At 33.6% G+C, this 144,179-nt stretch overlaps 7 protein-coding genes and 1 pseudogene across 23 annotated transcripts in view; 4 read left to right on the top strand and 4 right to left on the bottom strand.

The window, feature by feature from the left end:
- Positions 1–479, bottom strand: part of LOC107888839 (ornithine decarboxylase) — a 1,479-nt gene extending 1,000 nt beyond the window's left edge. The window contains exon 1 of the mRNA XM_016813085.2: positions 1–479. This exon is cut by the window's left edge and continues 1,000 nt beyond it. Within this exon, the coding sequence (XP_016668574.1) occupies positions 1–371 (371 nt within the window). The 5' untranslated portion in view covers positions 372–479.
- Positions 480–64,261: 63,782 nt separating this feature from the next.
- Positions 64,262–65,253, top strand: LOC107955974 (uncharacterized). Its single transcript, XM_016891744.1, has 2 exons — positions 64,262–64,409; positions 64,559–65,253. The coding sequence occupies exons 1-2, from the start codon at positions 64,262–64,264 to the stop codon at positions 65,251–65,253; spliced, it is 843 nt and encodes a 280-aa protein (XP_016747233.1).
- A 6,233-nt stretch (positions 65,254–71,486) lies between these two features.
- Positions 71,487–78,991, top strand: LOC107888848 (uncharacterized protein At2g29880). 11 transcript variants are annotated; one of them, XM_041081685.1, is made up of 8 exons: positions 71,488–71,783; positions 71,919–72,031; positions 73,883–73,920; positions 74,785–74,879; positions 75,945–76,027; positions 76,772–76,997; positions 77,088–78,129; positions 78,205–78,991. In XM_041081685.1, exons 7-8 carry the CDS (start codon positions 77,764–77,766, stop codon positions 78,793–78,795), a joined length of 957 nt encoding a protein of 318 aa, XP_040937619.1. In that variant the 5' UTR covers positions 71,488–71,783; positions 71,919–72,031; positions 73,883–73,920; positions 74,785–74,879; positions 75,945–76,027; positions 76,772–76,997; positions 77,088–77,763; the 3' UTR covers positions 78,796–78,991. The 11 variants fall into 11 exon arrangements, 10 of the variants coding, with proteins under 10 accessions (XP_040937619.1, XP_040937622.1, XP_016668651.2 ...); XM_041081688.1 differs by lacking the exon at positions 76,772–76,997 and having other exon boundaries at positions 71,489–71,783; positions 74,785–74,858; positions 77,800–78,129; XM_016813162.2 differs by lacking the exon at positions 76,772–76,997 and having other exon boundaries at positions 71,489–71,783; positions 74,785–74,858; positions 77,787–78,129.
- Positions 78,992–81,010: 2,019 nt separating this feature from the next.
- LOC107888902 (ornithine decarboxylase) lies at positions 81,011–82,421 on the bottom strand. Its single transcript, XM_016813170.2, has one exon. The coding sequence runs from the start codon at positions 82,401–82,403 to the stop codon at positions 81,198–81,200; it is 1,206 nt and encodes a 401-aa protein (XP_016668659.2). The 5' UTR covers positions 82,404–82,421; the 3' UTR covers positions 81,011–81,197.
- Positions 82,422–95,025: 12,604 nt separating this feature from the next.
- On the top strand, positions 95,026–99,975 carry LOC107888904 (protein tesmin/TSO1-like CXC 2). Of its 4 annotated transcripts, none has more exons than XM_016813175.2 (11): positions 95,026–95,260; positions 95,867–96,030; positions 96,101–96,851; positions 97,136–97,220; positions 97,310–97,460; positions 97,537–97,611; positions 98,104–98,284; positions 98,601–98,696; positions 98,774–98,840; positions 99,025–99,163; positions 99,362–99,975. In XM_016813175.2, exons 1-11 carry the CDS (start codon positions 95,198–95,200, stop codon positions 99,690–99,692), a joined length of 2,103 nt encoding a protein of 700 aa, XP_016668664.1. In that variant the 5' UTR covers positions 95,026–95,197; the 3' UTR covers positions 99,693–99,975. The 4 variants fall into 4 exon arrangements, with proteins under 4 accessions (XP_016668664.1, XP_016668672.1, XP_040937618.1 ...); XM_016813183.2 differs by having other exon boundaries at positions 95,069–95,260; positions 99,416–99,975; XM_041081684.1 differs by having other exon boundaries at positions 95,069–95,260; positions 97,522–97,611; positions 99,416–99,975.
- A 4,346-nt stretch (positions 99,976–104,321) lies between these two features.
- LOC107888957 (ER membrane protein complex subunit 2-like) lies at positions 104,322–112,106 on the bottom strand (annotated as a pseudogene).
- A 227-nt stretch (positions 112,107–112,333) lies between these two features.
- On the top strand, positions 112,334–118,322 carry LOC107888921 (pseudouridylate synthase 7 homolog). The gene is made up of 20 exons (XM_016813193.2): positions 112,334–112,589; positions 112,961–113,039; positions 113,127–113,324; positions 113,460–113,668; positions 113,834–113,906; positions 113,984–114,040; positions 114,581–114,660; positions 114,742–114,804; positions 114,902–114,989; positions 115,092–115,194; positions 115,322–115,425; positions 115,541–115,614; positions 116,097–116,161; positions 116,297–116,472; positions 116,956–117,023; positions 117,132–117,192; positions 117,265–117,302; positions 117,404–117,472; positions 117,597–117,948; positions 118,080–118,322. The coding sequence occupies exons 1-20, from the start codon at positions 112,375–112,377 to the stop codon at positions 118,107–118,109; spliced, it is 2,202 nt and encodes a 733-aa protein (XP_016668682.2). The 5' UTR covers positions 112,334–112,374; the 3' UTR covers positions 118,110–118,322.
- Positions 118,323–119,279: 957 nt separating this feature from the next.
- On the bottom strand, positions 119,280–125,335 carry LOC107888929 (serine/threonine-protein kinase Nek2). 4 transcript variants are annotated; one of them, XM_016813204.2, is made up of 15 exons: positions 124,985–125,335; positions 123,895–124,006; positions 123,687–123,753; positions 123,296–123,361; positions 123,104–123,150; positions 122,941–122,986; positions 122,718–122,798; positions 122,305–122,347; positions 122,170–122,219; positions 122,006–122,087; positions 121,847–121,896; positions 121,190–121,263; positions 121,017–121,068; positions 120,415–120,861; positions 119,280–120,302 (listed from the first exon to the last, which is right to left on the bottom strand). In XM_016813204.2, exons 2-15 carry the CDS (start codon positions 123,978–123,980, stop codon positions 119,631–119,633), a joined length of 1,863 nt encoding a protein of 620 aa, XP_016668693.2. In that variant the 5' UTR covers positions 123,981–124,006; positions 124,985–125,335; the 3' UTR covers positions 119,280–119,630. The 4 variants fall into 4 exon arrangements, with proteins under 4 accessions (XP_016668693.2, XP_016668700.2, XP_040937616.1 ...); XM_016813211.2 differs by lacking the exon at positions 124,985–125,335 and adding an exon at positions 124,740–124,967; XM_041081682.1 differs by lacking the exon at positions 124,985–125,335 and adding an exon at positions 124,088–124,720.
- Between the last annotated feature and the right edge of the window lie 18,844 nt (positions 125,336–144,179).

Below are 144,179 nucleotides of genomic sequence, written 5' to 3'. Positions count from 1 at the left end.
GCTGCATACTTGATGTGAGACTCGGGTTTGCATGTGTTTGCGAAAACGATTCGATCAGGCGAAACCCCAAGCGATAAAATGGTTTCGATCTCATGAAGGCTTGCACAGTCAAAGCCCGTGCCGAGAGCTGCCATTTCTTTGAGGAAAGCAGGGTTAGGGTTGGATTTGACTGCATAGAAAGGTTGAACCATGGGAAGATTATGGAACCATGTCTCGACTAGCGACCTCGTAGCACCCAAATCCAGCACGTAAAATGGGCCTGTTTCTTCTTGTTGTTCATCGGAAATGACTGATTTAATAAAACGAAATAAATCATCTGTGGATACGGGTTTTCCCACCCTATTTTCTATCAACTTTGCTTCACCCACCATTGGAGAGACTTGTTGGAAAGAAAAAAGAGTTGTGAGTAGATGAAATCATCAAGAAGGTCGTCCATTTATAGAAGTAGATCGTACAACTGTAGCTTCATTCATGGATTGAAATTCTTCAAACACCTTGGTAGCGTGTTGCTTTCGGTCTTTAAATCTAGATAGCAACAAAAAAGGAGTCAACATTGGCTAATTCCCACTATAGGATTAGAAAGATCACCCACTAGGAAACATCGACCAAACCAAGCTCAATTCAAAGCAATAGAAAAAGATAACAAAATGGAGAAGTATAGATGCAAAACTCCTGTAGTAAACTTCGCACTCTTCCCCCACATAATTCTATCGTGTATGTCGAAACCATTTTTATTTTGAAAAACGGAGGTCGACTTTAAAACGAGAATAGAGTCATCACCAATCCTTTTTGTTTCGGTGTGATCAAGTCATCTTGTGATCGATCATTTTAATAAAGCATCTCGGTTTATTAAAACAATGTTTTTAGTCTCCGAAAAACTAGAAAAAGGATTCGGGGGTCAGTTACGCGCGAGAAAGGATTAGCACCCTCACAACGCCTAAAATTGGTATTGTATTGATCAATTAATGTCCTAATGTTGAAAATTTGAAAAAGATTTTAAAATACAATTCCTTTAAAACGTTTGGATAACTTGAATTAGATATTGAGATTCTCTCGCTTAGAAGGAATAAAATATAATATCCAACACGATAGGACACAATATTTCAAACTCTCAATACAAAATTATCTTATAATTTCCAAAACTTATGCATTTGAAATTTCAAAAGGATATTTGGCTATGTGGTCAAACGGTAAGTCAAAACCCAGCACGATTGGGCACTATTTCTCGAATTTCCAAACACAAAATATTGCCTCATTTTAATATAAGAAAACATGGACAAAATTTCAAAAGGATATTCAGTTATTCGGTTGAACCAAAAATCGAAACCCAGCACAGTAAGGCACAATTTCTCGAATTTCCAAACACGAAATATTTCCTTATTTTGAGAGGTTTTTTAAAATGAGGATGATTATAAAAGCGATCTAAAGTATATAAAATAATTTTAAAAAAATTAGTATCCATTCAAGATAAAATAATATATAAAACTCTTTAAAAATAATATATAAACAATTCAAAATATATAATGTGTAAAAAAAAGTTTGAAATATATAATATATGAAAATATTAAAGTAAATAATGTATAAAAATTTGAAATGAGCGTTATATAAAAAGTTAAAATAGATAATAATAAAAAAAGTAAAAAAATAGATAAATAAATAGAATGTTAATAACAAGAGTGAAAAACATATATAAGAAAAATAATAATGAAAATAATATTAGGATATAAATAGAAATAAAAATATAATAAATAGAAATATAATAATAGTAGAAATATAAATAGATAAATAATAATTAGATAAATAATAACAGTATTAGAATAACAAAATAAATATAAATAGAAACATAAAAATAATAGCAATAATATATTAAATTAGTTAATTTGATAATAATATAGCGGAAATAAAAAAAGATTAAATCGAACTTTAAAGAAAAATTTTGGGGCGAATCAAAAATAAATAAAAGGAAATGGTCCAATTTGAACGTGCGAATAACAAGGAGGGACCAAAAGAGAAATAATCTCACCCTCCAAAACGCACAGCTTCAAGGAGGACCCAAAATGCAGTCAAAACGAATTTTAGGCCAAAAATGAAAATGAAAACTTAATTGCAAAACAATAAAAAAAACGGAAGGGCTAAAAGCAATTGGACGAATTTAGAAAAAATAAAAAAAATTGAAATGAAATGGAAAAAATTCCCACGTAATTGAAAAAGAAAAAAAAATATTCAATTCCAATGGAAATAGGAAAAGAGAGAATAATCCAATTCCAAATTGAAGTAGGAATCCCAAAGTAATTCATCCAAAAGTAATTGGTTCCCTTTCAAAGAACAAAATACCCCTATTTATATACATGGGGTTTACTAAAATTAGCCTAAATAATTTAATAATAAAATAAAATAAAATAAAAATCATATCTTCCTATTTTTAACCTTTTACTAAGTCAACAAATTTTGATAACTCCTTGGCTTTCTCCATCTTTTTTATTTGGCCACAATTTAATGATTGTCTTTCAATTTGGCCCTTTTTAAGTTGTTTCCGACCGATTGCATCCTTTGGCTTCGGTTATTATTTTTTGGGGGCCGAGGCCAAAATTTGCCTATCATAGTTGCCCCTCTTTGCTCATTGTCATGTAACGAGAATGGAGCAAAGACTATAAAATAGCCAATTTTGCCTGGGCCTGCTGAGTCTCGGCACTTCCTTTCTTCCTCTTCAAGTAACCTCGCTTTAGCCCACTGCATCTTCAAGGGTATAGGAATTTTCGTTTCGATCTGCTCTACTACTGTTTAGGGAGATATGATCTATAATCTTCATCCTGCTCTACTGCTGCTCAGTGAGATAAGATCTACAACCTTCAGCCTGTTACCCTACTGTTAAGGCTCATTGTCCTCGATCTGCTCTACTACTGCTTAGGAAGATAAGGTCTGTAACTCAGCCTGTAACCCTACTGCTTAGGGGGCTAAGGCTTACTGTCTTCGATCTGCTCCACTACTGTTTAGGGAGAAGATCTGTATTTTCAGCCTGTTTCCCTACTGCTTAGGGGGTTAAGGCTAGCTATCTTCGATCTGCTCCACTACTGTTTAGGGATAAGATCTGTATTTTTCAGCCTGTTACCCTGCTACTTAGGGGGTTAAGGCTTGCTGTCTTCGATCTACTCCACTACTGTTTAGGGATAAGATTTGTATTTTCCAGCCTGTTACCCTACTGCTTAAGGGGTTAAGGCTCGCTGTCTTCTATCTGCTCCACTACTGTTTAGGGATAAGATCTGTATTTTCCAGCCTGTTACCCTACTGCTTAGGGGGTTAAGGCTAGTTGTCTTCGATCTGCTCAACTACTATTTAGGGATAAGATCTGTATTTCCAGCCTGTTACCCTACTGCTTAGAGGGTTAAGGCTCGCTGTCTTCGATCTGTTCCACTATTGTTTAGGGATAAGATCTGTATTTTTAGCCTCTTACCCTACTGCTTAGAGGGTTAAGGCTTACTGTCTTTAATCTGTTCCACTACTAGTTAGGGATAAAATCTGTATTTTTAGCTTGTTACCCTACTGCTTTGGGGGTTAAGGCTCACTGTCTTCCATCTGCTCCACTACTGTTTAGGGGAGATCTGTATTTTTCAGCTTGTTACCCTACTGCTTAGGGGGTTAAGGCTTACTATCTTCAATCTGCTCCACTACTGTTTAGGGGAGATCTGTATTTTCTAGCTTGTTACCCTACTGCTTAGGGGGTTAAGGCTTGTTGTCTTCGATCTGCTCCACTATTATTTAGGGGAGATATGTATTTTCCAGCCTGTTACCCTACTGCTTAGAGGGTTAAGGCTTGCTGTCTTCGATCTGCTCCACTACTGTTTAAGGGAGATCTGTATTTTCTAGCCTGTTACCCTATTACTTAGGGGGTTAAGGCTTGCTGTCTTCGATCTGCCCCACTACTGTTTAGGGGAGATCTGTATTTTCTAGCCTGTTACCCGACTGCTTAGGGGGTTAAGGCTTGCTATCTTTGATCTGCTCCACTACTGTTTAGGGGAGATCTGTATTCTTCAGCCAGTTACCCTACTGCTTAGGGGGTTAAGGCTCACTGTCTTCGATCCGCTCCACTACTGCTTAGAGAGATAAGAACTGTAATCTTCAGCCTGCTTCCTTGCTGCCTTAGGAAAATAAGACTTGTATATTCAACCTGCTCTTTTGCTACCTCAGAGAGATAAGGCCGGTGGCTAAAATCTGCTCCATAGCCGATACATGGAAATAAGACTCGCCATTTTTGATCTGCTCCATAGCCGATACATGGAGATAAGATCTATAATTTTCAGTCTACTTCTTTGCTACCTCAGGAAGATAAGACTTGTATCTTCAACCTGCTCTCTTGCTACCTCAGAGAGATAAGGCCGATGGCTAAAATCTGCTCTATAGCCGATACATGGAAATAAGACTCGCCATTTTCGATCTGCTCCATAGCCGATACGTGGAGATAAGATCTGTAATTTTCAGTCTGCTTCCTTGCTACCTCAAGAAGATAAGACTTGTGAATTCACCGATGTCGCTACACTGTCCTCTGGGGAACATGCCCTGTAGACTCGGTTCCATATGCCTATGTTTATGCCAACTGATTAAGATGCTATGATCAAAATAAATCAGATGCCCCTAATCAAATGCACTATGAATGATATGAATGTAAAAATGTCATGAGAATTATTCATTTTTTAAAAGCTTAAAGTATCATCACTCGTTATTCATCGGAGTTTTATCACTGTTGCATTATGCTGCTTACTTGCTGGCTAGCCTTTCCAACGAAAACCCACAGAAACAACTCATTTTGCTCAACTGGCTTGCCCCACTGTAGTTTCAAAGTCTCTTCAACTGTACCTTCTAGGACGTAAAGTTTATACTTCCCACTGCAACTTCAGGGGAATAGTCATTTGATTTCTTCTATCCATCCTGCTGCAACTCAGAGGTATAGGATTTGCATCATCTTCAATCAATTTGATCTATTACACCATTCCCTGGGTGTAATGAATAGATGTATATGCCTGATATCTACATGAATACAGAATGTCATTTTCCTTTTCTCAAGAATAATTCCATTGCTCGTTCTTTGCCGGAATTATAACACCAATGTAATTTCTTTTTTGCTCAACCAATGTCTTTGATAGAAAACCTAAGAAGATAATTTCAATTTGGGCTTAAATATTTCCAACCCTTAAGCTTGGTGAGTTTTAAATAATAGTCCCGTTTCAGGCTCCTGTATTATTTAGAAACTTCCAGAGTAATATGCAAAAATCATTTTATGAAAATATTATTAGTCCACTAATTATTACTTCAATGCAAAATGCTTGAAAAAGATTATAACAATGGATCAAAAACATAGCTCGAAGCAAGTAAGTTAACTAATGATGGCAAAATGCGATTAAGAAGGAAATTTATTGGGATGTATCTTGAAAAGAATAAGATAATCAAATATATCAAATCCCAAAAATGGGTAAAATGGAACACTAGGTGCCCCAGATATCGCAGCTTGAGCTTCTCTGTACCAACTTCTTGAGGACCACTTTGAGCTCAATCTGTCTTTAGGGGATCTGGAGCACTTTGTCGATACCCCAGACGTAGCATACTTCTTCATAGCAAGACCACGGTATGCCCCAGTTTAATCCAAATTTGAGCCGCCCTTTTCGGGTTTTCAATTCAGATCCCCTTTGGTCTTAAGGCGCCCTTTGCGGGTTTTCACCTTGGCCTCTCCTCTTTCTTTTTCCTTTATTTTTTTTGTTTTTCCTTTTTTTTGAAACTGCTAACTGTGACTAAATCTAAACTCACCAGATTGGGCAGGCTCTTGCCATCCATCTCGGTCAATATCAATACTCCTCTAGGAAAAGCTTTCTTTACTACATAAGGTCATTCCCAATTTGGGATCCACTTTCCTCTAAAGTCTTTTTTGTATAGAAATCTTCAATGCCAGGTCCCCCTCGTGGAATTCTTTGGGACGAACCTTTCTTTCGTAAGCTCACATCATTCGTTTTTGGTATGTTTTGACCATGACGGGTAACTTTCAACCTCTTCTCTTCAATTAAGTTCATTAGATCCTTCTGTTTCATCCAATTCGTGACTCAATCGAAGCTTGGAGAGAAGGAATCTCGATTTTAATATCATTTTTATCTCATAAACAAATGAGTAATGTGTTGCCCCAACGAGTCCTGGTCGATGTTTGATAAGCATAAAGGGTAAATTGTAACTTCTTTATGCCAATCTTTACAAGTCTCAGTCACCTTTCACTATGACCTTTGTTTTATTGGTTTTTTTTGGGGGTTTGATGACCTTGTAACATTGGCATATAAAGTGACCTTCACCCTCCTCATGAAGTAATCGACAACTACCAAGATGAATCGATATATATTAGTCGAGAATGACCTGATAACATTCATGCCCTACATAGAAAAAGTCTGTGAAGAAATAAATGAGGCACATGAATTTTGTCTCCCTAAATGCAGCCCAACTGATACAATCATTTTCCATGGTGGATCAGCAGTACCTGAACCTCATGATTAACCTGGCTAACATAAAACCATTAGCATGTGTCTTTCGAGCACCCTATAACATCCTTACGTTTTAGTAGCCTAGGCATATCTTGATGTGATCATGAGAAAATATCTTTGAATTGGGAATAACCCAATGATGTCTCGCTTTGTCTTTGTGGTAAGCTAGGCTTCGACCTTCACCTCTTTCCTAGGCTCGCAAGGTCCATTGACCCTTTGTAGTGTGGAATCTGTTTTTCATCCTGTTATACCATTCTTAACAAATCAGGATATAGGCTACAATCTCTTGTCATCTTCAAAGTCTTGAGATTTGCTTAAACACATATCTTACCCCAAAAGGGAGTCAGTTACAGCGTTGCTCATGTCGTTGATATCTGAAGACCTATTGTAGGTACAAATGCATATTTCTAAAGAATAAATGATTCTAAGGATGATTATTTGAATGATATGACCATTAATGAAGAATAAATGAATATTTAAAAGACAGTCCAAAAAACAAAAGAATGTATACTATGAAATGGAAAAAAATGAAAGTATATTTGCTTAACAAGATGCATTTTATTGAAATAAAAAATTCTGGACACAAGCTTATTTTACAAAAGGATTCTTATTGCCTCTAGGCATAAAGCAACAAGCGTGTTTTGAATATTACTTTAGATTAGCTCTAAAAATACAGGGATCTCTTCCACAATCCCATTGTTCAAAACACTCCCAAGTATGCAAGGATTTGGAAACTTTTATTCCCCGATTCTCTCTTCAGATATGTCATTCAGATTCCTTGATATTCCTTCCCCATATTCTTAACTATCGCGTTTACCCTATTATTTGTATGATTAGGTAATAGATTTCCTTTGCCAGGTGCATCATCGAATTTCACAACGCCCATGTCGATGAGCCTTTCGACTAGCCTTTTGAAAGAAAGGTAATTCTTTATCGAGTGTCCTACTGTTCCCACATGGTATTCACATTGAGTACCTGTGTCGTACCATTTGGGATATAAGGGTTGCAATGGCTTTAAGTAGACAGGGGATACAACGTGCGCATCAAATAAACTTTTGTATAGCTCCCGGTATCTTATTGGAATAGGAGTAAACCGGAGCTTCTCTGTGCTTTGTTTTGTATTGGGCTCCTATCTTGGTGAAGCTTACTGCCCTGTGGCCACTACCTTCGGTTGGTTTACTGTGACTGGTTTTGCAAAACTCAGGCTCACATTGCTAACTTCATCTTCTCTCTTCTCCGGGGCCAACCTCCTGGTACTTTCCCCAGCCTCTATCTTTCCGCACCTTATCGCATTCTCTATCATCTCACCAGACATCACTATGTCTGTGAAACTCCTAGTTGCGCTTCCCAACATGTGATTAATAAAAGGTTCCTTCAAAGTATTAATGAAAAGCATGATTGTCTCTTTTTCCAACAACGGCGGTTAAACTTACATAGCGACTTCCCTCCACCTCTAGGCATACTGCCTGAAACTTTTATTCGACTTCTTCTCTATGTTTTGTAACGTGATCCTATCAGGCGTTATGTTGGTCACATGGCCATATTGCTTCATGAATGCCTGTGCTAAATTTTTCATTATTTAACTTGGGTACGACTCAGTTGATTGTACCATTTGGCAGCAGCCCCAACCAAACTGTCCTGAAAACAGTGAATTAATAACTGATCGTTATTGACATGACCAAACATCCTCCAACAAAACATCGTAATATGAGCCTTAGGGCAACTGGTTCCGTTGTATTTCTCAAATTCTGGCATTTTGAACTTCGGAGGGAGTACCAAATCTGGAACCAGGCTCAACTCCTTAGCATCCATTCCGCAATAATAATCAGCGCTTTCCAACGCCTTGAATTTCTCCTCCAACCATTTATATCAGTCTTCCAATTGCTTTGAAAATTCCGCTCTTGCCTTTTCTACTTCTACTACTTCATCGAAGTCAGGGACTGTAGGATCTGTCCGATTGTCTTCGAGGTTAGAACATGATCCCATCGGGACATTTATTGGTGCCGAAGTATCAGTCTGATATTGGGGTTTAATACTGACAGACACCCTTTGCGGTGGTACTAGGGTATCTATTGGGGTAAAACCTGAAGGGTAAGCAAGGATCTCACTGTCGTCCTCAGTATTGGTCACATGACTCTTCCCTTTTTCTGGCCTTCCAACTAGTAACTAAGTCAATTGGCTCATCATATTCTTTTGAGATTCCAGCACTTGATCCTTCATATCTTACTGGATCTTGGCTAATTGCTTTTGCATTTGCGTTTGCATCTATTCATGCGTCTCCTTCTGCATTTGCTCTAATTTTTCCAACTTTTGATCAATAACTTTAGTTTTTCTCCGTGTGTAGTAGTGATGTTCCAGGGTAACTATAACACGATTTCTAATTAATTAGGGTTCTCTTATGAAGTTTAATGCACATGATGCAATGCAATGAAAATGTATGGAATGAATACAAAAGAAAGTAAGGCGTTGATTCTGAATTCAATTCTATTAAAATAACTTTTCTAGAAAGCAAATTCCTTTACATAAAACAGATTACATATGCGGCTTTTCCCTCATATTCCAGGCAATCCCTTTTTCTGTAAAAGCCAAACCATGCAAACTTCCAATAGATGCCTCCACTAGCTCCCTTTTGCTTAATCCGGGCTGCGACTTATTACTCACTTATCCTCGCGATGCTTGTTAGCTCCTTTAAGAAAGTCGAGATGTGACTGCTCTCAAATAATCTTTATCGACTTGAATCCTCAGGTAAAATCTTGTTTTCCTCCGTGAACTATCAGCCTTCTTCGGTTGTGTTTACTTGGACTATATTCAGACAACCGTATTATAATCCATTTTATTAAGAAATTCATTTTCTTATGACAAACTGTTCTATTTAGCAATTAAATATGAATCAACACCTCCTTTCTATGATGATGTAATGCAATGCAGTCATAAACAAAAGAAAACACGTTAGCACAGGAGGGAAAAAATAATATAGGACACCTACTTGGGTAACCGCTAGGGTTTGGAGTGGCTCTACCTAGGGTTGGGCTCTTAAGGCTCGCTATATACAGTTTGGTTCTAAAGTAGAGGTACCCGAATTAGCATATTCCTCGATCCTCACCCACTATAGGCTCATGCGAACCGAGTTCAGTTCAAGGGAATACATTTCCCTATGGCCATGCGGAGATGAAAATTTCACGAAGACATGGGTACGGATGTATCCCGGGAGTAATCCATTAGCGCATGTGGAGGTGAAAACCTTACGAATTCGTAGTTTCTCACTCCCACTAAAAAGGTGTGACCACAACGGTCATGCAATGCAATGCAATGCAATAGTCTACAAGACTCAAACCACAACAATCATACAAACAAATGCAACAAAGAATCATGATTTTCAAATCAAATTTTCAATCTTCGATAAAAGGACAGAAAATAATCAATTTCACAACTTAACTCTCTTATTGGTCCCCAACGAAGTCGCCAAGCTGTCGAAACCATTTTTATTTTGAAAAATAGAGGTCGACTTTAAAACGAAAATGGAGTTGCCACAAATCCTTTTTGTTTAAGTGTGATTGGGTCACCTTGTGATCGATCATTTTAATAAAGCATTTCGGTTTATTAAAACAACGTTTTTGGTCTACGAAAAACTAGAAAACGGATTCGGGAGTCAGTTACGCGCGAGGAAGGATTAGCACTCTCGCAACGCCCAAAATTGGTACCATATTGATCAATTAACATCCTAATGTTGAAAATTTGAAAAAGATTTTAAAATACAATTCCTTTAAAACGTTTGGATAACTTGAATTAGATATTGAGATTCTCTCGCTTAGAAGGAATAAAATATCATATCCAGCACGATAGGACAAAATATTTCAAACTCTCGATACAAGATCATCTTATAATTTCCAAAACTCATGCATTTGAAATTTCAAAAGGATATTTGGCTATCTGGTCAAACGGTAAGTCGAACCCAGCATGATTGGGCATGATTTCTCGAATTTCCAAACACAAAATATTGCCTCATTTTAATTTAAGAAAACATGGACGAAATTTCAAAAGGATATTCAGTTATTCGGTTGAACGAAAAATCGAAACCCAGCACGGTAGGGCACAATTTCTCGAATTTCTAAACACAAAATATTTCCTTATTTTCAGAGGTTTTTTAAAATGAGGATGATTATAAAAGTGATCTAAAGTATATAAAATAATTTTAAAAAAATTAGTATCCATTCAAGATAAAATAATATATAAAACTCTTTAAAAATAATATATAAACAATTCAAAATATATAATGTGTAAAAAAAAGTTTGAAATATATAATATATGAAAATATTAAAGTAAATAATGTATAAAAATTTGAAATGAGTGTTATATAAAAAGTTAAAATAGATAATAACAAAAAAATAAATAAATAGATAAATAAATAGAAAATGAAAATGAAAACTTAATTGCAAAATAAAAAAAAAGGAATGGCTAAAAGCAATTGGACGAATTTAGAAAAACAAAAAAATTGAAATGAAATGCACAAAATTCCCACGTAATTGAAAGAGAAAAGAAAATAATTCAATTCCAATGGAAATAGGAAAAAAGAGAATAATCCAATTCCGAATTGAAGTAGGAATCCCAAAGTAATTCATCCAAAAGTAATTGGTTCTCTTCTAAAAAACAAAATACCCCTATTTATATACATGGAGTTTACTAAAAATAGACTAAATTATCTAATAATAAAATAAAATAAAATAAAAATCATATCTTCCTATTTTTAGCCTTTTACCAAGTTAACAAAATTTGATAACTCATTGGCTTTCTCCCTCTTTTTGATTTGGCCACAATTTAATTATTGTCTTTCAATTTGACCATTTTTTAACTTGTTTCCGACCGATTACATCCTTTGACTTCGGTTATATTTTTTTAGGGCCTAGGCCAAAATTTACCTATTACAGTATTTAAAAACCATTATATTACAATTATATATGAATTATAATGTTTAATTATTAGTTTATAAGATGTCAAAAAACTATTACTACATAAATATAATAATAATATAAAATAATCTTATATTATCTATATCTATAATTTTATAATATATATATAAAAACACAAGTTCGGTAAAACTTTCAAACCGACTAATATATTTTTTATTGTTTATTATATTATTAAATTTGTAATTTTATATAAATTTTATATTGTTTAATATTTATAAAGATTTATCACATTTATGAACAAGAAATTAATTTTTTAAATATTTGGTAAATTAAATTTATTTGATAAAAAAATTCATATTTAGATGTATCCCCGCAAAAATTCATATACATGATTTGTTAGATTTTTGTCATATACTTTAGAATTAATCTGTTTTAGTGGTTTAAGGTGTGGAGAGTGTGTTGTCGGTATGAGTGATATGACAATAATTTTTGTGTTTATGTCATTTGGATTTTATTTTATTTTTGTTTTATTTTTATTTTTAAAAAAATATTAATTAAATTAAAAGGTTTTGTTTCCCACTTTTCACGTTTTCTTTCTCACGTTCCATTGTCCATTCCCGTGATATTTTTGGCACTTCCAGTGAAGGAAAAAAAAATCAAAAAAGGCTCCTTTCCTTTTTCTTGAATTTTGGCTTTTGTTTCAATAGGTCTTTACTTTTGAGAGTAGTGGATGGTTGGGATTTTGTTTTTGTTTTGTTTTATTTTTATTTTTAGAAAAATATTAATTAAATTAAAAGGTTTGTTTCCCACTTTTCACCTTTTTTATCTCATGTTCAATTGTCTATTCCTGTGATTTTTTTGGCACTTACAGTAAAGGAAAAAAAAAACAAAAGAAAAGGCTCCTTCCCGTTTTCTTGAATTTTGACTTTTGTTTCAATTGGTCTTTGCTTTTGTTCCAATTGATTGGTTCTTTCTCTCGCGGGTGGTGTGTGTGGTGCAATTGTTGTTGTTATTACGAATCTGATTTTAGGGGTATTTAAGAGTAAGTGGTTGGTTAATCTTTTGATTAAGCTTATGAGTGGTTTTTGTTTTAAAACGTGGATTAATCTTGCGGATTTTTGTTGTTAGGTGGTGATCAAGGAACTCGAAATTTTCTTCTTGCGGTATAGTTTTGTTAGGACTATTGTTGATTTTTGGATGAGTATTCGATCATTCAAAGGGTTAATTCTCATTTTAGTAATGTCATTATTCATATTTTGTTCAAGTGGGTTCTTGGAGTAATTGAAGAATTGTGGCTTAATTAGCTGAGTAAATCTTGTTTTTAGGTCCAGGAGGTCTAGTGGTTGCATTCGCATCAAAATTGAATCAAGTATGTAACGAAAAATCCAAAAAACCCCGAACAATGAAAGTTTAAAAACAACACTGTCGACACCACACAGTCGTGTGGTAAGTCGTGTGCGACACACGGTCGTGTGACAGGCCGTGTGCTGGACCGTGTGTGCACATGGTCTGGGCTATTTGGGTCGTGTGGGCCACACAGGTGTGTGTGAGGCCGTGTGCCAGGCCATATGGGCCACACAGGTTGGCTATTTGGGCAGTGTAGGGCCAAAATACTAATTTTTTTTCCTAAGGCCATACACATCGTCCTAATCGACCGTAGGCCTTCCGTGGGATCAGTATGTGATCAAATAGACTGTAAAACATGAAATCCAGTCGTCTACTAGTATTAATTCTGTTATCTTTATATATATATATATATATATATGTTTGAGGTGTCATATGATAAGTAAAATTTGTGACTGGCTATGAGTAACTCGAAAAATGTCATGTATATGTCTACTTTCTGATATGTCATGCATGTATGGTTTCTGTTCTGATTTATGACTGCATTTGGGGTGGGTTGTATTATCTGGGGGAAGTGTTTCTGTGAGAGGCAACATCTCATCCACTATACTGGCAGCACAATTACAAATATTCTGTAAGTGTCGTAACGACATTAAGTGATGCGTAGGGTTGGATGGGTGTTTCAAACCTCATATGTTGTGTTGGGATGGACAGAGATGGTACGTGTAGTGGTTGGGGATAAGAAATGTATATCTGTACTTGTATTGCTCTGTTAAGATTCTGTCTGATAATAATTATCTGTTTGAATTGTTTGTTACACATTGAGTTTCGAAAACTCATATTCTGTTTGATTGTTACTTTCAGTTAATACTCGGACTTAGACGAATTGGTGCAATTGGGAGCTCGGTTAATATCGTATTTTCTTTAATCTGACTTACTCAAAATTTTGATTTGAGAGTTTTGTAAAATTTGGACTCTCTAGACATTTTGGACTATTTTGGGATTTAGAACTTTGTTTTCGTATTTAGCTTAATACCACTTAAATGTTTAATTGACGGAATTCCCTTTTGTGCAAATTAATGGTTTTCAAACATTGAACTGTGTTTCTCAAATATTGCTTTTTTAAGGAGTCTTTCGTTGCGAAATTTATAAAATATACACCAAGCAACGTTTTTAGTAATTAGAACGATAAGAAATGATTTTGAACAAAACTGAGATTTTGAAAGTTTATGATGAAATTTCATTTACTCAAAAAACTAAGTTTTCAATCATATTAAGTAACAACTCAAGATTTGACCATAACGTCTAGCTTGGATTTGAGATGTTACATTATAAATGATAATTAATGATAAAATAAAGAAAAAAAATTACAAAAGAAAGTGACTTGAGGAAGTTTTAATTGGTAATGTTTTTTATTCTTTTTGAAGATATGTTAAATTTTATTTTAAAAAGATATTTGGCTAACTAAATTTATTTGATAAAAATATTCATCATATTTATAAATGAGAATTAATGAAAAAATAAAGAAAAAATTAAAAAAATGACGTGAGGAAGTTTTAATTAGGTTTTTTTTTAGATAATTAAGAATCGTAATCGATTAGATTAGAGTTTTTTTTTAGGATTATTAGAGTTTTTAGTTCACTTTAATTTAAAGAATAGGGAGTTTTAGAGGAGTTTGGTAAACAGAGTTTTGAGTTTATTTTTTTTATTCGGGTACAAATAGAAAATTAGGTAGTCAAATCTCATTGCAGTGTTTCGTGAATAGAAGTTTAAAAGAGTTTGTTGAGCTAAAACATCTAAAATAAAAAATGCTGAGATGGACAATATTTTTCATAGTGGATTATGAATAAGATATGTAGAATAATATATCTTACCGTGCTTGCTAAAAAATTACTCTATTTGCCACATGTATCTATTTCTTAAATATTTATGTACTCTTAATTTATTTTCAATTTACTTGTGTAAAATGATTTCTTATGCAATTTTATATTAATCGAAATATGCTACTTGACAAATTTATTTAAAATGTGACATAATTATCACTAATTTACATACTAAGAACTTGACATAATTATCACAAATGTTATAGTTTACAATTATATTTATATTTTCAAAAATATTCACTAATTAATTTCCATAATGGATGTTTTAATTTGTTGATAATAATGTTTTATTTCAATAATTTCACTTAATAAAGACTAAAGTATTATAAACAAATAATTACTTAATAATAAAATGTGACATGCATTTATTTACTCTTTTACACATATCAACTTTTAACTATCAACTAAGTTTTACCAAACACTTTGAAATAAACATCTAATCGAATTAATTAATCAAACCAACCACTACAATCGGCTATAAGTCAATTGCTAAATAGGGTGTTAGTTTTTAATAGTTTAGATAGATATATGTACATTAGGATGATAATTTAGTGATAATAACTTAAAATATTTATAATCAATAGGTGATACTAATGAGTTAAGTAGGATTATTATTTCTATTTTAAATAAGACTTTTGGATTAATTAAATCACTAGATTATCTTAATCTAATACTTTAGAAATTTTAAATAATGTACTCTATAGTCCTCCAAATCCTACTTTTATTATTTATTTTAGTCTGTAGCATTTTAATTTACTTTTATTAAAACTTAACCCAATCAATTAGTAAATTTATATTTTTTACTTTTATTAAAACTTAACCCAATCAATTAGTAAATTTATATTTTTTTTTGAGATTGTAAAAATATTTTATTTAATAAATTTTAAATAAATACATAAAATCATATACAATGCATGTGAAATCAGAAACTAAACTGACACATGAACCAAAGTAATTAGTACCCTATTGGCTACAAGTAAGCATATTGTTTCTATTTTATTGATATTTTTATTTTTACATATATATGTATATATATATAGTTTAATTTTTAAATTCTTAATAAATTATAGGATGAGTATTTGGTACTTTGTCAATGCACTTTTTTAACTCCACAAATAAAGTTATAAATTTACCATGTGCCCTATTTATATATATATATATATTTTATGACAAAGAAGGAATAAAAAAAATGCAAAACTATATCACATAATCCAATCCCCCTAATGAGGATGCTTCAAAAACTGGGAGTCCTTGACAATCTAGATGAGCTGACTTAGTCAATTTATTTACTTCCTGGTTCTCTTCTCTAGGAATATGGCAAATACTCTAATGTTAAAATTGAGAAAACCGTTGAAGGATCCTCTGAATTAGGGCCGAATTAGATCCTCTTGTGAGTCCCTCCTATATGGCATTAGCCACTTCAAGACTATCCATTTAAACCGGCACATTATCATAATCTCAATAGAATTTTTAATTTTTTTTTACTATATCATATATACACTTGTTAGTAACACAACACTGCTTATATAATAATTAAAATTATTTGCCATGTATCACCAAAAGTTGATTTGGCAATGACATATCATCAGGCATTGTTGATATGATAATGCCAAATTAACAATATATATTTTAAAGTTATTTTTAAAATAATACACAATGAATCTGAATTCATTGTTGTCCATATTCAGTTGAATTTAAACACCCATTTATCTAAATTTATTTTAGGATTATTAGAAAAAAACATTAAACTTTCAATAGTTTGTATGAGAAAAAAATATATTTCAATGTTTGATATACTTACACATAAGTTATATTAGTTAAGTAATTTAATAAAAATGAGAAATAATATTTATAAAATATTTAATTTATGTTTTAATAAAATTTTATGGTTTTTAATTAGTTTCTAACTATTTCTATAATTTTTTTTTTCTAATTTCTTATGATTTTTAATAAATTTTTTTTAAATTTAGACACTCATTTATTTAGATTCATTGTATATTATTTAAAAAATAATTTATAATAATATTTATTTTTATTTTTATTGATGTGACATTACAATGTCAATAATTAGTGAGGATGTAGTATTAACATGTTAGCAAACGATGTTGATGTGATATTAGTTAATGGTCACATCAACGTTACCTTTAAACATGATCAACAATAGTAAAAGAGTTGACCAATTTTATTAGTTTAGATATTCAATTGGATGCAAAAAGTTCGGGCTCAATTGATTTTTTTTTGAAAAGTTGGAATACTAGAAATACCATTAATCCTTTATTTTTATGAGAAATGGTACTTTGTACTTCCAATTATTTTTTTTCAAACGTTGGCTGCTTACTCACATAGTGATGTATGTCATAAAAGTCACATAAGCACTCCATTATCCTTTTTTTATATATAGCAAAAAGAAATATAAAATTCAAAATAATTTTTTAATTTTATTTTTCAGTTTCTGAAAATTTATCATAGTGTATATTACAAATATATAAATTTTAATTGTTTGACTATAAAATTTTTTAAATTTTATAAAAACCCAAATTTAGAACATATCTTCAAAATTATATAAAAATTCATTTTTAAATTTTTTACAATAAAAATTTGGCTATTTTTTAGGAAAGTAAACACATGATCAATAGGTCACAATTAGCGGTGAGCAGAACTCAATTTGACTCGAAAAAATTGAAAAAAAAATTGAATTTCAAGTTAAACGAATCTAGTTATTCGAGGCAACTCGATTTTTTTTTAAATTTCGAGTTTGAATAATTCGAATAAACTGAATACCAAACTATAATATTTTACATTTTTATCTCAAATATCTTTACTTTCCCCCAATACTTTTACTCCCTCCCACTTCCCCCTCAAAACTTTTACTACCCTCCCATCCCACTCCCCATCTACCCTAAACCCATTTTTCCTTAATTTTTTTTAATATTTTCTCTCTAAAATTTTATTTCCCCAATCCTCAAAACTTTTTATTTTCCCCCTAAATTTTTACTTTTCACAATTTACCCTCAAACAAAAAAGCATCCAAAAAAATTCCTAAACCTAAATAGTAATAATTTTATTTATATCTATTATTTATATTATTAAATTAAATTTCACATTTTGTACTATTTATATTATTAAGTTGTTTAATCATATTAAATGTTTATAAATTTCTGTTAAAATTAAATTATTGATGATGTCATAAAATATTCGTGTTAAAATTTTATGTTAATATTAATTTCACATTTTATCTTTAAGATAACTTTTATTAAAAATTCACATTTTTATATTTAATATATTTTTTAATTTCAAAATACACAGTGACAAAAATCAGAATATAATTGAAACAACTAAGCAAGCAAAGAAGCTAACCCGTATTTAAAATATTAATAAATAAATTATGAGGAGATGAAAGTTAATAACAAATTTGATTACAGTGTGTATATTTGATTACGGTGGATGATAGTAGTTACAAGATCTAAAGTTATTTTTTTTAATTTAACTCAAACAAATATATTCGATTCGATTCAAACTCCATCTCACTCGACTTGATTCGAGAAATTTTCAAATCGAGTTAGGATGATAAAATATGATTTGTCAACTCGATTAACTCAAAATTTTTTCATTCGATTCGATTCGGTCAAACTCTCACCCCTAGTCACAACTTGAGATTCTTTTCAATATATATTATATTGTATATAATATGTTTTATATATTTTATATATTTTATATTATAAGATACACATAAATCGACTATTTTACCAAAATGACCCCCAAATGAATAACTCAGGTTCAAAAATATTAACGAGAATTACCTAGAAGGAGCAGTACACAGTAGTACCGGCAACCCCATGGCCGGCACCCATGTCAGAAATGATTAAAAAAATATTATTTTTGGTGTTGACAATGCAATGTCCGACACACATATGTATTTTTTCACCCATATTTTGTACAATACATCTTGTAACTGGTTTTAAAAAAAAATTATTTTTTTGGGGTGCAGTGTTATTGCAGGTGGTTAGTATCCATTTTCAAAATTTTTTAAATTTTTTTGTGCTAGTACTAAGGTGGTAGTCACCCATTTTCAGTAAAAAAATATTTTTTTGATCCCATGAACCCATTGGCCAGCAACAATACATATGACAATTTCATGATAAAAAAAAAGAAAAAAATATGCAAACTCATCTTCTGCAACTGGTTCTCCTTCATTATTTCTTCCGAAAGTCCTTCATTCCTTTTCATCATCTCTTGTTTTAAAAAACTTAATAATAATAATAATAATAATAATAATAATAATAATAATAATAATAATAATAATAATAATAATAAAAGACTTATGACAATTTATCTATTTCAAAAAATGAAAAGCCAAAAACATTTAAGAAAATGAAAAATTTTGAGAAGAAAGGAGGAAGAGAAAAGAAATAAATTGAGATATGGAAGATGAGATAGCATATTTTTTTCTTTTTCTTTTTTTATCATGGAATACCCATATTTACTATTGTAGGCCAATGGGTTCACGGGATCAAGATAAAAAATATTTTTTTACTGAAAATGGGTGTCGGCCACCTTAGTACCCGCACCAAAAAAATTAAAAATTTTGAAAAATGGGTGTCGGCCACCTGTTACATAGCACCCAAATTTTTTTAAAAAAAAACTAGGTACAAGATGTATTGTACAAAATTCAGGTGAAAAAAATATACATGGGCGTCAATCGTTGCACTGCTGACACCAAAAAAAAAATTTTTAATCCTTTCTGACATGAGTGTCGACCATAAGGTGTCTGGTGTAACATCTTCAAAACCCATTGGTCGTAAATAATATGAAATAAAATTTTAGCAAAATAAGGTATAAGATAAAAGAAAATGAAAGTTATAATATATCAAAAGAGAGTTAAATCAAGAAGTATGACATGATGTATTAAGTAATGGACTAAATTGCAAATATACAAAAAGTTCTATGGCACAAGCATAAATGTAACATCCCTACAATTGATATATAATAAAAGTAGTAATAAATTGAATAATGCATAATTGATTTTTCGGTAAAATGAGAAAATGATATAAAGCATGTAACACCCCTCACCCTTATTCAATGTCGGAATAGGGTTACGGAGCATTACCGAACTTACAACACATTTATACATGCTTTTCACATACATTTAATCAATTCATACAATCATAATTCAATTTCAATTAATTTGTCCCTAATATGAGCTTACGAGGCCCTAAACATACATTGGGCGTGGTTCAGGACTAAACCGATGACTTAAGAAACTTTCACAAAACTTTTGACAATTTTTCTCAAAATAGGGTACACACGCCTGTGTGGCCTGGCCGTGTGTCTCACATAGCCACTAGACACGCCCGTGTCACAGGTCGTGTGGACATTCGAAATAGGAGCACATGGTCGTGTCCCAGCCCGTGTCCAACCTCGTGTAACTCTCTAACTTGGGTCACACGGCCAACACACACGCCCGTGTGCCCTAAAATGGCCATACATGCCCGTGTGTTAGGCCGTGCCAAACCTGTAGGGTATACTGACTTATGCCACATGGCCAAGTCACACGTCCATGTGTGAGGTCGTTCGGAGCATACTAACTTGGTTTCTAAAACCACACCAAGGGACACATGGCTGTGTAACATAACTATGTGTCACACACGGCTGAGACACATGCCCGTGTCTCTGCCCTTGTGGAAAAAATAAGCTATTTACCAAGTCAAATTGCCACCCAAATTTGTATGTACCTACACAACCCAATTGGTACAAGTTCATAGCATAAATGAACATCTATTTTAACCACAAACAAGACTAAATCATACTGTTTCCAATACTAACCACCAATATGCTTATAACTCTTGTTTTACTCATTCGAAACATACCAAAAACACATATACAAATCAACTAACTAAACATTTACCTAACATACATCATTTTGCACCAATTTACAAGCATAACCATTCACAATTCATCAACCATTAGCTACCTTAAGAGTTTCATTAAACAAGCCAATTCCAAGTAAACATGGACCACATCACTAAGAGGCATAAACACATATATATTTACATCACATAATTGCCAAAATAAGCCAACTTACATGGCTAAAATACAATCAAACATTTAATATATACAAGCCATCACAAATGGCCAAATCAAGCTACAATACCAAAATGACTCAAAGTCCCTATACATGTCATATACTTAAAATACCAAGTTTATAGGTACCGAGAGATAGGTAGATAGTGTGAAGCGATTTCTGACGATCCCCGAATCCGAGCTAGCTTTAATTTCACTATAAAATATAGGAAAAATAAACGATGTAAGCTATAAAGCTTAGTAAGCTCATATGAAATAAACTCGATAATATCATAAACACATAATTCAACAATTTATTATAAGTACATGCATTCACATCAACTAACAAGCCTTTTAATTACTCATTCACAAAACTATAATCTTTCTTCACCAATTCCTCGATTCAAAGCTAATATTATTTATGCACATACCTGTACCATCACGTACCAATCTCATTCTCAACAACATCATTCATTAACCAGTTGAACCATTCGGAATAGAAGTCGAATACTCAGGAATCTCACACAATAAGTACTTATACCATGGCCCGAAGGCAAATCAAGGTAACTTATATCCGTAGAACTGATATCATGACTTGAAGCCAAATCAGAAGATACGCATGGCCTGAAGCCAAATTAGTGTAACTCGCACCTGAAGTGCTAATATCATGGCCCGAAGCCAAATCAAAGTATCCCCTAATGACATGTCACTAGCATCCTAAACTATTCCTAAGGTTCAACTGGGATTTTGAATGCCGAATCATCGTCGAATCACTATCATTCATATCTGTAATCTTGTATTCACAATTTATGTAATATCAAAACATATGAAATACATTTGTATTGAAATTTATCACATAGAACTTACCTCGGTTCAAAAATGATGAAATTGTCGATTAATCGAGTACTTTATCTTTTCCCCGATCCAAATATGTATTTCTCCTTCTTGATCTAAATATAATAAAAATTAACTTATTTAATCATCTCTCTATTCAACTTAATCCAAAATTCACTTTAAGGCATTTTTACACAACTGCCCTTAATATTTCACATCTTTTACAATTTAGTCCTTATTTCATAAAATCACAATTAATGAAATTCCAAATAAACCCATGCTAGCCAAATTACCATTATACCCCTAGCAGCCCATATTTATCAATTTTACACACATTTAACCACACATTTTCACGTTTTCACAAATAAATCCCTATTTTATATTTTTACTAAAAATCACTTTACAAAACTTGAATATCTATCAACAAGCATTCAAAATCTATCAAGAAACTTCAAAACTCGTACATATTCATCGATGGCATCATTCAAAATCTTTAACTTTGTGCAAAATAGTCGTTGGGCTAGCTAGATCTAACTGCAACGATCTCAAAAACATAAAAATCATTAAAAACGGGACAAAAACCATACCTTAATAGACAATGAAAGCTTGGCCGACTGAAAAGCCCTAACAATGGCTTCCAAGCTTGTAAAATTCGGGTAAGGATAATGATAATGGAATATTTTTTTTTGTTTTATTTAATTAGCTTTATTTCGTAATATACTAAATTAAGCTTGGTTTAAAACATTAAAATTCACTTGTTTTGTAACACCCCTAACCCGTATCTGTCGCAGGAATAGGGTTACAAGGCATTATCAAATATTGCACATCAATCACATACAATTATGCAATCATCATCTTAAACTATTCTCAAACATTCACATTGTCCCTTATAAGGTTCTAAAAGACCTTAAAACATGTATAATAGTGGTTCGAGACTAAGCCAATCACATATAAAAGCTTCCAGACACTTAAAAAATTATGCAATCACAGGTCACACGACCGTGTGAACAGGCCATGTGACTCACACAATTATCAAACACATTCCTGTCATAAGTCGTGTGAAAATAGGACATACATAATGACTTGTACCACACGACCGGAGACATGCCTGTGTGCCTCGGCCGTGGTCAAAACTGACTTGAGTCACATGGCTAACCACATACCCGTGTGTCTAGCCCGTGTACCCTTCGTAATGGCCACACACGCCCATGTGCCAAGGCTCGGTGCCTCACACAGCCACTAGACACACCCGTGTGTCTAAGTCGTGCTCGAGACTGACTTTAAATTGTAGGACTACCCCAGGGGACACACAGTCGTGTAACATGACCGTGTGTCACACATGGCTTAGACAAACGCCCGTGTCTCTGCCCGTGTGGACAAAAATAGGCTATTTGCAAAGTCAATTTGCCACCCTAATTTCAAGCAAACATAGCAACCAAAATATGTCAATTCAATATGCATTTAACTATATCCACAATTAAAGTAAACATACCAAAACAAACCAACATATATATAAGGCATTATAAACACCACATTATCAATTATCAAGCATATAACTTAAGCCAACTTAAATGGCTAAAACACACTAACATTTACATCATTAACATTCCAAATCACCTGGCTAACATCATAGCTCAAAATATATCAAAATGATACTAGCCTATACATGCCATATTCCATATATACAAACTTCAAAAGTACCAACAAATGTTCGATAGTGTGACGATGCTCCTGACAGTCCCCGAGTTCCAGCTAGCTTTGACTATCTATAAAACATAGACAAATAGCACACAATAAGCTTCATAGCTTAGTAAGTCCGTATTTAAGCAATTCAATTCACCAAATAAATAAAATTCTGTAATATACACATTACTAAAAACAACATCTCATTTATACAAACCTTCCTATCATGTCTCAAAACATGATTTATTAAAATCTCATTGAACTTACTCATTGTAATGTTCAAATAGGTTCCGTACGTACCTGTATTAACTCGTACTAACCTCTTTCTCAAACAAGTAATTCTTTTACCCCTTGTACCATTTAAAATAAAAATCAAATGCTTAAAGATCACATTCGATAAGTACCTATACCATGGCCCGTAGCCAAATCAATATAACTTATCCCAGAGAACCTATACCATGGCCCATAGCCAAATCAAGGTAACTCCTCACAAAATATCTATACCATGGCCCGTAGCCAAATCAAGGTATTATTCACACCCGGAGTGCCGTTATCATCGCCCGAGGCTAATGCATTAACTTAATGACATTACATTAGCATCATAACTGTACTTAAGGTTTAACCGGAAAGTTTCACTTGTCAATTTCATTGTCGAACACTTCTGTATAGTTGTATTCATAATTCAAACATTATCCGCAATCTCATAAACACATTTTATGCAATATCAAAGCATATAGCATTCATTTATAATGATTGTAACACCTGCGAACTTACCTCGGCCGTAGAAACAACGAAACTAGTCGATTAATCGAGTACTTTGTTCTTGCCTCGATCTAAGTACGAGTTCCTCTTTTCTTGATCTATATGTATTCAAAATTAACTCATTTAATCACCTATTCATTAAATTTCATCCAAAAATATACATTTGGGCATTTTTGCACTTTAGCCTCTAAACTTTCACATCTATTCAATTTAGTCCCTATTTTACAAATACACGAAATTCACAAAATTCAATTGAACTCATGCTTGGCCGAATTACCATAGTGCCCCTATTTCATATTATTTCACAATTCAACCCCTAAATTTAAAATTTTCACAATTTAATCCTATTTAGGCAATTTCGTCAAAAAATCACTTTACAAAACTTATATATCTATCATTAAACCTTCATAATCTATCATTAAACATTTAAATACTCAAACATTCAACAATGGCATCATTCAAAATCTATAACAATCTCAAAAACGAAGGTACAGGCTAGCTAGATTAAGCTGCAACGAGCTCAAAAACGCAGAAATAATTAAAATTTGAGCTAAAATAGTACCTTAATCAACAAATGAAGCTTGGCCGAATATAGCCCTAAAAATGGTTGATTTCCTTTGCTCAAAATTGGTTTTGGAAGATGAAAACAAATTCTGATTTTGTTTGTTTATTTTAATTAACCTTTAATAACCAATTTACAACTTTAACATTAATGAGCTTTAATAATTACAATTATACCAAGCCATTATCATCCACTAACCCTATAATGGTCTAATTACATATTAAGGACCTTTAATTTAATCAACCATAACAATTAAACACCTTTAACAAATAAAATGCCACTTTTGCATTTTACGCGATTTAGTCATTTTTCTCAAATTGAACTATTAAACGATAAAATTAGCTCACGAAATTTTCGTACATACAAATTCACATGCGGTAATCACATAAACTAATATTAAAATAATTTTACGACCTTAGATTTGTGGTTCCAAAACCATTGTTCTGATTGAGCTAAAACTAGGCTGTTACTACTCTGCCCCTTAGGGATTTTTGTCCTCAAAAATCTTACTAGTGAATAGGTGTGGATATTGCTTTCTCATAGCATCTTCGGGTTCCCACGTAGCTTTTTCAACCCCATGGTGATGCCACAATACTTTCACTAATGCAATTTTCTTATTTCTCAGCTCTTTGATTTCACGAGCTAGAATTCGGATCGGTTTTTCACTGTACAATAAATCTGACTGAATCTCAACTTCAGTCGGTGAAATAACATGCGAAGGATCAAATCTGTATCTTCGAAGCATTGATATGTGGAACACGTTATAAATCTTTTCTAACTCATACGGTAACGCTAACAGATAAGCAACTGGTCCAACTCGCTCAATAATCTCATACGGCCTGATGAATCTCAACTTAATTTGCCTTTACGACCAAATATAAGTATTTTCTTCTATGGTGAAACTTTTAGAAATACTTTATCTCCGATCTGAAACTCAATATCTTTTCGTTTTAAATCTGCATATGATTTCTGTCGATCCGATGCTGCTTTCAAACTATCACGAATCACTTTCACTTTTTCTTTAGTCTCTCTAATCAGATCAACCCCGTAAATCTTATTCTCACTCCATTATAAAGGTGTTCGACATTTCCAACCGTATAAAGCTTCGTACGATGCCATCTTTATACTCGATTAGAAACTATTGTTATACACGAATTCAATCAACGACAAATATTTTTCCCACGTACCTTCAAATTCAAGAATGAAACATCTCAACATATCCTCGAGCATCTGAATAACTCGTTCAAATTGACCATCCATCTGGGGGTGAAACGCAGTACTAAAATGTAGCTTTGTACCCAGAACATCTTGCAATTTCTTCTAGAATCGCAATGTAAATCTCGAATCTCTATTTCAAAACAATAGAAATAGATACTCCGTGCAATCTTATAATCTTAGAGATGTACAACTCAGCAAGTTTATCAAGTGAATAATCCATGCGTATCGGAATGAAATGAGCCGATTTAGTCAGTCTATCAACAACCACCCATATTCTATCTTTCTTACTCGAAGACATAGGCAAACTCGATCCAAAATTCATTATGATCCTATCCCATTTCCATTCGGGAATCATAATTGATTGAAGTAACCCAGACGGTACTGGATGCTCAGCTTTAACTTGTTAACAGATTAAACATTTAAAAACGAATTCAAAGATATCACGCTTCATACCAGGCCACCAGTAAAGCTGTTTCAAATCATTATACATTTTTGTACTTCTCGGATGAACAGATAAACGACTACTATGTGCTTCATTCAAAATCATCCCAATCAACTCTGAATTTCTCAGAACATATATTCAGTTTCTGAATCTTAAACAGTCATCATCATCAACTCGAAACTCTGAATCAGGATTCGAATCACATTGAGCTCTTTTTACTAACAATTCATCATTGACTTTCTGAGCTTCGTAAATCTGTTGAATAAATAACGGTCTCACTTTCAACTCTGCTACAATCAAACCATCATCAGGTAAAGTCATCTGAGTATTCATTGCACGTAAAGAAAATAGGGATTTTCGGCTCAAAGCATCAGCAACGACATTGGCCTTTTCCGGATGGTAATCAATCACTAGCTCGTAATCTTTCAACAATTCTAACCATCTCCGCTATCGTAAATTCAGATCTTTTTGAGTCATTAAATATTTTAAGCTCTTGTGATCAGAATAAACGTGGCATTTCTCACCGAAAAGATAATGGCACCAAATCTTCAATGCGAATACGATAGCTGCTAATTCCAAATCATGCATCGGGTAATTCTTTTCATGTAGCTTCAATTGTCTTAAGGCATAAGCTATGACTTTGCCTTTCTGCATCAAAACACTGCCCAAACCATTCAATGATGCATCACTATAAATTATGAATTCTTTACCCGATTCTGGCTGAACTAACACTGGAGCTTCGATCAATAAAGCTTTCAACTGATCAAAACTTTTTTGGCACTTTTCTGATCATTCGAATTTAACATCTTTCTGTAGAAGTTTCGCCATCGGGGTTCAAATTATAGAAAAAACTTTTATGAATCGTCTGTAATAACCAGCAAGTCCCAGAAAACTTCGAACTTTGGATACATTTCCCGAAGGCTTCTAATCTAATATTATTGAAATCTTGCTCAGATCCACTCGAATACCCGATGCTGACAAAATATGCCCCAAAAAACTGACTTCACGTAACCAGAAATCACATTTACTAAACTTTGTAAACAACTGCTTATCACGCAAAGTCTGTAACACTATTCTCATATGTTCAGCATGCTCGGATTCATCACGAGAATAAATCAAGATGTCATTTATAAACACAACCACAACTTGATCCAAATACGATCTGAAGATCCGATTCATTAGATCCATAAAAATAGCAGGTGCATTCGTTAGTCCGAAAGGCATAACAAAAACTCATAATGTTCCCACCTCGTTAGAAAAGCAATTTTCAGCACATCAGAGTCTTTAACTCTTAACTGATAGTAACCTGATCTTAAATCTATCTTTGAGAACATTGTAGCCCCTTTCAACTGATCAAACAAATCATCAATTCATGGTAATGGATATTTGTTCTTGAACATCACTTTATTGAGCTATCGATCATCGATGCACATTCTCATAGTTCCGTCTTTCTTTTGCACAAACAAAACTGGTGCACCTCAAGGAGAATAACTCAGTTGTGCGAAACCTCTATCTGTTAACTCTTGCAACTGAGTTTTCAACTCTTTTAATTCAGTCGGTGCCATTCCAGAGCTATCGATATCGGAGTTGTTCCAAGCACCAACTCAATACCAAATTCAACCTCTCGGATCGATGGTAAACTTGGTAACTCTTCAAGAAACACATCTGGGTAGTCACACACAACTGGCACTGATTCAATCTTCTCTTCAATCACTTTCATATCCAACACATAATCTAAGTAAGCTTCACAGCCCTTTCTCACATATTTCTGAACCAACATATACGTAATCACTGATGACAATCCATTCAAATCATTTAACTCAATTTGAATAATCTCATTATTCTGACATCTCAAATCAATCGTCTTTCTTTTTCAATTCACAACAGCATCATGCAATGTTAACCAATCCATACCTAGAATTATATCAAATTCGTCAAATGGTAACAACATCAAATCAGCCAGAAAACATGAATCTCGAATCATCAACAGATAGTTCTTGCATACTTTATCAACCAAGACACATCTGCCTAAGTGGTTCGATACTTTAATTACAAATTCAGTAGACTCTACAGGTAAAGTCTTACTGGATACTAAATTCACACATACATAAGAATGAGTTGATCCTGAATCAATCAATGCAATAACTTTAGTATCATAGAGAGTAAAAGTAATGGTTATAACATCCGGCGATGACACTTCTTTGCGAGCGAGAATAGCATAGGCTCCGACAGGTGCTCTAACATCAAATCTCGCAGCAGTATCTCGTGTCACACCTCTACCACCACTCACATTTCCCGTGTTTCTGGGTGGTCTACCTCTAGCTGCAGTGTTACTCGGCCCCGTGTTCCGAACATCCTCTTTCTCCATCAACTCTAGACAGTCTCGCATAAAGTGATCCAACGATCCACATTTGTAACAAGCTTTATTTCTTTTGTTCCAGTATTCTCCAAAATGTCGTCGTTCACAGTGCTAACATTCAGGTTTATTGTCTCTTACACTGCCAACACTAGCTACTGATGTAGTTTGAGCTTTAGAACCAGAGTGTTGTTTAGCACGATCCTTGTTCGAATATCCCATTAAAGCATTCGGACGATTATACGAATCTTTGGATTTCTTTGATAAAGACTGATGCAACTTATTCATCAATCTTTTCTGGTATCTCTAGCCTCTGAATCTGCTTTCCTCTTTTCTTTGCTGAGATCTTCAGCTTTACAAGCTCTTTCAACTAAAACAACAAATTCTTCAATTTCTAGAATTCCCACTAATAGCTTTATATTTTCATTCAACCCATCAACGAACCGTTTACACATAATCTCTTCGGTAGAAACATATCATACTCGGTCACAGTCATCCAACCCTGTTTCAACTCTAGAAACTCTTTATGTTTCTGATCGAGAAATCTTTGGCTTATGTACTTTTTTTTAACTCAATCTGAAAGAATTCCCAGATAACCCGTTCACTAGGAACCACCAAGTCAATATTTTCCACCAGTGATATGCATTATCTCTGAGTAAAGATACCACACATTTGATATTTTCTTCCGGAGTACAGGATAATTCATTAAATACACTGATAGTGTTCTTAAGCCAGAACTCAGCTCTCTCAGCATCATCATCAACTGTAGCTCGGAACTTCTCAGCCCCATGTTTTTGAATCTTATCAACAGGTGGCTTACTCAATCGGATTGGAACTATCACTTGCGGCACAACTGGAACTTGTTGAGGAATAGGTGGGGGTAGAGGTTGTTGAGCAGCCGGATTCATTCGTACGAATTTCGTGAACCACTCAGTCATCATTTAGAAGAAAGCTTGCTTAGCCTCTCCTCCCTAACTACTAGAAATAGGCCTAGAATTGGCCGACACTGCCCCTTGAATGGGAGCGGGCGTATTACTTTCCACATAATCAGCTATAGCTCGATCGAGATCCATTTGCTATAAGAAAAACACATTTCAAATGTAAGGAATCATCACACTATCGCGGCTATATATATGGCATGAATAGCTAGACTCTCACCCACTATGTTAGTCCTAGAATCGAATAAACCATAGCTCTAATACCAATAAAATGTAACACCCTTAACCCGCATCCGTCGCCAGAATAGGGTTACAAGGCATTATCAGATATTACACATCAATCACATACAATTATGCAATCATCATCTTAAACTATTCTTAAACATTCACATTGTCTCTTATAAGATTCTAAAAGACCTTAAAACAGGTATAAAAGTGGTTCGGGACTAAACCAATCACATATACAAGCTTCAGGACACTTAAAAAATTATGCAATCACAGGTCACACACCTGTGTGAATAGGCCATGTGACTCACACGGTTATCAAACACGCCTGAGTCATAGGTTGTGTGAAAACAGGGCATACATACTTACTTGTACCACACGGCCAGAGACATGCCTGTGTGCCTTGGCTGTGGTCGAAACTGACTTGAGTCACACGGCTAACCACACGCCCATGTATCTAGCCCGTGTACCCCTCGAAATGGCCACACAGGCCCATGTGCCAAGGCTGTGTGCCTCACACGGCCACCAAACACACCCATGTGTCTAGGCCGTGCTCGAGATTGACTTTAAATTGGACTACCCCAGGGGACACACAGCCGTGTAACATGACCGTGTGTCACACACGGCTTAGACAAACGCCCATGTCTCTGCCCGTGTGGACAAAAATAGGCTATTTGCAAAGCCAATTTGCCACCCTAATTTCAAGCAAACATACCAACCAAAATATGTCAATTCAACATGCATTTAACTATATCCACAATTAAAGTAAACATACCAAAACAAACCAACATATATATATAAGGCATTATAAACACCACATATATCAATTATCAGGCATATAAATTAAGCCAACTTAAATGACTAAAACACACTAACATTTACATCATTAACACGCCAAATCACTTGGCTAACATCATAGCTCAAAATATATCAAAATGACATTAGCCTATACATGTTATATTTCATATATACAAACTTCAAAAGTACCAACAAATGTTTGATAGTGTGACGATGCTCCTGACAATCCCCAAGTTCTAGCTAGCTTTGACTATATATAAAACATAGACAAATAACACACAAAAAGCTTCATAGCTTAGTAAGTTTGTTGTTAAGCAATTCAATTCACCAAATAAATAAAATTTTATAATATACACATTACCGAAAACAACATCTCATTTATACAAACCTTCCTCTCATGTCTCAAAACATGATTTTTTAAAATCTCATTGAACTTACTCATTGTAATGCTCAAATAGGTTCTGTACGTACCTGTACCACCTTGTACTAACCTCTTTCTCAAACAAGTTATTCTTTTACCCCTTAGATCATTTAAAATAAAATCGGATGCTTAAAGATCACATTCGATAAGTACCTATACCATGGCCCGTAGCCAAGTCAAGATAACTTATTCCAAAGTACCTATACCGTGCCATAGCCAAATCAAGGTAACTTTTCACAAAATACCTATACCATGGCCCGTAGCTAAATCAAGGTATTATTCACACCCGAAGTGCCGTTATCATGGCCCGAAGCCAATGCATTAACTTAATGACATTACATTAGCATCATAACTGTACCTAAGGTTTAACCGAAAAGTTTTGTTTATCGATTTCTTTGTCGAACACTTCCGTATAGTCGTATTCACAATTCAAACATTATCCGCAATCTCATAAACACATTTTATGCAATATCAAAGCATATAATATTCATTTATAATGATTGTAACACCTACGAACTTACCTCAGCCGTAGAAACAACTCAACTAGCAGATTAATTAAGTACTTTATTCTTGCCTCGATCTAAGTCCGAGTTCCTCTTTTCTTGATCTATATGTATTCAAAATTAACTAATTAAATCACCTATTCATTCAATTTCATCCAAAAATACACATTTGGGCATTTTTACACTTTAGCCCCTAAACTTTCACATCTATTCAATTTAGTCTCTATTTCACAAATACACGAAATTCACAAAATTCAATAGAACTCATGCTTGGCCGAATTACCATAGTGCCCTTATTTCACATTATTTCACATTTTAACCCCTAAATTTACAAATTTCACAATTTAATCCTATTTAGGCAATTTCATTAAAAAATCACTTTACAAAACTTGTATATCTATCATTAAACCTTCATAATCTATCATTAAACATTTAAATACTCAAGCATTCAAAAATGGCATCATTCAAAATCTATAACAATCTTAAAAATGAAGGTACAGGCTAGCTAGATTAAGTTGGAACGAGCTCAAAAACGTAGAAATCATTAAAAACCGAGGTAAAACTGTACCTTAATCAACAAATGAAACTTGGCCGAATATAGCCCTAAAAATGGCTGATTTCCTTTACTCAAAATTTATTTTGGAAGATGAAAAAAAATTATGATTTTGTTTGTTTATTTTAATTATCCTTTAATAACCAATTTACAATTTTAACCTTAATTAGCTTTAATAATTACAATTATACCAAGACATTATCATCCAATAAACCTATAATGGTATAATTACATATTAAGGACCTTTACTTTAATCAACCATAACAATTAAACACCTTTAACAAATAAAATGCCACTTTGCATTTTACGCGATTTAGTCTTTTTTCTCAAATTGAGCTATTAAACAATAAAATTAGCTCAAAAAATTTTCACACATACAAATTAAAATGATGTAATCATATAAAATAATATTAAAATAATTTTACGATCTCGGATTTGAGGTTCTGAAACCACTGTTCCGATTTAGCTAAAACTGGTCTATTACATGTTTTATGTCCATAAATGTCCACTCACCAATATAATGGTATAATTACAACATAAATACCTTAACTTTAAGGTTATCTATTTGACACCTTTACCTAATAGAACAGCACTATTTCATTTTACGCGATTTAGTCCTTTTTATCGAATTAACCAACCAAACAATAAAATTTCTTAACGAAACTTTCACACAATCACTCAATCATGTTGTAAACATTAAAATAATAATAAAATAAATATTTTTACCTCAAATTTGTGGTCCAAAATTATTTTTCTGATTTGACTAAAAACAGGTTGTTACAAAGTAGATAATAGAGAATGTTAAGGAGTATTAAAATGATGATGATAATGATAATAATAATAATAACAATAATAATAATAATAATAATAATAATAGTAATAATGATGATGATTTAGAAGTAGGTTTTAGTATATTGATTTAAAGTAAAGGCTAAATTATAAATATGTGGAAAGTGTTTGGCTAAGTGTAAATATTTAAAATTTAGGGGATCGAAGTGTAAAAGCAAGAAATTTTAAGGAGCAAAAGTGAAAATAATTCATTTTACTAAGATATGGAATTGGCATGCAGGGACCAAATTGAATAGGTGAAAAATTATAAGGGACTAAATCGTAATTTTACCAAATTAAATGATGATTCAAGGATGGAAATTTGAAAGATCATAAAGGGCAAAATGGCCAATTAGCAAGTGGGAGAGTTCCAAAATGTAATGATGGTGTTGATGATATTTTGGTGATTTTTTAATTAATTAGTTAGTTAAATATTATTTTATTAATATTTTGCTTAGATATTTATTATTATTTTATTTAGAAAAATGGTGTAACGCCCCGAAATTTTTAGTTTTACTAGGAAACAATCTGCAGTAATTAATTTTTGTATCTCTGGTTCTGTATTCTGCTTCTGTGTTTAAAGTCTGGGGTTCGAATTGCATTGTCAAAGTTTTATCATTTTTAAAAAAACCTATAAGAAACCGTTGCTACTTAAGTTCAATTCGTTACGATATTGTGACAAGAATGAGCCTGCTAGTTCTGCGGTTAAGAATTAGTCTATATTTTGTTTGGTCCCAAGTTCGAATCTCCTCGTATCCATTAGAAAAATTTTCCTAAATGTCGAAAAAGCTAAGTGGAAGTTAGATAATTAAGGAACGATAGATTTTCTTTCTTCATTTTTTTAACTCTCATTCTTCTTCTTTTTTTCTTTCTTCTTCGCGTTCTTTATTTTTTTGATAATTTACGGTCAAGAAGGGTACAGAATCAGTAAGTGTTGTTGCTAACGCTAGTCACAAGGCTGTTGAGTAAGTAATTGCTAACGTGAGCGTTGCATGTTTTTTTTTCGTTTCTAAATTGTTGTAATTCAAATAAACAGTGAATTGTATGAATCGCTAATAAATGATCGTTGTTTTTCCTATAGAATGGAATACGTCTGACAAGGAACAACAACAGGTAGATATCTGTGAAATTTGATAAGTCTGAAATGTTTGGGAGTGTGTTGTTGAAGTTGTCGACATGTTTGACATTGATTAATGTTGTTGAAATATGGAAATTGATTTGTGAATTTGGTTGTAAAATGATTGATTAGGGTTTGGTTAGTCTCCGTAATAGTTTCCGACAAGGAGAAATCAGGTGCGTAACAATTTTTGCAAGTTTCGCAGGTTTCGAGTCAATGAAATTAGTGGCTGTTGACGCCACATGGGCATGTGAGAGGCCGTGCAATCGGTCTTGTAACTCATTCTTTGTCGAATTAGGGCCACACGGGCTAGCACACGAGCGTGTGTTCAGGCCATGTACAATCAAGTTGGTACTAGGTTCACACAGGCATAAGACACGACTGTGTGTCTAGGTCGTGTAACTCACTATTATTGATTAAGGACCACATGGGTCATCACACGAGCGTTTTCTTAGGTCGTGTGAGTCACATGGGCAAGGAGACAGCTGTGTATCCAAGCCGTGTAACTCTTTGTTTCTTGACTGGTAGCACACGGTATATAACAAGGGCGTGTGGGTCAGGCTGTGTGGACCACACGAGTAAGGACACGGCTGTGTGTCCAGGTCGTGTGGTAGCCAACTGGGATTCCGAAAGCTCATTTTGCGACCGAAATAATTACTTCGACTAATATTGACTACCTATGATATGATTGATACGAAATGAGATACAATGAGAAATTACGGTTAATATATAATTTAGATCTAACAGATAATCTGTAAGTAATACGTAAGCTTCTGTATTTTGAATGTGTTCGATTGGAAATGTGCGGAGAATGAAGTAATCTGTTCTGATTAAATCTGAAATTAGCGTTTAACGCTAACTGTGCTAGCATCTATGATGTGATTTTGTAACGTGTCAAATCGACACATTGCGGTGTGTAGGGATGTGATTTTGTAACGTGTATTGGGTTGGTCGGAGATGGTTTGCAACAGATGGAAACTAGGAAGCTTTGTTATGAATCTATCCCGATATCTGATTAAGTATGTTAATAAACTGCTACCGTCCGTAAGTGTTAACTAGTATAATTGATCTATTTATATCGATATTGTGAACACTGAGAACTATCTGGTAACTCCGAATAAGATCTCCTCGTGATCTTACGAAAGTTGTATAGTATGTTTTTCTGTTATGCATTGAGTTTACCTTTCACCCTATTATGTTTGGCTTTCAGGTGAACCATCGCACTGAATGGGATCGATGTCGCAGTGGCTCGGTCAACCTTATCTTTACTAAGCTTAATATGAGATCGTATCACTACTATATTATAGATTTATGACGTTTGCAAACTAAAGTTATTCTGTTGGATATCTGGATTTAGATATTTTAAATTATCTATTTTATGAATTTGTTAAATTATTAACATGATGTTGTAATTCTCTGAACTCGGCCTGGACAGTTAGGCTGGGGTTAGGGTGTTACATTTAGTGGTATCAGAGCCAAGTTAATCAACACTTGGATTTTGTTTGTGCTCCTAATACATGAGAAAAGTAGCTAGTAATGATTAATAGTTGAACTAAAGTGACAATATTGAAACTGTATTTAGTAACCAAGCTTCCGACGCCGATCCTGTAAGAATGATTTTATTGTTACTATTATAAAGACTATGATTCTGAAACTGAGATGTGTGATGTGGATTGGTGGAATAGAGATATTGGATGTTTGAACTGATTTGCAAATTTTGCTATTGTAGTCTAATTAATATGATGAGTTCGCATGGTAGTCATGGATGTAATAGCTAAATTTTTCAGTGGTGTCGGAAACAGTGATTCGAGATCACTAAATCCAACGAGTAAGTTTAGAAATTTTAAAAAATAATAATTATAGGCCAAGCACGAACTTAAAAGAATTATTTTTAATTAGTGAATTTTGCGATTTTAAAAGAATTAATCAGGTAAATTGGGTTAAAAACGAGGTATCGAGACCCCTGATTCATAAACCGAGCCATGAATATTTTTATAAATATTCATGGAGTGTTATTAAGTTAGTATTAAAGTTTCATTAGAAAATTTTAACGTTTGGTTAGTCAATTAATTAAAAAGGACTAAATTGAAAATAGTGCAAAATTTATTAAATTGTGATTCAATAGTTTAAGTGATTAAAAAGGAGGGATTTAAAAGGAATTGGACCCAAATTGTATGGGCTGGACGGTTGGGCAAGAAAATCAGCAAAAAAGACGAGAAACAAGGGCAAAATGGGAAATTTTACAAATTAAACATATAAAGCAAGACAAAATTGAAAAATCTAGAGATATCATCATTTTTCTTCAGCAAAAACGCCATGGGAGGTCTGAAAGCTGCTGCTTTTTCATACTTTGACATATGTGAGTTCAATTCTTGCCCTTTTCTTTGAGATTTTTATGTTTTTGTGACTTTTACAATTAGGTCCAAGTGTTTAATTCATTAGTTTTTGATTTTATGGACAAAATTAAAAGCTATCATTGATAATTGTTGGATGTTTATGATGAAATAAAATGAATTTTAAGCTTTGATTTTGTTGTTTGATGATTTTATCAAGTAAATTCAATAGAAATTGATTTTAGGACCTAATTGTGAAAAAGTTGTGAATTAAGGTTTAGTGTTAAACTTCTGATTTTCAAAGGTTGTGTAATAGTTTAGAATGATGGAATAAAATGTTAATTGAGAAAAATTAGCTTAATAGATGGGCTAATTAAGCAAGGACTGAATTGTATGACCTCTGAAATTTAGAGGCAAAATGGTAATAAACATCTTGAACTAAAACATCTTTGGATAGCACCAGTAGGTTAACTTTGAAAAATCACCATAAATTGTAAAAATCGAATTAGAGGATTAATAATATATGAAATTAAATCTTATTGAATCTAGTTTCTCATAAAAGAAACGGTGTAAGCAATTGAATTGTAAATTATGAGATATAATGAATTTTGTGAGACAAGGTCAGGATGAATTCGGGTTCCCCTGTTTTGACTTTGTAAAATCACCAAAAATTGGAGAAAATTAATTAGAGGCTAAAATTTATATTCTTATAATCCTTAATGAGTCTATTTTCAATAAAAATCAACGAGAACATTATCCGAGTTCTGTGCTATTATATAATTAATTTTTAGTGAAGAGAGGTCAGAACTATCAGATAGTGAAATAGGGGAAACTTAAATGAATAAACTGTACTAATCGACTAAGCCAAAAATTTTTAAAATTTTATGGTGGAATGATATGTGAGCCTAGTTTCAGGAAAAATTTAAGGATCTTAATTTGGAGCTCTGTAGCTCGAATTATAAATAATTGAGTGACTATGACTTGTGTGAACAATTTGATGTGAGCATTAATAAGTAAATTGTGAAATCGTACTTACAAGAATGTTATATACATTAAGGATGTGGAATGGAGAGTAGGACGAGGAAAATAAATGATATATGTTTATAAGAAAACAGTATGAGAACGATACATATCATGACATGTATATATATGACTAGTTTCAATATGATGCTTGTTAGGTATGAAGTTGGATTGAAGTGTCTAAGGCAAGTATTTTATTCTGCGCATCTGAAATGTGGTATTTTATAAAGATATGATCTAGCTTCAAATATGAATGCTTGATGATTAAGCGAAAAATTTTATAAGAAATCAGTTGAATAGTAATGCTTGATTTTAATGTTCATGTTGGGCTTCGAGGGCCCAAATAAAGGTTGTTATATATATATATGATCTCAGAAAGTGAATAGTAATGTTTTGATTAATCTGTAAATGTTCTGTATGTACTGGTAACTTGTAACACTCTATAACCCTGTTTCAACGTCGGATACGGGTTAGGGGTCTACATTTAATGGTATCAGAGTTATGGTTTAGTCGGTTCTCGGATCAAACGTAGTATATGTGAAGTCTAAAAACACATGTCATTAAAATATGTGATAGTGTGATATCCTTCGACTCTAATGAAATTTGTTTTACTTATAGAAAGAGATGTTTTTCAACCAAGCTAATTCTAATAATGCTAAAAGCGATACTTAAGTATACAAGTAGAAAGTTGATTATGATGAATAGGTAAAAAAAGTATGAATAAATGTTTTATAATACATGTCGATGATGAATATTATGTTATATGTATTATTAAAAGCAAATTATATTACTACATGAAATATTGTGCTGATGACTAAATTATAAAATATACAAATGTAATATATGAAGTACATGATAAGGATTATTAGAGAATTATGAATGAATAGTGAATTTTGAAATATATTACATGTATTGAGGATACAGAAGATATAAGTATATGAATTATTGGTACAAGGATTAATTTGTAAAGCATGTAAAAATATTATGCGAAAGGTGTAAATGTGATATGAAATAATTTGCCCAAGTAGACAAGATTAGAACTACTAGGATGTTAAGGGACCTCAGCATGCTCTCTGATTATTAGCACGTCAGTGCTCTCTGAATATTAGCACGTCAGTGCTCTCTGATTATTAGCACGTCAGTGCTCTCTGAACATTAGCACACCAGAGCTCTCTGATTATTAGCACGCCAGTGCTCTCTGTATAGCACTTCAGTGTTCTCTGTTCATTAGTGCATAATAATGCACCTCTGTATAAGTCTTGTATATCCAAAGTGTTCTAACTAGTCTACTGGGCCTCTGCTAAGTAAAAAGTAAACAATTTTTGTTACGAGGTAAATGATTATCCATGAGTAAAAATGTTAGTTATGATGAAGCAGAACTCGTAAAAGTACGGATAAATGTTTTATAATACTTGAGAATAATAAATGTTATATGAGAAAATAAATGAAAATTAAATTATGAGACTTTACGATCTATACCCCTTTACTAGTACAGTTATATACAATGGAATTCATGAGATTTATATTGATTTCAAAAGTGGAAAGTGAAAAAGTTCAATGGTTGAACAATTGATAATACATTCGGAACTGAGAATGAGTTAATAGGTAAATATAGGTTCTGAATAGAGACATCAATTTTTTCTGAAAACTAGCTAGGATATACAGTACCACTGTTAAATAAAGAAGCTATTTATAGGAAAATCGATTTGTTCAAATATGGAATTTACAGAACGATTAACTAAAAATTTCTTCTGAATTAATTTCTTGAGTGAACTGAATGATATAAAATTATTGATGACGATACCAGTCAATGAATTGGTAAATAAATTGAAAAAATATTTGAATATAGCTATTATAAATAGGTATATTACAGTAAAAATTTTTGTTGGGGATTTTATATGGGTGTCTTATATGTACTGATATTTTCAGAAGTATATGCAACTGTTCATGTTTGGATGCTATAATCATTATATGGAAAAGGTTAGATAAATATGCTAACAGACAGAAATTGTCGCAAGTCTGATTGATTCACAAGTGGTATTACTTTATCTTTCTTTGGTTATCCAAGTCAATATATGTGATAGAATACTTTATACAAAGATTCACATGATATTATCTTTTATTTCTGTTGGTGGAAACTTTGAATGGTGAATGTGCAATGTTATTCTTCTGGACTCTCTTTGAGATGTTATCAATTTTCATTTTATTCAATATAGACTATATCTGGGATATGGCATCAGTGTGATATGTGATCTGTGTAAGACCATGGCTGGGCTATGGCTTCAGTGTGTGATATATGACTATGTGCAAGACCATAGTTTTACTATGGCATGGTGAAAACGAAGTACTCAATTCTGAAATTGTTCCCTAAATTGATTAAGAAAGGTAAGTGATAAATGGACTTAAGAGATTGAAATTGATTAAATGTTGATATTGAGCTGAACTAAGTGAATTCATCATTTGAAATTGTAGATGGCAGAAAATATTGATAGATTATATAAGTGTATTAATTTTGCTTGAAGTGAATTATCTGAAAACGATGATGTTATGTTAATGATGAATGTCAAGTCATATGTGTGTAATTATGAGAGCTAAGTTAGAGGCTTTACGACCTCACCCCCTTATCAGAGTTGTAATTATGACAAAATTTCATGAGAAATATGTTAATAAAGTCACATGTGTAGAATTGGAGAGTATAGTGGTGAAGTGATTAGTAAGGCATACAGAGACGAGAATAGTTTGAAAAGTAAATACAGTTCTGGAAAAAGGTATTAGAATGTTTTAAAGATCATTCGAGATATGCAATGTCATGGTTAGAGAAGAACCTAATTTCGGTAAATTGACTTATTCAGATATGATGTCTAAAGAGTGTACTTACCGGAAAATTTTTTTGAATTGATTTTTGTTAATGAATGAAATATTATAGGATTAGGGATGACAGAATTAGTCAGATGAATATGTGACTGTTCATTTTCTGATGAAATTTTTATTGTATAAGAATGTTAGTTAACTAAAATGTTTGATAAGAGCAACGTTGGTCTGATTAAATTATGATTGGGACTTCTTCATTTTTCTTTGTTATACTATTTTGTTATGTTTGAGATAAAAGTAAATGGTGAGATTCATGTGAAGCTATTATTCTGTTTTGACGGGTTGTTACTCTGCATTATATACGTATTGGAAAATCTTGATTATTTTGTGAATGTTGATTACATGATTGGCTTTATTTGATGATAATTTTATTCCAACCTAGTTAAATGCCAAAGTGGGGTTTTCTTTGTGAAACTGAGAAGCTCAGAAATGTGATAATTGGTGGTAATCTAAATAAGTTTGGAGCGAATTTATTTCTGATGTTGAATTTCAGGTCGAACATGATTTTTGTTATTATTGTTATCTCGAGGTAGAATGTATGTATAGATGAATCCAAAGTTTATATAGAAGTTTTTGCACAAGGCTCAGTAGCAGTTAGTCTGCTCATCCAAGAGAGATAAGATGTGCAGTTATGTGAGTTAGTTGTGCTAGTGATTGTATGTGTTTAATGATATTTTGAATTCATATTCAGACATTGATTTGTTAACAGGTAAAAGACGAGAAACCAAATGTATTTAGTACTAATACAGTCAGTGATGAGACGAGTAAGTTGTGGATAGAATTGCCATAGATTTCGTATCGGGATTGTCACTCTCTCTGAAAAATAAGATGTTATTTGATTGTGGTTGATCATTTGACAAAGAAAGATCCGTATGATCATTTCAGTATGTACAAAAGTTTTATTGAACAAATCAATTGAGTATAAGTAATTATGAGAGAATAAGTGAGATCTTGATGATATGCTCCGACACTGTATGCTACAGTCTAAAGGTTATTGGGAAGAGATGTTTGAGATTAATTTGGTTGTGGTTCTGAGAAATTCTGTGGAAGTTTTTCATGAAAGTTGAAAGCAACTTTTTCTGGTAAGATTTTCGGGGACAAAAATCCCTAAATGGGGGGAGAGTTGTAACAGCCAAATTTTTCAGTGGTGTTAGAAATAGTGATTCGAGATCACTAAATCCAACGAGTAAGTTTAGAAATTTTAACAAATGATAATTATAGGCCAAGCGCGAACTTAAAAGAATTATTTTTAATTAGTGAATTTTGCGATTTTAAAAGAATTAATCAGGTAAATTGGGTTGAAAACGAGGTATCGAGACCTATGATTCATAAACTAAGTCATAAATATTTTTATAAATATTCATGGAGTGTTATTAAGTTAGTATTAAAGTTTCGTTAGAAAATTTTAACGTTTGGTTAGTCAATTAATTAAAAAGGACTAAATTGAAAATAGTGCAAAATTTATTAAATTGTGATTAAATAGTTTAAGTGATTAAAAAGAGGGATTTAAAAGGCAATTGGACCGAAATTGTATGGGCTGGACGGCTGGGCAAGAAAATCAGCAAAAAGACAAGGAGAAACAAGGGCAAAATGGGAAATTTTGCAACTTAAACATATAAAGCAAGACAAATTTGAAAAATCTAGAGATATCATCATTTTTCTTCAGCAAAAACACCATGGGAGGTCTAAAAGCTGCTGGTTTTTCATACTTTGACATATGTGAGTTTAATTCTTACCCTTTTCTTTGAGATTTTTATGTTTTTGTGACTTTTACAATTAGGTCCAAGTGTTTAATTCATTAGTTTTTGATTTTATGGACAAAATTAAAAGCTATCATTGATAAGTGTTGGCTGTTTATGATGAAATAAAATGGATTTTAAGCTTTGATTTTGTTGTTTGATGATTTTATCAAGTAAATTCAATAAAATTGATTTTAGGACCTAATTGAGCAAGTATTTTATTCTGCGCATCTGAAATGTGGTATTTTATAAAGATATGATCTAGCTTTAAATATGAATACTTGATGATTAAGTGAAAAAATTTATGAGAAATCAGTTGAGTTCCTACTTGATTTTAATGTTCATGTTGGGCTTCGAGGGCCCAAATAAAGGTTGTTATATATATATGATCTCAGAAAGTGAATAGTAATGTTTTGATTAATCTGTAAATGTTCTATATGTACTGGTAACTTGTAACACTCTGTAACACTGTTTCGACGACGGATACGGGTTAGGGGTGTTACAATGGATGAGGTATGAGAGGGCGTCGAGGACGCCAAGGAGGACGAGCTTGAGCTGAGTCTTCATCGTTGGGTAGCATGCCTAATTTGGAGAGTAGCGAGACAGTTGGTACTCCCACTACTGAGAAAGAGCCCCAGACTCCGATGGCTGGGGACGACGCACTGTCCCAAGCTATGGTTCGAGCACTTGAGAGGGTTGCTGGAACCCATTTAGGATTAGGAAGTCGAGGGTCGATCACTGAGCGACTTCATTCGAATGGCGCTAAATTGTTTAAGGGAGTCATTGGAGTTTCTCCTACTGTTGTCGAGTACTGGCTCGAGGCTACTGAGCGAATTATGACTAATCTCGACTACACTCCTGCTCAAAAATTACGGGGTGTTGTTTTTTTATTGCGGGATAAAGCCTATCAGTGGTGGTTGACTGTTGAGCAAGATGCTCAGTCGGGACAGGTGAATTGGGATTACTTTAAAAATGCCTTCCAGGGTAAGTATATGGGGGCAAGTTATGTTGAGGCTCATCGACTCGAGTTCATGAGTTTAGTTTAGGGCGATAAGTCAGTCGTTGAATATGAGGCTGAGTTTTTACGACTGAGTAGGTATGCTCAAGCTTTAGTAGCATCTGCTTATGATAAGTGTATACAGTTTGAAGAAGGTTTGAGGAACAATCTGCGTGGTCTGATAGCTCCTCAGAGGGAACGGGTATTTGCTGCTTTAGTTGATAAGGTAAATATTATGGAAGAGGTAAAGCACCTCGAGCACGAACGTTGTGACCGTGAGAGAGATCAGCTTAAGGGTAAGAGGGGTTCAGGTCCCTCTGGTTCTGTTCAGCGCCCTAAGAAACGGGCAAGGTTTGAAAGGCCTCCTAGGGCCGAAACATCCTCAGTAGCGATCGAAGATCAGTTGTATGGTGAGTGCGAGAAGTGCCACTCGAGCGAGTGTTGGAGAAAATTGGAAGCGTGTCACCGTTGTGGTTCGATGGAGCACCGAGTTAGGGATTGTCCCCGACGATTAGATTCAATGCCAGCTGGGGCACAAACTCAGACTTCTAACCCTATTCGACCACCGAGAGAGACTTAACAACCTTTTCATGGTCATAGTATTGGTAGAGGTGGTAGTGGATCCGGGATAGGTCAGAGGGCACCAGCTAGAGGTACTGATCAGACTGAGGCTCATCAACCGGCACTCGTTTATGTGACTAAGCACCGTGATGAGAGTGATGATGTTGATGTCATTGTAGGTACTTTCCTTATCTATTTTGTTCTGTATTATACTCCTATTGATATCGGTTCTACGCACTCGTACATAGCTAGTGTTGTTTTTGTATCTTTGGGTCTATTTGCTGAAAATACGACTAAAGTTATTTATGTGATTAGCTCGTTGGGTCAATCAATTTGAGTAGATAAGATATATCGACGGTACCGTTAGAGTTTCATGGTATAGTGTTTTCAACCTATTTAATGGAATTACCCTTCAATGAATTTGATTTGATTTTGGGAATGGATTGGTTAGTTGAGTATCGGGTCAGTCTAGACTGTGCAACAAAAAGGGTTACCTTGAGACCGACTGAAATTGAGGAGGTGATCATGATTGGTGAACGACGAGATTACCTTTCTAATGTAGTCTCTGCTCTTGTAGCTAAGAAGCTAATTCAAAAAGGATGTGGGGCATTTGTCGCTTACATATCGGATTCTGCTTCCAAAAAGCTATTTGTAGGAGATATCAGTATAGTTATGGAGTTCTCGGACGTATTTCTTGAGGAATTGCCTAGAGTACCTCCGAATAGAGAAGTGGAGTTTGGAATTGACTTGTTCCCTGGTATGGCTCCTATGTCTATTACGCCCTATCGCATGGCACCAAAGGAGTTGACCGAACTGAAAGCCAAAATTCAAGAACTTCTAGATTGATGATTTATTCGACCGAGTGTGTCTCCCTAGGGGGCACCAGTATTGTTCATTAAGAAGAAAGATGGGTCAATACGAATGTGTATTGATTATAGACAGCTGAATAAACTGAAAATCAAGAACAAGTATCCGTTACCGAGGATTAACGATCTATTTGACCAGTTTTGAAAAGCATTCCTCTTTTCTAAGATTGGCTTACGCTCCGAATATTTCCAACTTAAAGTCAAAGAGACGGATGTGTACAAAAATACTTTCCAATCTCGATATGGCCATTATGAGTTCTTGGTTATGCCTTTTGGGTTAACAAATGCCCCGGTAGCATTTGTGGATCTGATAAATCGGGTATTCCAGCCGTATTTAGATCAGTTTGTGGTAATATTCATTGACGACATTTTAATCTACTCAAAGACCGAGATAGAGTACGATGATCATCTTCCTATAGTACTTAAAACACTTCGAGAAAAATAGTTATACACTGGTTCAGTAAATGCAAATTTTGGTTACGGAAAGTCTCTTTTTTGGGCCATATAGTAATGGCTGAGGGGATTTGAGTTGATCCCAAGAAAATCGAAGCAGTTTTTGAATGGAAACAGCCAAAAAATATGTCTGAACTCTGTAGTTTCTTAAGCTTAGCTGGATATTATCGGAGGTTTGTCGAAGGAATTTCTCTAGTTGCGTCACCTTTGACAAATCTATTACGTAAGAACATTCCGTTTGTATGGTCTGAGGCTCAGCAATCTAGTTTTGATAAGTTGAAGTCTGCTCTGAGGTAGGCATTAGTTTTAGCGCAACTCGAATCTGGCCGAGAATTTATAGTATACAATGATGCCTTGCACGTTGGTTTGGGTTGTGTATTAATGCAAGCTGCAAAGATGATTGCTTACGGATTATGACAACTTAAAATGCACGAAGATAACTACCCGACGCATGATCTCAAGTTAGCCGCAGTGGTGTTTGCTTTGAAAATATAAAGGCAATACTTGTACCGTGAAAAGTGTACTATTTACACCAATCACAAGAGTCTCAAATATTTTTTGACTCAGAAGAAGCTAAATCTTCGGCAACGACATTGGGTTGAATTACTTAAAGAATATGATTGCACAATTGAGAATCATCCAGGAAAAGCTAATGTGGTAGCTGATACTCTTAGTCGTAAAGCTATGGTTGATCTGAGAGTGATGTTTGCTCGATTAAGTTTAACAAAAGACGGAGTATTACTGGAACTTCAAGTTAAACCGGATTGGATAGAGCAGATTTAGACTAAACAGTTGAACGATAAATTCTTAACTCAACGTATGCAGCTTGTTGGCTCGATCGAGAATTCTGATTATAGTTTAAACAGTGGCAATGTATTGTGTTTCAGAGGTCGGATTTGCGTACCTAATGATAAAGAATTAAGGCATTCGATCTTGCAGGAGGCTCATTGTAGTCCTTATGCTATGCAGTCGGGCGAAAATAAAATGTATCAAGATCTACGGAAACTTTATTAGTGGCCTGGACTAAAACGAGAAGTAGTTGCTTTCGTTTCACACTGTTTGACGTGTCAAAAAGTTAAAGCTAAACATCAGTTACCTTCTGGTTTGCTACAACCAGTTAAAATTCCACTGTGGAAATGGGAACAGATAACTATGGATTTTGTATCGAGTTTTTCTCTAACCCCTACTAAGACAGATTCAATTTGGGTCATCGTTGATCGATTGACTAAGTCAACTCATTTCATTCCGGTTCGAACGGATTATTCCTTATAGAAATTGACTAAGCTATACATCGCTGAGATTGTTAGACTATACAGAATTCCAATGTCGATTATTTCAGATAGAGATCCGCAATTTACCTCCCGATTTTGGAAGAAACTTCATGAAGCACTGGGTACTCGAGTCAATTTCAGTGCTGCTTATCACCCTCAGTCTGACGGCCAGTCAAAGAGAGTTATTCAAATTCTCGAGGATATGCTTCGAGGTTGTGTGATAGATTTTAGAGGTATCTGGGAAGAGTACTTACCATTAGTAGAATTTGCATACAATAATAGCTTCCAGGCCAGTATTCAGATGGCACCGTACGAAGCCTTATATGGTCATAAGTGTTGTACCCCGTTGTGTTGGACGTGGTTGACTGAACACCGAGTATTAGGCCCTGAGCTGGTGTCCGAGACTAAGAATACTGTGAAAATGATCCGTGACAGATTGAAAGCTGCTTCTGACCAACAAAAGTCTTATGTGGATTTGAAAATGAAAGAGATTGAGTATTTTGTTGGTGAACAGGTTTTTTTTATGGTGTCACCGTGGAAGAAGGTCCTCAGATTTGGACGTAAGGGTAAGTTAAGTCTGAGATATATTGGACCTTACCGTATACTAAAACGGGTCAGACTTGTTGCTTATCAACTAAAATTGCCACCAGAGTTGAATCGGATTCATAATGTATTCCATGTCTCGATGTTGAGACATTATCGATCAGATCCGTCGCATATTATTACTGTTGACAAAATTGAACTGCGACATGATTTTACCTTCGAAGAATAACCCGTACAAATAGTAGGCCGAGATGTCAAGGTCTTGAGGAAGAAAGCCATTCCTCTAGTTAAAGTCTTATGGTGGAACTACAGTATCGAAGAAGGCACGTCGGAACCGGAAGAATCTGTTCGACAACAGTATCTGTATTTATTCGATTCAGGTAAAATTTTGAGGCTGAAATTTCTTTTAGGGGGAGAGAGTTGTAACACTCTGAAATTTTTATTTTTCTTTTACTGGGAAAAAATCTGCAGTAATTAATTTTTGTATCTCTGGTTCTGTGTTCTGCTCCTGTGTTTAAAGTCTGGGGTTCGAATTGCATTGTCAAAGTTTTATCATTTTTAAAATAACCTATAAGAAAGCATTGCCACTTAAGTTTAATTTGTTACAATATTGTGACAAGAATGAGCCTGCTGGTTCCGTGGTTAAGCATTAGTCTATATTTTGTCTGGTCCCGAGTTTGAATCTCCTCGTATGCATTAGAAAAATTTTGCTAAATGCTGGAAAAGCTAAGTGGAAGTTAGATAACGAATGAACGATATATTTTCTTTCTTCGTTCTTTTAACTCCCATTCTTCTTCTTTTTTTCTTTCTTCTTCATGTTCTTTATTTTTTTGATAATTTACGGTCAAGAATGGTACAGAATCAGTAAGTGTTGTTGCTAAACGCTAGTCACTGGGCTGTTGAGTAAGTATTTGCTAACATGAACATTACATTTTTTTTTGTTTCTAAATTTTTGTAAATCGAATAAACTTTTATTTGTATGAATCGCTAATAAACGATTGTTGGTTTCCCTATAGATGGAAATACTTTCAACAAGGAAAAACAACAGGTAGATATCCGTAATTGTTGCTGAAATTCGGCAAGTCTGAAATGTATAGGAGTGTGTTGTCGATATGTTTGACATTGATTAATATTGTTGAAATATGGAAATTGATTTGTGAATTTAGTTGTAAAAATGATTGATTAGGGTTTAGTTAGTCTCCGTAACAGTTTTCGACAAGAAGAAATTAGGTACGTAACAATTTTTGCAAGTTTCGCAGGTTTCAGGTCAACGAAAATGGTGGTTTTCGACTCCACACGGCCAGGTACACGGGCGAGTGCTAGGCCGTGTGAGCCACACAGGCATGTGAGAGGCCATGCGATCGGTCGTATAACTCACTGTTTGTCAAATTAGGGCCACACGGGATAGCACACAGGCGTGTGTTCAAGCCGTGTGCAACCAAGTTAGTACTGGGTTCACACGGGCACAAGACACGGTCGTGTCACTGTTATTAATAAAGGACCACACGGGCTTGTGCTTAGGCCATGTGAGTCACATGGGCAAGGATACGACAGTGTTTCCAAGCTGTGTAACTCTCTGTTTTTTGACTGGTAGCACACGGGTATACAACACGGGCGTGTGGTCAGACCGTGTGGACCACACAAGCAAGGACACAGCCGTGTGTCCAAGCTGTGTGGTAGCCAACTGGGATTCTGAAAGCTCATTTTGCGACTGAAATAATTACTTCCACCAATATGGACTATCTATGATATGATTGATATGAAATGAGATATAATGAGAAATTACAGTTAATATGTAATTGAGATCTGACAGATAATCTGTAAGTAATACGTAAGTTTTTGTATTCTGAATGTGTTCGGTTGGAAATGTGTAGAGAAGGAAGTAATCTGTTCTGAACATTGGTTTTCCCACTTTCTGATTAAATCTAAAATTAGCGTTTAACGTTAACTGTGCTAGCATCTATGATATGATTCTGTAACATGTCAAATTGACACATTACGGTGTGTAGGGATGGATGGACACTGAATGTCCTTAATGGTGTATTGGGTTGGTCAAAGATGGTGTGTAGCAGATGGAAATTAGGAAACTTTGTTATGAATCTGTCCTGATATCTGATTAAGTATTTTAATAAACTGCTACCGTTCGTAAGTGTTAATTGGTATAATTGATCTATTTATATCGATATTATGAACACTGAGAACTATCTAGTAACTCCGAATAAGATCGCCTCGTGATCGTACAAAAGCTGTATAGTATGTTTTTCTGTTACGCATTGAGTTTACAACTCACCCTATTACGTTTGGCTTTCAGGTGAACCATTGCACTGAATGGGATCGATGTCGTGACAGCTCGGTCAACCTTATCTTTACTAGGCTTAATATGAGATCGTACCACTACTATATTATGGATTTATGATGTTTGTGAACTAAAGTTATTCTGTTGGATATCTGGATTTAGATATTTTAAATTATCTATTTTGTGAATTTGTTAAATTATTAACATGATGTTGTAATTCTCTGAATTCGGTCTAGACGGCTAGGCCGGGGTTAGGGTGTTACAAATGGTAGTATAAAAAAGAGGAAGGATGAAAGAAATGGATCATCCTTCCAACATGAGTGAAAGGGTGAGAAAAAAAAGTTTTTCTTTTCTTTACAATTTAGTCCTTTGTCATGAAAACTTACCTTTTTACCCAAAATTTTTGAAAATTTCCTTAGATATTAAAGAGAGAAGATGAAGTAGAGATTCTAGAGAATATGCTCATCAATTTAAAAGCAAGAAAATAGTAGATGAAAGTGGAGAAAATGAGAAGGAAAAGGAAGGAAAGTGGTGAAGTTGAGAAATGCATGGAAATGAAGAAGAAATGAATAAATTCTTGACAAAGGAGGTAAGTTTCATACTAAATCTGCTTTCATTTCAATAGATTGAGTTAAAAATGTTTTGAGTGAGATGTAAGGAACATGTATTTAATCTAAATACTAGAAGAAGAAAGTATTTGATGAAGAATAGAGACTTAAAACACTAAATTGGTAAGAGAGAATGTTATTTGTATGGTGAAAAAGTATTAAGATTAAGAAATGAATATGTAATCTACACATAAACATAAGTGTCTAAATTGTATAGTAATCAAAAGTATGACAATTATTTGTGAATGAATGAAAGATAGTGTAAAGAACTATGGAAAAGAAAATATTTTTTTTCATTAAAACAGTTTGGACAGCAGAAGTGACTTAATTTTAAAAATTCACCAAAAATTATATAAATTTAGTTAGAGATTGAATTAAATATGTAATTAAATATTATTGAGTCTAGTTTCATATGGAAGAAACGATGAAAAAACGAAATTTTATAGTTTTAGATATATTAATTTTCGTGAAACAAGGTCAGAGTGGATTCGGGTTCCCTTGTTCTAACTTTGAAAAATCATAAAAAATTGTGAAAATAATGATAATTAGGGTTTTAAATTTATATGTTTAAATTCTTAATGAGTCTATTTCAAGAAAAACAAATGGGAACATCATCCAAACCCTGTACTAAGAGATAATTAATTTTTAGTAAAGAAAGGTCAAAGCTGTCAAACAGCAGAACAATAACAAATTTGAAGAATTTACTGTACTTATTGGCTAAGTCATAAATTCTGAAATTTTTATGGTAAAAATATATTTGAGTCTAGTTTCAAAAATATCAATCAGATCTCAATTTTGAGTTCTGTAGCTCAAGATATAAATAATTTAGTGACTATGATTCAAGTGGACAGCTTTGATATGAACACATAAGTAAATAGTGGAATTATAGATAATGTTACATATAAACATATTATATACTAAAAGTTAAAGGTTTTAATAAATATATACATAAAGGATGTGGAATGGAGAGGAGTAGGAGGAAAAAAATATATGAATATATATAGTAGATGAATTTGAAATGTTTCGAAATGGTTGTAAGTGATGGAATCATTAATACATGTGAGTATGTTTAAACGAATTGATAAAATAATAAGTAAATAATTGTTAATTGATGTGATATTGAATTATTTGTTAAAATTTTATGAAGAATTAAATTGATTGGCACAATTTAGAAATAAATATGAAATATATATAAAGTAGGTAAGCTACTTTTAAAAGTGCAAGTCCTCCAATGGTCTTATTTGTAAGACTTTAATATTTGTGCTAATTTTATATACTTTGTTATCTTTGATTGAATATCATGTTTTTTTATGATAACTTGATATTAGGAATAGATGTAAATGGATGATATGTCAAATGAAGTGGCGGTTATGTCATCTCAATATATATTCAGGTAATGATGTATAAAAAAAATAAAAAGTAAAGTGTGGAATTTGTAAGAAAATGGAGATGACGTCACGATAACAAGTTCGCCGTGTCACAATGTGGAAACCTCAATGTCGCGATGACAATTCAGAAATATTTATGAACTTTACAGTTTGGCCTTTGATCAATTGTGGATGTTCTAATGAGCTCATTTAACTCATTATTAGTTCTATCATAATTCAATTATTACTAAAATGAGTTAATGATCTACATTAATTAAATAATATGATAAATTGATCTGAAATTTTTAGTAGTTACTTTGGCAACGAATGTAACATTCTGATACCTTGACTCGATGATCGAGTCGGGTATAGGGGTGTTACAGCTGGTACCCTGTGCACTGTTCCTTTCAAATCATTTCCATTATTATTTTTGAATCTAAATTACTCTTATAAATATTTAATTTATTAGGTCATTTTAATAAAAAAACCACATGACAATTATATTGAGTGGGCATGTTCATATTATGAGAAATGGAACGACTATGTAAATTATAAAAATGCATATTAAACTATTGCTTTTGTTTTATTTTAGTGACTAAACTATTATATTTTTTTATTTAATCATTAAAATTTTTAAAATTAAATATTTTGGTTACTCTCTCATCAGTTATTGTTAGATAAGTGACGAGAAATTGATATAAATTTTTTTTTGGTTCACTAATAAATTTAATCATTTAATAATTATACATTCTATTAATTTAATTCTAAATATAAAATATCCAACAAAAATTTGTAAGAAAAAAAAATCAAATCCATTTATTTTTAAATAGAAAGCAAATAAGTAAAATTAATAACAAAGTTGAGGGAAGTTATCCAAAAATGCTGATATATGACATGACTGTTTGACCAAATATGATGTGTAGTTTAATTTAAAATCAAACACATATCAACTTATAACTAGTTATAGTTCTAACATGTCAGCTTGGTAAATAATTTTTTAAAAACTTTTAATAACCTTTTTATTTAAATTTAAAATAACTTATTAAATTGTAATTCAATTAAAGAAGAGAAAAAAACTACTCAAAAATAAAATAAAATAAAATTTTAAAACACAAAAGGTTGTTGATTAAACTTGGTGATTTTTTTTCTTTCAAAATCACCCCTGGCAATCATTTTGAAATTGACTAGAGGAATAATTAAAACTATAAGTCTACTTGGGATATCTCATTCGCATTCGATTAAATCAAATCGAATGAAAAATTTTGAGTTAATTAAATTGTTGATATTATTTTATTATTCTAATTCGATTTGAAATTTTCAATGAAATAAAATTTGAATTGAGTATATTTATTTTAGTTAAATTAAAAAATAATTTTAGTGTTTTTTTTAAAAAATAGACAATATTTTTAAATCGAACTCATAATTGAATTGATTATTTTACTAGTTTATAAATTCAACCATTTCGATTAAAAAAAATTAACATGATGCTTTACCTTCCATAACAGCTGATGTCATTTGCTTCTCTACTAATATTCATGACTGCCTTCCATAATGGACAATTCCATAATACAAAATTTTGCCACTTCACAAGCCTATGCCCTATGGTGTAGGCAAAACCAATGTCCTCAAACTTAATACATAAATAAGAATAATTAAACCAAATATATATAACAAGCCACCAGCAGCTAAAATGAAGAGAACGAAATAGAAGCAAGGCCACAAGTACTCAACCCAACTAGAACCAATGTAAAACAAACCATAATAAATTCGAAACCCCCAAATACTAAAAAATGAAAAAACCCACGATGAACAAGCAAGAAATAATCAGGAAAGTACCAGAAAATGATATATCGTTCTCAATCAATAGATAGGAAAGAAATGCGAATGGTTTTTTAGGTTAGGAGATGGGTGAGGGATGGTCAAACGAGAAAGGGTTTTCAAAATCTGATGAAGAAGAAGAATGGTTTAACCAGAGATTAGAGATGGATGAGGGATGGTTGGACAGGGAGAGATTTCAGAAACTGATGAAGTAAAAGAATTTCAGGTAAAAATATAAAATATTTAAATTAAATAATAATATAAATTTAAAATTTAAAATAATAAAATTTAGTATTTGATTTCTTTAAATTAATTTAATTAACTTAATTTGAATAAATTAAAAATTAAAAATTTATTTTTTTAAAATTGAATTAAATTTTATTCATCTTACTTATTTTTTAAATTTAGGGGCACAAGCACTAGGAATTCTATTTACCTTCTCAATTAAACATTCTTCTCTTACTTCTTGGTGTTCAAAAATTTAAAACTAAAACAATTATTTATGAAACTCCATGAGTTGAGAAGTGTGCAAGTCATATTAAATGATTAAGATTTTAGTATCCCATGTCTGTGTTGTCAATCACATGTCATATCTATAAAGGGATTTATGTGCCCACTTATTAGTATTATTTTAAAAATAGGACTTGATTGCTCAATCTTTCTGTAAAGGGCATCATTTCCCCAATTATTGTTATTATTATTTTGGTGGAAAAAGGTCAGACTATTGATAACCACTTATTTTTATTTTAAAAATAGGACTTGATTTAAAGGGCAATTATTTATCCACTTATTCAGGGATCTTTAGACTATCAAAATCTCTCACTGTTAGGCTAAGTAATATGTGGCAACAAGTAAGGGCGGCTGTCCCTTAAAAGGATAGATGGGTTCAATTGAATATAAACCATATCATCAAGATGAAATATGGAAACGCTGCTTCAAGAGAAGTTATGTCGGCTTTAACATGTGTTTGAGGAAGTGCTCAATTTTATATGTCAAATTATGAGGAATATTTGATGATTTGAGCATTCTGCAGAGTTAGAATTACAAGAGAGTGTTGATTCACAATAATAGTGTGGATGTTACGAAAGTTATTCAAGACTTTTCCGTAACATCCTCATATTCTGCTCTGATTATGCGGATTCATAAACTCTTAAAAAAGATTAGACAATGGTTCCTACAACATATTCATAGAGAGGGAAATAAAGATGTTGACTGCATGGCTAAAATGACTTTTGATAAAGAGGAAGGTTTGGTATTATTTGAAACTATCCCTAGATAGATTTCATATGTCTTTTAAGTTAATGTAATAGTTTTGTTTCCTTTACCCCGAAAAGAAATATTATTATACTTTTCTCTTTTCATAAAATGTGTATATTATGTTTAAATAAAAGAATTTAAAATTATAAATTTAAAGTACATGTTTAATAGTATTAAAATGTAAATTCATTATCACCAGGGGTTGGCAAGGGCCCGACCCTCCTAAAATAGAAAAGTTTATATTTAGGCTTTTTATAATTTATAAAAATTTAAATTAATAATAGTAAAATTGTACTTTGGCCCTCAAAAAATAATAAAATTTTAAATTAATCATTTAAAATTTATAAAGATATAGATTATTAAAATGGTGAAGTTACATTTTTACCATCGTAAAAATATACAATTTAATTTCAGCCCCAAACAAAAATATTTGGCTTCCACTACAGCAAAACAGGTTTTTAGCGGCTTTTTTTTTGCCTATAAGCGCTGCTAAAACTATTTGCAAAAAACGCCGCTAAAGTCAATGCCGTTAACATTTTGCGGCGTTTATGTAAAAAAAGCCGCTATAGAACATGACCTTTAGTGGCGCTTTTTCCACAAATGCCGCTATAGAATATGACCTTTAGCGGCGCTTTTTCCATCAACACCGCTATAGAACATGACCTTTAGTGGCGCTTTACCACAAACGCCGCTAAAGAACATGATCTTTAGTCGCCCTTTTCCCACAATCACAGCTAAAGAACATGACCTTTAGCGGCACTTTTCCTACAAACGCCGCTAAAGAACATGACCTTTAGCGGCGCTTTTCCCACAAACGCCTCTATAAAACAGACCTTTAGTCGCGCTTTTGCCACAAACACCACTATAAAACAAACCTTTAGCGGCGCTTTTCTCACAAATACCGCTAAAGAACATGACCTTTAAAAAAATATTTTAATTAAATAATATTTATTTCTATATACTTTTAAGGATAAATAAAAAATATTAATTAAATTAATTTTACTATTAAAATTTTAACTTTAAAACTAAATATAAAAATTAATGAATTTAGAATCTAGAATTTAAAATAATAAATTAATAACACAATTAAAATCCAAAAGTTAGAACTCAAGTTATCTTAAATATTAAAATAAATAATAAAAATTAGATTAAATATAAAGATATCAATAAAATAAGATATTATAATAAAGTTACTTAAATGAAATAAAGACTTAAATCATAACCATGTAAAATATAAGATTTGAATATCCATTCCCATGTGAAATGTCAACATTGATTATTTAAATTGATTAAGCTGCTAATGAATATTCTCTTTTCTAAGTCAAAATTGCAATTTGTGTTTTTCTTCTTTCAACTCAAATAAAAAAAAATGTTGAAAACAAACCAATTAAATAAAAAAATAGAATAATTAGTTGACACGAGATTATTATTAAGTATATGCAAATATGCAAGTAGACGATTACAAACCTGGGTGTAGTTTTTGATCAACTAATTAGCTGATCCTACTGCAGGTTCTATCTATAATCTGCTTAACTAACATACAAACATAAGGTACTCTAATACTTTTTTGCACATAAAATATCTGAAACTCACACCTGAATTCAGATTTAGAGCACATACGGTGTCAACTGCATGTTGTTCAATACCATTGTTATTCGCTACTACAATCCTCCCACAAGCATTCGTAGAGGTGGGAACCATTCATTATGTGCCTTCTGCAAATTGTTCTTGGGCTACAATCTAATGTATTTGGTTTTTCCTGTTCCATTTGCCACCAATTAAAACATAAAAGAGCTATTGCCACCAATTAAAACATAAAAGAGCTATTGCCACACAAAAAGTAATCATCAAAACAATATCCAAAAAAACAATATACAGTTAAATTAAGAGAATGTAGAGAATACAAAACGATACATAGAACACAAGTGCATGCAAATGAAACAAAAAATGGATATAGAGGGAGAAAGAAAGAGACAAATAGACATAATATATCAGACAAATCTTTGCCTGCCTCGACATCCTATTTTCTAACAAAGTGATCCCATGATGCCGAATAAATTGTATCATGCTGAGGCCAAACCATAGAGGAGACGCACTGTGTATGGCCTAAAAGTGTAGAGATGGCCTCTCCCTGCACAAAACATGAAGGATGTAAAAGAAAAGCCAATGCTTATAAATAAATGCCCACGATTCTTTAGAATAAAATTGTTATTTCATAAATGCTTAATATCGATGACTAAAATGTTATAGATGACTCCTTTTAATAATCATTTAAATAATCTTTAATTAAAGAAGTACTTCATGAAGTGGAAGGATACGAAACGGAGTCATAAAGCCCAAAGACCCTAAAGAAAATGGAACAATTGGAGGAATAGGTCCTTTGAACATTAATGCTGCCTGAAAAGAACAATTAAGTGATGATGGCTAAGCATGAAAAATTCCAAAATAAATAAGAAAAAAAACCAACATAACTAGTTCAGAAGACACTCACAGATTTACTTGTACAGGTAAGTTCTGCTCCAATGATTATAGTCATGTTAAAGAAATTGAGTCCATATAAAATCTGATGGTAGAGAGCTTTGAAAAACTATCCAAGGAAGGACTCAGAATTGATGTTCAGTGTGGCAAATTTTTAATTTCACAAAAACAACAAAAAACAAACTAAATAAATATCTAATAATTTCATAAAAACGAAAACAAAAATCATTTTAGAAAATTTATTAACTTCCACTTTTACTAATGTATTTGGGTTTTTAACTATGCCTTCCCATATTTTTTGTTAAATAAACTTAAATGAAAGTTAAGAGTCATGTAAGTGAAAGGTCAAGAGTTGAAAGGTCAAGAGTTATATTGTTTTTTAATGGGTTTAAATTAGTAGTTTTTTGTTTAGGAAAATGAAAGGTCAAGAGTCATTGGTTTATGGTTATTATTAGATTTTAATATTTTCAATTTTTGTTGTTTTAAATGGTAAACTATAGCCTATAAATAGTTTGTAAGCTTTTGATTTTATATGAGAGAACAATTTTATATTGAGAACATTTTCCACAATTTGGTATCTGAGCTATGGAGAGTGTGACTAGTAATGTGCCATTGCCTCGACTAACAAAGGTGAACTATGAGAATTAGAGCATCCAAATGAAAGCTCTTCTCGGATCTCAAGATGGTTGGGAGGTGGTCCAAGAAGGTTTCGTAGAACCGACAACTACTGCGGGATATACGGCGGCTCAAAACAAGGCGTTGAAAGAAATGCGGTCGAAAGATAAGGCGGCATTGTACATGTTATTTCGAGCCGTTGATGAGTCGGGCTTTGAGAAGATTGCAAGTGCGACAACTTCAAAAGAAGCGTGGGACATTTTAGCAAAGGTGTACAAAGGAGCCGACCGAGTTAAACAAGTCCGACTTCAAACTCTTCGTGGCGAGCTGGAAGGCATGAAGATGAAGGAATCAGAAGGTGTCTCCGACTACATCACGCGTGTTCAAACCGTGGTGAACCAACTCAACCGAAACGGAGAAGCGTTAACTGATGCACGAGTTGTGGAGAAGATTTTGAGATCGTTAACTGATAGTTTCAAAAATGTCGTATGTGCCATAGAAGAGTCAAAAGATCTAGCAACGCTTACAGTCGATGAACTCGCCGGTTCTCTCGAGGCACATGAACAACGTAAGAAGAAAAAGAAAGAGGAGACACTCGAGCAAGCACTTCAAACCAAGGCATCAATCAAAGACGAAAAGGTTCTTTATTCTCAAAGCTTTCGAGGTAGAGGCCGTGGTCGTGGAGATCGAAGAAATGGTCGTGGTGGAAAAGGTCGTGGTCAAGAAGGGAATTATGAAGAGAAGGAGCATTCAAACCAACAAAATTGGCGGGGAAGAAGACGTGGTCGTGGAAGAGGCGGATGGTCGAATTATTCCAATGTCGAGTGCTACAAGTGTGGCAAATATGGTCACTATGCGAAGGATTGTAACTCTGATAAGTGTTACAATTGTGGTAAGGCGGGACACTTCGCGAAAGAATGTCGCTTCTCGAAAAAGGTGGAAGAGACAACCAACCTAACCACGGAAAATGAGGAGGCAAAAGAAGGTTTTCTCTTGATGGCACACAACGAAGTCAACACCAACAACAACATGGTGTGGTACCTTGACACGGGTGCAAGCAACCATATGTGTGGGCTCAAGCACCTATTCAAAGAGATGCAAAAGGTTGAAACGGGACATGTGTCATTTGGAGATGCGTCGAAGGTTGAGGTAAAAGGCCAAGGTACCATTTGTTATTTACAAAATGATGGGTTAATTGGGTCAATCCATGATGTGTATTACGTACCAGACCTCAAGAGCAACATTTTGAGTATGGGGCAACTCATGGAAAAAGGTTATTCGGTACTTATGAAAGATCGGGTGTTACACTTGAAAGATAAGGAAGGGTGTTTGGTCGCTCGAGTTGAAATGGAGAGAAATCGCATGTTCAGGTTGAATCTGAGAAGTGTTCGAGGAAAATGTTTGCGAGTTGATGTTGAAGACAAGGCGTTGCTATGGCATCTCCGTTTTGGCCATCTACATTATGGTGGTCTAAACGAGTTGGCAAAGAAGAATTTGGTGCATGGGCTACCAGACATGGACTATGAGGGAAAATTTTGTGAAGAATGTGTGCTCGGTAAGCATGCGAGAACTTCGTTTCAAAATAAGGCAGAATATCAGGCTAATCAACTTCTCGAATTGATTCATACCGACATATGTGGACCAATCACCCCTGAATCTTTTAGCGGTAAAAGGTATTTCATTTCTTTTATCGATGATTTCTCACGAAAAACTTGGGTTTATTTTCTTAAAGAAAAATCCGAGGCATTGGAGGTGTTCAAAAAGTTCAAAGTAATGGTGGAAAAAACAACTGGTAGATACATCAAATCTGTACGATCTGATAGAGGTGGCGAGTATACTTCGACGACTTTCATGGAGTATTGTGACGAGCAAGGCATAAGACGATTCCTAACCGCACCGTACTCTCCCCAACAAAATGGTGTGGCCGAGAGGAAGAATCGGACTATTCTCGACATGGTTTGATCAATGCTCAAGAGCAAGAAGATGCCGAAGGAATTTTGGGCAGAAGCCGTGCAATGTGCCATCTATGTGCAAAATCAATGTCCACATGCGAAGTTGGATGATCAAACACCACAAGAAGCTTGGAGCGGACAAAAACCATCAATTTCTCATCTTAAAATATTCGGTAGTGAGGCCTATGCACATGTGCCGGATCAGCGAAGAACGAAGCTCGAAGACAAAAGCAAAATGTTTATTTTTATTGGGTATGATGAGAAAACAAAAGGATACAAGCTACTCGACCCGATAAGTAAGAAGGTTGTGGTAAGTCGTGATGTACGATTCAATGAAGCAAGCGAGTGGGATTGGAATAACTCAACGGAGGTTATCACCAAAGATGGAGGATCATCAATCGCTACACCAATAATCATACCGACAAATCCTGAAACTACCGATGATGAAGATGAACCGCAACAACCAAAAATGCGAAGTTTGCAAGATTTGTATGATTCAACAAATGAGGTACATATTGTATGTCTTTTGGCAGATTCCGAGATTATAAGTTTTGAAGAGGCTGCACGGGACAAGAAGTGGCAAACTGCTATGGATGAGGAGATTAAAGCAATTGACCGCAACAACACATGGGAGTTAACAGAATTGCCGAAAGGAAGTCAACCCATTGGTGTGAAGTGGGTGTTCAAAGAAAGATGAATGCTCAAGGCGAGTTAGAACGGTACAAGGCGCGACTTGTTGCAAAGGGATATAAGCAAAAGGAGGGGATCGATTATGATGAGGTATTTGCTCCTGTTGTAAGAATGGAGACAATCCGGCTGCTCATTACACAAGCGGCACAATTTAAATGGCCAATATTTCAAATGGATGTCAAGTCGGCATTCTTGAATGGTGTGCTCGAAGAAGAAGTCTACATCGAACAACCACCCGGGTACATGAAAAATGGAGAGGAGAAAAAGGTGCTGAAATTAAAGAAGGCACTTTACGGGTTGAAGCAAGCACCGCGGGCATGGAATACTCGTATCGATACATACTTCAAGGAGAATGGGTTCAAACAATGTCCTTATGAACATGCCCTCTACGTGAAGAAGAATGGAGGTAATATGTTATTTGTTGCTCTTTATGTCGATGACCTCATTTTTATGGGGAACAATGGTAAGATGATACTGGATTTTAAGAGCAAAATGACACAAGAATTCGAGATGACAGATTTGGGTTTAATGAAATTTTTCCTTGGTTTGGAGGTTCGACAAGAAAGGACAGATATTTTTGTGTCACAGGAGGCATATGCAAAGGAAATTTTGAAGAAGTACAAGATGACACATTGCAACTCGGTATCAACACCAATGGAACCAGGTGTAAAACTCTCGAAATTCGATGGAGGAGAACGAGTCGACGCAAGTAAATACCGAAGTTTGGTGGGAAGCCTTCGCTATCTCACTTGCACAAGGCCTGACATTTCACTAAGTGTTGGCATTGTAAATCGGTTCATGGAGGAGCCGATTTATTCACATTGGAAGGCGTTGAAGCGAATCCTACGGTACATTCAAGGAACAGTGTCACACGGGTTATTTTATTCAAATATGGAAGATTACAAGTTGATTGGGTATTCCGACAGTGATTGGTGCGGAGACTTAGATGATCGGAAAAGTACATCGGGATATGTGTTCTTTATGGGTAACACAGCATTTGCTTGGCTTTCAAAGAAGCAACCAATCGTGACACTATCGACATGTGAAGCTAAATATGTGGCAGCATCTTGGTGTGTGTGTCACGCTATATGGCTCAGAAATTTGTTGGGTGAGTTGGAGAAACAACAACTTGGTGCAACTGAGATACGAGTTGACAATAAATCAGCGATTGAGTTGGCAAGGAACCCAGTGAATCATGAGAGAAGCAAACACATTGACATTCGTTTTCATTTCATCCGAGATCATGTAAAGGAAGGAAGTGTGAAATTAGTGCACGTGGCAAGTCGGGACCAAGTCGCGGATATCTTTACAAAACTGCTACCGATGATACTCTTTGACAACTACAAGAAATTAATCGGCATGAAGGATGGCAGAAGCATTTAAGTTTACAGGGGAGTTTTGTTAAATAAACTTAAATGAAAGTTAAGAGTCATGTAAGTGAAAGGTCAAGAGTTGAAAGGTCAAGAGTTATATTGTTTTTTAATGGGTTTAAATTAGTAGTTTTTTGTTTAGGAAAATGAAAGGTCAAGAGTCATTGGTTTATGGTTATTATTAGATTTTAATATTTTCAATTTTTGTTGTTTTAAATGGTAAACTATAGCCTATAAATAGTTTGTAAGCTTTTGATTTTATATGAGAGAACAATTTTATATTGAGAACATTTTCCACATTTTTGTAGGTTTTAAGGGACATTCACTGCAAGAATGGCATATTGCAGGCTTCAAAATCTAGATATAGTGCACAAACATTTTAACAAAATTTAAAATCCTTCATAAAGATATAGTAGAATAAAACTAAACGCAAATGCCATTTGTTCCAACATTACACCAATCGAAGTGATAATTTTATATTCTCAAAGGTTGGTCATTTCATTTACAAATATGGGTTCAATCAAACTTAAATAACTTACCCACAGAACAGTTCCATCACCACCAAGGGTTATGACAAGTTCAACTTTTTGTGTAGAAACAAAATTTCTTGGTCTAAAGAGCAACAAAATAAATGGTTAAATAAGAAATCAGAATATAATCTAGAAGTAAAAAATAGTTATATGACAAATACATCAAGCTAATTGACTGCAGAGAAAGTATAGAACCATCAGCTACAAATACCAACAAACACTAAATTAGGAAAAAAAAATAATCTTGGTTTCTTTATTAAATTGAAAGGTAGGTTTCTCAAAAGCTAGCAATTGTAAACTTCTACCTAATCCTAGAAAATGTTGCTCGCAAAGATTTAAAGATACTAGCGGATAAGACTTCTTGGCAAAAGGAAGCAAAAGAGAAGACATAGGTGCCTTGAGCAAAGACAGAACCTTCATAAATAAGTATGTTCATATTTTCTGTCCCTTATATTTAAATTCAAAATTCATTTGTTCTAAAATTTTATTTTTATATATAATTATTAAATTGTTATTTTCCCACTCAAATTTATCCAATTCTATGTTAAGAAAGAATCTGGAATGAATCTAATTTTCCCTATCTTTGATTCCTTATCTATATTTGAGGTTTGCAAACACAAGTAGAGAATCGATGTCTTGGTTGTCTAACAACATGAACCTGGAAACATGTATTTTAAAAATTATATAAAAGCAAATAAAAAGAACCATCAAGCAGTAGAGAATTGAACATCAACACTTAAAAGCTTCTAGACAGGTAGCACCAAAGATATAATAAGCTAAGATATTTAATTCATTGTGAAATGGGTATTAGTATAACCATAACTACTTCCATAAGCAGAATAAATGACTAACTACTTACCATCTTTCCATGTTTGTACATAGTTGAAGTCAGACGATTCTATCAGAAGTTCAGCTCTCACACGTGGTTCAACATAACTGTTTAACTTTTTCTTTTCTTTCAACCATCTGGATGAAAGGTTTAGAGTGAGATTAAAAAAATATGCAATAGAAGAAAATTTATTTTGCCCTTTTAAGGAATATTTACATGCAACATTGTAAAGACAATATACAATATAAAGTCAAAGAAGTTAATACAAGTCCAAAGAACTAGAAATGCCAAAAAATTACAAAAAGTTGAACATTCTTAGAATAATTAATAAGAACAATCCCCTGATTTTGGAAACTTTATCTTAAACATCAGTTGACCTAAACACCACCTTGTGTCATGGGTTGCACATGGGAGCCCACAACCATGACACATCTGTACGATCCATCAAGAGGGAAGGAGGTCATTTGGCCTAATCAGACAGGCCCGTTGCTTGAAGAGATTGAAGGTCCATCTACAAGCTCGACAAATATTGAAACATGATCTTCGAAGATATGCAATCTTAGATATGATATGTAATCTTAGAAGATATGATTTTGTAATCATAGAGATTTGATTTGTAGATACCCTTTAATCGTAGCCGTTGATGTACTTGATTTGTACCGTTGGATTTGGAGAGCCTCAACTATAAATAGAGGCCTCTCCCCTCATTGTAAATCACTTGAGTTTTTTAAGCAATAAGAATTCTTAGTAGCATTCACTCAAAATCTCTCTCTCTTGTGTTCTTATTTTCTGTGGCTTGTTCTTGTCTCGTTCTTCGTTCATCTTGTTTAGCTTTAAGTTGCTTTCGTTTGAGTTGTGTTTTGGAAGGAATTCTGTTGAATCATTCTTTTGTAGAAGATAGGCTGACTTAGGCATTTTTATAGTGAGAAACTGCCTAAGGCCGCACGGATTGTGAGGCAAGAATCCCAAGTCCGTGACAGTTGGTATCAGAGCCAGGTTTGAAAGTACTTTTGAGAGATTTCGAAAGAAGTTATTGATCAGAATGAGCTAATGGAGACCCGTGAGAGGGCTAGAAAGGCTAGTCGATCGTGGGATATGCTGTCGAGCTTGGAAAATTGAGTGGTTAGTCTCGAGAAGTCCGTTGGTGACATGAAGGAGACACTCGAAGTGGTCCTGATCTGTATGGAGGAACTGAAGGAAGACAGCAAGGAGTTTGTGTTGGACACCCTCAGATCCACTTCAGACAAACTGACAGTGAGGGATGAAGCTCTTGAGGCCCTGGTGACTGCCATGAAGGAGGAGATTACTGAGCTTAAGGGGGAGCTCAGAATCTGTAAAGCTACCCTGGGAAGTGGGATGTTGGCTTCGGGACCGAAGCAACATCCTGTGGATGTTCCAAAACCCGAAAAGTTCAAGGGGGCTAGGTCCGCGAGAGAAGTGGACAACTTCCTGTGGGAATTGGAGTAATATTTTCGAGCAATGGGCATTGAGGATGATGCCTCCAAGGTAAAAACTGTTTCAATTTACTTTTCTGATGTTGCTCTCTTGTGGTGGAGACGTAGGTCCACGGATGAGAAACGTGGAGGAACGACTATTGGGACTTGGGAAGAGTTCCAAAGAGAGTTGAAGAAGCAGATTTATCCGCAACATGCTGAAAAGGAGGCTCGTGCTAAGTTGCGTCGGCTTACGCAACAAGGCACTGTTCGAGATTATGTTCAGGAATTCAGCGAGTTGATGCTTCAGATCTCAGACTTGAACGAGAAGGAAGCATTCTATTGGTTCGAGGATGGGCTAAAAATGTGGGCTAAGTAAGAGTTGCGTCGCTTAGGTATCACCGAATTGACCGAAGCCATGGCTGAGGCAGAAAATTTCTACGATGTGGGGGGAAGAAAGTTTGAAAATAATGATTCTTCAAAGCCCAAGTCGAGACCCAAAGGCAATGGTGGGGGAGAAAAGGATCAAGGAGAAAAGAATGGTGAAGTCCCAAGGTCTAGTCAAGGTAAGCCTTGGGATAGGAAGGGACCAATGAAGTGCTATCTTTTCCAAGGCCCACATAGAATAAGTGTCTGTCCGAAGAAAGCCGCTTTCAATGCCATGGAAGCGCGCGAGGAAGCTGAAGATGACACAAAAGCCTTAACTCAATATTAGGAGGTGTCGAAGAGAAGTCAAGTAATGGGTTGATGTTTGTGGACATCATCGTAGCTGGCAGAGGATTGAACGCACTTGTTGATACAGGTGCATCTGATTTATTCATGTCCGAAGAGATGGCGAAGGAACTTGGCCTCAGAATCGAGGAAGATTCGGGTCGAATCAAAACGGTGAATTCAGAAAGTATTCCCATAACGGGTGTGGCAAAAGGAGTGGAACTCCAACTTGGCGAGTGGACGGGCAAAGCAACCATTAAGGTAATCCAACTTTATGATTACGATTTTGTAGTTGGATTAAGTTTACTTGACAGGATTAATGCTGATATTTATCCTTCCGAGAATTACATGACGATCTCCGATATGAACAAACGATATATGGTCCGAATGAAACGGAAGGGAAGCGTGGAGGGAAAAACCCTGTCAGCAATCCAATTTGCCAAAGGAGTCCGTCGAAATGAAGTCTCCTACCTAGCTACTTTGAGGGACAATATGGATGATAAATTTGAGGGGGAAATTCCAAAGGAAGTGGAACGGTTGCTAAAGTCATTTCAAGATGTGATGCCCATGGAGTTGCCCAAAAGATTGCCACCTAAGAGGGAAGCGGACTACAAGATTGAGCTGTTACCCAATGTTGAACCGCCAGCAAGGGCACCATATCGGATGGCTCTACCTGAGCTAGAGGAATTGTGGAAGTAGTTGATGGAGCTTTTAGATGCCGGGTTCATTAGACCATCTAAAGCCCCGTTCGGTGCGCCTATGTTATTCCAAAAGAAACATGATGGATCTTTGAGAATGTGCATCGACTACAGGGCCTTAAACAAAATTACTGTAAAAAACAAGTATCCTATTCCTCTTATTGCAGATTTGTTCGATCAACTGGGTAGCGCAAGATGGTTTACTAAGTTGGATTTGCGATCGGGGTACCACCAAGTGAGAGTAGCCGAAGGGGATGAGCCCAAGACAGCCTGTGTGACTCGGTATGGGTCCTTTGAGTTCCTTGTGATACCGTTCGGGTTGACAAATGCTCCGACCACATTTTGCACCCTAATGAATAAGGTATTACAACCCTTCTTGGATCGTTTTGTGGTTGTTTATCTTGATGATATTGTGGTGTATAGTAAGACGCTTGAAGAGCATGTGGGACATTTGGGGGAGGTGTTCCAAACTCTACGAGAAAATGAGTTATATGTCAAAAAAGAGAAATGTTCCTTTGCCTAACGAGAAGTGCCATTTCTAAGCCATATTGTGGGAGGTGGCACGATTCGAATGGATGAAAGTAAAGTTCGAGCAACTGCCGATTGGGAGCCACCAACCAAGGTGACGGAGTTGCGGTCTTTCCTTGGATTAGCGAATTACTACCGTCGCTTCATTGAAGGCTATTCCAAGATCACTGCACCCTTGACGGAATTGTTGAAAAAGGGCAAAGTGTGGGATTAGAACCCTTAGTGTGAGAAAGCCTTTAACCAAGTGAAGCAAGCAATGATAAGTGAGCCTGTACTCGCATTGCCAAATTTTTCAAAGGCGTATGAGGTACGCACGGATGCTTCGGAGTATGCAATTGGAGGGGTGTTGATGCAAGATGGACATCCAATTGCTTTCGAGAGACGAAAGCTTAACGAGACGGAACGAAGATACACGGTCCAAAAAAAAGAGATGACGGCCGTGGTGCATTTTTTGCGCACATGGAGACACTATTTGCTGGGTTCCAGGTTCGTTGTATTCACTGATAATGTTGCAAATAGCTATTTCTTAACCCAGAAAAAGTTGTCCCCCAAGCAGGCTCGTTGGCAGGTTTTTCTAGCGGAGTTTGATTTTAGCATAGAATACAAGCCAGGGAGTGCCAACATTGTAGCTGACGCACTAAGCAAAAAAATGGAATTTGTAACGATAAGCCAACCCGAGAGTCCCCTATTGGAGCGCATTCAAGAAGGACTGTCCCATGATCCCACGGCCAAGAATTTGATAGGGCTTGCCAAAGAGGGAAAGACGAGGCGGTTTTGGCTCGAGGGAGAATTGCTATACACGCATGGGCAACGTTTATATGTGCCTCAACATGGGAATTTGCGAAGAGAAGTCATGAAGGAATGTCATGATTCAAAATGGGCTGGCCATCCAGGAATACACCGCACCTTAGCTCTATTAGAGGATCGGTTTTATTGGCCTCACATGGGTGATGATGTGGAGACCTATATGAGAACTTGTTTGGTATGCCAACAAGATAAGGTTGAGTTGAAAGCCCCTGCTGGTTTGTTACAACCATTGCCCATTCCGGAGCGCCCATGGGAGAGTTTATCCATGGACTTTATCTCAGGATTGCCTAAATCTGATAGATTTGCGAGTATTTTTGTTGTGGTGGACAGGTTTTCGAAGTATGCAACTTTCATTCCTGCAACCAAGGAGTGTCCCGCTGAAGAGGCAGCTCGCTTGTTCCTTAGACATGTGGTGAAGTATTGGGGAGTACCACAGTCCATCGTCAGTGATCGAGATGGGCGATTCACGGGACGTTTTTGGACGAAGTTGTTCAAGTTAATGGGCTCAAACTTGAACTTTTCCACTAGCATGCATCCTCAGACCGATGGGCAAACTGAACGAGTGAATGCATTGTTGGAGACATATCTTCGGCACTATGTAAGTGCGACACAAAGGGATTGGCTGAAGTTGTTGGACGTGGCCCAATTTTCGTACAACTTACAACGAAGTGGGGTGACAAACCAGAGTCCGTTCGAGATAGTGACGGGGCAACAGCCGCTTACACCCAATACTGTTGCAACTCATTATGCAGGACCGAATCCAGCAGCTTATCGATTTGCGAGGGATTGGCAAGAGCAAAATGATCTAGCTAGAGCTTATCTACATAAGGCAAGTAAGCGAAACAAGAAGTGGGCGGATCGAAATCGAAGGGACGTGCAATTTCAGGTCGGTGACCCAGTTCTTGCTAAACTACACTTGATTTTGCGACATGATGGGTTACACAAAAGACTTGTGCGACGATATGAGAGGCCATTTCGAGTTGTGAAGAAGGTAGGCAATGTGGCCTACAAGCTTGAGTTGCCTGAAAAGCTCAAAGTTCATCCAGTATTCCATGTAAGTATGCTTAAGCTATTCCATGAAGATGGAGAAGACCCAAAGAGAAGTAAGTCTGAACGAGCACCAATGGGGGTAAAAGTTTCCTATGATCGAGAGGTCAAGAACATCGAGGCAGATCGTGTGGTCAGACGAAAGTACCATCGACCGCGGCATGAATACTTAGTCCGATGGAAAGGATTTCCAGATAGTGAGACGAGTTGGGAACCTGCTGAAGCCTTGTGGCAATTCCAAGACAAGATAGATCATTACCATGCGGAGGACGCGACGAGGGCATCGCTAGATTCAGTGGGGGAGAATATCATGGGTTGCGCATGGGAGCCCACAACCATGACACATCTGTACGATCCATCAAAAGGGAAGGAGGTCATTTGGCCCAATCAGACAGGCCCGTTGCTTGAAGAGATTGAAGGTCCATCTACAAGCTCGACAAATATAGAAACATGATCTTCGAAGATATGCAATCTTAGATATGTTATGTAATCTTAAAAGATATGATTTTGTAATCATAGAGATTTGATTTGTAGATACCCTTTAATCGTAGCCGTTGATGTACTTGATTTGTACCGTTGGATTTGGAGAGCCTCAACTATAAATAGAGGCCTCTCCCCTCATTGTAAATCACTTGAATTTTTTGAGCAATAAGAATTCTTGAGAGCATTCACTCAAAATCTCTCTCTCTCTTGTGTTCTTATTTTCTGTGGCTTGTTCTTGTCTCGTTCTTCGTTCATCTTGTTTGGCTTTAAGTTGCTTTCGTTTGAGTTGTGTTTTGGGAGGAATTCTGTTGAATCCTTCTTTTGTGGAAGATAGACTACTTAGGCATTTTTATAGCGAGAAACTGCCTAAGGCCGCACGGATTGTGAGGCAAGAATCCCAAGTCCGTGACACTTGCAGCCAATCAAAGTAGTCAAGGGGCAGTGCCATCTAGCATAAGTACCAAACAACCAAGGGCAGTGCCATCTAGCATAAGTACCAAACAACCAAGGGCGAAGCCAACGGTGTTACAAGGGCCATAGCCCTACTTTACCTTTAGAAATTTAATTATATTACCTTTTGTGGTGAAAATACATTATTCAAATCCCCATCCCCCACCTAAATGAAATTTTAACTTGGTCCTCTTACAAGAGTTTCTTTTTATTTGCTAATGAAAAAAGGACAAAAGCTTAGCATAAGTGACAAGTTTTGTAATTTATTAATACTTTTAGACTTAATAATTGCAGTTAAATTAAGAATTTACCTTTTTTTAATTAGTCAAATAATTTCTTTCTATACTAATAAATACTGTTCAAAGAATTTTCAATGTTAATTGTGTATGGAACTTCTTTTTAATTTTTCTTCATTATCTTTTAGTTTGTTTTTTCAATAAATCTTCATAATTTCTTCTTGAATTTTTAAAAGAACTTTGTAATTTTATCAGGGTCTTTATGTACACACAAAGTAGATTGAAATTTGTTTATCTTTTACTAGTTAAAGAAGTATATAATATAATTTTGTTTCATTTTGAGTATAATATATATTTTTACACTTACTGTTTTAATTCAATCCTCAAAACAGAAATCCTAGCTTTGCCCTGCATCCAACCTTAGAGAAAAATGGTTCACAATAAAGCTATATCTAATTAAGGAGGTTTGTTCATAAGTTCTTGTTGGATATGGAAGTGAGAGTCTGAATAAATTTATTTCTGGAATAAAGATGATAGAAATTTAAGCAAATATCCTATAACTTACAACAAATATTTCAAAGAAACTAAAACTATTTTAGCTTTAAAAGTAGTAAATCCCTCTAAGACCACATCAACATTCAACAATGGCTCCTAAATCACAGGATACAGCATCACATAAATAAGAAAGAAAGGTCTCAGCGATAAACCATAAGACATGGATAAATCATACAGATGAGGTATGGAGAAGAGGAATGAAGTAATGCATTAAAAGGCACTTATATTATGACCAAAAAGTAGGAGAAAGTTCTTTGTTATTTTTCCTTGGGATAATTAGCCTTAAAGCAAGTGAAACACATTAAAATATGCATTATTTTTTATGTCTCGAAGAGTTTTACAGAGATCGGCAAAGGCAAGAAGACTTAAAGCAATTTGTATGAAACTTGCACTCAGAATTTCACAATGTAAAGGTAATTATCATTCTCAATATCCGCACATGACCATTTGCGCACAAAGAATTTGAACAGACTGAATTTGGTTTTGTCAAAATAAGCACAGTCTGCAGGTCAGATTCCCACTTCAGGGAAATCTGGAAAGAAAAAAAGGTTTACTAGATGACAGATAGGAGGCACATAATAAACAAACAATATCCAAACTAAATTTTAAGGGAAGATACTAAGGGGAAAGAAAGGGAAAATATTAGTCCATGATAGAAAGTGTGTTGCTTATAAATTTGCAGCAAAAAAAGCTCCCTAACTGAATAGATGAAGGAATACCTGTTTACTGCTGCGTTCTGCTGTCGTAATATTTCCTTTTTCAAAAGAGACAATGTCATGTTTGTGCTGATCACCATTCTCGCCCTTGCACCACCATGAAAGTTTAAATGATGCATGTCGCACCAAACATAGTTTTGAATTATGCGGTCTGAGAGTTTATGCTAAAAACCTTCAAAATCGATTTCAAGGCTGCAGATTTGGGGAAAAATAGTTGGGCTACTGATTTCAGGTGGAACTTAGGGATTTTGGGGGGAAAAAAAGTAAAAAGAAAAGGTTGGGGAAAAAAAGTAAAGGAAAAAAGGTTGGGTTACAAAATTTGGGAGAAATTTAGGGATTTCAGACCGGGGAAAAAGGGGAAATGAAATTTTGCGGCATTTTTCACCTAGCGCCGCTGAAGCCCGACCTATTGCGGCATTTTAACAAAAACGCCACTAAAAAATAAATAAAACGGTGTCATTTTGATTAAAACAAAATAACTTTTTGCGGTGTTTTTTCACTAGCGCCGCTAAAGCCTGACATATTGCGGCATTTCACCTAAAATGTAACTAAGAAATCCAATAGAATGGCGCCGTTTTTATTAAAACAAAATGATTTTTGCGGTGTTTTTGTACCGCTATTGCTTGCCTTTTGCGACGTATGCCTTTGATACTACTAAATATTTAAATAATATTTTTATAAAAAAATATTTATTTTGTCTGCTAAAAATTATTAGTTAAGTGATTTTATAAAACATTTATTATTACTACTTTTTATAAATTGGATTTTTATAAATAAAAAAACCAAGTACTCTCAAAATAAATATCGTATATTTTAATAAGAAAATAAATGATTAAATGCCTATAATTAATTATTAAGTTAGAATTATCCAATGTAAGCAATCAACCTCTCACATATCAAATTTCTATTAAAGATCGAGACGTTAATCATGATTTTATATTATTCTTTCCCAATCTAATCTCCATTTTATTAGAGATATTTCTTCCTAACTAAAATATAACTATTTTGCTAGATGTTCGATGTGGAATGTTTTAGTTTTTGTATTTCATTTTTATTTGTTATAATTTAGTCCTATCCAAAATAGAAGTTACCTATCCATATCAATCTGTTACTTTTTTTATTTATTTATCAATTTTTTTTAAATCTATTATTTAAATATTTCAAATGGTTTAGATTAAATATTTTTAAATATAAAAGCATTAATTGATTGTATAAAATTTTATCATTTAACAAATCTCAAGTAAACTTTAAATCCTAAACCATTTACAGCATATTTAGTTGGCTGCATATTTAGTTGGCTGTAATAGCTATGCATTACAGCTCAATTTAGTGGGCCCATTATTAAACCATTGTTTGGTTGGTTGTAATAAGCTATTACAGCCCTATTCGTTATAGGCTTATTTAGGGCAAAAATGTTGTTTAGCATTCGGTGGTCTCCCCACGGAATAAGCATTCAGCGTGAAAAATTTAGGCCAGAGTTCAACTTTACCCTTCCATTTCTTTCTCACCTCTATCGCAGTTTTCTTCTTTTTTTCATTCTTCTCCCAATTTCCTTCCTACCTTCTCCCTCTTTTTCATGCTTTTATCCTCACCAACCCTTTGGCAAACCATAACAACCCTCAACAAGGCCTTCAATTAAGAATCGTATGACGTGAAAACTTGAGAAGAGAAATAATCAGATTGGTTCGATGTGAGCAGTCATCCCTCAGGTAACTCTTCTCCCATTTTGATTTCCTTTTTTTCTAATTTTTTTTGTTAAATTAGTAGAAATAATAGGTTTCTTTTCAGTTTTGAAGATTGATACTGGTTTTATTCTCATGGTGTTTCTTCTTTTCACTTGCCAGTGTTAAATTAATGCTGCTGGCATAATATAAGACAGTGTTAAATTTCTGCCTCTCTGTTCACCCAGCTTGGTGGTTTTTCTCTTTGTTCATCCTGAAGCTTGTTTTACTAATCGGTAAGTTTACAATCAAAACTCTTTGATTGCATGCGTTAAGGGTTTTGGAACTGACAATTTATTTTTCTCTTTATTATTCATTCAATGCATTGATGGAACTTCAAATAAGCTAATTATATGTGTTGTTTTGCCTTTATTATAGAAATGAGAAGTGGAATTGAGTATGCATTGAATGCCTAATAGAGTACTTATGTACAGTAAAAATTCTTGATTTTTAATCCTTTAAAATGATTAAAGAAATAGAGTTATGAAATGTTTGTAACTACTGGGGGGAGAAAGAAAATTTGTTTGGTAACGTGTAATCCATAGACTAATTGTTAAAGTTGCATATGGCTACACCATTTGTATACTAATTGTGCAATCTCACATTTCTTAACTTTTGGGTTTTGTTGTAGATCCTTTATTGAACTGCCATTGCAACTTGTTCTGCTACTAAGGCTACTTGCAGTTTTCCCTAAACAACATGCTCTGAATAAGCCTTGTATACTAATTTGTAGTGATATGCCTTGTAGCTTGGTGAAAGGTAAAATTACTTATAAAAAAGCTGCAGCATTGCTCTGTATGTAATTTAAAATCTGAGAATTGATTGAGTTTCAATATTAATAACAAATCCAGCATCCATTAAATTGTCCATGTGGTTTATATTAAGATTTTCTGCTTGATGACCACTGAAAAATCTATTTGCGAGGCTTTGAGTTTATGTTCTTGTGGAGCTTATGATTTGTTAATTGTAATTAATTGTCATTCAAAGGATTTTACAGTTCTTTTTTTGTTGATTGGATATGTATTTGTCTCCATTGTACTTCGCATGCAGCATTAGGGGGGAAGCATTAGTCGGATTTGGTTTGGGTGATTTTTTTCGATTATAGGTTTAGTTTTTATCAGTTGGGACAATTTGAAAATTGTAATTTGCCATTGCTAATGGTTGTTGATGTACATAAAGGAGCTATATCGGACAATATGAAATACCAATGCTTCACGGCTTTGAAGGTGGGTGGGTACATGCAATGCTTGTGAAAATCAATGTAATTTATAATGTTGAGAACATATTTTTACAGATACAATAGATCAGTTAAGTGCTTGTTTCTATTTTCTCTGTCTCCTTTTTTTGTTGCTCACTATATTGTTCTCTCTTCCATCATCTTTCACAATCACTTCCCTTCTTCACCTTCTTCTCTATGTCCTGCTCCTAGTTCCCTTTGTGTCCTTGTCTTGATTCACCACCCGACATGTAGTTTTAGCACCAGTGCCTCTTCATTTCTTTTTTTTTTCATTTTTTTAACGTGTATTGCATCTGCTAAGTATATTTCCATCCTCCATCAAACGTGACAGCCCATGTTTGTGTTTTATATCTCATGTTAACTGTGTAAGTATGAAACTATAAAATTAGTAAACATGTGTTTATTAAATCTATAATGTTTCATGTCATGTCTACCTCCATAAATGTTTTTCCTTTTTAAATCTGACACGTCATCTAGTAGTATTGAATTTTTTTTTTGTCATTGTTGCCATAAGAAAAAGGGAAATTTATGCTAACAATGATGCTAACAACCCAAGCTACTCCTATTGTCTTATCAGACTGTTGTATGGTAAAAAATGGAATGATGGAGAAGCTTCCACAGCCCTCCGTTACTATTGTCTTTACATTATTGTTTTGGCTATGAATGGTTAGTAAATTTGGGTTTTTTTGCTTGTTAATATGTATGGGGCTGCCTAACATTTCCTCAAGTGTCATATTGAACACGATTGGTTTTTTTTTAAAAGTTCTGCTTTGTCCCTGATCACTTTTATGTGTGCAGCTTAATGAATGAAAATTTACAATCAATTTTTCTTTTCCACTTTTCTTTTCAGGGGATGAACTGACCAAAAGGGATTTTAGTGGTGCCAAGGTGAGTCCTATTTTATAGAATTGAAACAACAAACCTACATTAGATGTTTGTGGATTTTCCCTCCCCATTATTTATAATAGAGGAGCCCTGGTTATCATACTCTTTTGATCATGGTTTGCCAATGGCATAAGAAGGTTTGTGGATTTTAGTTCATGCTTTGCTGAAGGTTGAATCTAATTTTAACATGTAAGGTAAGAAACTTACTTGCATATTTTGAAAGTGATCATAAATTATTTAGATTTGCGGTTGCTATTCTACTTAATGGAGTGCTGGTATTTCATCTTTGAATCCCATCTAACTGTTCTTCAATTCACATTTCTCCATTATAAAGTGTGTGACTTTTGGTCAGATGGTGCGGAATTTTAGAGTACCTCTTCAACAATTACTGGAGTCGGGGGATATTAATCTCTGCTTTGCCAAATATTTTACTGTCAACTGCAGTTTTTGTTGGAAGAGTTTTTCTAAAGTGCCATACTGTATTGAGATATTTCTGATTTATCCATACTTTTTTTAAAAAATCATGGTTGTGTTGATGATAAAATAAAATATTTTAATCCTTGTACTAAAAATATAATTGCTTGCTTGTACTAAAAATAAAATATTTGCATGCTTAAAACTTTCTATCCATGGTTGGAACTTTCTGATGCTTTTTAATCCTTGTACCAAGTGCTATTGAGTTGTAGATTAGTATAACATCATGTTAGCTTGAGGAATTGTTTTATGCTTCTCATATTGCTATTGAGTTGTAGATCGGTATAACATCCATTCGATACCTTTTTTGAATCCTTAAGTAATCATTTGTATAAATTCTGAGATATTAAGAATGAACAGTACGGTTTAATAATGTTGTGTTTTCTTTGGCAGAATTGACTTCAAGATAAGGACCATAGAGCTTGATAGAAAAAGGATCAAGTTGCATATACTGCTGGGCAAGAGAGGTTTCGTACAATAATTATTGGGTATTGTTTTGGGTATTGTTTTGCATAAATCTATTATTTGCATAATTATTGGGAGGAATAATGCAACTTTTTAAATATAAACTATCAAATAATATTGCTAACAAAGATAGTTTGAAAGAAGATTGATAAGCAAGATCTTTGGCATTATATAAAAGATCTGTTTTACCATTTATGAGGATTGATGTAAGTAATGAGAATTCCTAAGATATTTCATCAAGATGACGAGATAGATGTAAAAGCCAAGGGCAAATATAAAAGATAGATGTAAAGGGTAAGGGCAAATATAAAACAAATTGCAATTTGCACCTTAAAAGAAAGGGAAAGAACTATTTTGGCATATATGCCTTCATATAAATCTTTTATTTTTTCCTCAATTAACATTCCTACATGTATTTTTATTATACTTTTTTCCTTAAATAAATAATGACTTAGTATTTGATATACTAATAATATGTTTTTTTTTATTCCACAAACAATTTTAAAAAATTGTCAGGCATATCTTTTTTTAACATTTTGTTATTAAAATAGAAAACAAAAGATTATAATTTTATTAAAATGTATTTTTATTAAAAATTGTGAATTGAGTTATACATATATATATGTGAAACAATTATATATATATTTTTATTAGTACTTTATTATTTCATATCTTTGTTATGGAATATTATTTATAAAATATCTAAAAAATAATGATCTTATTTCATGATTCAAAAGTTTACACTCATGTACTTTATCTTATTACTTATATCATTATTATAAAATTTTCAATTCCATAAATATACATAGAGAATATTGCTTATAAATCTCAAATGACTACATGTAAAATATTTATAACGTTTCAATGACTACATGTAAAATGTTAAAAGTGATTTAACAATTATAAAGTGAAGGAGTATAAGTATTGAGTGATTTAAATAAATATTTATTTGGATAATTGTATTTATATAAATAAACATGAAATTCTTTGTAAATGCTTGATAAATTATTTACTTATACATAAGCAAATATATTTTAAACAGACTTATCCTATTTATTAATATGTATTGCTCATTTTTTCTTTGACAGTTTGTTATTGCTTCCTCTTCTTATTTGGCTTGTTTGATTGCTGCCTCACCCAGAGTTGAGCATCTTGTATTCACTGAATCATTGTAAGTTCTTTGGCAATTAAATTCTTTGATTTTGTTTTACTGTTATTGAAATTAGTATTGGAGAAATGTGACCCGTTTACTACGATTTGAAGATATGTAACACTTTAATATCTTGCAGTAATGGCTCATCTACCTTTAATAGTACAAAATGAGAGGCGTAAAAGAATTGGTCTTGCTGTTACAATATGGTTGCAAATGTGTACAGTTGCGAATTGGTTCTTAGTTGCACTGGGTGCCATTCATAGCCTGCATACTTATAGACCAAGGATTAGATCCTATATTTTAGATTTTTATGCAAAACGAGATTATGTGAAAAGACTTGTATATGCTAGTGACGAGACGTGTATTGAACAAGTTAGGATGAATAGAACTACCTTTTTTAAACTATGTGAGATGTTACAAACTTTAGGGGAATTGAAGTCGTCAAGGAACATGCTTGTTGATGAGCAAGTGGCAATGTTTTTACATATTATTTCTCATCACCTTAAAAATCGAGTTATCAAGCATCACTTTAATAGGTCCGGGGAAACCGTTAGCAGATCATTTCACAATGTTTTAAATGCTATCATACGCTTACAAGATGTGTTATTTAAAAAGGCAGAGCCAATTACAGCTAATTCTACAGACCCAAGGTGGAAATGGTTTAAAGTATTGGAGTGAGTTCTATATATAGCTCGTATATAATTTAGTACATTTGGAATTAAATATAGTATTCTAACTCGAGATTTTATACATGTGATGTAGAATTGCTTAGGTGCTTTAGATGGAACCCACATCAAGATTAGGGTTCCAACAGTTGATAAACCTAGATATCGAACACGAAAAGGTGACATAGCAACAAATATGTTAGGTGTTTGTACACCTGATATGCAATTTGTTTATGTTCTTCCTGGTTGGGAAGGTTCTGTTGCTGATGGACGAGTTCTTCGAGATGCCATAAGTAGGAGACATGGACTAAAAGTTCCTCATGGTAAAATGCAAAAATGAAAGGAATTTGAATTAATTTCTAATATCATACTTTTTTGGGAAATTAACCATGACAAATAGTTTCTTTTTATAGGTTGTTATTATCTAGTTGATGCTGGATACACAAATTGTGAGGGATTTCTTGCGCATTTTAGAGGACAAAGATATCATTTGAATGAGTGGCGTCAAGGTTATTAGCCAAGTACTCCGGAAGAATTTTTCAATATGAAACATGCTTCAGCGCGTAATGTTATTGAAAGATGTTTTGGGTTATTAAAACTTAGATGGGGAATACTTAGGAGTCCATCATTCTATCCTGTAAGGGTGCACAATAGAATTATTATTGCATGTTGTTTGCTCCATAATTTTATTCGAACCTATATGAGTCTTGATCCTATTGAAGAAGAGTTGGGAGAAGGATTACCTAGTAATGTGATAGATGACAATGAACCGAATATTATAAATATTCATCCGTCGGATGCATGGGCTACTTGGAGGATGGAACTAGCCAACCAAATGTTCGACGAATGGCAAGCATCTAGAAATTAGTTAGGTTTAGGGTAAAAATAGTAGTAAACGTTTAAGTTGTTTATGTTATTTCATATATCTAGTTTATAAAACTTTGGTGGTGTTTGAATTGTATTTTTTTTGTATTGTACTAGACTTGTTGAATGATAATTTATTTTCTATTGATTCATCATGTGTTATAATTTTATAAAGTGTTGACCTTTTGATGCATAATTTCATTTGCGTTTTTTTTTAAGATAATTATGTTAGGTTTTTCCCAATCAAGTGTTTCTTCCCAGAGTTCTCGAGGAACCAAAAGGAAATGGGTTTCAGAAGAAGATGCTGCGTTGGTTGCTTGTATGGTCGACTTGCACAATGCTGGAACCTTTAATGCTGATACGGGATTCAAAGCCGGCTATTTAAATGAGTTAGAAAAAATGATAGAAAAAGTTTTACCCAATGTCATGTTGAAGGCTAAACCTAATCTTGAATCGAGGATTAGGACATTGAAAAGGGATTGGTCAATCGTTTATGACATGCTTAGTGGAAAAAACAATAGCGGCTTTGGTTGGGATGAGCATAGGCAGCTTGTTGTTGCTGAAGATGCGGTTTGGAACTCATATATAAGTGTAAGAATTATTTCAAGTCTTTATTATCTTATTTTAACAAAACTTATATCTAATATGAATTTCTAATTTTTATAGAGTCATAAAGAAGCAGCTCAATTCAGACATCAGAGTTTCCCTTATTATGACCAACTTACTGCCATCTACGCAAAAGATCGAGCCACTGGAAAAGATGCTCAAACAGTTGCTGATATTATTGAAGAAATAAATGTTGAAGATGTAGCTGCTACAAATTCTCATGAAGAAAGAAACGATTTCCATGGATCCGAAGCAGATGTTTCTTTAGATGACATGAATCTTTCAGCTACACAACCTCAACCAGAACCGCAACTAGCTAGAAACCAAGGTGATTTTACATTTTCAAAGAAGAAAAAAAAGATTTCTGATGTAAGTGATTTTTCTACTTCATTTAATGATGCTGCCGCTTTATTGGCGGAAAATATACGGACCGTTGGCCTTGAAATTAGTAAGAGTATTGCATCCGAAGTGGTAATTCAACAAAAGTCAGAAATGACCATTCAAGAAAGTGCTCTGAAATTATATCCAACATTATGTGAAGTGGAAGGTTTAACTGAGGATGAACGCTATCGAACATTGAGCAAAATTTCAGATCATCCAACGCAAATGCTCATTTTTTTTAGTTTACCTTCTGCTGTGCGATTGGAATGAGTCAGAAGATTTCTTGCTGACCATTAAAAATCATGGTTGTGTTGATATTTTGATAACTTTTTGTGTTTGTAATATTTGGATGGTATAATGACATGATAGAATATCATTACAATGATGTAACTTTTTAATGTTGTAAAATTTTAAAACATATGGATTATGACATATATACTAATGAAATCATGTAACTTTTTGTTAATATATGAATATTATGCTTGAATGTGAAATATAATTTTCAAGTTATTTATTACTTTTTTAGCAATGAGTTATTTATTACTTCTAATATTTAATTGTTTTTTATTATAGAATAATTAAATTATTTGTTTCAGTAATGATATTTTAACACATTAAATATGTATTACAGTTTAAAAATAATAAAGTAGATTATATATATTTTTATAGTATTATATATTTTGATTTTTTAATTCATATAATAATAATTATATTAAGAATGTTATTAAATTATATTTAATAATAATTATGTTAAAATATGGTTAAACTATTTATTATTTTTATTAAATTATTTTCAATAATAATCTTATTAAAATTTAATAACAATAACAATAATCATCTATTTTTAAAAAAAATTCTGCTAAGGGTATTCTGGTCATTTTAGTTTTTTTCCTTATGCTATTACAACATCATTCCATTCAACCAAACACAAGAATACTATTACAGTTCTATTCCATTCCATTCAACCAAACAGTTGAATTACTTATTACAGCTCTATTCCATTACAACTCTATTCCATTACAGCCCTATTCCACTACAGCCAACCAAACGTAATGTTAATATATATAAAGTTTATCTATTATCTTTTAAATAATTTAAACTATAATAATAATTTTAATATATTAAAATTAATATTATCTCTTTTACAATTATATAAGAAATTATTTAATATATAAATTAAAAAAACTAATTAATCTAAGCCCTAAACCCCTAACCCTTATCCCCTAACCTCTAAATCATAAAACCAAACCCTTAAACCCTAAACCCCTAACCCCTAAACCTTAAACCCCAACCCTTAATCCATCATCTATAAACCTTAAAATAGTAACTCCTAAACCTTAAACCTTAAACCATATACTCTAAACCATAAACCCTAAACTATGTGATAATTAATTCAATATTCTAAAGTTAATACTATCTCTTTTACGATTATATAAGAAATTATTTAATATATAAATTAAAAACAATCAGTCATATACCTGAAAAACTTTAAAATTATTTTAAATAATAGTATTTTAATTTTTTTTTTCATTTTTAACAAATATTTTTCTATATTTTTACTTTCAAAATTTTTTTTACGTGTCATTATTTTTTTCAGAAGAATTTAAATATTCAATTAAAATAAATTGTATTTTAATTAATATAAATAAACCAGTTAAATAATAAATAGCAGATAAAAATATTTTTTGCGGCGTTTTTAATAAAGCGCCGCTAAAGCTTGATCTATAGCGGCGTTTTTCAAAAAGCGTCTCTAATGTCACTAAAGCTCAACATAAAACTACTGCGCCTTATTGAATTTTTTGCTGCGTTTTTCAAAAACCGCCACTAATACTCGATCTATAGCGGTAATTTTCAAAAAGCGCTCCTAGAACCACTAAAGCTCAACATAAAACGGCAGCATTGTGCTTACTTTTTTTGCGGCGTTTTTCAAAAAGCGTCGCTAATGATCGACCTATAGTGGTGTTTCTTAAAAGTGTCACTAATTCTCGATCTATAGTGGCGTTTTTCAAAAAGCGCCGCTAGTGCTCGATCTGTAGCGGCGTTTTTTATCCAAACGCAGGTAAAAACCTGTTTTGCTGTAGTGATCACCACACTTATATTTATCATTAAATATTTTAATATACAATTTCTTTTTGTCATTGTGATAAAATTTAGTATATATAACAATTTGGGAACTTTAGAAAGAAAGTTCGAGAATTTTTTAAAAATTGGGAAAGTTTCATCCAACTAACATTTCTGTACAAAATCTGTCAGCCATGTGGTGCGCATATGGTTTTTTTTTTTTTATCACAATACAAGCAATGCTCTCTGAATATGATCTAAGCTCCTTGTCTTCAAAAACCGTTTTTAATTACACTACTTTGAAGCAATGTCCGGCACCGCTGCTTAAAGGAGCTGGCGTTCCACTGTGCAATGTCCAATCACCAGCTCAAAGGAAACTAAATTATCCATGAAGTGGACTGCGACAGCATAATTTCACAAGCTATTTTCTTCAGCAAATAAAAATTTTATTATAAGCAAGAGGCTCACAAACATAAGCAATCAAAGCATCACATTAACAAAAGAAAACAGACCACTCATCAGAAAACAACAACAACAACCTTACGAGAATTTAAACACTACGATGAAAACACATGCATTTGCTTCTTCTAAGGGTGACCTTATGGGGACCACTAATTTTCATAGGCAATAGTTGGAATGGCCGAAGTTTTGAACCCATTGAAATCATTCCCACGGGATGAAGTATAAGCACCCATGTTGTGAAAGACCAGCCAATCATTCACGTCCAATTCTGGCAATTCAAAACCCTTCAAAACCGTATCAGCTGCATCGCATGTCGGTCCAAAAACAGTGGAACTCCATGTTTTCAATTCTTTGCATGTAGGGTTTTTCATGATGAGAGGAGTGCAAATCACTTCATCGTGATCGTACTTCAAAAAGTTCATCGACCCCGAAATCCCATCGCTAATCCAGTACTCCTTAACCTCCGCCCTTTCTCGTTTCCCTATTACGCTTGTTGCTAATGTAAATGGCGAATTAGCAAAGAAGCGACCAGGTTCCGCAATGATTTTTAAGTTACCATCAGCTAGCTCACCAGGGAAATATTTTTGTAAAGCAGCTATCACGGCGGAGGCTGCATCGGTAAACTTTGGACCTGATGTGAAGCCTCCACCTATGTCTAAGATATGCATTTTAGGTAGCCCAAGTTGAGCTGCAGTGTCGAACGTTGTTTTGGCTGCTTCAATGGCATCGTCGAATGCATGGAAGTTAATTGCTCTGCTCCCAATATGAAACGAGACGCCAACGACTTGGAGCTTTGCTTCTTGAGCTGCTTTCAGAAGCGGAACAATTTCCTCAGGGAGTGCACCGAACTTGGAACCGAACTTGAATGTTGCACCACTGGTTTCCGGGACTTTGATTCGGATCAACAGTGCACATTTCGGGTGCCACTTTTTGATCTTTTCGAGCTCATAGTTGGAGTCGAAAGTGGTTAAGTTAACGCCAACTTTAGCTGCATACTTGATGTGAGACTCAGGTTTACATGTGTTTGCGAAAACGATTCGATCAGGCGAAACCCCAAGAGACAAAATGGTTTCAATCTCAGGAAGGCTTGCACAGTCGAAGCCGGTGCCGAGAGCTGCCATTTCTTTGAGGAAAGCAGGGTTAGGGTTGCATTTGACAGCATAGAAAGGTTGAACTACTGGAAGATTACAGAACCATGTCTCCACCAGGGACCTGATTGCATCCAAATCCAGCACGTAAAATGGGTCTGTTTGTTGTTGTTCATTGGAAATGGCTGATTTAATGAAATGAAATAAATCATCTCTGGATACGGGTTTTGTCACCCTATTTGCTATCAACTTTGCTTCACCCACCATTGGTCTGAGCTTGGAGACTTTGTTCGAAAGAAAGGAAGAGAACTTATTGAAAAAAGAGTTGCGAATGCATGAAATAACCAAGAAGACATCCATTTAGACTAGTGGATACTAGAACTGTAGCTTCATATTTTCTATTTGAAGTGTAGCTTCATTCCGGTTGGCAATTGGCACGTTTCTCATAATTTACACATTCTTTTAACACATAGCCTCAAAATAATAATAATAATAATAATAATAATTTTTGAGCACCTCACGTTTGTCAAAAAGTATTATTGAAATTACTATTTTTAATAGTTTAATACGTGAAATTAGAATTTTCATTTAGATTTGATTTTTTTAGGATGATACTAAAATTTAAGATGAAAAAACTCAAACGTTGATAGTCAAGAAAATAGAAGGTCCTTACAAATGCACAGTCACTTGCATGTCGCAAGACCATAAAAAATTGGATGCAAAAATTATATGCAACTACATTATCTCATTGGTGAAAGACAGTCCTACCATCCCTATATCGACTCTTATTGCAGACATGCAAACTCGGTTTAAATATAGGGTTCCTACAGGAAAGGATGGTGGGCGAAGCAAATGACGATGAAGTAGTTGTACAGTGATTGTGATGCGTCATACAACAAACTTTAATGGTGGATATTCACGATCGATGCTGGAGTATATGCTGAGAATGGTGACTGATTTGCAAACACTACCGCATAGAGGCCCGGACGGCGAGATAGAACCGAGGAAACAAGTTTTCCATTGATTGTTCTGGACGTTCGAGCATTGTGTTAAGGCCTTCTCTCACTGCAAACCGTTGGTGCAGGTGGATGGAACTTGGTTCTACGGTAAATACATGCAAACAATCCTGATTGCGGTTTCATAATACATTAACCAGAATGTACTTCCTATCGCTTTTGCCATCGTGGAAAGCAAGAACTTCGAGCCTTGGGAATTTCCCTGTCAAATCTGCTAAGGTACATTGTTAGGAAATACAACACTTGCCTCATCTTGGACAGATCGAAAGGACTACTTGCTGCGGTAAAGCATTCGGGGTTTCTGTGAGGTTCGTTTATTGCATTCGACACATCGCGTCAAACTTTTACAGAGGTTATAAGAATAAAGAATGGTCCAGAGAAATTGTGAGCATGGGTAAAAAAACATTGTTCCAAAATTGATTTGTTCATATTTTATTTTTATTATTTGTTTGTATTTTTTTCAAGAAATAACAGTTTGTATTTAAATTTTTTTCTAAATTTATATTGGTTCGAAATTGCATATGCAGGGTATGAGTTAGAACCGCAAATATTCAGGCAAAGGTTCGCGTGGCTTGAAGCTTAGATGACATCGTTACCCGAAAATTGCTGTCTTCGATAGTGGTTGGGTAGAACGAAGAACTGACAGCAGAGTTAAAGTTATGATGATGGGTTTTGATATGGTTAGATGATGAACAACTTCGTAGAGGCAGTTAACTCGATCATAAGACATACATGTCATCTGCCAATTTCTGTTGTTTTCTCGGTAATATTCTATATAGGTTGGCTACGTTGATGCCAAAGATGAGGCTAAGACAAGTAAAGCAAATAGAGGTCGAGCACATGTACATTGAGGGCGTCCGAAGAGGACGCAGAGGATGAAAGTAGAACTGTATTTGCGCGACTTGGAGACTTTCCGGGTTCAAGATTACATAGGTCATCAATCAAGTCTTCCGCCCAGGTTGTACATTGTTGATCTTCGAAACAAGCGTTGCAAGTGCAAGAAGTTCTAGACTTTTCGATATTCATGTGCGCATGCAAAAGGTTCCAAACTCTTCGATATCGTGTGCGCATGCATATCTAGATGTCGAACAATTCATAGATGAGGTCTACATGCTGCAACACACATTACATATCTAGGGAAATGAATTTCCTATAATGTCGGATATCTCGAACTAAGAAGTTTTGTCGATTGCTTTCGAGATGCTGTCGGACCGCAATCTTCGTAGACATCCTAAAGGTTGACCATATTCGACGAGAATTCAAAATGACATAGATGTCAAGGAGCCAAGAGAACCTAAACAGTGTATGGTGTGTCAAGCATCCGGCCACAACCGATCAAATTGCCCACACCGTATTTATGTTGTCAATCAATCTTCCTATAATGCCGGATTGGATGATGATGAGTGATTTTTTACTATTCCATGATCATTGTAAAAACTTGTAATTAAAGGGTTTTTTATTTTTTATTTACCCACACTCTTATTATTTATTTTTTCATGATTCTTAATTTAAACAATGGAATTTAATTAAGATATCAATTTAGTGGTACAAATATTAAATTATAAAATTAAAATATCAATTTTAAGGATAAATCAATTTAAAATATCAATTTTAAGGATAAATATTTTTTTAAAATGATTTTAATTAAAAATTAAATAATTATAGGAAATTAATTTAAATGAATAAATATTTTTTTTCAAAAATCCCTTCTTTAATTAAAAGATAAATAAAATTAAAGTAATAAATTTAAAAGTAAAAAAAAAGATTTAAAGTTAATAAAGAATGGATATGAATAGGATTTAAATTAAAAAAAAAGAAAAGGAAAAGATGATGGAACTTGGCAGGCCTAGAGAAGTAGGCCCGTCTACCAAATGGTCGAGGTCAAGCCTAGAGAAGTGAATCGTGCCAGGCTTTGGCTCTCTAATGGTCTGCTTCTGACTGCTCAGGCCTTGGCCATTGAGATGCGGACCGTACCAAGCCTTGGCACATTGATGGTTGGCTTCAGCCTGGGTCCGATGTGACCTGGAGGTGCCTTCAAGTACCATTTTTCCCCTTTTTTGTTCCTTTACTTTTCCTTAATCCTTAACAGGTCCCCTACTATAAATCCTTCATTAGAATCTCAACTGCTCCACTACCGTAAGTTCCACCATCGACCACCGTCGATCGTAGCTAGCCACTAAATTTTTTTCCACATTTTTTATACAGTATTAAAAAATGTAAGTTTATACAACCTTTTTTTAAAAAAAATGATAGGTTTTTCAAAAAAAATTAAATTTCAAGTTCGCTCGTGATAAATTGTTCTACTTTTACGCAGATATCGAAGTGGATCATAGTTCTCTTCTAAATTATGATAACCATGTTGCAAAGTTTGTTCATGATATGATAAGTTTTTGACCAATTGAGATTTAAACAAAATTACAAAAAAAAATTATTTTTAACGAGAAATAAAACATAATATTTTCACTATTTCTATAAGAACGGTATCGGGTCGGAGACCTCAGCTCCATGATCTGGGATATTTTTCCGATCAGAGGGTTCTCCAATATTTGAATGCTGCAGGGTTTGGAACAGTCGCGTATATTCATATTGCTAACTTACGGACTGATTTAATATCAACCCTAGTTGAAATATGACACCCGGAGACACACGTTCCACCTCCCGTGCGAAGAAGCAACAATAACACTGCATGATGTAGCAGTCCAGCTGGGACTGTCTATTAATAGAGAAGTAGTGGTCGGGTAGGGAAAAGTGCTCGATTTGTGGGGCACTTGCCAACGATTACTAAGAAGAGTGTCTATTGATCGTGAAGAAGGAAAATTAACCGAGTTGAAATTCACATGTTTAATAAATAACTTCAAACATCTACCGAGCCGTCTAACGCAAATGGACATTATCTACGCTGTAACTCATAAGTAGGGTATTGATGTCGGACATAAATCAAAATAAAGTCCACATCATGTACCTCCTATTATTAGAAGACCTGGCACAAGTTAGGAATTATAGTTGGGGCTTTGCAGTACTAGTGTGCTTATACCATGAGCTTTGTCAAGCAACAAAGCCATCCACAAAGACCATGTGTGATTACTGCCTTCTATTACAGTCGTGGGCCTTATACCGGATGTCATTTTGGGCATCAGTAACCCATCAACCATTGTTCTAGCCACTCGTAAATAGGCGATTTATGATTTGACTCTACCTTTTGTTTTTTAATTTCCTGTAATAAATAATTGAAAATATGAATGCGTATTTCAGATGGGTAATGGTATCAGGAATTGGACGATCATACACCGTGCCCATATACCGCCACATGATAGAGACTCACTCTGAAGGTAAGGTAAATACGCTTCTGAATTTTTTTCCAAATATAATATTTTCAAAACAAAAAAAAATTAACTTAACTAAAAACGTCTGCTCTATACTGTGCAGCTTCTATGGATGTTGTATTCGGTTGAGGAATTTGCGACCTTTATACCATCATGGGTACATGAGCAGCAAGCTATGTTCGTGAGAAACGTCCTATTTATTAATTTCCATATGGTTGAGTGACACACAGCGGATCGGGTCTTGAGACAGTTTAGTTGCATGCAACTTATCCTGGACCCTCCACAAAACTTCAAAGAAATAAACAAGATAGACAAAAAGGGTAGGGATACCGTCAATTGGGCGAACTAACATGCTCCTTACATCATTCTACAGAATGCCCGACATGAAAGGCGATCCCTCTTATTTGTCTCGGAGACAGGGTTCTTTCCTTCGTGTGAGTACGCAACTTGGTATGCCGAAAACAAGATGCCCTACATTTTTCAGGGTCGATACATGGTGGTCTTAGAATACACGCAATTGGAATCTTCTCGATAGCATAGGACCAGAACACGACTGTGTTGTAACTAAGTTCCACCATTCGGGAAAACGGAATCTGTCTCAAACCCTGGTCCCGAGCCACAATATGAAGCATCTGAATTGTCATCGCATAACCCTCATCCCCAACTATTAGAAAAATGGGTTTGGAAAATACAACGAAAAATAAATTTAGGGAAAATTTTGACTTGAAAATTAACTTCCAAAAAAATTATATTAATTTTAATTGATTTGATTCATTTAATTTTACTTGATCAAAATTAATTTTTCCAAAAATCACTTAGATTTTCCAAATTAATTTTTCAAGAAAATTCTTTAATCAAATTCTCTAGTTGAACAATTCTTACGACTGCCTAATTTAATTCCACATCGAATAAATCAACTCAATTAAATTATTCTCAAAGTCGTAGAATTTTCTTCTGATTCAAATGCAATCCGATCAAGCTTTTATTGAGCTAACGAATGAATCAATCACACATATACAATTAGACTTCAGTGATTGCAATTATGTCCAGAAGAATCGTTTCAATAATTTGAAATTACTTAATCATGGAGTCAGTCCAAAAGAAGTACCATGATTGAAAACTCCTTATTGTATACTCTTTACGGAAGCAATTCACCCAACTGCTTTGTCCAATGGCTTCGTCATGTGTGTGTTACCCTCATATGATATCCTTGATTCATTTGAGCTAAATTCGTTCACTCAATACAATCCTATTTTATCTCATTGTCACCATTGTGTCTTCTTAATGATTAATATAATCACTGCTAACAAATAACTGTGATAAATTGCTCGTTTGAGAACTAGCAACCCGTAGCCATGTCCCATATTTATCAATCCACACAATGCCAATGAGAGGATATCATTAACTCTTTAATTGAGCTATGAATTCTACTGTTGCTAGTAAAGCCATGCCATACACAAGTCATGTACCCAACATACCAGCTATGGGCTCGATCATCTTTAGAGCATAAGTCTCCACTTATATCAAAGCACATGAGTTGCATACGCATGGGTCAGTGACTAACTCAGAATTTAGGTAAATCACACCATGAACGTCACAAGTAAATTAATTCAGAAACGGATTAAGAATTAATTCATCTTTGGTTCAGTCCAATGTATCATTCTATCAATGAATACATCTATATCTCTACTCGTGGAGTCAACTGCTTCGATAGCCAAGACTAGTCATCTCCTCAATTGGAATTGTGGACGACGTAATAATTCTTCTCAGTATTTGAATCAAATGCTCACTTTTATTCTTTTACGGGATTATGGACTCATTTAAATTATCTATTCAAGTAAGTTATATTTCTTGTAGTGTAAACGTTCTTTACAATGCCACTTATCTTCAGTTTGAATTTTAGACAATCAGTAAGCTAATATTTGCTTGTCACAATTTTGTTATGCATGCAAAATATAAAAGACGAAAAATAAAAAAGATATAATAATAAAATGTGAAATTAACTTTATTTATTTATTCATCGTTCAAATAAATAGAAAACAGTTACATGTTTACTACAATATGAGCACATATCCCAACACCAACAACAACTTCCTTTGTTCGTGGAGATATTTGGTGATGACCCTGAACCTCAACATTTGGCACACTTCAGATTATCCTCATACCACCTGAAGCTCCATCGACAAACACCTACACCTAACATTGAGAATATTTTTGGCTCGGCACCTCCAATCTCGCAATACCCCAACACCCCCGATGATAGGGTATACGATTATACAACTTTCTTAAGTACATCGGAAAGGACATCAGAGGCCAACCCGAGCAACTATCAAACGCCTCAACAAGGTGCACGCCCTCGCCAACGAAGGTAGCCCGATCGTTATATGTTGGGACCAGGGACGTTGTCGGGATCTAGAATTTTTTTGTAAATATTTACTTTGTAATTATTCTTCCAATACGAAAAAATTTGATTTTTTAACGTAATTATTTGTGGACATAGATGAGCACAAAATATTAAGTAAAAATAATAATTTGAACAAATAATAAGACACAACAAATTTTTTTTTACATATACAAGAAAATACGAACATACTACAAAACTAATATACGAAATTATATAATTCAACCAACAAATAAAACCGGCTAAATTTTATTTACATATAAAAAAATAATACGAACATTTTAGAAATTTGATATACAAAAATATAAAATTTGACCGACAAATAATATGAACTAAAATATTTTTCAGATCCAAAAATAATACAAACATTTTACAAAACTGATATACGAAAGTATAAAATTTGACCAATAAATAATACTGACTAAAATTGATTTACGGATACAAAAATAATACGAATATTTTAAATAGTAGTTTCTCCACAATTAGTCGTCTTCTGCTTGAATCAGGTCTACGTTGCATTTAGTAATTTCAACCATGTTCGCCCGCCATATTCTTTAATTGTAACTGGCCTAAATAGTTCGTTATTTATGGTGAAGGAAGTCATCTTACCTTTGATGACATATCCTTTACGGTTCACGTGAGAGTATATAATTCAACATCAAAATTCGGTTGTACACTCCCACAGACTCCCATCTGCAATCCACTACATTACACCTATTTTGACAGTATATGCTCCCAAATACAATATCCTTATTTGATGGTACACAACCAAACACTCTAATTTGATGGTAATCTCAACAATTTTTTCTCTTCCAATTACAATACCACAACCTAAAAAGCTTCCATATATATAGACTTAGGGGGGTGCCGGCCATCAATGCCCCAACACCCCAAAAAATTATTATTATTATTAATTTAGTATTGGGGTGCTTGCCATTAGTATCCCAGCACCCAAATTTTTTTTAAATCTGGTATAAGGGTGCCAGTCATCAATGTCCCATTACAAAAAAAAATTTAATCAGGTACAAAGGTGCCGACCATCAGTGTCCCATCACTTTAAAAAAAGTTTTTGGGTTCTCGAAAAAGTGGGTGCCGACCATCTCCTTCCCTTAACCTAAAAAAATATTTTTTTATCTGCTAAAGTGAGTGTCAACCATTAGTGTACTAAGACCAAAAATATATTTTTTTATGGGAAAGAGTGGTGCAGGCCATCTCCTTTCCCTAACCCAATTTTTTTTAAATACTCGTATAAATATATAACAATATGCTACGATTTAAAAAAAATACGTGAGTGTCGGCCATCTAGTATCCAGTACCCTAAAAAAATATATTTTTTAACCCCTGGCACAATCATTAGACAATTATTGTGTTAGAATTTTATGTGGTGCCAGCCACTTAAGTCTTTCAACCTAAGTTTACTATTTATTTTAAGTCATTTGAATGATTATTTTTAAATTTGGATTATTTTTATAATTAATTAATTTTTGAGTCATTTGAATAAAATAACTTATTTTATTTTATCAGTTAGTAAATAAATAATTAAAATTAAAAAATAAATAATAAAAAAATCTAAAATTTGTAAAATAATATAAAGTTAAAGATATTAAATATTAAAAAGAGGGCAGCTTTAACCTAGAAAAAAGTTGGATGGGAAGGAACTGTGGTTAAGCACTCTCCTATTTCATCTAACCTTCAAATACCTACACTTCGCCAAGCACCCATTACCACCCTTGAATTGAAACCTAACATCCTTCCATTCAAACCTAAAATCCAAACCGCATCACCTACACAAAAACCCACCATATTTGAAGCAAAGATGTAGATTAAAAAACCTAACCTGAAATTGAGGAGGTAAAGATGCACAATCAGAACCCTAAAATAGAATTTTTTTTTATTTAGATCTATTTATAATTTATAAAATTTTAAATTAATAATAATAAAACTATGCTTAAATTTTCTTAAAAAAATATAAATTATTAAAATATATTAAAATATATAATTTAATTCTATCCTCAAAAAATTTTGAGGTGCCAGCTTTGTCCCGTATTTAGTGAGACAAACAAGCACCACTCGCTTAAATTTTTCTCTGCTTCTCCTCTCGCCAGATGATCTCATCTTCTCTCTTTTTTCTAAAGAGAAAATTTCTAAAAATCGATGAGTCTTTGGATCTATTTAAAAAAAATATATAAAGATGGACTCAGATTCTTTGGCAAAATACACATGAACTACCTACTCATCAAACAAAATTGTAAATCAAAATGAATCCAACTAAAACCAATATAAATAGTGGAAAATTGCAATATGAAATTTATATAAGATAAATAAAACTATTTTTAAATAAAAATATATTTTATTTGAATTAAAACCTAATTTTCAAAGAACCCTAATTTACCCAAAAATTGCCCAGAATCCAAATTTCTCAAAAATTGTCTTAGATTATCTTAGTTGCTTTGCATCTTGAAGCATTCATGAGTGAATGTTACAACAATTTATCCCTTAGCCCAATGTCTTTCACCTAAAATTTGATAAACCTTTCTCTCCAACCTTAAAGTAAGAGGAACTGAATTGGTGAAATTGGCCGCTTGCTTCACAATTGCATTCACGCCTTTGTGTTTTGGTAAGCCATGGATAAAGCTCACATTTGTATCGCCAACCAACAAGACAGGCTTTTTTATATAAATTACTTTAAAATTTTAATTAATTATGAAAATGATTTATTTTTTTATTATATACGTAAATTACTTGAAATAAACAGTAAAAGTTGGAGGAACTAAAGAGAATGACGCCACCAACATGCCACGTCAACTACTGAAATAAAAATATCAATTTCTTGGTGGCGCCAAGAAAAATGATGTCACTTATATAAATATTAGGGACATACAACTATTTCTTAATAATTTGGGGATTTAAATAAAATCTATTTTTGTTGGAGCCATTAAGTATGGAGTCACCACTTGTCAGGGATTTTTTTTTTGGTTTTTTAAATTTAAAATTTTTAAAAACTATATTTTATTTGATGGAGTCATTAATAATGGCGCCAACAGTGTATTGTACTTGTTTTTTTTTTAAATGCGTTTTTTTAATTTAAATATAAAAAAATTATATTTTATTTTGTGGAGTCATTAAGAATGATACCACCAATGTAAGTACCTGTTTTTTAAAATGTGTTTTTTTAAATTTAAATATAAAAAATAAAATTTTATTTGGTGAAGCCATTTCCTTTGGGGTGATGAAATAGTTATATATAACCCCAATGACAGATCAATTTAAGTTAAAGAATTTTTTTAAATTTTTATTTTGTTAGAGGATGACTGGGAGAAAAATGATAAGCCTTTTTTTCTATGTATTTGTGTTTTTGTTTATTTAGTAATTTTTTTAATTTGAAGGTATGTTTTGTTTAACGATAATTTGGTAGAGCTTTGACACTGGTAAATTTAATAGTTATTTTCGGATGCCAGTTATTTATTCGGCAACAAATTCAAATTGGTTATGTAAGTGTTTTAGTTAGTCGTGGTAGGACGATAACGAGTTTAAATTGATTATACAACCAATGGGTAGATTATTTGGAATTCCTGAGTCATCGGGATATTTAAAGGTTGTAAGGAATCTCAAATCGAACCGCACAAATGAGATCATCAATATTGGCAGCATCCGAGCAACAATTTAATAGCATTGAGAAACTTGCTTGTGTTGCGGTGACGGGTTCAAATGGCTCCACCCAATAAAATAATATTTTTTAAATTAAAAAACTAAAAAATTAAAACTATCATAAAACTAAAAAAAATGTTGACACAACATAAATAAAGTGGTGGCATCATTTTAATTGGAGCCACCCGACAAAATCACATTTTTAAAAAAATCTAAAAACCTCCCAAAAAAATAATACCCTTGAAACATTAAAAAAGTGGTGGAGCCATACTTAATCGGCTCCACCAAAAAATGAATTTTTCAAAGTCCTATAATTATTGAGAAATAACAGTATTTTCCTGATATTTATACAAGTGATGCCATTTTTCTTGGCACCACCAAAAATTGAATATTTTATTTTGATGGCTGACATGGTATGTTGGTGCGTCATTCTCTTTGGCTCAATCAATTTTTACTCTTCATTTCAAGTTATTTATGTATATAATTAAAGAAATAGGTTTTTTTTCATAATTAATCAAAATTTTAGGATCAACCAACAAGATAAGAAAGAGACACTGGGGAGAAAAGTGGAGATCAAGAGAATGAGGAAGAATTACCTCATAAAATTAATCACATGAAGTGGCTTTTGTAAATTATTATTAATTAGTAATAATTAAACATTGAAGTTGGAAGATGAAATTAAATTTATTAATTATTATAAATTGCTGAATAGAAAAATTAAATATATATTTTCATAGATTCGAATACGATAAAGTTGTTAATTTTATCGAAATTAGAATTGGATTAAAAAATTTATTTAATTAATAAATTAATTTAGTTAATTCAATCAATTAATTTAATTAATTAAATAGATAATATTTTAATAAATAAAAAAATAAATATTGATGTGGATAAATTATAAATGTTTGGATAAAAGTTCATATAACACATAATTGGAGTAAGGACAACAAACTTAGTATTTACTAGGGCATGCTGTTGTCTCTATACTCATAATTGAGGAAAAGTTGTATTTTCTATTAAATATTATTATTTAATCAAGTCTTATTTGAATATAACTCTTGTATGATTCTCTATAAATAGAAATTATGTGTTGAGCAATTTACAACCCTTATCATATGTCGTTATTCAATTCGAAAATGTTGGAAATTTATTTTACAAAATAAATTCTATTTTCTGAAAAAGAACGCATAGTTTTTGGTTATAGAGAAAATTAACTTTCTTACTAAAAGTTAATAAAAATTTTTATTTCATGTGATTTGTTTGATAAACTTTGAGCTCACAGTTGAGGTAGTTCGTGATTTGAGTAATAGAAAAAATCATTTGGTAGAAAGTCAAGATCGACTTTAGTCGACTTTGTACAAAGTACAAGTATATTTCGATTAAGTTTATTGTTATAAATAATACAATGAATTCTGTTTAAGAAAATTTAAAAGTTTCTACTATACCTAAAATAATTGTTTCTCTAAATTGATTGTTCTAATAGTTTTAAGCCTTTAGAACCCCATTTTATGTTTTAAACTTGTCCAAACACCTTTGGAATCATCCAAAATGATTTTAAAAATGTTCCAAAGTTTTCCATTCCTTTTAACCTCAATTTATGGATTTTATTTAATTGTTGAAAGTCATATTAAACTTATAAATAAGCAACAAGTGTTATGCATATGTCGTGGTAGCATCTCTTAACCGTGTTGGTCATTAGGTTGGGTAAGGAGTTTTACATGATAAGTGATTGCAAGCTCCTATCACGATAGGAGAATCAGTTTCAGAAAGTTTAAAGTAGTGGATGTTATCATTAAAATAATTGAATATTCATCTAACTAGAGAGAACGACAACAAATTCATCTTTAAAAACACTTGAAAAAGCAAGGCTAAAACTTGTACACAACAAGACAAAGACTTTTACCATTTTCATAAAAAATGTATGACTCATGAAACAACAAAAGCACAAAACTTAAGACATCATAGTCCAAATCTACTTGTGGAATAAATTATTATTCTAAAATATCCTCAAAATAGAGACATATTAAGAAGTAAACGAAGAGACACCATTTAAATATCCATGACCAACTCATTTTTCAAAAAAAAATGTTAGTAGTTGGTGAAGGTTTTACAACGATAAGCATCAACGTTTTTCAACTGAATAAATAAATAATAAAAAGTTGGTGTGATGGAAGAAAAGATAGGCAATAACTAATCCGGAATCCAACACCGTTACGGGATAGAACAAGGGCTAGGAAAGAAAAAAAGAAAAGTTTTGGGGGGTTTTGTTACTTTAAATATTATTGAAATCATCACTCCAAAACACACGACTTTATTAATTAAATGATAATCCAAACTTAATGGACGGGATTTCATTAGAATGGGGCCGGATCAACTGTCTAAATCCAATATATCAAAATTCCATCCCAAATTGATTACGGGCCTAACATAGGAGATGGACCGACCCAGCATCCCAAATTGAATAGGAAAATAGAATTACCATTTTGTTTTCCCGCCTTCCCGCTTCCTTAATCAAAAGTCTTATTATTATTATTATTTTTTGTTTTTTGGGTTTCACTTTCGACCAAATTCAAAGAAAGAGGCAAGGGAGCCTTTGACTGTCTCCGTAGGCTTTGAGCTCTAATCCTTGAAAAAAAGCAAAAGAGAGATGAAGATGTGGAGCCTTTGGTGAAAATGGATACACCACATAAAACCCAGATCACTCCGACTCCTACTTCTTCTCTTTCCAAATTTGAGGTTATTATTCTTTTTTCCTCTTGCAATTTAAAAAAAAAGTTTTAAGAATTTTGGTTTTTGTTAATTATGTTTGCTCACCTAGGATTTCTGGGTTTTGGGCATTTCGGCTTTCAATAATTAGATGCTGATTTGGGTTTTGCCTGTCAAGTTTAATTTGTTCTGCTTTTTTCGCTTTGAATTACTTTTGTATGTTTGTCGGAATTGTTGATGGGTTTTGTGTTCAGACTACAGCGTGAATTTGTGTGTTTCCCGTGTCATGTTTGTGTTTACAAGTGTAATGTAAATTTTTTACAAATTTTTACCCAATAATAATTATGCTCATGGGGTTATATATAAGTTTTGACATGCTTATAATTTGTCTCATTGAGATTTGACATTGGAAATGTTGGTAATTTATACAACTAGAGGTGAGCAGCAATACTTTCAAAATGTTGGGAATGTTGGTATTTCTTTAAATGATATAGAAGAGATACTTTTTTCCCTAGTTTGGTTTAGATTGCTCTATCTTTAGCTTGGTTCTTTGTTTTCTTGTGTACATGAGCATTTGCTGATCAGGTTATTGAGACTTACATGCTATGGTTTAAACATTGCTTTCTTCCTTTGCAGGATTCACCTGTCTTTAAGTACATTGATAGCCTTTCTCCTATTGAGCAAGCCAAGTCCAGTCAGACTGATAATGCTTTCAATTCATTAGCTTTTTTGTCCCCTTCATCTTTGTTTCCCTCCCCACAAATCAATTGCCATAGGGAATCCAGGTTTTCAGTTAAAAGGTAAAACTAAATTTTCTTATTGCTGTATTTAGTTCATGATTTTAAGTGTCCTGAATGATATTGGTTTCAGGCATCATTTCTCGGCAGATTTAAGCACTAGGGTCCTCCAGAGCAGTAATGAATCTAATGCAAGTCAGGAAGCTTCAAAAGCTGCTGGGCAATCTGGCTTGTACGATGAGCATCCAGGATGTCTCAGTAATGACGGTTCATCCAAAGGAATTAGCAGTGATCTGTTTGACAAGCAATCAGATTTAGCGGTTGAGTTGCCAGGAACCTCAAAATATGATTGTAGGAGTCCTGATGATAACCTGGAGGCTTGTGATGCATTACTGAAAAAAACAAGTCTGGAAGTGGTGGAACAAGAGAGATCTCCTTTCCAACGCAGTAGAGATGAATGGAAAGAGAGGCAACGGTCATTTGAAAATGAAAGAGATTTACGTAAAATACGTCGGATTAAGCCGAGCGAAGAAGCAGCAGGATGTGGCTGGGTGGCAGTTGTTTCTGATGTTGCTGATATGTTGACAGTGAATACATCTATCATTCACGAGAATAGTGATGGACAGGATCAGAGAACGGTAGACTCTGGGACAACCTCTTTTATATCAAATATCCCAGAGTTTTCGCTTGATAATGCAAATAATTTAGAAAATGCAGAATCTGGTGATCATCAAGGTTCTTGCAAACAAAATGAATTGGGAGATTCAGTAACAGATCAGACATCTTGCATCCTGTCTACTTGTCTACCGGACAAACCAGTAGTTACTGATTCAAGTTTGAAGAAGGATGATAAGGGGGAGAAATGCAGCCAGTTGAGTCGTCAGGTAAAGTGAAAAAACTGTGCAAGTACATTTTTATGGCAGACTGCAATTCGAGATATAAGATTGACACGAAGCTACATATTAGTATTTAATTCTTTCTAGAAAATGAAAAGATAATAGCATTTTTGAGCCATTTTTATGATATGCATACCTAATACAAGTTCCTTATATTGTACATTTATCAATGATTTTCATTTTATGTGTCGTTTCTTAAAATTTACACTATTTTCCTGCTCAATGATTGGCTGTTTTTTTATAATCATACTCTTATGTTCTTCTGTATGCAGCGTAGCATAAGACGGCGTTGTTTGGTGTTTGAAAAGTCACCTGGTTTCGGTTTGCACTTGAATTCTCTTCCAAACATCTTGAAAGGTGGTATTTCTTTTGTGAGCGGCTCTATCTTTTGAAAACAAATTGGTATGCACCTTGGTCCTTGACATTTCCTAGTTTTCTGACTGTAGGCCAGAATCCTCCTAATAAATCAATTTTAAGCTCTATGAAAATGGGTGAGGTTCCTAGTGACAATGGAACTGTAGTTATAGAAAGTTCTTGTGAGGCTCCTGCATCTGTTGGTGGCACTGACGCTGACCACAATACTCCTGAAAAGAAGAGGCATGTTAGATTAATATGCTCTAAATTGCTATTCAAACACCATAATACAAACTGATTTCAGTTTAATACTATGCAGGCAAAAGTTTGAACTTGTCGAGGAGAGTGCCTCATGCAAGCGCTGTAACTGTAAGAGATCAAAATGCTTGAAACTGTAAGTCTGTCTTAAATCTGTATTTAGGGTCAGTGTGCATAATCTTGAAGTGTCTCACTGAGTCTATACCTATATAACTGGTTAATTCCTCTATTGTGATACTGAAGACCATTGGTCCTTTAATTACTCTGAATTAAAAGTAAAAAATCAGGTGAACCAACAGGTTGTAAATTGACTTCCTACGTCTAAAAATATAAGATATTCAGGCCTAACTTTGTAGTCATCACATTGGTTTGATTTCTACAATTGCTTAATGAATCAATTTCCAATAGCATGTTAGAATGAAATGTGATTTAATAATCATTTTAGCTTATTTTAATCTATTTGTTTAGATATGTATTTTTGGATTTGTCTTGGTTCTCCGCTGCCTATTATTATTTATTTCTACTCATTGCATTCACTGTCATTGATTTTTCACTTTTTCTCATACTAGGGATTTAGCTGCTTTCAATATTGTCTACCTAGTTCTACTGACTATATTTTATGATACAGTTACTGCGACTGCTTTGCTGCTGGTCTCTACTGTATTGAGCCTTGTTCATGCTTAGATTGCTTCAATAAACCGATTCATGAAAAGATGGTTTTAGAGACTCGTAAACAGATTGAATCTCGCAATCCACAAGCATTTGCTCCCAAAGTCATTAGAAGCACAGACAGTGTTTTGGATACCTGGGTTAGATTCTATATTTATGATTAAGCTTCATGATAACTAGAGTAGCATCAAAGCTCATTACTTATTTTGTCATTTGGCCTTTTTCTTTGTATATTTGAATAAGGCCAAATGAGGAAGGGGAATTGAACCTTGATTTGATACTCCTTAGGGTGGTTAACAATCACTTGGTTGTGCCGGTTATTAGCTTGAACTCATCTGACATGGCTCATAATGTTGTGATGTTTTGGCTTTGATGACAATTTTTCCATATTTCAATAAGGGTGTCTTCTTTCGGCAATACCACTTTAATCACACAAAAATGGTGTTGCTCATTCAGGGTGAAAATAACAAAACTCCAGCTTCTGCCAGGCATAAAAGAGGATGCAATTGTAGAAAGTCAAGTTGCTTAAAGAAGTACTGTGAATGTTTTCAGGTTTGTCGGTTCAAAACATTGTATGTTAAATGTTCTTTTCACCAATCTGATATGGTTGTTTTCTTCTGTTAATACAGGCTGGTGTTGGATGCTCTCCCAGTTGTAGATGTGAAGGTTGTAAAAATAGTTTTGGTCGGAAGGATGGTGAGTCTTTCTGGTATTTTCTTGGTCAAATGTACAACATAGTGACTGGAACCAAGAATTATTTTTCTCCCCCTCTCGCTTGTAGTTTTTTTGACTTATCAAATTCTGGCATGTCTGACTCTAACATGGCGAGCACTTTCCATTTTTCTAGTATTCCCTAATGCTTCCTTTTTCTTTTCTCTAGGATGTGATGAATCTGGATCTGATGGGGAGGGCTTAGAGGCCTGTGAAAAGAATGCATCAGATAAAAATTCCCACGACATTGTAACCCATAAAAATGCTGAGGAGCATCGAGATCTTCCAGTACCATCTAATATTTCCAGGTACTATTTCATCTTTTCTTAGATTGGTTAGGTTAGCCTTAAAGCTATCTTGTTTCAGACTTTTTATTTTTCTTGATCTTTGTTTGACACTTGTTATACCGGATATGAATATGAGGATATGATTTCATGCACCGATCAGGCAACTTGAGCTAGCCTTAAACCAAGACTCATTCAAGTGGTTAAGTCTATATTTTGCAGGCTGCCGTTAGCTTATAGTGGGAAGTTCACTGGATCTTTTCCTCATTCTATCAGGTCATCTTCTCAGTTGTGCAACACCCCAGAACGTTGCTCATCAGAATCTTCCTTGGGTCAGTCCAAGTTCAATTCAAATCTTCAGGCAATTCCAGAAGATGAAACTCCTAAGGTTCTGAAACATAAATGCTTACCACTTATTCTGAAAACAAACTCCCCTCCCAACTCTAAGAGAGTTTCACCACCGCATCACGAGTGCAGTTCATCCACTGCACAACGTAGTAGGAAGTTGATACTGAAATCTATACCTTCATTTCCATCATTCTGTCCACCATGAAAGCTGTGACTTTCCTGAAGAACGCCTGTAAAAGCTATCATTTTCTTCAAGGTGCTTCTTGTTCTCCAGCAATGGCAATGTAGTTCCATAATCAGTAGTGCTGCTTACGACTCTGTTTATAAAGCAATATTCCCTGTATTTACCTCGTTTCCATAACTTGTAGGCTTGTAGCTGACAGCCATCTCAAGAATTTTATTGTTCCGAGTGTATAATACTTGCAATGTAATGTTGTTGAAATTTCATCCAAAAAAATTGATAACAAGGGATCAAATTAAGCCAGGAATTTATTGTTCGGTTCTTTGGAACCTGTCTTTATGTTACGGAGAAAAAACTCTGATGATCGCTTAATCTTCATTCTTTTGAAGGTCAGTCACAGGAACCTCAAACACTCTATGCTCAAGTCCTTTGTGCCATAAAGTTCTTTGTAGCAGCTGTTTTGCCAACGTTTCTATCACTGAACATTGAAACTGCCTTGATATCATACCAATACCAATCCTTCTTTGCAGAAAATGTGATATTATGCTTAGATTAAAGGAGCAGAAGAATATATGTATATATACACACATTATAAAAGCTATCCCAAATACATACCATAGCTCAATTTAAGAATGTAACTCATTGTTTTGGAGACACATTAGCAGTAAGATTAAAACTTATTTTTTTTTAAAACATGTTACGGCTAAAAGATATGTGTTTCTTGTGTTAGGTTTGTATTAGTATTTTTTTATAAATATTATAAATGTATATAATTTTTTTATTAACACGATAATAATTCATTTATGCAGATTTTGTCATACTTAAATATTATTTTTTGGTTTAATCTATAAATTGATATTTAAACTATACTCTATTTTTCATATCGATACTTAATTTTTTTTGTCACAAGTGATACCTAAACTATACCCTCATACATTATTGAATTAATTTTGTTTTGTTAAATTTCATGATATCCTTAAACCCTCATATGTAAATATCTCGCTTCCATTTCTATGCGATTTTGATAAATATCTAACGTATTCGTAACTAACTAATTAAATTTTAAATCATTTGAGTAAAATAATTTATAAAAATTGTTGCTTAGACATATATAAATATATATTTAATTCTATTCTAATGTTTGTGTGAGAGAAGGAGCTAAATCTTGCTTACAATACAAGCTTACAACAAATATTACATTAAGTTTTATATTATTTACAATATGCATTAATGTCCATATGAAACTAAGATATGGTACTTCATGTCTAAGGAGTCTTTGTCATTTTCATAAGGATAAAAGAGATCTTCATTTACATCTAGTGATTTTTGATGGAGAGGGGAGGGGACAAATTTTCCTAAATTCATCATCGCTTCATAGTTGACACGCTCCACTTTACCACTCGTCCCGTTTCACTATGAATATATAATATTGAAAACTACTACGGCATTACCACCTCCGTAGACGTTGGATGCATCTATCCTCCCTTACCTCATTGCACTTCAATTATTTTTTATCACTTGTCTTTAGTATTTTTAATATTTATAAATGCAAGTAAATATTTAAATATAATTTATAAAAAAATTTAAACATAAAACATATGATTTTTTCTATAACACATTATTACATTTTATTATTTTAATAATTATATATAAAGATAAAATGATAATTTCATATAGTAGAGTAAGGCGGGGTGAGGTAAGTAATTAGTCAATTATTATAATTGCTTCATACCCATTGTTAAAAAAAAAATCGACACGCCCCACTCCATATGCACTTTTCAAAAGAAAAAATCCACTCCATTTGAAGTAAATTGATTCGAAATCTATCAGATAATTTAAATTTTGCCATCTCATTTAAATAAAATCATCATAATAAAAGTGAATTGATTCGAAATCTATCAGACAATTTAAATTTTATCTCGTTCAAATAAAATCATCGTAATGATAAAAAGTACATGATAAAATACTGGCATATTAAATATTCCAAGAATCTTAAGGGATAATTTAAACCTAATTTTCTATCAAAGCACAAACACTTCAGTTGGTTAACCTACAATTACTAAGTCAAGGACACCGATAAATGAAACTATTGAGTTAAACCTAAGGTTTTTACCCCTAAACCATCAATCTCAAGAAAGACTTTTTACAGAATGTATCTATAGTGATTGGTAGTCACATAGCCAGAATTTTATTTTATTTTAGTTGGAATTAAATTATATATTTTTACGATAATAAAAATAGAATTTTATCATTTTAATAGTTTATATCTTTATAATTTTTAAAGGATTAAATTATTTTTTTATCATTTTTAAGGAGCAAAGTATAATTTTTCATTACTAATTTAAAATTTTATAAATTATAAAAAACAAAAATTAAAAAATTACCAGTTTAAGGTGGTCATGGCCCCTGGGCCTCCACTACACTCCACCATTGGTGATGGTAGGTGTAGTGCAGAAGTCGATGATTAAACACCTTAATTTGTTGCTAAAAATTATGATATTATTACCCCTAATTTCTCTACATCTCTCAACTCGCCCTAGGAAATGAAACAAAATCAACGGTGAGTACTAGAGTATAATGGAATGGTTAGAATGTGTAGTGCACTTGTGTTGATATCTTGTCACATTGACTCATTCATCTTGATGTTGTGCTTAATCCCTTAACATCCTAGACTTCACATCCGATCAAAGTAAGCATTAAGGTTAAAAGAACTATAGGACAAGGTTGAGCACTAAGCTTTCTTTTGGTTAAGGAAATTCATTAGTTCATTCAAAAGAAAATACCTAAACTTAAATTAAGATGTTACAAATAATGACATAGAGAGTCAAATGTGTAAGGGTATAAAAGTTTGGGTTTATAAAAAAAATCTTTAAATATTAATTTAAAATAAAATGTTAAATTTAAATTTATTTTTAAGTGTTGGGTGTAATGATAAAATATATTACACCTTTAACGAAAGATCGCTTATCCAAACCTTGAAGATAACATTATTAAGAAGGCCAACCACAAACCCCGAAAATGAACCATAAAATGGAGATGAAAAATACTAAAAACAAAGGCAAATGGTCACCCAACTATGCTCGTGTTCCTGTTTTGGTCACCCAACTTAAAAAAAATTTAATTTAGGCATTAATGTTTGACTTTGTTCCTATTTTAGTCATCCGCAGTTAAATTGATAATGGTCTAATTGGTATAATAGCACATGTAATCCTCAATACTTACATATTCTATCAATTTGATCCGAATTCTAAATAATTCAATAAATTTAACCTTCATATTTAGAAATTATATTAATTTAATCCTCAAATTTTCTAACCAAAGCTTTCAACTTTTAAAATAAAGGCATTCCACATCTATAAATTGTAAAACACACACACACAAAAAAAAAATTCTGCAATAAAACAAATGTATTCTTTGATAATCCATTTCAATTACACTCAAGTGACAAAGATTGAGGATGATCTCAAGGTAGTAATTCCTTTGTTGGATTTTCTAATCTATACACCTTAATGCAGGTTGGTTTTTTACTCGAATAGGTTGAATGAGAATTTAGGTCTTAAAGTGTAGTTTATTATGTTAGGTTCATGTTGCTGAGTGTAACAATGTGCACATGCCACTTAATGTCATAAATCGAAAGCAAAGTGGAAAGTGTGACTACTATTTCACTTGATTGTTGCATATGCTAGAATATTTTGTTTTTAATAAGTAATTTGTTTCTGCCTAGTTTTAACTTGGTTGTTCATGATCTATCTAATCTAGTGAAGCTGGAGGATAGCATTACTTTTGAACACCTAATTTTATTGGAGAAGCTTCTTTTTTTTCTTTCATTTTTTTTTTGGGGGGGGGGAGTTGACAAATTTAAAGATGTGGAATGCCTTTGTATTAAAAGTTGAAACTTTGGTCAAGAAGATTGAGGATCAAATTAATAGAATTTGTAAATGTGAAGGGTTAAATTTATTAAACTATTTAGAATTAGGATCAAATTGATAAAATATGTAAGTATTGAGGACTAAACTATTATCAATTTAACATAAGTGACCAAAATAGGAAAAAATTCAAACGTTAATACTCATATTAAAATTTTTTAAAATTACGTTAACAAAACAAAAACAAAAACATAAATAAATGATTATTTCTACAGATTACCTTAAAAAACAAATTCAAGTCCAGTTAGCCCATAATGATACTAAAACAAATGACCTCGTAGGGAAAAAAAGAACGGCTTAAAGCACCTATTTGTTTATAATATTTTTATGGAATCACAAAACTAATGCTTGGGATATGATTAAACCCTTTTTTCTGCCTCTTTCTAATGGATTAGTATCATGTAACTTTGGTTCTCATTTGTGTTTATAGGTGGTGAAGAATTCATTGGAAATAGTATTTTTAACTAAACAAATTTCACTGTAAAACCCTTTATTCTAGTTTTTTTTCTTAAAAAGACACATATTCGGACAAAAATAAAATAATGGAAGAATATAATCATTCAAGAAAAACCATTTTTTCAATAAATGAACATAATTGTGTCTAAGCAGCTTTCCTATACAAATTTCGTACTAGAATGCAAATGTACCAAAAATGAAATTGTGAGGAAGATAGAAGAATCATCTCATAAGTTTTCTAGTTTTTTTTTTTTAATGGGAATATCCTGAATAATACATCAAGAACTCAAGGAGGGTGGAACTTTATATCATAAATTAGTCTTGTTTTGATAGCAGTGTACTGAATAATAATACATCAAGACCTCTCAAAATAGATGACAAGAATGGCAAAGTAAAGTGGAAAGCACACATGAATGCCAGCTTGTAACTTAAATTCATCGAAGACTAAGACATTTTGAAATCTTTAGAACCGGAAATTATCTTCAAGTTCAACAACTTTTTCTATTCTAGAGTATGGGGCAATAATTCAAGTGTTAAATCAATGTCATCAGTGTTAAGACTAAATTTTCAAACTTCTTAAAGCAGAAGTAACCAAACCGAGCTTGTCTGCGGCTCTTTGCTTGTATTCTTTCTCCAACACTTTTGCTGCCAAAGACTGGAGCTCTGGACTCTCCTTGTCTTCCTTGCTCCTTCCTTTTGAAAGCTGAGCTATGGCCGAGGTGCACTGAACAAGATGATTAAGTTTCACATTAGAAAGATAAAATCTGACATAAGACGAGAGAGTGCGAAACCATTTTTAAATTAGATTTTGGTTATTATAAGGATAAAAGCCAATGCATGTCTATATAAATAGTAATGCAGATTAACTCTTAAGCGAGAGAGAAGGAGCTTACCAAGCAAATTCCGAGAAGTGCTCGGGTGTTCTTACCCCTCGTCAAATCTATAGTGGATGCATAATATTTCTTGGCAGTTTGAAGGTTTTCTAGTCCGCCGAGTGTGTAAAGTACCTGTTGGTGAAAGGAATAATCATCAAAAACAATTCCGAGGAGAGCTAAAAGAGTTCCAGCTAGAAGTCTTTATGTAAACCAATGTAAGATGGAAAGTATTATCTTTGCAAAGGTTGACATGTAGTTACATCCATCAAGAAGTTACCTCCTTGGTTAGTCAGGAACCATTGTTGTTCGATAGTGAATCATGGTCCTTACATTATTCTTGCATATAGGCAACGACTATGGAAGTGGTTTTTTGTTTAACGGTCTTTAAATTTTTGCACTATCTTAATTACTATGGAACTAGTCCTGGGTTAGGTCGATTAATTATGAAAGAGAAGAAACCAAATGAAGAGTATTTGCAACAAGATGTAGAATGTTCTTCTCTAGAGAACTTGGAATTCAAGAAACTGTAGGATGAGACAAAAGAAGCTCCTCATAGCAGAATGCTGCTTGCTTGTACCTGATTTATAAACAAAAGCAAAAAGGTTTAAGTTATTGATACGTTATGAATTGATGAAGTAAAAGGAGATAATATTGAGTTATATAAATTAGCACTCACATTTGTAGGGAAAGATATATATCTGCAAGTTCTCTCCAAGCATCATGATCAGCCATAAATCTAGCAAAGAAAAAGGGAAATTGGCAGATATCGAATTAAACATAACCCAAAAAGGACAGACACAAAGATCTATGACTGTAAAGAGAATGTTTTCTGAGATATCTCACATCTCAAGATATTTATTAAGCCACTGAAATATTTCCTTGAGCTTTTGCCATGGCTACTCTCCTCTTATGTATTGCCTGCATGAGAATAGAATATGTCATCGTCGATTCTTTTTGTTTTATAAAAGAAACAGTCCAGAATATTTCTTAACAAAAAAGAACACCATTAAGATTCACAGTTTTGGGGGACAAGAGGAGAGAGAGAAAGGGGGGGAGGGGATGGCTGCGGAATTTACTTGATCAAGTGGATTGTCCTCTAAAAGGCTTGAGTAAGCTTTTTCTGCCTCAGCCCAGGATCCCTTTGCTTCAAGCAACATGCAATCCAGCCTGCCTGTAGACCACAACAAAATGAAACCACTAGTTCATAAAATGATAGAACAAAGGAACACAATCATCAGCAACACATCGTTTTGGATCCAAAAGAATCGAAACTGATTCAAGAACAAATTTTTCCATCCTTATCTACACCATAATGCGATTGGTAGAACATTGGCCAAGATATTCAGAAGAAGCTTAATGTAAGAAGCATCAACTATCAAAGGGTAGGCCACGAATGTAGGATTCACAAAAAACTTAACGGCAATATATAACACATACACACACGCCTGCACATTTTTAGTCACACAAACATGAAACATAGAACATATATTTCATCTTCATATATGCTTACCAACCCTTTTGCTCTCCGGAAATTTCTTGTGCAAAACCTTTATGCAATCCTGCAGTTTTAAATTGCACGAGTTTAGGTCAGGCAACTTTATAAGCCTACTATCAACTGGTACCTAGAGTATCTAAGCTACTCCACACTGCAGTCTATAGAACAGTACAAGAAACTAACACACAAGCATAACAATTGAAGTCAGCAAACCCTAAATCAACATTAATTAAACAAGAGTTGCACCATATTGAACATGCAACAGGGAAAGCCAAAACTTTCTAACTAATGCCTCAACAGAGAAAGAGATATCCAAGTAACAAGTACTGTACAAATTTAGGAAGAAGAATTATTCTTATTTCTTCTAATCTGACTACAGCCTTTTAAAGAATAGCAGGACAAATAAAAAGGAAATAATCTCTAGAAATTAGCCTATCCCTAAAAATTAGTAATTTGATTATGGCTAATAGTACAAGGAAATTCCTAGAACTAAGGTAGAAAATCTGCTTAATTTAAGGAATTCCAACACCCCCTCAAGCTGGAGTGTAGATGTTAATCAAACCCAGCTTGCCCATAATTTCTTCGAACATTTTTCTGCTCAAGCTTTTGGTTAACACGTCTGCTACTTCTTGTCTTGTAGGTAGATATGAAACACAAACTTCCCCTTTGTTAATTTTCTCCGTAATAAAGTGGCGATCAATTTCTACATGCTTGGTACGGTCATGGTGTACAGGGTTATGAGCTATGCTAACTGCTGCCTGGTTGTCACAGTATAATGTTATAGGTTTTGTATAGGATACTATTAGTTCTCCCATTAGCCGTTGTAACCACATTCCTTCACATATACCGTGGGACAAAGCTCGATATTCAGATTCAGCACTGCTGCGTGCCACAACAGATTGCTTTTTACTCCTCCATGTCACGAGATTACCCCAAACATAGCTGCAGTAACCGCTTGTGGATCGCCTGTCATTAACTGCCCCTGCCCAGTCTGCATCAGTGTAGACTTCTATGCTTCGATTTACATCTTTCTTGAAATGCAACCCCTTACCAGGAGTCCCTTTTAAGTATCTCAATATCCTGTAGGCAGCTTCCAAATGTTTCTCCCTAGGAGCATGCATAAATTGACTTATAACACTTACTCCAAAAGCTATGTCCGGACGAGTGTGAGAAAGATAGATAAGTTTTCCCACTAACCGTTGATATCTCCTCCTGTCTACCTCTTCTCCATCCTTATTAGTTCCTAATTTAAGGTTGGGTTCCATAGGAGTCTCGGCTGGTTTGCAACCCAACAGTCCAACTTCAGAAAGTAGATCAAGAACATACTTTCTTTGAGAGATTGAAATACCTGCCTTTGACCTTGCTATCTCCATTCCTAGAAAATATTGAAGATTCCCCAAGTCTTTAAGTTGAAACTCAAGACTTAAGAACTCTTTTAGTCTTTCAATTTCAATAGAATCATCCCCTGTTAATATTATGTCATCTACATAGACAATGAGAATACAGCACTTCCCATTATACGAGCGTTTGTAGAATAAGGTGTGATCAGCTTGACCTTGAGTATAATGTCTACTAGTCATGGCTTTGGCAAAACGATTAAACCAAGCCCTAGGGGATTGCTTTAGTCCATACAAGGACTTCTTCAACTTGCATACTTGGCCCTTGCTTCCTTCGAATCCAGGTGGAAAATCCATGTAGACTTCTTCGTTTAATTCTCCATTGAGAAAAGCGTTCTTTACATCCAATTGGATCAAAGGCCATTCTAAGTTGACAACAATTGAGAGAAGCACTCGAATAGTATCCAATTTTGCCACCGGTGCAAAGGTTTCCTCATAGTCCAACCCATATGTTTAAGTGAAACCCCTGGCCACAAGTCTAGCCTTGTATCGATCAATGCTCCCATCTTGTTTAAATTTTGTGGTGAAAATCCACTTACAACCCACGGTCTTCTTCCCAGTAGGTAGTTTAGATATTTCCCAAGTTCCATTGTCTTCAAGAGCCTTTATTTCTTCCAACACAGCTTGCCTCCATTTGGTTGACTTAAGAGCCTCTTCTATGTTTTTTGGAGTTTCTATAGAGTCAACATTAGAAACAAAGGCATTGTAGGATTTAGACAAGTTTCCATAGGATACAAACCGAGAAATGGGATGTTGAGTGCAGCTCCTAGTGCCCTTTCTTACTGCAATTGGAAGATAGATGGAAGATGAAGGAGGTGAAACTTCTTCCTCAAGACAGTCCTCAGGTAAAGATGGCATTGGCACTGCTGTTTCTGTCTCAGGCAACTGATGTCTCCGAGAGTATACACGAAGCCCCTGAGTTTTTTCTTGTTGTTTTTCAGAATGAGTAGGCTGTTTTCTTCATTAGTATGGTTAATCACCCTTGTTTCTTGTTGCTGAACAGTGGAGATAGGAAAAACAGGTTCCAAAACAGGAATAACAGTGGTTGTAGGATTTTCAGCAGGTTTTGTAGTGGTGGTAGGGCTGATAGAGCCTTGAGGTATAATGAGAAGATTGCTCAAGGTCTCATCTTCACTAAGTATCTCCCCCTGAAGATGAGAGGCTGAAAAATATGGCTCATTTTCGAAGAAAGTAACATCAAGGGACACAAACATCCGGTGTAAGGTTGGAGAGTAGCACTTGTACCCTTTTTGTGTAGGTGAGTAACCAATAAAGACACAAGTGTGGGCTCTAAGATCAAGTTTAGATCGGTTAGGTTGATGGTTGTGGACAAATGCTTTGCAACCAAATGTTTTGGTTGGGAGATTAGGAACACGAAACAAGGGAAAATTTTTTTGAAGAGTATGTAAAGGTGTTTGAAAGTTTAATACCTTAGATGGGAGTCGGTTTATAAGATAACAAGCAGTGAGAACAGCTTCTCCCCATAAATACTTTGGTACACCCATAGTAAACATAAGAGCACGAGCCACGGCTACAAGGTGTCTATTTTTCCTCTCGGAAACCCCATTTTGTTGAGGGGTGTCAGGACAAGAACTTTGATGTATGATTCCTTGCTCAGAAAAATAAGGACTTAGGATAGAATTAAAGTACTCTCTCCCATTATCAGTTCTAAGAGTGTGAATATTTGAATTGAACTGAGTTCGAATCATTGAATGAAAATTTTTGAAGACTCTAGAGACTTCGGATTTTTCTTTAAGGAGATAGATCCAACAAACTCTAGTGTGGTCATCAATGAAAGTTATGAACCACCTAGCCCCTGTGATGTTTTTTACTCGACTGGCTCCCCATAGATCACTGTGGATTAAAGAGAAAGGTTGAGATTGAACATAAGGTTTCAAAGGATAAGGGACACGAGTGTGTTTAGACAGTTGGCAAACTTCACAGTTCAATGAACTTATTTTCTTATTTAGAAATAGTAGAGGAAACAATTTCTTCAAGTACATGAAATTTGGGTGTCCTAGTCTACGGTGCCATAGCATGATAGAATCTTCTTTTGATGTAGATAAGGCCATCCCTTCTTGTGAACTGTTTTTGTTCCAAACATATAAGCCATCATCAACTTTAGCAGTGCCAATCATCTTCCCCGATTCTTGTTCCTGAACCACACAACCTAAAGCAGAAAATTCAACAAGTACTTTTTCATCCTTGGTAAGCTTGCTAATTGAGAGTAAATTATAGGAAAGATTTGGAACATGTAAAACTTTATCAAGGGAAAAATTTTCAGTAAGTCTAACTGTCCCCATTCCAGCCACCAGCGAGTAAGGTCCATCAGCTATGTGAATCCGAGAGTGATCATGACAAGGTAAATAGGTGTGAAACAAACTTAGATTACCTGTCATGTGGTCGGATGCACCTGAGTCTAGTATCCAGGAAGTTGTGATAGGTTCGTGTGTAGTATTTAAAGCAGTACCGTGAATAGCTAGTGACCCACTGGCTGTAGGAGTCCCGAGTAGTTTATGAAGAGCCTCAAGTTGAGTTTTGGTTAGCCGAAGTTTATGAAGAGTCTCATAGGAATTTTCGGTGTCACCCATGGGAGTAGGGTTTCTAACAGAGAAAACAGAACAAGAAAAGAGAAGAAAGAGCAGGGTCTACTGAATTCCTGATGCTCTTGATACCATGTACAAATTTAGGAAGAAGAATTATTCTTATTTCTTCTAATCTGACTACAGCCTTTTAAAGAATAGCAGGAAAAATAAAAAGGAAATAATCTCTAGAAATTAGCCTATCCCTAAAAATTAGTAATTTGATTATGGCTAATAGTACAAGGAAATTCCTAGAACTAAGGTAGAAAATCTGCTTAATCTAAGGAATTCCAACAAGTACCACCTTAAAGAACTATTAGCATTCTCAAAAGAGAAACTATAAGAACAATGAGAGTAGTCAACCCAGTGGGACTGATACAAATTAAATAAGTAAAAGAAATAGAATATTCTTTCACATAAATGGAAATCTCCATACAAAAAATAAAATCTTAAAATCAATCAAAAATGGAAAAAAAGAAAAAAGAAAAAGGATTGTACCTTTGCAAAATCGAGACATTGGCAATCCATAGCAGCAATAGCTACCTGCTCATATAGAGTCCATTCTGTATCAAGATAAGCAGTTGTTAGTAATTATAAATGTTCACAAACGTGCCTGATAAATTAATAGAAGCAACAATTTGGTCATAAGCAGACATCTAATCTTAAACAGACAACAATTTGGTCTAAACACACCAATTAAAATCACATTCTGACAGATCAAAGGGTAACTGTTCGCAAGTGCCTACTGTTCTAGACTACAAAGTGAAATCCAATACCAAAATAAGTCTCGAATGATGTGATAGAACACGAGAAAATGTATAAAACTAAGATAACGTCTCATATCTAACTTAGGATATATAGCAAATGAAATGTCTAGAACTATAAAGTGCCACAAACTGTGCTTCATCAGGCACTCCTAACTTTTTCTGATTACTTCTCAAAATCTCAGTTGAAAAATCAAAATATTGAAAACTCAACCTGCGTTCCTAACCAACTAATTCTTATTCTAATACATACAAATTCAAATCAAGCTTGACACATTGAAATCTACACAAAGCTAGTAATACTACCTCAAAGTTCTCATCACACCCAATTTAAATAAAATCTTCGATTTTTTTAAAACAAAAGGACAAAACCATAAAGCTTCAAACTTCGATTTCACGTAAATGAATAACAGGGTAGCAATCAGTAAAGCTTCAATTTGTGAAATTCAAGCAAAACTCTTTAGCAAATAAACAAAGAACACAAAGCTCTAATACCAAATCAAATCTAATTACAAACAAAACCGATAAAAGAACTCAAAATTCAAATCAAACACTTTGAAATCATCCAATTCAAGCAAAACCAATTTCAGAAATCAATCAAAGCTAGAAAAAAAAATAACCTTCAGGGCCAAGAGCAGATCGTTTTTTGGGGTCGTTTAAGATCGATAAGCCATACTTCAAGACTTTCTCTGAACGCCTAACTTTGAGCTTCCTGACAAGGCAAAGATACTCCCAAGCACCTCCTCCTCCATTGTCTACCTGGTTTTCAAGCGTGTTCAATTGGGTCTCCTCTGTTTTACTCACCATCTCTCTCTCTCTCTCTCTCTCTCTCAATGCAGGCGTTTTTCTTTTTCTTTTGCTCTGTTTTTGGTTTCTCTCTCTACTCTGGCTTGTGGCCTTTGTTTTGGATCTCTACAATGGGTCAACTCGTTTTTGCTTTTTGGAGCACTTTGTTTTTGTTGTCTTTGGTTACACTTCCAACTCCCTCATCATTGCCATCGTTGAAAGGCAATGGGCTTCATCACTGTTGCTTTTTTTCCTTTATTCTTTTTTCAATTTTCATCAAATCTATTTCTTGGTGTAATACCCAAACCATACAAATGGCCTTAAAAGGCCCAAAATGAAGCCAGAAGGAAAAACCCCATCAAGGCAACAAAACGCATCGTATTACAGGATAGCATTACCAGTAAACCCTGGGAAAGCAGAAGAAAATGTGGCGTTGTGGTGTCTCAATTCTAAAACCCAACTGTTACTTCCACTGCAAACGGAACTACTTGTCACTTTCAAAATCAAACTTGACAAAACACCCAATCACGAAATACTCAAATTATTCAAGTTTAACAATGACGACCATCACCGAATCCGATGTGGGAATCCTATGTTTCATCTCAAACCTTCCTGGTTTTCATGGCATCCTCAAACAAAGGTGAAGGGTCACTCCTTTTTTTTGTTTTCATTTCTTTTAAACTTATCCTTTATGACCAAGTTTTGTGCTTTTTTTTTTTTGCAAATACCCTTATGTTTAATTTGTTTATTTCCACATGCATGCTTGGCTATATGTTTGTTCGATTAAGATGGTGGAATGAGAGGTTTAGTCTTAGCTTCACTCAAGCCTGCGTTTTGGCAGTTGTGTCTTTGTGCGTATAATGAGATTCTTTGTATTTAAAAGGAATGGAGAAAATTTGGAATGAGGAAAATTGGAAGTTTTGAGAGTGATTTTCTTTATTATGAATTGGTTATAATTGCAATTGGCGATGGAAAATTTTGTTATTTGATTGCTTTGAATTTTTTGTGTAGATATTCTGATTTCATTGTGAATGAAGTAGACACTGAGGGAAATGTTGTTCATTTGACCTCTTTAGATGCCCCTCCAGAGGTAATCTAACTCATACCATTTTTATCATAATTATGTTTTTGTACATTTAATATATTTTAATCTTTTTCTTTTCGAACATGTTCTCAGGCTTTTCAGGAAGTTGAAACAAAAATATCTGATCAACTTAACAAAAATTATGCATCTGAAATTGAAAAATTCAGATCACTTGCCTGCGAAATTGATGTCGATCGGTTAGAAGCTTTCATTAACCAAATTACTTCAGGCAGTGAAGAAGATATCTCTCCCATTGTTCTGTCTCCAGATTCTGATAAATCTCATCGAACGGTAAGCTTTAGGTTCTTTTTCAATTTGTTTATCCTTAATCATTTTGTACCTTTAGCGTGTAGGGTGTAAGTCTATTACGAAGAGGGAATCAAACTAACTATAAGAACCTTTCCATTTTGTTTTCGACATTTTCAGGCAATGCATAATTTCTTTAAGGAAAATCTTAGATTTCTAGTCACCGACACTGTTGATGGACCTGATTCTTCCTCAAAATGCATCCGCGTGAGGTTAAATTCTGGGAATAAGAACAAGGGAAGAAATTTGAATAAAAGGAAGAGAGGTGATAGGCCCTATGATAGTAGAGGTTCAAGCCACTGGCCAGCACATCTTGGCAATTTTCTTAGGTAGCATGTTGCACTCCTACAATAATTTGATGCCTCTTAAAATAATAGGAGAAAAAACCCATGTCTAGCTTTCACCTTTCCTTATTCAATTGCTTATCAATGCCATGAAGTGTCTATTGCACTTGAACTACATTAGAAGGTGCTATCATTAATGTTAATATTCAGGTTCCATCTTTTCAAGGAGAATAAAGATACACAGGAAGCCTTAGGATTAATAGGAAAGATGCTTGGCATTCAGGTATGATAAATGATTTATATAAATCCTGTGGTTACCTATTCAACGGGAACCTTTGTCATTAATCTTTTGTTTGACAGCCAAGGTCTTTTGGTTTTGCGGGTACAAAAGATAAGAGGTCAGTTTCCACTCAAAGGGTAAGTTGCTCCTTTTTCTGCTGCTTTCATTCTAAATTAATTGGTATTTTGGTTAACTTTGGGAGATTACTTGCTCTACCTTGCATTGTGTAGATGTAGTGTTAATTCTTTTCTGAACTAATTTTTGCAAAAGCTAGTATTTAGCATCTTAAAGAAACTATGGGTGGATGTCACTTTCAGAAATTTTATGAGGTACTAAGAAAAATGAAATTGCTACTAGAAGAACTGGGATATGCCAAAGATGCCCTTAGGGGACACTTCTGTTCATTATGGTTCTTACAGTTCTACCTCTAAACTCTTTTAGTAGTTATCCATTTCACGTGTAGAGAGTTGTAAGCAATGGAACACTGCTGCCTGATTAATGGCTTGTCACTCTGTCTTCAATCTGAATGCCGCAGCACTTTCATTGTGCGTGGAAAATGGATGGTCTGGTTGCTATTTTATATTTTCTTAATCATGAACACTTCTATGTATATCTGGTTTTTTTCTTCTTCTGCAAAAGGGATCATGTTTAAGTGGTGCAGTCTTTTGGGTTTCCAGGTAACTGTTTTCAAGCAGTATGCAAGTAGATTAGCTGCCCTTAATGACAGGTTGATTGGTATTAAGGTGGGAGACTTCTGGTAAGGTTAATGGATATAACATTCTATTCCCTTCAAGGTATTGTGTTATGAACCATTATTTATAGTGTGATTATCATCCAGCTACGTCAAGGATGACCTCCTCCTTGGGCAGCTTTTAGGAAACCGATTCACCATCGTATTGCGGTGAGAGTTTCCCACATGCGAATTCTGTTTAACATCCATCAGTGCTACTTCCTTCTTCCAATATCCCATCACTCATTGAACTCATTTATCTCCTCAGAGGAGTTGTTGCAGATTCTGAAGATACTATTCAAGCATCTGCAGAGTCCTTGGGGAGGCATGGCTTCATCAACTATTTTGGCTTACAAGTACTTCCTTAATCATTGTCTCTCCTCTCCCACCCTCTCTTCCCCCCTTTCCTGCTTTCTTCTTTCTTTTATATTCTTCTTGAAACCTTCATAATTTTTCAGCGTTTTGGAAGTGGTTCTGTTCCAACTCACCACATTGGTGCCACATTACTGCGAGGCGAATGGAAAGCTGCTGCAAGCACTATTCTTGATCCAAGAGAAGGGGATATCCTTTATTTGCACTTTATGTTTCGTTCCTTCTGGAAAATGTTACTTTTTAGATGCTAGACTGGTCTGCATTCAGCTTGGAGAAATAATTATCTTTTGTTTTCTTGACTTGAATCTCTAAATACAAAGAAATATCATAAGCAAGGCAAGGGAATATTATAAACAAACTGGTGACATAGATGGTACTCTCAAGCAATTACCTCGCCATTTAGTTGCAGAAAGGGCTATGGTAAGCTCCCAGTTCTGTCACTCCTCCAAGGCTTTGATATCTATTGTATTGATTTTCTTTTGTGTATGTTTCATAGTTAAAAAGAATTTTGCCCCTTTTTTCCATTCTCATACAGCTGCAATGTTTGAAGAAAAGTCCTGGGAATTACTTGCAAGCCCTGAAAGCTATACCTAGGACGTTGAGAATGATGTAAGTGCTTGACGTGTTAGCCAGGAATATAATTTTTCTTAATTCTATAACAGTTACTGAATTTGGATTCTTGAACTGCAGAGCTATAGCTATTTTCTTGGAAGCATGTTTAGTATGGGAGTTTACTGTTTATATGTGCATGCTATTTAATCACTAATGTCTAGTTTACTTCAGTAGCTTGATTTTTTTACTTATAGAGTGCTGCTTACCCTTGCATTTCATTCATGTCAATGCATGAGTTAGTTAGTTGAGTTGAATACCTTATCCTAATTGATTGATTGATGTTGGGACTTGGAAATTATGTTAAGATAGTTGTTGAGATATTTAGAATCATTTTCTATTTCTCAAGAGTTGTATGAGGGACATCCTCCTCATAGTAACCTCTCTCTGTCTTTCTCTCACACAAAAGTACTAATTGACCCAACAGGGATTCAAGAGAAGACTGATATTGAATCTTAGATTATATCTGTTTTACTGATCAGGTATGTCCATAGTTACCAAAGCTATCTGTGGAACCATGCAGCAAGTGTGAGAGTGAAAAAATATGGTATGCAATTTTTTTTGGTCAGTTAAGGGGTGGGGGGCTTCCTTGTACACACTTAGGTTTACTATTTTTCATAGCTATATTAGAAATTTTGAGGTTACCTGATATAACAATGTTCTGTTATCCCACCATATTCAGGAAGCCGTGAAGTTGTGTTGGGAGACTTGGTATATAGCAAAGGAGATGATGCGGAAAAAACAGAAGTTTTACCGCCTGAACATGAAGATAATAGCTTAGAAGATGCTTATGATTGTGGTCAATTAGATGAAATATCTGGAAAAGATCTTCCGCTAGAGAAAAATAATCTTGTTAAGGTCAGTTGTCATTTTTTTCATTTAAAGCATTTTAAAGTTTTTGAATTGTAAACTCAGGGTTTTGCGGGAAATCTTAGAGAAATGATTGAGAAGACTTCAATTCATTACCATAGATGATAACCTCTTTCCTAATTTTTATTTTGTGGCAAGAGTAAGTGTGAAAGATGTTTAGATTTTGGTGCCATTAGTTAATCATCTGCTGTATATTTATGTTACATGAATTGGGATGTGATTGTTGGATAGGGGCATGTGAACATGGTGGTTATGTTCAATGTTTTGAAGAATTTTCATATATTTGGAGGGTCTTTGGAGAGTCATATATCATATGTCATTCCCATATCTGGATATGCATTGGACATGTGTGTAGGACATGAAAGCTTCAAGAAAAACAAAGAGTCGGAGCAATATAGTTGTATATTCACTTAGCATCAATCTTTTTACCCTAGATTCAAAGAATTTAAGATGGCTTCTGCTTTCTCTCAGGTCATAACTGCATCAGATATCAGTACTGGAAATTATACTATTGAGGATGTTGTCCTTCCTATGCCAGGGTAAGGGAATATTGAACGAGTCATAGCAGATTTTACATTGCTCATATCTTACTCATAATGAACTGTTATTTTTGCTTTCCTAACAATGTTGTGATGTTTCTGTGACAGCTCTAGAATAATTTATCCAATGAATGAGGTTGCTGATGTTTATCATGACATGGCAAAGAAGGTTTGCTGTCTTTCTTAACATATATTAAATACAGACTTTTTTTGGTTCTAAACATTTTGTTTAATTCATCAGGATGGCATCAGCTTGACAGAGAGTGTCCATAATATCAAGTACATCTTCATAATTGGAACCATCTCTGATTCTCTATATTTTCCCAAGAATTTTCTTCCCATAGCCATCTCCCTCTTCATTGTTTTTTTTCCCCTTACAGGGAATTTTCAATAACCTGCATGACTGGAAGCTACAGGCGTGTTTTTCAGAAGCCAATAGATTTTCAATGGTATGGTCTGCTTTTCCTATCATTTTCTTAGGACTGTTATTGTTTTAGGCGAATAGAAAACGTTGTAGACTGAGTACCATCATCTAACGTTGTAGACTGAGTACCATCATCTATGTTGTTTCAGGGATTTGCTTTCGTATACAGATGGAAATTTAGCATTGTCGGAGACAGATATAGACAAAATTGCCAAAACTAAACCTGTGAACCCAGTCAAAGAAGAGAATCCAACCAATGGAACTGAAGGCGAAGAGTCATCCAATCATCTGGAACAATTAGAGAGCTTTGAGGATGAGAAAAAGTTTTCAACCGATGATAATGAGGTGGAGGTTTCTAGAGAAGCCGAGCCTCCACAAGTTCATTCTCCACCTGACTTGAATTCTCAGGAACCTCAGAAAGCTCTCAAATTGGCCTTCACACTTCCTGCTTCTTGTTATGCCACAATGGCCATACGAGAGCTTCTCAAGACATCCACTTCTGTATGCACTTTGCCTAAGTGTTTCTTTCGCTTGTCAATTCTGAGTCATAGGATTGAGAATTTATTTCCAGAACTATCTCAAAGCATACATCAATGCAAAATATCTTACTTCAATCTTTGTTGCATTTGCAGGTTGCATTCCACAAGACACTTAACCAATAAACATGTTGCCACTCGTATAGTTTATGAGACTAGGATCAACCCACCATGTATCTTGAATCAGGAACAAGAAAACAAGGTTTACTCCCATACACTGGTCCTCGTATGTGTGTACATGTAAGGTACATGTGACAAACTTTACCCTATCTGCCAATTAGCCAATTCTTTTGTGCACTGGTATTTATAATTTTATAGTTGAAAGGACATGTATCTGCATCACTAGGCTTACTGTTTTGACTTCACAATACCTAGTCATATGTTTAAAACACCTTGTTGGATTAGAGTAGGGGTGAACTTGAGCTGAGTCAGGCTTGGCTGGAAATCAAAGTTTGAAACTTGGTTTGAAGCTTGGCTGAAGCTCAATTTGAGATAAAAATCGAACTGTTTGAACTCGCTCAATTAAGCTTGTTTACCTTGTTAAAATGAGCTTTGATAAAGAAAGGGTAGCAGCTGCTAAGATTCAAAATTTCGAAACCCAGATTTTTTAGATGCCATCTATTAAGGGTGGTTGTTTAAGCCAAGTGAACTAAGCTTTGAGGTTCATTTTTATAGGATGATTAAATCATTTGCTTCTGCCTTGGAAGTTTTTGTGATAAAGGTTCATGTTCAGGTGGTCCCAAATATTTGTCTTTGGTAATAAGCGACCATCAAACGGGGACAAGTCTCTGATCTGGTTCCATGTGATGTATTTGTTACTTTGAGTGAAATACTTTCTAACAGGAAGCTTTGTTATTACGTGATTATCTTAAAGACGTCAAAACATTTACCTGAAAAGGGAAAACAGAAACTTTCCTTCCGGTCGAAGAAGTTATTCGATGCTTAAGATTTGTTCTTATTTTCAGATCATATAAAGCAGTGGGCAAGCATTCAAAGGCATGCAAATAGGTGGTTCGAGTAGACTTGGTAATATCATACTATTATGTAACATGAAAATTAAATATAAAAAACATAACATAAAATACTGGAGTCAAAAAAGAAAGTCATGCATGAATATCTCAAAGCCAATACAAATCAAATTATAATCCCTTAAAAATTATATATAATCCCTATACACATTGTAAGGAACAGTGAGGATGTACTGGTTGGTTAGCCTCTCGGAGTTCTTAGTCCCACAAAAGAATTGTTCTCATATTGGTTAAAATCCCTGGTCATATTTTGAAACAAGATTATAGCTTCCATAAGAAAAGTTCAGGCATCTCATTCCCCTGATTAATAGTTTTGAATGAACATGATGTATCAGTCAGGATTGAGGAAAATAAACAAAAAGTCAATAGGTAGACAATAAGTCCATAACCTATTCGAACCTCATTATCCATATCCGAGAAAACTATGAAACTTGATGCACAAGGGGGAAGAACGACTAGAACCTAGAACTAACAATTAGCATTTGTTTGAAAACAAAATGCCCTGCTACTAAGGTTCTATTGACCGGAATCGTGGCCTAAAATCGGATAAGCTGAACTCTAAAAAATTGGTAAAGATTACAGCTATGGATATGATACAAACGGTGAAGGTTCATCAGCGTTAATCCTCTTGCTTTGCAGTATTCTCTTTAAAACTCTTAGTCAGCCAGATAGCAGTTTCCCTAGGGGACACCTTTCCGGGTCCAAATGGCTTGAGTAGCACACCAAGCTCATCATACCTCTCTTGCTGCAGCAATCTTGCACTAAATTCAAGCAATCCTTCCAATGCCTCAGCACGCTGCTGGAATGATGAGGGGTCAAACCTTCGTCTTCGTGTATCTGATGAGGTGCGGCTAGATGCCCCAGCAGTTGCATTTTGATCAGAGGAGTTAGTTAGAGCATCTCCATCTACCAGAAACGTGCTGCGTTGAATTCCCTGCCATTCATCATCATAATTGAGCTTGCTAGACATTTGATCACATATTTGAACCGTACATTTGTCTTTTGTGATTGATCGATCAACAAATTGTGGTGAAGCGGAGAAGCCCTTTGCAGATTTTGATGATGGCTTTTCTATGGGGAAGAAAGCATCTTCATATGAGGCTAACGGGAATTCAGCTATCTTATCAATTCGAGGAGCATTGACGGAAACATCTGGTGATTGTATGAGGTGAAGAATACCAGCATTAGATCTACAAGGAGATTCTCGAACTGTATTTCTTGTTGGCAGCGGCAAAGAAGCTCTTCGAGTTGCAGGGAGAGGTTTTTTAACAGGTGTGCGTGAAAAATGAAACTGTAAACACAATGCAGTGAACATTAAAACCCTGGATTTTGAAACAAGAAACTGTTATAACTAGCAGTCTCTATGAATGTGTTGCACAGGAGAGGAGCTTTATAAAATTTACCGAGTCCCGTTTCTTCAAAGGCTCTGTCTTTCTCTTGGGAGTTGCCGAAGCTTTTGTCAGAGAACGTCTTGTAGTTTTGTTGGCACTTGAAACTTTCGAAGTAACTGGCTTGCAAATGACAGTTCCTTCTTCGCTGCTATCAATAGAAAAATTTTCTGACCTCCTATTTGAAAAACCCGGTGTATCCTGATGTATTCCTTTGGTAGAGCAAACAGAATCTTGTTCAGCTCCAGATATGCTAGGATTCAAAGTCCTATCATTACTGAAGGATCGACGCTTCTCCCTGTAAACAGAGAAGCGGGCATCTACAGGATCCGAAAATCTAGTTTTCTTTATATTTGTTTCAGGCCAAAGCACAGGTAAAGTATTCCTTCTAGGATTATTAATTTTAAGATGAACTTTAACAACATAAGATTGAAGGTGTGGATGCCTAAGCAGTTCTTCAGCCTGTAAAAATTGAATATGCACCGCGGATGAGAGGTAATATAGTCAAAACCAAAAACATTCCTGGAACCAATTATATAACAAGTTGCATTCAAATTCCTAAATATGCTTTTCATACATATATTGGGAGGCATAGAATAGAGGAGAGTTATACATACACTTGGCCTAAGTTCAGGATTCTTGCGCAGCATGCTTTTAACAAGGCTACGGCTGAAAAGAAAATCGAGGTGATAATTAGACCAACATAATTCATCATTTGAAAATCAACAACCTTATAAGTGAAACTCACAAGGCAAAAGCCAGTTATCATAGAAGGAAAAAAGAGGCTTACAAGGCACCGGAATATTTTGTTGGAAGCGGAGCAACTATCGATTTATTGATCTTGTTTATCAAAGCTTGCATATCCTGCTCGAGAGATTTAAGATTATTCGAAAAGGAAAATAAAACAGAGGAACATGATTGATAAACAACGGAATTCTGAAATGCAGAAGTGCCTACTAACGTCTGAGCATCAATTATTACCTAACAGAATACACTCATTAGAGGGATGCAGTGGCATTTTCATATTCACCAACGGAAATGAGTTGCAATCGAAAATTACATCGAAATACCACAAGAAATACATACAACAAATGCTACATGCAGTTTATCTTAGCTGGCCTAGAATTCCTCTTGCAACTGTAACAGTGACAAGCATGCTCGAGAGATGTAAACAAACAACAACTCGAAATATTACAAACTTTATGCTAATAAGGAGGCCCTGTAAACATTTGGAATTGATACAATACAAGAACATTTTTATGCTATTGGAACCCTCTTATTTCATCATCTGAAGCATGTATACACATGATATTTCATAAAGACTATGCGCAAAAGTCAAATCCGTATATTTTCAGAATCCTTGTCTAAGAAAGTCCTAAGCAGACTAACATAAAAGACATATATGCAACAAGCCGCAAATAGTTACAAAAAGGGTAAAAGAACTCACAAATGCTTTAAATGCAGGCTTGAGAGAAGTCATTTCATATATACAGCACCCTGGAAAACATATTTTCAAGTGATATAAGCACAGAGATAAAAATTGTTGAAGACCTATTGAGACTGACCGACACAACACAATTGCATTGTCTGCTGCAAGCGTGTTTACCTAATGACCAGATATCAGACTTAGAACCATAAGGTATATCAGCCAGAAGCTCAGGACACATGTAGCTTGGAGTTCCAACAACCTGAAAAAAAACACGAAAGTATACTCCCTAATCAAGATATGCATTAAATTCTCGAAGGTTAGTTAATCCATATATTACTTACAGAGGACGCAAGATCATCCGAAGTCAAAATTTTGGCGAGTCCAAAATCACCTGCACCGGTGTAGTAACATGTTTGTTAAGAGAAATTGTAATCCCTTTCAAAGGAATTATGTGAAAAAACAATAAAACCACTCACCAAGACGTATGTCCTGATCTTTTGTTAAAAAGATGTTTGAACACTGAAATAAAGAAAAAGAAAATATAAATAGAAGTGACTTGGGGCAACAGCTCAAATCATTGCAAATGATATGGTTGCCTGCAAAACAGGCTGTCTAATAAGGCATCCCTGTAAACATTTTGATACGTCATGAGACCATTATTATGTTATCGGGACCTCTTACTTCACCATCTAAAGCAAGTATACACACTATTTGTACAGACCATATGCAATGATCAAATCTGTATATTTTTGGAATCCTTGTCTAGAAATATCATAAGCATTGGTGAACTGTGATTGTTAGCTGGTGTTTCATTTCTATTAATAAATTTGGTTTAGCAATAAATAAATATAAAACACCATCAGCAAGAGCATAACAGTATGTCACTAACCTTGACATCACGATGAAGAATGTGATTCAAGTGCAAATAGTCAAGAGCCATCAGAAGCTGAACAAGCCATTTGCACAGTTTCTGAACATGAACGTTCAGAGTTATGATTGTTCAATGAATAAAAGTTGCCCAAGAGATGAAAAATAACAATAAAGTTCAACATGAGGCATCTGGAATCGAGTAACAAAAGAACTGAAGTAAAAAGCATGGGAATAAACAAAACCTCTTCTGAGAAAAGCATGCCATTTGCTTTCTTTATGGCTTCAGCCCTGTTTTATACAAGAAATCTTATCATGATTTGCTAAGTTCTCACAAGGTTCTTCAAGTTACAAAAATAAATGCACTACTATCTCATAATCTCAGTATCAGCAAGAAATTGAACTTACATGTCTCCACCTTCACAATAACCTATAATAATGCATACATAGCAACCCTGAAACAAAGACATATGTGAACCCGTGTTAGGCCGTGAATCACCAGGAAGGCTCTGATATTAAGGTCATGACAATCATGACATATAACTGAGAAGTATATGGGAATAGTGTAAAAAGGGCAAGAATAGAGGCTCATCCATATACCTTTTCCACCCAGGAGTCTTTGTACTCCACAATAAATGGATTTCGGATCTTAGAAATGAGCTCCATCTACATGAACAAATTGAATTGTTAGACTATGGAACCACTTATGCTAAGTTTGTACCAATGAAACAAGATGCAGGGCAGCAACCTTGGACAACAGCTTTGTCCTTCAACATTTTAATTATATATAAAGCAACCCCAAGCCAACTTTTCTTTTTCTTTTTTCTTTTTCGCTGTAATGTTTGCCCCAGTGAAATACATAACAAAATCTTGTGTCCTCGGTTAGTACAAAAGGGTTCGGATAGAGTTCCAGTGGAACAGAGTAATGTAAAATATAAAATCATACAAGGAATAAAAACGACCTATGAATACTATATAAAAAGTTACAAACCTCTTGATGTGCAGATCGTCGAGACCTATCAGTCTGGCGGGCAAGACGAATCTTTTTCAGCACATACCTTATTGACAATTAGAAATGAGGGATGATAAGTCCATTGTCAAAAGGTGAATCAAAAAACCATGTCTAATTCTTCTTCTTCTCATATATTTCATATGTAATAAAGTTAAAGGACGGCCAAGTGCCATACTAGCAATCTTACTTCTTCTTTTCATGCTTATGCCTCACTAGAAGAGCTGAACCAAAAGCTCCCTTTCCTATTTGCTCTAATACCTCATACTGCTCCATGTTAAAGATGTATTTGACTTCCTTTTCTGGTTTTCACCAAGCAATAAAGTCAGGGCAATCAATATTATTAAATCATTCACAAAAGGTAGAGATGCAAAAGAATATACAGTAATGTCAAACAAACGGAAGATGTACTATCTGTCCAGATGTTGAAATTATGAACAAAGAATCTCTGTAAATTATAAGACAAAAGCATCATTGAAAGAACCAAACTTCACCATACCACAATTTATGATTAAAATGTAAATCAAAGTTGAACATATTATAACACTGAAAAAGTTGGAGTGCCATTTGCTCAAGAATACAGGAAGAAAGAGGGCTAATCTAAAATATGTTGGAGTAATTGTAAGACAACAACGTTAAAAAAAGCTTAAAATACATAAATTTCATGTCAGCATCTTGTACAAAAGCCTTGTTTTGGGCACCATCAAGCTAAATTATTTAGTCCAATCCTGAATGGTAGCTCAGCACAGAAGCCATTTTCATTTGCATTAAGCTTAATTGGCTGATGTGAGCTTTCTAAGAAAACATCAAAAGCAGTTGAACAGGAAAAAAAAGATGAAGAGAACAGTGGGAAAAAAGAAAGAAAGAAAGGAAGTATCTGAGTGAAGTAGAAGTGATAATTTATGCACCACAAAGTTATCAGCTTAAAATCAAGATTTTATTCACTTAGAAAAAACAAAACAAAATAAAAATAAAAACTGCAATAATAGCCTAAGAAAGAACCAAAAATCAGTAACCAAGTCAGAGATAATGCACATTATAAGTAATCTTCCTCCCAGCTTAACAGCACCCAGGAAAAATAAAATAAAAGAATAACAATTGCAATCCCTCATCAAGGAGCCAACTTTCTTGATAAAAAAAAATCAAGAAAGCACAGAGCTTGGAAAAGGGAAAATGCAGCTTTTATGCATGAGGGGGGAAAAAAACCCAATGAACAGTAAAGAAAGAAGAAGAAAAGGAAATCTACAGATTCAGGGAAAAAAAGAGACTGTTCAATGTACCTGAGTGTAGTAGTGATAAAGGGTGTGGAAGTTGTTGATCCAAAGAGATCACAAGGTGAATGTGGACTTACACATTTGAGCAAAAGCTAAAAAAAAACAAAAATACTACTGCTTACAATACAAGGAAAGAGGAGAAGAATAACAACAACAACAACAAGGAGGAGAAGAAGAAGAAGCAAAGGAAGCTGCGGCCTGTTGCAGCTGTTTTTCCATTGGGTTGTTTTTAGTTTCAATGAAGAAAATGACAAACTTGGTAAGAGAGAGATTGGAAGAGTAGATTGGACCACAATATAATGGAGTAATATATTAAATAAAAAAAACTGGAACAGCTTTTAAGGAAATGAAAAAAAAGAAAACAGTGTTGGATACTGAGATTAGTTTATATAGATTTAATTAATGTTAGACAGGGATTTGTTTTGTGAATTATGAAGAGTGGAGGAGTTCATAGTTTCTGTTTAACTTTTGAAAAACACTAGATATAATTTGCTAGAGAAAACAAACAAAGTGGGAACAAAGTTTATGATTAAGACTGCTTTGGAATGAGATTAGAATAAAATATAGCTTTGGTGAATATAATTTGTTATTTTGTTTCTCACCATAATTTAAGCAATTTAGACATTAGAGATGTTCTTTTATGAAAGAAGACATGAGAGATTTATAAGTTCACTTTATTTGAGTATCATAAATTATTTTATTTGCTCAATAGCATTTCCCTATTTTGATCATTAATTTTAATTTTATTATGCATGTAAAAATCGTATATTTAAAAAACTAATTATTAATAATATATAAAATATGTACGATATTAAAATATTTTTTTAGATTAAATTGTAAGTAAAATGGAATTTAAACATATGAATACATTATATTAAGATTACTTAAAGAATACAATTTTTTATTAAGTTAAATTGTGACATAATCTCAATCAATAACATTATTAATACTAAAGGCTCTCACACACCAAATATATAAAATTATTAAAATAAAATTTTGCTAACATGATTGGCATGGGTTTAAATATCATTATATGCATATTTTTATTAATTTTTTAAATAAAAAGATTAAAGTACCCATAAAGAATATAATTTACTTTTAATATTAAAGGGATATTGAAGTGATTTTCCTAATTAAATAAAGATCTGGTTGATGAGTGACACCAACTCAATATAGACCTATAAAATACGATAGAAACTTTTTAACTCAGAGTTTAATATTAAGAGTTAAATCAACAATTATTTAAAATTTAAATCAACTATTAAATTAAATAGATTATTGGTTTTTAAGTTAATCAGTGTAATTATAATTAATTAATTAACTAATTAAAAATTATAAAATATTTAAAATAAAAACATTATAAAATTATAAAATATTGATTTTTGACTTGTTACACGTTCTAAATGGTTATTCAGAAACTAATTCAACATTTTTGTCCAGTTTAATACACAAATTAATTTCGAATTTAATTGGTCTAGTAAACTCATTCAAACCCAAAATAATATACATTTTATTGAGTAAATAAAATTGTATACATTTTCTCGAAATCATCAAACCCAAAATAGTTTTGGTTGGATACCCAAATTTTGTATGATGCATTTGATTTATAATCCTTAAAATAACAAGTTTTTTTTTATTTTTATTTGAGAAAATAGGTAAATTATTTTATTTTATTTTTATTTGAGAGAGAGGGAGAGTCATAAATTAAAGTGAATATTGTTGAGAGGAAGAAAAAGATATGGGTCAAAATAGGAATCATGTTAACTCAAAGTAATTGTTTGATATTTTCCTTCTTTTATTTTGTGACTGTCGTGAAAAGGAGAGACCTAAGCATAAACTGAAAGAAGAGTCCGAAAAGAAAAGGGGTTGCTCAGTTAATTTGTCAGCTTTTGTGGGCTTTTTCATAATTTCCCCCTTTTCTTTTCACTTTCACTAAAATTCATTGATTTATTTAGTGATTGAAGGAAGAAAACCGACAACGCGGGGGCCCAACAGCTCCTCCTCTTGATCTGCAATCACGAAGCGGTGCGTTTTTTTCCTCCACCAAATTACAAAAAAAAGCCTCAAGTGTTTAGTGAAATTAGTAAAGCGAAAGGGAGTGTGGTGTTGGGAGTGTGGGTTTGGCGTGTCGGTTTATATATTGTGGGGCCGTAGCGGGTGTGGATAGTTGGGCAAGTGGGTCAGTTTTGCCCCGCTCATATCCAACTTTAATTCTCTTTGGTATATTTAAAAATTTTACCATCAATAATTTATTCATTATTTGACTATTTATGGTATTACAGAAGCAGAAAAGTTGTAGACTTAGTCTTGAATTGTCAATTTCAAGTCTGCATCTAACATCAATTTCATTCATCCAATTCAATGAATTCTATTTGCTTTTTAATTATTTTACAATGTAAATTCACCGCCAATACATTTATTTTTACCTAGGCTTTTGGATAAACACTACATCAACAAACTGTACTTCTTAACATTCCACTTCTTGATGTCGACAATGGGTCTTGATAGTTTAGTGAGGAAACTTACAAAATAATTATAATAATAATAATAGGAGGTGTCTAAATATATATATATCACCTTGAATAATGGTCTATAATTTAATTTTTACTTTAACTATCAAATAGGTTTAATTTTTACCTTAAAAGACGAAAAAAATGAAATGAAATGATAAAAAAATTATATTTAAAATTTCAATTAACATCAATCCATTTAATAAATTCAGATTAATTTTCGATTCGTAAATAAAATCCAAAATCCAAGTGCCCCAACAGTCCAACAGCACTAACTAATGTTGTATCTGTTTTTTTTATCCACTAAAAATATGTTGAAAATATGGTAAGTTTGAAAATCGAATAGCTCTTCCAAGATTCCACCGGAATAGATAAACTAATATTTACTAAAAGATAGATAAGTTAATTGGATTTATATGTAAACTGATGGAGTTATTAATTTGAGCATAGGATATGCGTTTGTAGGGGAGTGGTACAGAATTATTAAGGGAATTGGATGTTGAGTTTAATTATTTTTTGGAGATGTGTTTGATTTTTGAAGTTAAGTTGTAAGGTATTTTTGATGGGCTGATTCTACTATAAGATTAAGATTTGAACAGTATATCGATTCACACTGACAGCTTTGAGACAGTTCATGCTTTGTAAAGGAGTTTTACAACTATTTTGAACTCAACATTAGTTAGGCGGGTCCAACAGAAGCTATGAAATTTCGAGCATTGAGAGATTAGACATGTTCCACTGGAAGCTAATTTAATCACTAATCAGATTAACAAGAAAGTATTTATGGACATGGAAAGAGTTATATTTTGGCAATTGCCCCTATTGATCTTTTAGAGTTTCTTGAACATGACAAAGTTAATGGTGTTTTTGATTGTATTAGTGTAATTTAATCTTTTATGCTTTATTTCTCACACACAAAAAAAATAAAACAGTCTTCTTGTTAAAAATTTTATTTATTTCTATTATTTAAAACTAATATTTGTATATTAATATATTTCTATTATTTAAAACTAATATTTGTATATTAATATGAAGTATACATGACATATCATGTATAAAAATTAACAAAAAATTAATTTACTCTTTAATTTATCATATAAAAATTAACTTATTATTTTTTTAATAAAAAAATATAATCCAATTTCTATTATAACCATCTCGATGTCCTTGAAGTGGGAGTGGATGCCAAAAATAAAAATCATGAAGTTAAAGAAAGTGTATGCTTGATGAAAAGATGAATTGTCAATGGTCAATTTCTTACGGTGAAACTGAATCCCTAAAAACCAAAGCAAAGCTTGGATAGGTTAGGGGTAGGCTTCCTTTCAAGATTCTGATTCGCCATAACCAATTATCCTATCATCAGGCCTCGGCAAAAGCAAAGCAGAACTTAAGCTGTATGCTGCCATATTTTGACCAGAACTTGAGCGGTATGCTGCCATAAATGGTCAATATTCTAAGAACATTCAACTTTCTTTTTTCTCTTCTTCCATTGCTTATCAACATATGCATACTAAACTACCAAATTAAGTGAAATGAAGGATAAACTTCTGCGTCTTACTCTTCCAATATTGTCCTACGAGTAGATTGATTTTCTTTATGTCCATTTAAAAAGTGAGATAAAGGTAGTCATTAAATGGTACATTTAAAATTTTTTAGATTAACAGAAAATTTATTATTATTGTTGAAGAATACGATATTATTTGGGTTTAAATTCCATTAATGATGAGACATTCAGGTCATTTGATCTTTTTAATTTTTGGGATTCAACCAAATATTTAGTGGACAAATTTTAAAGGCTTTTATTAAAAGAGACGATCAACCTTCAATTATTTTCTTATCACACTTTTTGGAATCCCTTACAATCGAGATAACTTATATCTTTTTTGAAAACTCGACACTTATTGATGAAGTAGTTTAAGCCAGTTGATTAATAAATTGAAGAGAGTTTTAGATAGTCTAATATCCTCCCATCAAACTGCTTCACAATGCGATCAAGGTAAAGAAAAAAAGACAAGGATATCCTTGTAAGTTTTGAAACTTGATGAGTAAAACTTGTGGTAGGATTAGTTGAAAATTCATTGAAGCAATTCTAAGGTTGATGGATTTAGTGTTAATTGGATTAGGCTCATTATGTCATGTGTATCGGCAGTTGGAGGTGTTGAAAAGTCAAAAATGGTGGGAGGTGCAATTGGCACCGAAAGAAGAAAGTAAAAAGTGGTTGGCAAGTTGAGTTTAAAGTTGAATGGTATAATTGCAATTTTGGTCCCTAATTTTTTAGGCCATTTGCAAGTTAGTCCCTGAACCTCAACTATAAATAGGCCTAACCATTTCTCATTTCAAACATCCCAACCAATCTTTCTCTCTTAGTTTTCTCTCTTCTCCCATTTGAGAATTCTTAAGGAATTCTATTTGTTTGTAATATTTTGGAGATAGTAAAGTTATCATCTGGTGTTAGTGCCCGAGGACGTAGGTATAATTTACCGAACCTCGTTAAATCTCTTGTGTTCTTTCTTGTCCTATTTTTCTTTCAATATTTGAGGGTATAATAGTAGTATTTAATTGTGCTATTAAATTACTATAGAAGGGATATTCTGTCTAAGGAAAGACTTGGTATTTAAGAGATCCATGTGATCCACCTCTCTTCCCTGGGAATTGAACTTTGTGTGATTTTTTAGTACAATAATTTACACGCTTCCGACCCTATTGGAACAACAAGTGGTATCAGAGCCGAAGGTTAATCGTAGTATGCTCTGTGGTTGCAGTTTAAACTGATCTTCCACATCAGAAAAGATTTCCTTAGGTATATATTGAAAGATTATGGAGAAAACGGTCGGTGTAGGAGCTTCAACATCGTCCATGTGGACAAGACCGACAATTGCAAATGCAAGACTGGCCGTGGAGATCTTTGATGGCACAGGCCATTTTGGTATGTGGCAAAGTGAGGTTCTAGATGCCCTTTTTCAGCAGGGTCTAGACATTGCCATTGATGAAGAAAAACCAGATGATGTACAGGAGAAAGATTGGAAGGCGATCAATCGGTTGGCATGTGGCACAATTCGATCATGCCTTTCTCGAGAGCAGAGGTATGCTTTTTCAAAGGAGACTTCTGCAAATAAGTTGTGGGTGGCACTTGAAGAAAATTTTTTGAAGAAAAATAGTCAAAATAAGCTCCACTTGAAGAAAAGACTGTTTCGCTTCACATACGTCCCAAGTACCACAATGAATGATCACATCACCAAATTTAATCAGTTAGTCACTGATTTGCTGAATATGGATGAGACATTCAAAGATGAAGATTTGGCTTTGATGCTGTTGGGGTCACTTCCTGAGGAGTTTGAGTTCCTAGAAACTACTCTACTTCATGGCAGGAGTGATATATCTCTGAGCGAAGTCTGTGCGGCCTTATACAGTTATGAACAGAGAAAGAAGGACAAACAGAAAAACTCAATTAGAGATACAGAAGCTTTAGTAGTCCGAGGTCGTTCATACACTCGGAAGAAAACTCAAAAGGGGAGATCAAAGTCAAAGTCCAGACTCGGGAAAGATGAATGTGCTTTTTGTCATGAGAAAGGCCACTGGAAGAAAAATTGTCCAAAGCTGAAGAATAAGGAAAAAGCTGCTGTAGATGCTTGTGTTGCAAAGCATGATACTAGTGACTCTGAACTATCACTAGTTGCATCATCATCGTCGTTCCATTCAGATGAGTGGATATTGGATTCGGGTTGTACCTATCATATGTCCCCTAACCGGGAGTGGTTCTCTGATTTAGTAGAACTAAATGGATGAGTTGTTTATATGGGCAATGACAATGCCTGTAAAACTGTTGGGATAGGTTCAATCCAATTAAAGAATCAAGATGGATCAACCAGAGTTCTGACTGATGTTCGGTACGTGCCCAGTTTGAAGAAAAATCTCATCTCATTGGGAGCCTTGGAATCCAATGGTTCAGTTGTTACTATGAGAGATGGGATTTTGAAAGTGACATCTGGCGCACTTGTGATATTGAAGGGCATCAGGAAAAATAACTTGTATTACTACCAAGGTAGTACAGTTATTGGAGCAGTCGCTGCAGCTTCCGGTAACAAAGACTTGGACTCAATGCAGTTGTGGCATATGAAGTTGGGACATGCCAGCGAAAAATCCTTGCAAATTCTGGCAAAGCAAGGATTGTTGAAAGGTGCAAAGGCTTGCAAATTAAAATTTTGTGAGCACTGTGTTCTGGGAAAGCAAAAGAGAGTGAAATTTGGCACTGCTATCCATAATACAAAAGGTATTTTGGAATATATTCACTCAGATGTGTGGGGGCCTTCCAAAACACCTTCGTTGGGAGGAAAACACTACTTTGTTACTTTTGTTGATGACTTTTCCAGAAGAGTTTGGGTGTATACCATGAAAACTAAAGATGAAGTGCTTGGAGTTTTTCTTAAATGGAAAACTATGATCGAAAACCAGACTGGCAAGAAAATCAAGCGACTTAGGACGGACAATGGAGGGGAATATAAAAGTGATCCGTTCTTCGATGTGTGCCAAGAGTATGGTATTGTTCGACACTTCACAATTAGGGATACACCACAACAAAATGGAGTGGCAGAGCGTATGAATCGAACATTGCTGGAGAAAGTTCGATGTATGTTGTCCAATGCTGGGTTGGGCAAGCAATTTTGGGCTGAGGCTGTGACATACGCTGACCATCTTGTTAATCGTTTGCCATCATCTGCATTAGAAAGAAAAACTCCTATGGAGGTATGGTCTGGAAAACCGGCTACAGATTATGATTCCTTACATGTGTTTGGATCCACTGCATATTACCATGTGAAGGAGTCAAAGTTAGATCCGAGGGCAAAGAAAGCTCTCTTTATGGGAATCACTTCTGGAGTGAAGGGATTTCGTCTTTGGTGCTTAAGCACAAAGAAAATGATCTGTAGCAGAGATGTTACCTTTGATGAATCTGCCACATTGAAAAAGATAGCAGATAAAGATATTCAGATGAGCAATACTCCACAGCAGGTGGAGTGTACTCCAAAACAGGTGAAGTTTGAGCAGATGGGGATTTGCCCAGTTAATAAGTCTAATTCTCCAGCCACAATGGAGGAATTAGAGGTTGAAGAGGTTCTGACCCAAGAACCACTAAGTACACCAGAACCAGTTGCAGTTGCAAGGCCACGGAGAGAAATTCGTAAACCTGCTCGATTTACTGATATGGTGGCCTACGCCCTTCCCGTTGTTGATGATATTCCTATCACTTATCAAGAAGCAATGCAAAGCTTAGAAAGTGATAAATGGAAAAGCGCCTTGGATGAAGAAATGCAGTCTCTCCGGAAGAACAATACTTGGGAGTTGGCGCAATTACCGAAAGGTAAAAGGGCAATCGGATGCAAGTGGGTATTCTCAAAGAAAGATGGATCTCCTAGCAAGAAGGATATTCGCTACAAGGCAAGATTTGTAGCTAAAGGCTACGCTCAGAAGGAGGGAATTGACTACAATGATGTATTTTCCCCTGTTGTGAAGCATTCCTCCATTAGAATTTTGTTGGCCTTGGTAGCACAGTTGAATTTGGAGCTAGCTCAACTTGATGTTAAGACGGCTTTCTTGCATGGTGAGTTAGAAGAGGAGATCTATATGACTCAGCCCGAAGGATACACAGATGCTGGTGGTAGAAATTGGGTTTGTAAGCTGAACAAATCGCTATATGGATTGAAGCAATCCCCGAGGCAGTGGTACAAGCGATTTGATAGCTTTATGAGAAGGCAGAAGTACACAAGAAGCAAATATGACAATTGTGTATATTTGCAGAAGCTGCATGACGGATCTTTCATTTATCTACTCTTGTATGTTGATGATATGTTAATCGCTTCGAAGAGCCAAAATGAGATAGATAAGCTGAAGGCTCAGTTGAATCAAGAGTTCGAGATGAAAGATCTAGGTGAGGCCAAGAAGATTCTCGGCATGGAGATAAGTAGAGATAGACAGAGAGGCAAGCTTTGTTTGAATCAGAAGCAATATCTGAAAAAGGTATTACAATGTTTTGGTGTAAATGAAAACACAAAACATGTAAGTACCCCACTTGCTTCTCATTTGAAACTTAGTGCTCAATTATCTCCGAAAACTGAAGAAGAAAGAGAATATATGGCGAAAGTCCCATATGCTAATGCAGTTGGGAGTTTGATGTATGCGATGGTGTGTACGAGGCCTGACATTTCACAAGCTGTTGGAGTTGTGAGCATGTATATGCATGATCCTGGAAAAGGACATTGGCAAGCTGTGAAATGGATTCTACGGTATCTTCGAAAAACCGTAGATGTTGGTTTAATTTTTGAACAGGATGAAGCATTTGGTCAGTTTGTAGCTGGATATGTTGATTCTGACTTTGCTGGTAATTTAGATAAACGTCGTTCAACTACGGGGTATCTGTTTACTCTTGCGAAAGCCCCAGTGAGTTGGAAGTCTACCTTACAGTCTACAGTAGCTGTGTCTACTACAGAGGCAGAATATATGGCAGTTACAGAAGCTGTTAAGGAGGCTATTTGGCTTAATGGATTATTGAAAGACTTGGGAGTTGTTCAAAGTCACATTAGTCTATATTGTGACAGTCAGAGTGCTATTCATTTAGCGAAAAATCAAGTCTATCATTCAAGAACCAAGCATATCGACGTAAGATATCACTTTGTGCGGGAAGTCTTTGAAAAAGGAAAAATTCTACTTCAGAAGATTCCGACAGCAGATAATCCCGCAGATATGATGACCAAGGTGGTAACAACAATCAAGTTTAATCATTGTTTGAACTTGATTAACATCCTGAGAATTTGAGCACCTTTAGGTGTATGGCGCTCGAGAGCGCATTTGGAGGCACTACAAAAGATAGCTTTATCAAATTTGGGGAGTTGAAGGAAGTGTGTGAAGATGTGATTATCCTAATCAAATCTTCAAGGTGGAGATTGTTGAAAAGTCAAAAATGGTGGGAGGTGCAATTGGCACCGAAAGAAGAAAGTAAAAAGTGGTTGGCAAGTTGAGTTTAAAGTTGAATGGTATAATTGCAATTTTGGTCCCTAATTTTTTAGGCCATTTGCAAGTTAGTCCCTGAACCTCAACTATAAATAGGCCTAACCATTTCTCATTTCAAACATCCCAACCAATCTTTCTCTCTTAGTTTTCTCTCTTCTCCCATTTGAGAATTCTTAAGGAATTCTATTTGTTTGTAATATTTTGGAGATAGTAAAGTTATCATCTGGTGTTAGTGCCCGAGGACGTAGGTATAATTTACCGAACCTCGTTAAATCTCTTGTGTTCTTTCTTGTCCTATTTTTCTTTCAATATTTGAGGGTATAATAGTAGTATTTAATTGTGCTATTAAATTACTATAGAAGGGATATTCTGTCTAAGGAAAGACTTGGTATTTAAGAGATCCATGTGATCCACCTCTCTTCCCTGGGAATTGAACTTTGTGTGATTTTTTAGTACAATAATTTACACGCTTCCGACCCTATTGGAACAACAGGAGGGACTTAAAACAACCTTACTTTATTGTTCTTTGTCAAAATATATCGTCTGTTATGCTCTTCGAGGTAGAAGATGAGGACACCATTAAAGCAATAAATATTGCAAGAGATGCGAGATGATTGTTTTCATGTTTATTCATGTTGTGCAATTAGTCATTTCAATTATTATTTCATCAACATAATATACACATAAAATTAAATAAGAAAATTTCATAAAATTTATTCTCAAGCTACAACAACCTCTCGTCATGCCAAATTGGAAAAATACACTAAAATACACTAGAATAGCTAATAAAAAAAAACTTTTAAGTTACATTTAAAATGGTAAAAAAAAAATACTATGAAAAGTGAGGTTCCTATGTACAAATTAAATGGGAAATGCAGGAAAATGGGTGAGCCGACCAACTTGTTTAATGGAGTTACGTAAAGCCCGTGAAGTGTGATAAAGAGCTTAACTTTTACGTGACAAGAGTCAATGAGGGTGCAAGTCTCAACTACTTTGGTCATGATAATGCATTTGGCTCTTTTAAAGCTGTGACCTAAATGAAGTAAATGAGATGGGCAGTTTGTAATATGAATTTTTAGAATTTTGGGAAAGAAAAATCATACGTAAATTAGCCTAAAAATTTATCTAAAATGAATTTTGGTTAAATTGATACATATATTTTCATTATATCATTTATTTTATTCCGATGTATCTTATAATTAAAAAAGTTATCCATAATAAACAAAAAAATAGTCAGAAATAAATGGAACAATTTTTTTTATAAATTATAGGAGGAGGGCAAAGCCTTAACAACAACATGACTAGTGCAACTCAAATTCAAGTCACATTTGGGATGGTGAACACCCTGATTGTTAGGTCAACACATGAAGTTTGTAAATAAAGTAATTTAACTTTTTTATTATTGATATCGAAAAAAAAAGATAAATATCTAAATAATTAAATCTTTTAAATTAAGTGAGACAATTTAATTCCTATACCATTCAAAAGAGAGCAGACAATAATCATTGAATAGAATAATAACTATTTAAGTTTGTAAAAATTGATGTGACGAAAAGAGAAAGGGTTAAATATAATTGTGAAAAGTATCTATACGTGACTACCCTTATGATTGTATTTTAAAAATTAAAAAAGAAAAAAATATATAAATATATATATATTTATATATAACTGGTCGACTTTTCATTTTCGAATAATGTAGGTTTGAATCAATGTTGTCCTAAAAAATATTTTTAAAATTTTAATTTAAAAATATAAATATATAAAATAATTTTTAAATCTTTTAATTTATAATAAATTTTACAGTGTAATAATTTTATTTTTTGAATTTATATAAACTATTTTTATAGTTCAAAAAAATCTTATTGTTTTATATTTTTCAATATACAAAATAATGAATCTAAAAAAATTCTCAAATTTTAATATTTTTTTACTTTAATAAAGAAATAACTTTTTTTTTGGCTTCATCAATGTTTCAATAAGAAAAACTTCTAGAACTGAACTTTTAAGAAAATTTTTATATTTTATTTTAACTTGACATTACTATTTGTTATCACAAAACTTTTTTTAACATTAATCTCGTTATAAGTTATTATTATATCTATTTTTTTATACAATATCTAGAATTACCTATTATCTCTATCCAACATTTAAATAGGAAGATAATGTGCTTCAGCACATTCGAATCAATGACATCTTGCACCGGCAACAATGCCGATACCAATCGATTTAAGACTCAACCGGCCACATAAACTTTTTTAATGAAAAGCACATTGGGGGTAATGCAAAACAACATTGAAGTTTAAGACTCCGTTTGTTTCAACGTAAAAGCTTTTGCGGAAAATATTTTTAGCCTTTTCCGATGTTTGTTTCATGTAAAATAGAATGATAAACATAAAAGATTTTCAAACCAACATAAATTTACCCCTTAGTTCCATAAAATGTCTTATCAAAATTTTTTTCATAAGACATCTTCCAAACTGATAAGACTCTGTTCACTGTAACACCCTCATACTCGACCTAAACATCGGGTCAAAGCATTGGGATATTACATTCTCTACTACATTCTTCACTTATCAAATATTTTCTTATAAACTTTCATAACTATTCAACTTAGTCCTTTTTGTCATAAAAATTCAATATTCACTAATTAATCATATTAATTAATTTTCTTTCTTGTTAGATTTTAATCACATAATTTATCTCAATATCTTGTTCCACATATCAAATTTCTATGTACTTCACTTCTATTATTTCGTCCACAAATTTTCTCAAGTTTAACAATTTAGTCCTTGATATCATAAAAATTCCATATTTTTCTACAATTTCACTTTTATAGTACTTTATACATATTCCATCATCTCATAACACATTCATTAAACTTTTACCATAATTTTCTTATTCCCATATTAACTTGTTTCACACTTAAACCTTTGTACATTTTTCAATTTAGTCCCTATTGCCATGTAATTTATTTTTCACCATATAAGCACTTCAATCAAATAATTCATTATAATATATTGCTTCACATGAAAAAAATTTATGCATATCACTTGTCTTGTTTCAATTATAAATTTCATAAAGTTTACAATTTAATCTTTAGCATCATGAAGATTCATTATTTATTATAATTTCACATTAACATCACTTTGTAATCAATTCACTACTTACCATAATCTCAAATATATGTTTGTTTAATTGAAAACAACTTTTATGAGATATTTTCAGGGAATTTTTCAAATAACAAAAAAATATTTTACACGGATTCATCCAAACACTAGAAAATATTTAGTAAGTCATTTTTTAAAAATCTTTTTTTTTGGAAAGCCATTTTAAATAAAACAAATGGAACCTAAATACAAAAATTGATTGAAAAATTCGTTGAGCACCAACCTAAAAATCAAAATCAAAACATAAACAATTTAAAAAAGGAAAAGGAATTGGGTACGTATATACTTGAAATGAATTATGTTAATCTTTATTGTGATGAGGTGACCACTAGACACTAATGAAAAGGAAAGGAAGAAGTCAAAATAAAAAAGGTGCAAGGAGAAAAAGGGTCTTTACATAATTTAAAAAGAACATTAGGCTTGAATCTTGGATGTAGTTCCCTATTGTTTGCCATTAAGGCATGACTGGTCTTAATCATTGCATAATCATTTCCTCCTTTAGTTTTTAAATCATCATTCCCCTTATCCTTGTATTAATCACTATATATATTTATGGAACACCCAAATAGTAAACTGGTACCCAACGAAGTTTAAAAGATTAAGTCAGCTTTGGCATCTTTGCACTATTTAATAAGCTTTTGTTCCAATGTTGTAGTTGGCTAATAAGAAACAAAAAGAAAATTGTTGCACTGTTTAGGTATTGATAATAAAAAATAAAAAATAAAAAGGTTGGTGTTGTTTGTCATGTAACATGTTAAAAGTCTAACACAATTATTTGAACATGTTTTAATGAGCAAATTAGGCGGTGTTTAGTGTTTAAGCACTTCGTTGAAAGGAAACAAAAGTCAAGTGTTGGGAGGCAGTGGCACAACTTGTAGTTGACAAAGATTGAGATTTCAGTCCATGTAAGAGGTGGTGGGCATGTTGGGCTATGATTTTGATATGAGGGGAAAATTCTATTTACAAGGTTACAATGTCTTTATCCATTCATTTTTTATATAATTTATTTCTACATAAACACACATCACAGGTAGAATTGCTCATGGTCGGGCCCTAATAAAATTTTAGATTCGATTGATAGGTCTAAGCTTGGTCTGACTCAAAAAATAAGCCTAAATTTTTGTCCAAACTTGATCTGGCCGTATTAAAAAAATTATTTTATTTTTTATATAAAAAATTAAAAATATAATAAATTAAAAATACTAAAAACATTAAAATAAATGTTTCTCAACAAATTTAAAATAAATTTTAAAAGTATTTATACTTAAATAACACTAAGATAAATATAATTTAATAAGCAAACGCCTCTAAAATAATAGCAAAATTCATAATAAAATAAGAGTTATACAATATTCAAACAATAACAAAAAAAAAGAGTAGCAAGGACAATAAAACAGTGAGAAAAAATAACAAAATAGTGAGAAAACAACAGCAAAACAGTAAATTTTTTCTTTTTGTAAATTTAGGCCAAGCCCGAGCAAAAAAAACTTTACTTGAGGCTTCTAAGCGGGCTTTATTTTTTTGTCCAAACCTATTTCTCAAGCTTATATTTTGTCCAAACCCACCAACTTTTTAGATAGACAAATCTAATTACTAATAAGTAATTTTTATGACTTGATCGCATTTCGTACATGAACAATGGATTATATGCAGGGATTTATTTAATGTAACCATTTTCAATGAAATTTGTGATAAAAAAATGTTCCTAACTTTAAATTTAGTGCAATTTTGTTATATACTTTTCTTTCATGTTTGGTGTTGGGTTATCTATTTTTTATATTAAATTACAGAGTAAAAATTTAAATGTTACAATTTGTTCAAAATTCTTATACTCTTCGTATATTTGAAATTTAATCTTCATACATTTATTTTTAGAAATTCAGTCCTTCTACTATTTGAATTTTAAAATTTAGATCAAATTGTTAACATTGTTAAATTTGTTGGCGTTGCATTTTGAAATTAAAAAAAAAATTCACTTAGTATCCATATAATAAAAAATAATATTGTAATATACCTGAATTTAATAAAGAATTTTAACAGTGCTAATAATTTTTAAAAATTCACATTTTCCATTTTAATTAGAATAAGTCATTTAAATTAACTAATGAGATTATAAAAGTTGAGGTGCCAAATTATGTCAAAATTAAAGTATATAGACTAAAACTCAAAATTGAGCGAAATATAGAGATCAAATTGAAATTTAACCATTTTCATAATCTAAAAAAATTAGAGGATTGGAATTAAAATTTACCGATTATATTCTCATGTAAAAAAAAAAAACCAACAACGGACAGCTTAGGCCTTGCATATATAGGAGTATAAAGTAGAACCTAACTCATGTTTGCTTCACAACTTATTGTTTAAATTTGGGCCTCATTGCAAAAGAAAACTGAAATGGGAAAGCTTAAATTTGGGTTATGAATCTTAGGCCTTCAAGGTTGGCACAGCCCAAAGATCCAGTTCTCTCTTGGTTACCCCCAAGGCCTACAGCTTGAGGTAGCCCAATCCCAATATGCAATACACCTTTCAAACTTATTTTCTTCATTTACAAAATTCAAATTTAACATCTTACTTAAAAAAATATATATATCGAATTTCTTAGTACTCCAACCTGAGTACAAATTGGTTTAACTTATCCTAATCATTTCATAATTCAAGCTTGGACTATTAATTACAAAATTTATGTCAATTTCTTTAATGTAATAATTATAAAATATTTGATCAAATTTGTGGATTTCACTTTAACATTGTAATTTTCACGTCTCTTTTTCAAGAAGCACATGTCTCATATATATATATATACACAAAAATTGTGGTGTTCACTTCAAATACAAATTAAATACAAGCTTCCAAATAAAAAAGAAAGAGACAAAAAAATAGTTCCTTCCCCCCCTTATTTGTAAAGCTAGAAGGGTCTCCATTTTGGTCCCCTTTTAGCATAGTTATGATTTGAGAGACAAAAGTTGGGAATATTATATAATGGTAGCTACCTTTTATGTCAATTTATCCATATTCTTAAAAAATTAAAAAATAATAGAAAAAATATTAAAAAATTTAATATTGGAGAATTTGATCAATACTTGAATTTGTCAGATACTTGATTCTCGATTCAAAAGTAAATGAAGTATTAGTTTATGAGACCAATAATCACACCCAATTTTGAAAGTCAAAACAAAAACAAAAGTCAAAACTGTTACCACTAAAGAATAGTTTTGAGATTAGTAAGATGATAAGGATTAAAATAAAAGAAAATAGAAAGCAAAAGGGCCAAGTGAAGTTGATGAAGAGAATGATATTGTAATAATGAAATGAGATGATCAAGTTGACTTTATTTTGTGAGCCGCTTAATGAGTGGACCCCACAAGGTGCACGTGCGCCAACCCATATTTCCTTGGCTGTATATGAGAGCTGGCTATTGAGAACAGACCCATCACATGTGACGTTGGTATGTCACATTGAATGGAATCTATTGCTAAGAAAAACAAATGTTTATATAATGATATGATTTCCAATTTATTTTTCTTCATTTGAGTACAAGAAATACTAATTTTCGAATCTATTACTTGGGATTCAGTTCCTAAAATAAAAGGCTTTTATTAGTAGAAAAAGATTATAGATAAATGGATTAGATGAATAAGTTTAGGTAAAAAAAAAAAAAGTGTATAAAAATGAAAGTTAGTAAGAAGAGGGGTATGGAGACATTCACCCTATGCCTCTAAAAATGTCGTTTTAATTTCTCTGAAAATTTTGGTCATGTGGTGGGTCCCATCAAACCTTCAGAAAGACATTATGTCTCTGCCCTGTGTTGTCGTTGTAATCTCTCTCTCTCAAAACCAAAAAAAAAAGAAAACAATAAAATTCCAACATATTTATATCTTATTCTCTCTCCAATTTTTCATCTAATAATCATTTTTTCAATGCGGATTTTTAAAAGAATTAAATATATATTTTTTATTTTTAAAAAATAAAATGTATTTTTATTATTTTATAGAGAGTTTAAATAATAATTTTTCATTTGAAGGAAAGTCAAGATCCTTCCTTGTCATTTATTCGTCCTTGATTTAGTTGTTATAGGTATTTTGTAGTTATTGCTTGACACTTGTAACTGTTGGTTGTTCTTGCAAATAATGTTGTTTGTAAGCAGAGGGACCATACTCCTTAAAATGAAATATTTTTCATTTAGACACTTTATAATTTATAAAATTTTAAATTAATAATGATAAAATTATACTTTGACCTTCCTAAAAATGATATAAATTTAATTTAATCTTTTAAAAATTATAAAGATATAAACTATTAAAATGATGAAACTATATTTTTACTACAATTTAATTTCACCCCAAATTTTCTAGCTTCGCTACTACTAATTTGCATTCAACGTTCAAAATGAGTTATATCAGTGATGTGTTATACAATTTAAGTAATTTGCAAATATTTAAATTATGAGGTGAGAGTTTTGAGTTTAATGGATAGCAACACCATCCTTTTGATTACCCCAATTATATTTAAAAAATTGTAAATTGCAAATAAGTAGATGTTTGATATACGTATGAGGTGAGTGAGTTGGAGAATAGTTATTAATTTTTAAAAAAAATAGATGTTTTCTTTCTGGTAAATGAAGAAAAAGAACCTAAGTACTGACTATCATTTATGGTGGGGACAAATTGTATATTTATAAAAAAAATACTTACATTTTAAAATATCACAATTTTCAACAATCTTTCCTCTTTTATTTTAAAACTCAAGTGGTATTTAACATAACATTCATCTTTTATATCAAAAGTACCATAAATGTTTTATAACACTTATGCCCCTAGTAATTTTCTCCAATGCATTCATTTATGGATTCAAGAAAAATTTACAAGTCATTGTTAGAATTTTCATTTACTTCATCCTTAGTTTTATATATTTAGTATTGTTATAAAATAAAGAGATGAAGAAAATAATGAACAAAGAACAAATAAAGAATGTAATTTATTGATCAAAATGGGTGATTACAATGCTTTATCAAAATCTCTATTTATAGGCATAAGAAGTATAAAAGAAGTAGAGATCTAATTCTAATAACTATTAGAATTTAAAGTACATTAAAACTTTATCTTGATCATGATGGACATCTAACACTCCTCATTGGATGTCCATTGGTAGATAATATGCCTTGTTAAAACCTTATGAGAAAAAATCCTGTGGGATAAAAACCTAATGAAGGAAAAAGAGTACACAATCTATAATATGCATAATATGTTGCCTGATTAAAAACATTATCAGGAAAACCCAATGGGACAAAACCTCGATTAAGGGAAAAAGAATGCAACGATTATTTACTCCCCCTCATGAAAACATCACATATTTTCTCATATTCTAGGTATTCATTCTTGAATACTAGTTTTTCAAGTGACAATTTAAATATATTTGATAAGCATTTATATTACCATTCTTTTAAAAGTCATGAGTGAGGGAAATTTGGGAAAATATATTTTGATTTCTTCAGGAGATTCAACAATAATCATAATAAACTTTAATTATGATTCTTTTATAAAAACACAAATAGATATTTTGGATCATTTTATAATCCTCCTTCAACTACTATTCACTAAGTCAAATTTACAACATATATTCAAATTATTTCAATTCATATAAATGAACAATTTCTCGAGAATTTCAATATGCTTCTAGCATCCTAATCCTTCAAGAATTTTAATATAAACTTTAGTATATAGTGATTCATAAAAGGTTGTCACAATAACCATTAGACGCAAGTTAAATATTTTATGAATTATCAATTTAATAACATATCTAAATGTTATTACATCCATCACAAAAGAATATTATATCTTTTCATAATCAATCTCAGGACTTAGCAAAAAACTTCATATTTTTATTCTGCTTTTCCAAAATTACTTCAATTGCACTTTCACTGGCTTTATACCTTTAGATATTAGGACTACTGGTCCAAAAACTCCACGAATTTAATTGTACTTGAATTGCGTCTTTCTATTTTGATCAGTTTATTCCATATCTATATTTCTCAATAGATTTATTCAAGATCTTTCTTTTATTTCATTATTTTAATAATAATATTACATGCAAAATCATTGTTGACCACTTTTATTATTCGGTTCCACAATTTCTCGAATTGACATAACTTATCGAGATATCTTATTTTCATTATTTTAAAATTCAGTTTCAGGTACTTGAATCCCTTTTAGAGTTTTACTTATTAGTTATGTCTTGGGTCTCTTTTGGAGCACCTGCCTCCACTATATGACCATCTAGAAGAATTTTTCATTTTTTGAACCGATCAATCTATATAACACTTGGTTATTCTCATTAAGTTTGTAAATACATCTAATAGTTAACTTGTAATGAGTTACTTTTATTGAACTTCTGGTTCAAATTACTCTCCCTCTAACTCATTACAAGTTATTATTTCTCTTCCCCTAATGTCGGAAAAACTATTAAATCAAAATTGTAATCACAAATAATGTCATAATTGAATCTCCAGTACATTCAAAACATCTA

Source organism: Gossypium hirsutum, chromosome A11 (genome assembly GCF_007990345.1).
Source record: "Gossypium hirsutum isolate 1008001.06 chromosome A11, Gossypium_hirsutum_v2.1, whole genome shotgun sequence".
Lineage (NCBI taxonomy): Eukaryota > Viridiplantae > Streptophyta > Magnoliopsida > Malvales > Malvaceae > Gossypium > Gossypium hirsutum.
The sequence above is the reverse complement of the archived record's forward strand: the minus strand, read 5'-3'. Positions and strand labels throughout refer to the sequence as shown.

What these genes read in the sequence shown, in the direction of transcription:
- LOC107955974 (XM_016891744.1), top strand. Translation starts at nt 64,262, where the DNA reads ATGGCTGAGGCAGAAAATTTCTACGATGTGGGGGGAAGAAAGTTTGAA. An exon ending in AGTCCCAAGGTCTAGTCAAG is followed by an intron (nt 64,410 to 64,558) that starts GTAAGCCTTGGG and finishes ACTCAATATTAG; the next exon opens with GAGGTGTCGAAGAGAAGTCA.
- LOC107888848 (XM_041081685.1), top strand. Translation starts at nt 77,764, where the DNA reads ATGTTAGGTTTTTCCCAATCAAGTGTTTCTTCCCAGAGTTCTCGAGGA. An exon ending in TTTGGAACTCATATATAAGT is followed by an intron (nt 78,130 to 78,204) that starts GTAAGAATTATT and finishes TAATTTTTATAG; the next exon opens with AGTCATAAAGAAGCAGCTCA.
- LOC107888902 (XM_016813170.2), bottom strand. Translation starts at nt 82,403, where the DNA reads ATGGTGGGTGAAGCAAAGTTGATAGCAAATAGGGTGACAAAACCCGTA.
- LOC107888904 (XM_041081683.1), top strand. Translation starts at nt 95,198, where the DNA reads ATGGATACACCACATAAAACCCAGATCACTCCGACTCCTACTTCTTCT. An exon ending in AATACTCCTGAAAAGAAGAG is followed by an intron (nt 97,461 to 97,521) that starts GCATGTTAGATT and finishes AACTGATTTCAG; the next exon opens with TTTAATACTATGCAGGCAAA. An exon ending in GTACCATCTAATATTTCCAG is followed by an intron (nt 99,164 to 99,361) that starts GTACTATTTCAT and finishes TATATTTTGCAG; the next exon opens with GCTGCCGTTAGCTTATAGTG.
- LOC107888921 (XM_016813193.2), top strand. Translation starts at nt 112,375, where the DNA reads ATGTGGCGTTGTGGTGTCTCAATTCTAAAACCCAACTGTTACTTCCAC. An exon ending in GGTCAGTTTCCACTCAAAGG is followed by an intron (nt 114,041 to 114,580) that starts GTAAGTTGCTCC and finishes TTGGGTTTCCAG; the next exon opens with GTAACTGTTTTCAAGCAGTA. An exon ending in TCTTGATCCAAGAGAAGGGG is followed by an intron (nt 115,195 to 115,321) that starts ATATCCTTTATT and finishes ATCTCTAAATAC; the next exon opens with AAAGAAATATCATAAGCAAG.
- LOC107888929 (XM_016813204.2), bottom strand. Translation starts at nt 123,980, where the DNA reads ATGGAGCAGTATGAGGTATTAGAGCAAATAGGAAAGGGAGCTTTTGGT. An exon ending in AAGACTCCTGGGTGGAAAAG is followed by an intron (nt 123,151 to 123,295) that starts GTATATGGATGA and finishes TCTTTGTTTCAG; the next exon opens with GGTTGCTATGTATGCATTAT. An exon ending in CGGATGATCTTGCGTCCTCT is followed by an intron (nt 122,088 to 122,169) that starts GTAAGTAATATA and finishes GTTTTTTTTCAG; the next exon opens with GTTGTTGGAACTCCAAGCTA.